At 42.1% G+C, this 144,179-nt stretch overlaps 5 protein-coding genes across 12 annotated transcripts; 4 read left to right on the forward strand and 1 right to left on the reverse strand.

Annotated features, from left to right (window-relative positions):
* The first annotated feature begins 25,017 nt into the window (after positions 1–25,017).
* Positions 25,018–29,667, forward strand: il12ba (interleukin 12Ba). Its single transcript, XM_058649890.1, has 8 exons — positions 25,018–25,520; positions 26,065–26,155; positions 26,245–26,532; positions 26,640–26,745; positions 27,438–27,664; positions 28,766–28,938; positions 29,105–29,220; positions 29,521–29,667. Exons 2-8 carry the CDS (start codon positions 26,065–26,067, stop codon positions 29,609–29,611), a joined length of 1,092 nt encoding a protein of 363 aa, XP_058505873.1. The 5' UTR covers positions 25,018–25,520; the 3' UTR covers positions 29,612–29,667.
* A 7,630-nt stretch (positions 29,668–37,297) lies between these two features.
* On the forward strand, positions 37,298–90,636 carry ebf1a (EBF transcription factor 1a). 5 transcript variants are annotated; one of them, XM_058649885.1, is made up of 17 exons: positions 37,298–37,874; positions 38,682–38,838; positions 39,741–39,804; positions 40,460–40,515; positions 41,728–41,801; positions 43,307–43,375; positions 67,091–67,172; positions 67,379–67,520; positions 69,867–69,997; positions 71,250–71,376; positions 78,486–78,574; positions 81,919–81,984; positions 82,811–82,973; positions 84,155–84,334; positions 85,868–86,065; positions 86,290–86,358; positions 87,579–90,636. In XM_058649885.1, exons 1-16 carry the CDS (start codon positions 37,741–37,743, stop codon positions 86,355–86,357), a joined length of 1,800 nt encoding a protein of 599 aa, XP_058505868.1. In that variant the 5' UTR covers positions 37,298–37,740; the 3' UTR covers position 86,358; positions 87,579–90,636. The 5 variants fall into 5 exon arrangements, with proteins under 5 accessions (XP_058505868.1, XP_058505867.1, XP_058505869.1 ...); XM_058649884.1 differs by having other exon boundaries at positions 87,582–90,636; XM_058649886.1 differs by lacking the exon at positions 86,290–86,358 and having other exon boundaries at positions 87,582–90,636.
* A 27,846-nt stretch (positions 90,637–118,482) lies between these two features.
* On the forward strand, positions 118,483–132,424 carry clint1a (clathrin interactor 1a). Of its 3 annotated transcripts, none has more exons than XM_058650230.1 (12): positions 118,484–118,661; positions 122,900–123,004; positions 123,938–124,034; positions 124,288–124,396; positions 125,786–125,962; positions 126,081–126,264; positions 126,621–126,840; positions 126,926–127,013; positions 128,064–128,123; positions 128,580–128,884; positions 129,648–129,849; positions 130,268–132,424. In XM_058650230.1, exons 1-12 carry the CDS (start codon positions 118,621–118,623, stop codon positions 130,561–130,563), a joined length of 1,884 nt encoding a protein of 627 aa, XP_058506213.1. In that variant the 5' UTR covers positions 118,484–118,620; the 3' UTR covers positions 130,564–132,424. The 3 variants fall into 3 exon arrangements, with proteins under 3 accessions (XP_058506215.1, XP_058506213.1, XP_058506214.1); XM_058650231.1 differs by having other exon boundaries at positions 118,485–118,661; positions 125,786–125,950; XM_058650232.1 differs by lacking the exon at positions 128,064–128,123 and having other exon boundaries at positions 118,483–118,661.
* Positions 132,425–135,255: 2,831 nt separating this feature from the next.
* Positions 135,256–138,421, reverse strand: lsm11 (LSM11, U7 small nuclear RNA associated). Its single transcript, XM_058648956.1, has 4 exons — positions 137,714–138,421; positions 136,923–137,062; positions 136,720–136,803; positions 135,256–135,799 (listed from the first exon to the last, which is right to left on the reverse strand). Exons 1-4 carry the CDS (start codon positions 138,156–138,158, stop codon positions 135,470–135,472), a joined length of 999 nt encoding a protein of 332 aa, XP_058504939.1. The 5' UTR covers positions 138,159–138,421; the 3' UTR covers positions 135,256–135,469.
* On the forward strand, positions 138,204–142,424 carry thg1l (tRNA-histidine guanylyltransferase 1-like). Of its 2 annotated transcripts, none has more exons than XM_058648957.1 (7): positions 138,204–138,286; positions 139,025–139,225; positions 139,347–139,523; positions 139,607–139,776; positions 139,858–139,946; positions 140,869–140,976; positions 141,810–142,424. In XM_058648957.1, the coding sequence occupies exons 1-7, from the start codon at positions 138,219–138,221 to the stop codon at positions 141,969–141,971; spliced, it is 975 nt and encodes a 324-aa protein (XP_058504940.1). In that variant the 5' UTR covers positions 138,204–138,218; the 3' UTR covers positions 141,972–142,424. The 2 variants fall into 2 exon arrangements, with proteins under 2 accessions (XP_058504940.1, XP_058504941.1); XM_058648958.1 differs by lacking the exon at positions 138,204–138,286 and adding an exon at positions 138,673–138,874 and having other exon boundaries at positions 141,810–142,422.
* The last annotated feature ends 1,755 nt before the right edge of the window (positions 142,425–144,179 follow it).

Below are 144,179 nucleotides of genomic sequence, written 5' to 3' on the forward strand. Positions count from 1 at the left end.
ACTAATGAAACAATAAAAATAAATTTGCATAAGACATAAGAAAATGTTAAAATATATAAATAAGGACGCTACAGCATAAAACATGACGTATCACAGCAGAAGGGGATTAGGTACCGCAGGAGACACACCACTATACACAGGGCCTCACACAAAATGGGCAATAGAGAAACAACTGAATACAAAAGTTAGTTAAAGTGATGGACAGCAAAAATAAATGTGGAATTATACTATTACAAAATAGTAACATCTATATCCAAGGGCAAGCAGAAGGAGAAGCAGAACCCTGCCTTTCTGCAACCATCCTGAAACCCCTGCAGACACCATCTTAGCCACTTACTGTCAAAGCCATAATTCTTCTTTCACACATTGATTCAAATGTCTCACCATGTCATTTTACAGAAAACTGTTGTCCGGAAAAAAAAACCCATTAGAAGTTTTGTTAAGAAAACTCCTATGGTGATGTCAACTTTCAAAAAACCACAGCTGATCCAAGGAGGTAAGACACCTTTCTATCATTTGTGTTCCTTTTCACCTCAGACTCGAATCTTGTCTTATGAAAAGTGTTTACCCAATGTACAGTTGCACGTAAAAATGGAAAGGAATATCTGACAACCTACGAGCTAGAAGAAATCAAGCGCTACAAAAATGTGTGGTACCTCGGAGGGATGATCAAGAAGATAAATGGCTGTGACACCAATCCCAACAACTGTGGCTATGACAACACGGAGGGGTTCTACAAAATAGTATGAGCTCAGGTTTTATTATAAACTATTTAATACATTTTAAATGTAACATATCAATTTAATCACTTCTGAAAGGAATTTTGATTAAGCTACACACGTTTACTCCACAGATTATTAACGACCACTTGGCCTTTCGCTATCAAATACTGGCGATCCTTGGGAAAGGATTCTCTGGGCATGTCGTGAAATGCAAGGACCACAAAACCATGGAACTGGTGGCCATCAAGATAATTCGAAACAATTACAGGTAAAATATTCCCAAACAGACCCAGCGCTTTGGGCCCCCACAAAGCCTCTATATCCTCCACCAGGTTGGGGCACATGTGCACTACATGTGTCTTTAAATATGTATTATTTAGTGAGGTAAGAATTAAGTTTATACTGTTAATGAGGTGGGGCCACACGGTTGGTGCAGTGGTTTGCACTCTTGCCTTTGCAGCAAGCCAACTCGGGTTCAAGCCCTGGTTGGAACAAGGGCCTCTCTGCACGGAGTTTGCATGTTCTCCCCTTGTGTGCGTGAGATTTCTCTGGGTTCTCAGGCTTCCTCCCACAGTCCAACAACATATGGGGATTAGTTGATTAAGTTGACTGTGAGAATGAATGGTTGAATGGTTGTTTGTCTCTTTATGGTGTACCCCGCCTATTGCCAGCTGAGATTGGCACAGCACCCCCCACGACCCTCCTGTGGAGGATAAAGCGGTAGAAAATGGATGGATGGATGTTAATGAGGTTTCCTGGTGGTCAGTGAATGCATCTCGACAGTCAGTGACGCTAAAGGCCTGCCAGTCATCTGAGGGCCCTTTGATTGTCAGGAAATTAATTTGGGGTCAGTCATCCAAAGCAATGGACAGTGCACAAGAGAGGTGAAGAAGAGAGTGGGTGGGGATGAGTGTAAGGGGTAATGAAGGACAGAAGGATAGCAGCAAAAGTGAAAGGGAAGGTCTACAAGACAGTACTGAGACCTGCTATAATGTATGGCTTGGAGACAGTGGTACTGTCTAAGAAACAGGAGGCGGAGCTGGAGATGACAGAGCTGAAGATGCTGAGATTTTTGTTGGGAGTGGCCAGGAGGGAGAGGTTTAGAAATGAACTTATTCGAGGGACAGCTCAGGTTAAACGATTTGGAGATAAAGTAAGAGAGTCATGGTTGAGATGGTTTGGTCATGGTTTGGTCATGGAGGGATAGTGATTATATTGGACAAAGGATGTTGAAGATGAAAAGAGGAAGACCACAGAGGCATGAGGACAGTTGGTGTAGCAGAAGACACAAGGGAGAGCACAAGATGGAGGCAGATGATCCGCTGTGGTGACCCCTAAAGGTAGAAGCTGAAAGAAGTTTCCTGAGACTTTTGTGTACAACACCTATGGACTAGACCACTTTTACGTCTCTGGTTTCATCTAGCTTTTGGTGGGTCTAAAATGTGGACGTATAAAGGTTTTTTCATATCATTACCACAGCAGTGCCTACAAAAACATCTGCTTTAGGCTCCAGCCGTGATCCTGCACCAAATGAAACTCCATCTGCCTGTATTTGCCGGAGTCTATGTATTATGTTTCTGTGGGACTATAAGCAGGCCTGGTGAATTATTGTGTGTCTGTGGCACTGATGAACCCAAGCAGGAGATTTTGGATAAATACCCTGTGCAACTGTATGGACTAAAAAAGCGCTCTTTTAGCAGAAGTTGGTACAAGGATTGAGATTGTTATGAAGCTGTGCATGGAGAGCTGCCAGCTGTGTTGTGTAGCTGGCCTGGAGGCTGATGGGGAGAACTTTATTGATGTTATGCAGCTAACAAGGACTAAACTGTTTTTTTCTGTGAATACATCGTGCCACCAGTTCCATCTGAACAAGTTCAGTGAAAGTGAAAATTCCCCCAGATGATGGAAAATGGTCAGCAGTGCCTGCAAGTGATACCATGTGCTTTCTGGAATGAAAAATGCCATAACATGAGGAGCAGACCTTTTACAGCTTTATTAACGTGACTACACATGTTTTATTTCCTAATTATGTTGCACCTGTGGTGTAAATGATGCACACATATAAACAGGTGTCTGATAGTTGACTGTGTGCTTGATCTCATACCAAACTCTGCTTTGTGAGTGTTGTTTTAGGAAGGAAAGGAAAGGAAAGGAAAGCAACTTTATTGTCATTATACTGGTATTGTACAACGAGATGTCGAGGTCAGATGGAGGGTTGATCAGATGCAAGGGTGTTGAGTCAAAGCGGTTAAAACATTTAAGCCATAACTAGGCCCCTCCGCCAGGACTATGTCTGTCCACTGACTTTACTGTAGTGCCAGTCTGTGCCTCCTCCTTCTCTCTTCTGTCTCTTGTCTGTGTTCAGAGTGGTGCTGAGGATTAAGTCCCCAGAGCAATTCTGAATTTGTGTTATTATTTCATTACAAATGGTTGGTTTTGCTCAAAAGGGCATCCTGATGAGTTGAAGCAGGACATTTAGTTTTAAGAAAAGATAGTTTATTGTGGAAGAAAGAAATCACATATCATGTGTATGAATGCTGATGAGCGTGAAATACTGCAGTGAGTCAGAGGACTTCAGCAGAAGAGACAGAGGATAGATTGTGTTCAATTGCCATTTGGTAACAAATAGGCTTTAAGTCTGTTAGTGAAATAGAATGAAATGTAAAGTACACATTTGCATTGCACCAGTCAAGTGATTGCACAAAAATAGAAATGATTTTTAGTATCACTCTTGGTCTGAAACTCTAGATGATGTCTTTAATACTTGAGTTGTCCATCTTACATGCACTAACATTCTGCACTCCTGTGTTTTTACAGGATTCCTCAGATGGCAAAGAATGAACTCGACATTTTAGAAGCTCTGCAAAAGTATGACAGGTCGAACACAGTCAACATTGTCCACATGAAAGACAAATTCTACTTTCGCAACCACCTCTGCATCGCCTTTGAGCTCTATGAGTAAGTTGGCAACACACATTCCATTCATGGCAGTGCCAGTTATTTCACAGTGAAGTTAAAGCGGGCCTCTCATGCTTATTTTCAGAATGGACCTCAAAAAACTCTTAAAAACCGACATGCGAAAAATCAACGAGACACAGCTGAGAAATTATGCCATCGACGTGCTGAAGTGTCTGCAGCTGCTCAAACTTAGGAAAATCATCCACGGTGACATAAAACCGGTAAGAACTGCTGTTCACAGTCGTGCAAGCAAAACAAAATGGAAACACTTTACTTTCAATACCCATTTGGTACTTAAATTCACCGCAGGGAATTGATGTTTTTTGCACCTAGTTCTTACGTGATCGTCACTTCTTTGGTATTAATCTGATGGCATGTGGTTAATGGAAACCGAGTCAAATAAAAAGCTTCACAGGAGAGATGCATACATGTGTGCTGTATGTACTCCAATCAGACACTGCTGTTTTTATAACATAGTGGCATTTTCATTATAGCATCACAATGACATAATTTATACCAGGGTTTGTCATTCCTGGTCCTGTGGACCCATTACTCTGCATGTTTTATAACTTTCACATTCAAATAAATGGGTCATTATCAGGCTTCTGCAGCACTTCCTGATGAGCTGATCATCTGAATCAGGTGTGTTGGAGCAGCGAAACTTGTAACGCATGCAGGGTAGTGGGATTGAGAAGCCCTGATTTATAACATGTAATGACGGATGATTGTTTAGTCTAATCTTAAATGTTGATCTGGTGTCAAAAAAGATATACCTTCCCAAGTAATATCCCCACTAAATTTGATGACAATCTGTCCATGTATTGTGAGGTAATCTCGTAGTCACTAAACCCACTCGTTCACATCATGTTACAGGAAAACATACTAATCCAGAGAAAGGCCCTTGGAAGACATGCAGCCGTCACTGACTTTGGAGGGAGCTACTTTAAGAAAGACGGCTACGAGAGTACATTTATTTGTTTGCCATTTGCAAATATTTTGTCAAAAACCAGAAAGAGCACATTAACAGTTTTCTTTTTTTTTCAATCTCTTTCCTGCATCGTCCCTTGCAGATAAACCCCTCATTCATACTCTGAACTACGCATCGCCTGAAATTCTCTTAGGTGAAAAATGTGGCCCGCCCACCGACATGTGGAGCCTGGGCTGCACGTTAGCCGAGCTCCATCTCGGTAACACTCTCTTTAAAGGGCATGATAATGAAAGCCAGTTTGTCAGTATAATACAGGTATGTGTCACATAACGCTGACTTCAAAGCACTCAAATTATTATCATATTTTTGCTAACAAAGTTTCATCTTTTACAAAAGTTTGATTGTGATTAATCACAGGTCCTGGGTGTACCACCTAAGGAGCGGCTGATGATTTCCCCCTACAGATACAAGTATTTTGGTAGGTGAAAAACGTTTTTTTTCCACACTGCTTCTACACTTAACAATGCTCTTGAGGAAAATGACTTGTTAATTTGCATGGGTTTTGCAGATGCTTCAGGCGTCCCACTCAGGATGAGTGACACTTGGTTCACTGTGGACCAAGTGCTGAAATCCAGAAATCCCAGTTTTATTGATTTCATTAAATCCTGCCTTGAGTAAGTACAAGTACACAATGATAAAGTATAGACAAATTAGGTAAAGTATTGGAAGAAAGCGGGACACCAGTGGTGCAGTGACACCTCCCTGCAGTTTGAATGCATGTAGTTGTTGCCTGTCTTTGTGTCTGAGTGTGGTTTAGCAAGCAGAGCGCCAACACACAGTGATGATATTGAAGGGCAAAAAGAACTGTGGGGATTTATCCTTTTTTTTCTATATTGTCGGGCCAATGACAAAACTATTATTTGACATAATGTTACCAAAAGGGACAGTTTGGTTCAGCTCAGTACATCATGCAATTGTTTGTGGTTATATACAGTCGTGCTCTGTCAAAGCGCCTTACAGATGCACAAGGTATCGTTCCACGCGTGAAGGACACTTTCCGGTGCCTTTCCCTTGGGGTACTATGGAGTAATGTATGGTATGATACAAGAGGAGCTAGACCCTCAACAATCAGACAGAAAAGCAGTGTTTATTCAACGCCCACAGTCTATTATCATACATAGCTTAACGTCTTGTTGAGACAAACAGCCACAAACTGAGCAGAAAAAAACAAGCTGCTGGATGTCCTCCATTGCTGTGTGTTGTTGTCTGTTGTGTTGCGTTCAATGTCGCTGTCTGTTGTCAGCGCACTGATACAACGTCATGCTACGTATCTCACTGACATGGGCCATAGTCATTGGGCACAGCCCACACCCCGCCTACCAATGTCGTGAACTATGGCTGAGCAGATCAAGGGACTCAAATGCAGGACTCAGAACACGAATCAGTCAGTAACAGAGTTTAATTCCAGGCAGAGGTTCGGTACACGGGAGGTCAACAAGAGATCAGGCAGAGGTACAAAAACGTCAGGCAAAAAGGCAGGCAAGGTTCAAAAACACGAGAAGACAAGACTATGGCTGTGAAAGAGAGTGCTGGGACGTGAGCTATGAACTACAACGAACTGGCGACGAGACAAGACACAGAGGGGAATATAAGCAGTGCTGATTAGGGAGTGATAGGATGCAGGTGGGGTAGACACAATCAGGGATCAGGTGCACGCCAACAAGGAAGGGGGCGGGGTAGACAGGAACCTGAAACAGAGACAAGGGTGAGTGATTTCAAAATAAAACAGGAAGACAAGACATGGAACATGAAGGGAGAAACAAAACAAGATACTTAACGTAAGTGACAGATCATGACAACCAAATAGGTACCATTCTCAGGACTTTACCATTCCAAACCTTACTGTACTAGGGCATTAACAGAAAAGACTTTATATCGAGTTGTATGAGGAGGAGGAATTTAGAGTTAGGGCCAAGAAAAGGACTGAGGTTAGGGTTAGTGTATATCCACTGTTGGGTCACATAGTTTCTAGTACCATTCAATTATCATAACAAGCACAATGGTATGTCTCATTAAGGGTTTTTCCATGCAGCCTGCAGCCTTCTCTCAAAGGCTCAGCTTGTCTTTTAGTGATAAATGTGCCAAGACGAAAAATCTCAAAATTTTGGACTTCTTCCATTTTTTTTCTCCGTGCTCGTTACTGTGTCATTATCTTCTCCTTTGTGGAGTTTTGTGGCGAGCTACATTGCATCACACTTGTACGCAGCTGCAGACAAGCAGCATAAGCTGCTAGATGCTGCACATATTGGTCGCTGGACTTATAAATAAGAATTAATATATATATATGTATATATACATATATATGTACAGATAGATAGATATATGTATATATATATACATATATATATGTAACATCAGTAAACATTCAATCATTCAGGTATAAATCTTTGGAAAGTTATTTTAAACCAGTTTTTATATCTTCATTGTGTTCTTCATTATTTAGCTATTATCCAGATAATCGGATAACACCGAGCCAGGCTTTAAATCATCCATGGATTTGTAACACAGAAGTGAAAACAGGTAAGTGCTCTCTTAAACATGTTGTCATCAGTGAAGTAAACTGTATAAAGCCTAGTGGCAAAGCATTATAGGATGCACTGACTGTAAACATAGACCCAAAGTTAATGAATTCTCAACTTAATGGTTCAGAATCAAGTTGAGTAAACACATATTGGGGTTAGCACTGGTGTGCTTAAATGCAACATAACAAGACTGGGTTGTACGGGGTCTTTGTATGAAAGAAATATTATGTTTATTTGCCTTTCTTTATTCACCTCTCCTCAGCTGTTGCAGTGTCCTCGAGAGGGACGTCCAAGGGAGAGACGATATTATCCAAACGGCTGCAGCCGAGCAACATGCACATGACCAGGAAGGGTGGAAAGTTAAGGCTGACCAGATAGAGGGTTTTCAAATCCTTTTTTTACTTTTTTGAAAACAAATTATTATTTATTAAATGGAGTTATTTTCTCCATTTAAAATAATATTCTTGTTCAATTCTAATGAAATAGGCCAAGCAGATATTGCCAATACCAAAACAACCCATCAAATGTAGTGTGAAACAATAAATGACTTGAAGAAACAGACATTTTAAAAATATATATTTATGTACTCATATTTTATTTGCATAGCTCAAATTCACACATCGAAACTACAAAAACAAAATCATTTTTAACAGGGTTGTAGTAACTACCATTTATAACTACATAATAACGGTCAAGGGTCTGTATTTATATGTAGCGTTTGTTAGTCTTGAAGACCACTCAAATTCGCTTTACACTACAGTTTTTGCCATTCACCCATTCACTCACACATTCATATAGTACATGCACTGTCGTGGGGTTTGCCCAAGGACAAAAAAGCAAAAATGACTTGCTTCTTTTTTAAAATTATTATTAACCACTGAGTTACAGTTGCTCAGACAGTCTAATAGTTTTTCTGTTTGTCATGTAATTGCACACATGCACATTGTACATGCACCGGCACAGTGACCAGGACCAATTTGAGGTTAAGAACAGAACACTTACATTTCTGATGACCCTGCAGAGCTTTCTGAAAAGACAACTCCAGGGCTATGTTTACAAGGACACAAGTAAGCAGAATAAATGCCTGACTGGAATAAAAACATGCCAATCCAAAAACGCAGCCCAGTCAGAAACAAATTTCATTCCAAATGAGAGGGCTGGTATATGCCGATTGGTATTCAGATCGGTGTTCATGTAAACCAGAGATCTCAAACTTGCCACATGTGGCAGATATTTTTTTATAAATACATTCATTTTGCATCACAAATACTGTTATCGTGAACTAAATATCAGTCCATGACAACTTTATTTTGAAATTATGTGAAATATCTATGTTGTGATATAGTTTTAATCTCATATCGCTTAAACCTACTGAATAGCTGCTTTTTCCCCAAATAGCTGCTTTTTCACTTGACTGGCCCCCTGCTGGCCAGAGTAGATGCTCGGTGGCACCAAGGTCATTTGAGTTTGAGACCCCTGATGTAAACAGTCAATCCGATCGTGATTTCCTGGTTTGGTGTTATCACGTGTCTGTTCCATGAAAATGTGATATATTTCCATTTAGTTACTGCTGTATTTTCATTCAGAAGAAAAGAAAAAAGAACCAACAAGAAAGTCACAGACATGGAGGAGGATACCCTAGAGTCCACTGTAGTCTGGCTCTACTGTTGTGTTTCCGCCTCCTCTTCGATATTCATGGTGTAAAACGCATCGCTCTGTGTCTCCACAGACACAAACACAAACCGCTGACAAACACGGAGAGTGTACAATATTGACAGATATTGTGTTAAGTGAAGTTATTACATTATTGGTTACCACACACAAACAAAAATTGCAATAACTAATCAAAGCTTATAAAGTAACTCAGGCTACACTGGAGCTATACACTGCTCACTCTCCCAATGTGGTGGCCTGTTTATGGTGCAAGTTTTCCCAATGGCTCCTTTGCTGTTTCTGCCTCTGCTGTCCTGCGTCACTGTTGCTGCATATTGATTCAGCCCCACCACCGCTCCAGCAGGAGGTTAAGATATTTGTTCCTCACTCCCCATCATCTCGATGTAATCTCGTGTTGAAGTGATGAGGTCAGAGCCCAGAGCTCCAAACTCGCCAAACTCAAACTATGCTCCTCTGCAGGAATAAACAGTTCAGCCCTGATTAGTCTGCCTGAAATGTGATTGTGACGGTTTTATAAACCTATTTCACCAAAAAGTTTCACCTAAACTTTTCACTGAACAGAATAAGATTTGAAGCTGCTTTGAGCAATAAAGAGTGAACCAATTCATTGGTTCTCTAATTTCTTTATCAAAATACAATATACAGCCATATGTAATTTCACCTCTAGTGGTATTTCTTTATTTAATTTCTTTAAAACTGACACTTCACAGTTAAAACACTGTAGATTATAGCTTTAACATATGCAGGTCAGAACAATAACAAACAGGAGAATGGGACATCAGACATGTTTAAAGACTCCTCAATAGAATCACTTTGCACTGTTTTATAAACAGCATATAATGTCTATCCTGACTCTTAATATCCATAAGCAGCCCAGTGAAAGTATTTAGTAATTCTTTTTTTTTCTAATAAAGAAAAAAAAAGAATTACCTCATTATAGTCTGAATTATAATTATTTGGAACTTCATTTCATGCTATTTTAACACAATTTATCAGTGGGTTACACAATGGACATCAGTTACAATAGCTTTTGCCATTTTGTGTACCGACATGCTTCTTTGTTTTTCTCCATTACAGCTAAAGTGCTGTTGATAACTTCTATATGAGCTGGTGTTGTGCCTTAATGAGCATCCCTGCATGAGTAACACACCCAATCAAGCAAATGCACAAAAAGAAAAAAGTTGTTGTCACAAATACGTACATTAAAGTGATAGTTTAGGTTTTTGGAGTGGGGTTTTCACAAAGCTGAAATTAGCTGACTGCAAGTCTACAAAGTCTTTTCCAACAGCAAACTAAAGATTGTGTCTCTTTCTAAACCAGTCGTCTCTCCTTCACCAAATTCCATAGAGAAAACAAATTGTATGTCCCAGCACACAAGATTTATTAGATTTGTTGATCCATTGCTGCTTCCATCAGCAATTTCAACTCAGCTCTTCAAGATCCTCCTTTTGGATTTAATGATTCAGACTTACTAAAAGAGAGTAACAGTAACTATCTCTTTTAAGAAGTTACATAATTAACTCTGGGTATACAAAATGAAAACACTAACTGGAACTGACAGGACAAGCTGGCACTGACCAGGTGGAGCCACTAAAGGGAGGTGAGAAGACACGGGTGAAAACAATTAGTGACAGGAGTCGGGGAAACACAAGGGCAGGAATTAAAACAAGAAATGATACAGAGGAAAGAAAAGTAAAACAGGAAGCAAAGAAAGATGCATAAGGAATTACACACAAACTAAAACAGGAAGTATATTCAAATAACAGAAAACCAAAAGACAAAGGTTGGGGAAACCAGAGTCCAACAAAGGCTAAAAATAACACTTATCACGCACCAATGTCTTTTCACTTGTGTGTCCTGTCTTTCTAAAGGGCCTCCATCACCATAGCAACCACTATCATCAACTTGTATTGAGCATCTGACAGTGGATTTAATATAAAATCCATGGTTTTCATGATTTATTATTTTCCATCATTTCAACTTTCTCACCACCTCAGAACAGCTCTGTGAACTGTATAACATCCAGCCATGGCCTTATAAAAACCGGACTCATGTCATTTACAATAACCAGGTGGCAGAAGTGTAGTGTCTCTGTGACTCTGTGGACCAATCATGTTATAGGTGGGTGGCTTGTTTCCAAGATAAAAAAAAAAAGCCTGTGTTGATGAAAATGAAGGTCTGAAGGCAAGAAAACTGGATGATTCAGGATGCTGAGGGAAAATAATAAAAATCATATTTAAAAGAAAACACACCTGAATAAGCAGGTTCCCACGGAAGAAGTATAATAAGGCAGAGCTTGATAACATAAATAAAAAAGCTCCAAAAGCATATCTTTGCATCTATTTGTGTAGTCATTTTTGCTTGTTGCATTAAGTCGAGGAATGTTGTTTCCATCAGTCCACACATTACAGATACACAGATACAGATACACAGTACAGATGATTTATAGGGCTGCCAACAAAAACCTCCCTCACAATCTACAGACATTATTCCTGAACAGAGGGGAGGGACACAATCTAAGAGGGAACATGAGGTTTAGGCAGAGAAGGGTAAGAACTACATTAAAATCCTTTACTGTATCGGTCACGGGGGTCAGACAGTGGAACAATCTGGATGAGGAGATGAAAAAATCAGCAAAACTGAGTGTATTTAAAAAGACTATTAATCGATAGAGAATGACACAGAAGGAAAGTATGACAAAGGTCAGGGACAGAAATCTGTGGACACTGTGGGAAACGGCAGGGGAAGCAAATGTAACCTGAGTTGACTGTCCAGAGCTAGACTATATCTCTGAGTGCTACCGGATGCTGAAACATGTTTTCTTTGTCAAAATGTCATAAAAAAATAAATAAAAAAAAAAAAAAAAGAGGAAATGAAATGTATGATGATAATGGGGGCGGGACTAGTTAAGCTTTGCTTCTCCCGCTTTCCCTTTCGGTTATGTATATTGTGTGAACTGCACTGTTGTGTGATGAGTGATCTAAATGTCATGACCGAAATAAATAAATAAATAAACATTACTTCCTGTCATCTGCAATTTCTGACATTTTTCCAATGCAATGAAATGAAGAATCTGGATATTTCACTCGCATGTTTTTTTAACATCACGCATCATCTGCTGTGGTGACCCCTAGAGAGGGAGCAGGCGAAAGACAAAAATTAAAAATCCTTGTTCGCTTAATCCTTTGCCATTGCACTAACTTCTTCAGCATAAAAACGTTTTAAATATATTTAAAATATGAACAGGCTGATGGAAACCCACCTACAGACAGACAGATGACAAATCCAAGCTCACCAAAAGCACATTCAATCCCAAAGCTGGAAATGAAAGTAATGCCAGAGGAAGTACAAGTGGAGTCAAAACTTAAAACACACTTTTATCATTGTGTGTTTCCAGGTATGACCTAATTTCAGTATTTGTTGAGGTTGGTCCTGCTTATGTTGTGTAAACATCCATCCATTTTCTACCACTTTAACCTCCACGTGAGGGTCATGTGAAACCTAAGAGTGACATATAAATCCAATTTGACTCTTAATTGCTCCTTTAGGCCTCCTGCAGAGGGGGGTTTGAGGGTGGAGGGGTTTCTATACGGTCAGATATTACATTAGATGTCATCTAGCAGACGCTTTTATCCAAAGCACCTTACAATGGAATTGAGTACAATCAGCCAGGGGTGGAGGCGCACTTGCGACCATGAAGTCTTTCGCACACAGGGTACCAGTGTTAACCACTGAGCCACTCCAACCCATATTTAAGCACCTGTTGCAAGATGCAATATTAAGGCTAAGTGTGACACTTTCTCTCCAGAAATTGAAAATAAAATAAAGTGATACCTCAGTTATTACATTATCAAAGGATTTTTTTAATGCAAGGCAAATAACGTATAATAACCAGCCAATAATGCAATAAGTTATTATGTTAATGGCTCAACAACTTTATTACATTATTGGCAATTTATTACGTTATTGGTTTTATTACATTTAAATGATTACGTTATTGGCTGTTATCATTTGCTACAGCCCTTGTTCCAACCGGGTCGCAAACCCAGGTCTTTTTGCTGCAAATGCAAGAGTGCTAACCACTACACCAACCGTGTGGCCCTTAAATAATACATATTGTTTTTCTTTCAGTACATACCTATTATTGCACAATAGTAACATCAAACAAGATTTCTGGGAGCCAGTGTTGCCTAGCTACTGATGTTTGGTCTAGGTGCACAGAAAACATGTACTCCTCTGATCTAATGACGTGATCTCTTAATGAAGCCGTTTGTTTTGATGTCTTCTTTTGTGTTTAAGCATTTTGTGTTGCAAGCTGATCTAAGAGTTTTACACAAAATATGTCTCGTATTCACTGATCAAAGTACACATGTGGAGTCAGGGGTCACTGATGTAACTGCAGGGAAAATACTCCTGGAAACGCTTTCGTTTTCAAATTTCAAATTGGGACATAATCCCCAAGCACCTCATATTCCCATTAGTGAGTAATTGCTCAAACTGGTCATGATTCAAGGAAACAAAAGCAATACCATGGCATGACTTTGAAGAGGCTGCCTCGCTGGACGTTTGACATTCCACTGGCAAAGCATCACAGGTCCACTTGTCCACATATCAGTTTCTGTAGCTCAGATAATACAATGGGACCAGATCAAAATAGTGCATTACATTAAATGTGCTGGCCTCCACTACCACCAATTACGCATTTCCCTCTTTGATCCAAAATTACACTTGAATGCATCTGAGGTATGAAGTACTACCCTTAATCAAATGTACAGACTAACAGATCCCATAGACCGCTTTCACTCTGCTTCTCTCTGTCATGCACCATTGACCATCACTCATCACTGTCTCACTGACAGAACTGCATTATTTCACAGTTGGTGTCATTTCTGGCTGATATGAAAACGACCTCTTTCACTGCAAAGTTGGAAGCAAATATGTCATATTCCTGGATTAACTTTTCTGAAAACAACTTATTGCATTGTGCTGTGTGCACATACTGTACATGAACCCTTAAAATCCAGAGGGGAAAGTTACCTTTGGTCATCGGTAATTGATTTTTAATTTAGTTTGAATGCACAATTATTTGGCGGCCCCGACACACATTCTTTGATGTCTTTTTCTCCAAAAGGTTTGACTTCACTGGCTCCTTACTGGCCAAACTAGACACTCAGTGGCCCCCAGGTAATTTGAGTTTGAGAGCCCTGGTCTACGCTGTCCATATTCTCTGTAATGTTACACTCACACATGTCATAACACATGCAAACTGTATTTCCCTCACATATGAAGGGATTAAAGTTGAAAGAGACAACTTTCTGGTATAAACTGGTCATTAGGATGTTAAAACACTGATTATTTTTTTTGCCACCAGGTTGGTGCCATAGATGACTTTATGTCTCAAAGGAACTGAGTTACTACCAAACGTGAATATTAAGCATCTGTGTTTACTGTGAAACAGCACAACACCTGCTCTGTGTCCTCTTGCTACTGCTGCATCTGCGTGCAATAACAGGAAACACTATGGACACATAAGTTGTCTAATGTCTCTTGAAATAGCTTTCAAGGTAAGAAAAGAGAACAAAACAACATCAGCTGTCTCAAAACCTCACATCACAAGTGACACTAACTGGGACTCGAATAAGTTTTATCACTTTTACAGGTTACATGCAAACTCAATGAAGTAAACACACGTTTCATGTTGTTTGCGTCACAAATGCCACAAAGACGCAGAAATCATGTTTGCTTGAGTGGCTGGAGGTGAAATATTTGAAGTGAAAGATGTGGATGACTTAATGTTGCACATATTTTTTAATTTATTCTCAAAAGCATATCAATAGCTTTTTATAGACTTGTATGTGCTTCTATAGCTCTTACTATGTGTTTTACATGTTTTATCTGTTTATACGTTTTATTGTTCCTACCATGTAGCACTTTATTATTTTCTTATTTTTTCAAATGTAAGGTGCAATATAAATAAAATGCATCATTATTATTACTCCTGTTATTATTATGGGTATTATAAGGTTGGTACTGCACACACTTAGTAAGTCACTTGCCAAGTTTGAAGCCTGTCAAGCAAACTATTGGACAGTCACATGTTCCTTGCATGTATGTAGATTTACGTGCATTATTCAGATTAATGGAGCAAGAAAAGACAACAGACAACAGACAACAGGAACGCTTCTGTAGCCATGATTGACAACTTGAACGATGACTGTGGCAAGAATCCATGCCACTGTTATTGATAATCTGACATGGTGTCTATTGTGAAAGACAAAAATATTGTGTAATCTGATCCTGGAATTAGTCTTCACACAGAGAAGAACAATGAAAGTAATACAACCGCAAGCCACACATAAGATCATAGTGGGATGACTTTCCCCACTTTGTCCCTAAATTCTCTTGCTGTAGTTGTCGCTGAAAGGGCTCCCAGGCAGAGTGCCAGCATCCCCGGGGAGAGTCCAGACATTTGCCACTATACTGTAGGTCCTCAAACAGGAAGAAACACATTAATCACAGGAAAGAAATGGACATTTGAAAAAAAAAGAAAAAGAAAAAGCAACAGTTATGTAGTGTTTGGCGATGTTCCGAACTCATGAGATAACAACTGGACCAGAGGTCGAATCCTTCAAATCCTAATCCTTCTGCTCAGCTGAAGTCACTGTTATGGGCAGATGCTGAAAATAACACTTAAGGGGAAGTGATCAGTGAGTCACTAAGCTTATTTGTCCTCTTTGATTTAAGTGTGCATACTTTATGCATACACACAAACACGGACAACCGTCACTGACCCCATGGGACAGTCTGATAAAGTTATTAGACAGAGACAACAACAACATCTAGAGCTTGAATCATCTCTTTTAATGCTACAGTACCACCCACACATCAGGCCAGAAAAGCCACATACTGTGGGCTTTTACAAAGGAACATCTATCAATCCTGAACAGTGCATGAAGTGAAGGGAAAAAAATAAGTGCCAGTACTCCCCTTTCATCCTGATGAGGCAAATCATTAGAAACTAAATAATGAAAAGCTTTGGTAAATAAAAGATATTTTAAATGAATATAACTGTTCTCCTTTCTCCCTTTAGGGGTCGCCACAACGGATCATCTGCCTGATAGATATTGTTCTTTTTTTAACAATACAAATAAAAACTCTAGACAATAGGAACAACAAATGGTACACAAATAAAAGTGCCGGTACTCACAATAGTAAAATAGTGAAGTGCCAGTACTGTGTACCGGACAGTACCGGCCCACTTCAAGCACTGATCGTGAGAATGAAAGAGGACATTCACAGCATCAATAGATTGATAGCAATGGGTCTATATGTGTGATACACTCTTCAATATCGCCAGTCTTGGATGAACACATACAGGTATCATCCAAGTGTTTTGTGTAAAGTTAGAAAGAACATCAATCGAAATAATTCTTTGTGCCATGTTATGTCCTGTATATTCTTGTCGCAGTTATAGGAAAAGGGAGGAGGGTTACTCAAAAATATCAATTCAATAATCTCCCTCCTATCTTTACAAGAGACTTTTCGTGTTCACTTTTCCATAATAAGCTCACTTCTCGATACACAATAGAAAAATCAATTACCTAAACATTTTCTAATGCTCCTGTATTTTTCATCTCCTTCTCTGGTCTGTTGAGAAAATGACCACTTTTTGAGAATGGACAACAAAAGGGCCCTTTGTAGTCAAACCATCAGGTCATGTGACAGACTCTTTGATCACATCGATGTTTCTCAAGCATGAGCCCGCCCGGTGAACTCTATATTGTAACAACAACTACATAGTTAAGGAAGTTACTTTTCTCCCTTGCATGAGGAGAAACTTTGCACACAGTCTGGGAGAAGGTGATACGACGCAAGCGAAAACCCTTCTTTCCAGCAGGCTACCCCTCATTGATCCTGTTCTTCTGAGAGGGGATGATAAACAGCGGGGGACCTTTTACCTGAAAGAGGACAACAGAGACAGTCGCACTGCCAATAGTGATAATGACAGTGTAATAGTCTGCAGCAAAAGTCCCTTTAAAAACTTCTTGAACTTGGTGAACTCACTTACGCTGAGTGCAATGAACAAGTTCTGCAAAACGCTATATGTTCCATTTGTAGGCCGAGGTCCCTTACGTGAGATTCCAAGACGGCTGTGACCATAAAACACGGCTACTTTTACCGTTAATGACATATTTGTTTCACATTAAATCAGCAACACAGACTTTTTAACTGCAAACATGTCACTAAGCTGATTGTGTGCACAAGATAGTGGGTTGAGCATTGATATTAACTGGTATTGCCAACAATGGCTAGTTTGTGTCCATCGGAGCATAAGTTCTTACGTAAACAAAGGTATTTTTTGTGAAGTCAAATAATGATTCTGATTATTCAATGTAGGGGTGGGACTCGCAGGGTACCTCAAGATATGACACGTGATGCATGGTCCGTGACACATGAAGCAGTGACGCCTGCGACTGTTTATTGTAGAGTAGGGCTGAAACATCTAATGGATTAATCGATTATACATTGCTAAACTAATTGTTAATTAAGTAGATAATTGATTAGTGGGTTAGAGTTTTTTTTCAATACTACAACAAGCTTTCTGATTTTTCAACTTCTTAAATGTGAATCATTTCTGGTTTCTTTGCTTCATGTAACAAAGAAATCATTAAAAGTGAATAATGTTGGTCTGTGGACAAAACAAGACATTTCGGAACCTCTTAATTTACAGGTTTGAAAAACACTGATCAACATTTTATGACATTTTATGAACCAAACAATTAATCGATTAATCGAGAAAATCATTGACATATTAATCAATTAAAAAAATAATCATTATTTGCAGCCCTACTTTAGAGTGCCTTGATTTGTTAATTAAAATATCGATATTTACCCTGGAGGATCGATTATCATACTGCACAGGTAAGGACAACAATATATCACTAAATCGATATCTTGACCCACGTCAATGTAAGAGCATATTTTAGCTGCTAAACTAAGATGGTGCAAATTATGAGCATGTTATTGTGAACATGTCAGCATTAGAGCTTCAAAGCTTCAGTGTGGAACTTCTATTGCCCCCCGAGGACCTCTGGGTAAATATCAAAACGCTGCCAGTGTCTCTTCACTCATTGCATTCTTTTTAAAATCGGACCCTTACATTCGTGGTTGTGATAAAAAACACAATTTTGCAGCCAACTGAATGTCTAGGTTTATTTTTTATCTAAGACTTTTCTCATCATCCAACTGTATTGGGCTGCCTTTCTAAAAGCATCGCTCTGTGAGAGTCAAAAAGAGTTTGACAGCTCAGAGTTGGTCAACCTAGAGTTAAGGTTTTAACTCAGAGTTTGTTGAACCTGTTTTCTGAAACGAGCCCAGGATTGAGAAACACTGCTGTATGCTGAGTCTGTGGAGTAAACATGGTTTGGATGGCTACCTCTAGTGGCCTAAGAAATGTCATGCATGTGCTTTTGTGACTCACCTGACACCTACTGTATATGCTGCTATAATTACTTCCTGGCTCTTTTGTTACTCGCACCTTAGTGAAGGCCAGAGGGCGGATACATGTTGGTGTATTTTAATAAAGTCTTTTTAACATTTTTGATTTCACAGAGTGAGTGAGTGCTTGGAATGATTTGGTCTTTTTTATGTTATGCACGACAGCTTAAAAATCCCTTTGCTGTGTCAAATCCCTTTGATCAGTATGCACTTTCATTCACTTTCATTATTTGTTGAAATGAGGTCTCACGCGTAATGCATACTTAGAATTGTTCTCAAGAAATTCCCCCATGTGCTAAAGTTCCTCCCTATGGAGCTGCTACTGTGCTGCAGATGCTGTAACAATAAGCAGGATTTAAAATAATGATGGAACATCTGGGTTTTATAATGAAAAAGAAACTCACCAATAAAGATTACTAAAAGATGAAGATGTCTGCATAGCATCATTGTCAGCATAGAACATTAACTAAACTGTGTGTGTCTGTGTGAGTGAGATTGTGTGTGTGCGTGTGTGTGTGTGTGTGTGTGGGGGGGGGGGGGGGGGGGGTAGACAGCAAGAATGAGTGGGAATAAAACATTATCACATTATCATTATCACAACTTAGTAGGAAAAAGAGTGTTCTTGTAATTAACTGTTGTGATTCTGCCTCAGCTCTCCTTGCCCAGTGTCAGTAGAAATTCTTGACATAACAATTCAAATTCACTGTTATTAACACTGTATTGATGCATGTGTCTCTGCCAAGTGAATACATGTCTCCAGTCATGTGTTTATTTTATTTCAGTCAGTCAGTCAGTCATCATCTACCGCTTAATCCTCTGCCAGAGGGTCGCGGGGGGTGCTGTGCCAATCTCAGCTACATCGGGCGATAGGCGGGGTACACCCTGGACAGTTCGCCAGTCCATCGCAGGGCCACACACAGATAGAGACAAACAACCATTCACTCTCACACTCACTCCTATGGTCAATTTGGAGTGTCCAATTTACCTATCCCCACATTGCATGTTTTTGGACTGTGGGAGGAAGCCGGAGAACCCGGAGAGAACCCACGCACACACGGGGAGAACATGCAAACTCCATGCAGAAAGGCCCTTGTTCCAGCCGGGGCTCGAACCCGTGTCTTCTCGCTGCAAGGCGAGAGTGCTAACCACTACGCCACCGTGTGGCCCTTATTTTATTTCAGGCATCTTTATTTATTTTGTTTTCTCATTCGCTTTCTGTTGCTCTGCCACTAACTTATTAAGATAAGATATGATAGACTGTATTGTCCTGAAGGAAACTTGTCTTGGACACATGCAGAATCCGCTGTTTAACAATAATAAAAATGTACATATATATATATATATATATATATATATATATTATTTATATATATATGTTCACCTTTTTGCAATAATGAATTTTCTGCAGTAACAGGAGAGTTTAACTTCTCTCCTTTCCCGAGTTGTTTTGTAGGTCTCATGTGAGTTTGGTAAAATATGAATCTGCATACCCACCCCCCCACCCGCTTTTCATTTGCATAAGTGCACACTCACACATGCATACGCACCAACTAAGCTTCGAGAAGCCCAACCAAAACAAATTAAATGCCACAGTGGTGTGTTCATATTGAATCTGTTTTTGCTAACAGGCTCGCTCATTAAGAGAGAAGGGGACTGTGGTCCAGGGCGCACAATCCACCACTTAACAGGTCGCCCACACACTCCACCACCATCCTTGCTTGTGTTTCCATACTTTCCATCGCTCACACAGATGAGATCATCACACTGGTTTCTTTGCAGCTGCTTCGGTTTGAGGGCATCTGGGAGACATTCCAGTGCTTAAGTACAGTTCACAGGCCCAAGCAGAGCTTCTCGCCCAGCCGTGTAATTCTGTAACGCTCAACAGCTGCAGAACATGGAGTTATGACACTTAACCATGGACATCATCTGGGCTAAACTTAACCTGGAAGCCTCTCATTTCAAATGGAATACTATGGTGACATCTAGTGGTCAAACATTAATATGATACAGAACATAAATATTGAAGATAATGGACATTTACAGTGCATGTGTTGGGTTGTGATATTTGTCTTGGTTTCTTGTTTCCTTTTGCTGTGATCATTTTATAATCCACAGTACTGATATGTTAAGATTGTTATTATCAATTCAGGCTTTGTGTTTTATGAGGTCTTCTCAAAAAAAAAGTCATACAGTCTTTAAACCATGAGTAAAATTAGCTTAAAATCAATTACCATAACACAGTTCAAATAACCATAGTTATTATTATTGTTGTTGTAAAAAACATATTGCTCACTGCTAACGATCATATTTAGGATTATATTCGGTCTATAATCTAGCTACAGGTGAAGGTTCGACAAAGGGAGTGACACAAACCTACACTTGATTTTGAAAACAGTCACACACACGTACAGGTAGCTCAGTGGTACAACAAGTCGTCTTTCAATTGGAAAGTTGTGGGTTTGATTCCCAGCTCTTTGGGCTTTGGGCTTTGGGCCAGACACTTAACCCCACGTTGCCCCTGACGGCTGTGCCAGCAGTGGGTGAGTGGGTATGAAAGATGTGTAAGAGAAAATTGGGCTGCACCTAGATGTGCTGTATGAAAAACTGTAGAGTAACGAGTAATCAAGACCAGAAAAGCACTAAACCATAATAGAGAGCATTTAGGTGTGTGTGTGTGTGTGTGTGTGTGTGTGTGTGTGTAGTTCAAAATGCATTTATGACAGTGTAGTTCCACAGATTTTAACACTGCGTCAGTGTTCACCTGCTTGAGTGGAAGTTATGTGCTTATTTTCAGTCAAGGCTCCTTTGTCTGTTATAAAAAAACAAAAAACATTTTGAGAAGTCAGAGTGAGAGAATGAAAAATCTAGTGCTTTGTCTGGTCACTTACTTGTCTTGAGTACCATCTTCTGGCATACTCATGTTTCTTTTCATTTTCCTTATCTCTGTACATTTGCCCTATTTTCCCGTCCGTGTTATTATTCTTTCATACGTGTTATCAAGACATCACATCCTCCTCAGACCTGGCCATTCCATTGTGACAGAATCATCCGGTTTGGTTACAACTTCCGTAAATGTAATATCTGTTAGCCCGTCTCCTGATGTTGTTTTCTTGTTTTTTTTTTAAACAGTACACAAAGTCATTTACGGCACACATTATTTAGTTTAATGGTTAAATAATACTGATATATCAAAGTCATTTATTTGTATTTGGAGCAAACATGACATGATTAGAAGATTTAAATGAATGGAGACAGGCCTGACAACACCTATAATTACCACCAACACCGGTAATTACTCTCTGAGAACTTTTGTGTGGCTATAAATAAACACAGAATGTATTACTGTCACACCTCTCAATGGCATGTGGACTTAAGACCTTTGACATCAGACTGTCAGCTCATTTGAATCAGGCCTGAAGACATTATCGTTTACTGCAGCTTTTTCTTAAATTCTCAAATAATCATCTTAGTTGTCAATTAATTCTTGTCTTTTAAATGCACTTTTTTTTTTTATTGGAAAATCACACCTTTATCTCTCGTGATTTTAACCCTTACAACATAGAGCATTTCAGCGGCTTTTGTCCGTTACAATGTTCAAACATTCATTTGGCTCGTTTTTATGAACAAAAAGAAAAGAAAAACTATTTTGTGACTTCTGCACAATTATTGCTGGTTTATATCACTACTAAAATGAGATAAAAATGAATCATAACTTTGACGCAACAACACATAAGAAGATGAAAAAAGCCAGAGTATGTGACCTATGAACACACCCCCAAGATGTATAAGGAGTTAGTATATAGGAGTGTAGTATTCCCACAGCAATTTACCAAGGGTGCACCTGTAAGCACTTAAGGTTAATGATTATTTATTTATTTTTAATGTTGATTTAATGTATTTGTGTATGAATAATGCTCTAAAAATAAACTTGCCTTGTGTACCTAATGAAATATTGAGAAACATTTACAAATGCAGTAGCTTTCCGTATTGTGTCTGAGATCTTAAGGTGGGAATTAAATAAAAAGAAAATCAAAATAAAAGTTCAAAAAGAAAATCTAATGATAAAATAACTTCAATAAACAAATTGAATCATTTTGCTTTCATTATGGGTTTTACTTGTCCTCAAAAGTTAATGGCAGTAGTTTTGTAATTCACACAATAATCACCCATATTTCCACATAACAATGGGAATGCACTAACATCATCTATCTGTATTCTAAAATCACACAAACACACACACACACACAAACACACACAAACACTCACACACACACCTCTGTTACAAAATCTCCAGCACAATTCCACAACCAGTCTGTCACGTAAAAACCCTCCCCGCCTTTGTCTTTTTGTCTATGACACACGGTGTTGTTGCCTAATGTTCAGCAATAGTGACGACAAAAACATGAACAAACTGTTAGTGAAGTGAAAATCTGGCAATATTACGAGGAAACAGAGAATATTTGTGTTGTTTGTTTGGTCACAGTAATGTGATACAGATAAAACATGAAAGGACATTGTTGGGAAGGAAATGTAAATCTACTTTTTCTACTGTGGCGAGTTTATGTTTTTTGTAAGGGTTTTGTAACAGTTCACAAAAGCCACGGTTCGGCCCATTTTGCAGGTTTTGGGTCATGGTTTTCGGTTCAGTTTGGTTGGTTTTTTTCTATTTGTTTTTATACTCATACCATACCATGTATCAGATCTATAGCCTAATAATTTGATTTTTTTTTTTTTATCAGATATTCTTAAGGCCATATCATGCAATCTTGCAAAAACTGAAATAATGACTCAGCTTGACTAGGGACTAAGCACATCATTGTAACAATCCAGAGATTTTGAAACAGTAAAAGGGGAGACATTGCTGCATTTACACGTTTATATATTTATTCTAGTTTCCATTCTGTCACTTACAGAAGAGGATTAGGGCCACAGAGGAAAAAAGATTAAAGTCTGAGATTAAAGTCAGAATTCTGAGATTAAAGTCAGAATTCTGAGTTTAAAGTCAAAACTCAAATATTGTTTTCCTCTGTGGCCCTAATCCTCTTCCGTACTCACTGCTTGTGTCAGTCACAGTTAGAAAACTTTCACTGGCCTTGGCGGTCCATCTATCTGTAGTAGTAGCCACGTAATCTGTGTCGGACAATTCTTTGACAATTTGTCGTCGTGTCTCTTCATAAAGTTCAAGAATCACTGTTGCTGAAGTGACAGCGGGATGGAATATTATATGCTGAAATCCTGCGTCCTCCACCACGGCATAAGGCTGCATAACTTTCACTATAAACATCCCGATCGCTTTACGTATGGCTTTTGCCCTGTCTGACTTCTCACCGAGTGCCTGTTTAAATGCTGCAGGGCACATCCTCCAACTCTGGGGCTCCTCCTGCATCTTCTCGTGACATTTTTGCAACTGACCTGTAGGACTCAACAGTTCACGCCTCCTCATACCAAATGTAAAAATAAAACTTCACTGGGTTACTGGCGCAATGCTTACGCTACGTTGCGCATCATAAACCGAACGGTACACACGTTTTTCTATTTTCAGCAAGAATAATAATCACTTCCAAATGTCTTTGGGGGTTTAGTGTTTTAAAAATCTTCCCAGTGCTTCAGTAGTTTCTACATAGATTCTCAGATCTAGGGTCTATAACTTAAGCTTTTAAAATAAAAAAAAACATTGCGAACACAACCACTCGTGAAACTAAGCCTAACATGTCATTTGTCATTTACTGAAGTTATTTCATGCCTTTTTCTTGACTTTTTGAAGCTTATTTGTTTCAGTTATCAATAATGCTTCACCATCTCTATCTCTCTTGATCTAGATCAGGGGTGTCAAACTCATGGTTCTGGCTCGCCAGCCGTATGTTTGACACCCCTGATCTAGATGCTTGAGACTGAGAGTGAGTCAGAGTCAGTGTGTAGGGACAGTGGAGAGAGTTCCATTGCTGATGTGAGTGATGAAGGTTGCAGGGCCGTTAAAATGTGACGTGGATGCTCTCAGAATTTTTTGGAGCCTCATTTATTTGAAAATTGCCAATCGGTCTAGAATGATTCTACTTGATGGTGAATCATTCTAGGCTCGACTCACTTTCAAACTGCAAATCCCAAATGCATACTCAAATCAATATTTATTATTTTGAGTGCATTGTAGTCACTTACTTAAAGTCATTACTATTTTAAAGGCATAAGTAAAATGCACTGTTGGTGATAAATGGGTTTAAAAAACAGTCCGATGCATATGGACTAGTTGAATGAGGACCCATCCACATGGAAACTGCCTTTTAGGGGACCGTAAACAGTATTTTTTGAATATGTGTCTCTGTATAGACGGCCAATACTACTTTATGAAAACGATGACATCATATTCCTCAGCTCTCTCATTCATTGTCTTGTGTTTGGAGACTGTTTAACAGCGTTATCTGTCAAAGAAATGTAACTAAAGTCAACCTACCCCAGATACCCCAGAATGGTATCTACTAAATAAAAATACTAAATATTATGGGGGAGCCCCACACCCCCTGCCAGTAGCCCCCACAAATGCTTGTGACGCCCATGGCGCTCACGCATGAAACGCACGTTCTTATGCGCACGCTTACAAAGGCTCCGCGCATTCAGCAGACTGCTGTTTCCGCTTTGCTACAGGTGTAAAAATGTTACGTATTTTTTTTCTTACGGACGTCAAAGAATAAAATACATGTGGAGGATTTTGAAATGTAAACACTAAAATCATCCGTCATGCGAAGAAGGAAAAAAGCGTGTAGTGAGGACAGCTCATGTCTGAATAAGAAGGCTGACTGGAGTTAAAACAGGTACATGGACATGGTTGCAATAACATCTTAACAATGTGTGGCGTCCTGAAAGTGAAAGGGGAAACTTCCCGCTCCCATGAAAGTAAACAAACAGCACGCGGCAACTTGAAGAATGTAAAGGTCGAATAACGTCGGGGGGAAACTGAAGAGGCAGTGATGATGATGAAGTGAGAGGAAGCAGGAGGTGAATACCTGCCTATGTTCATGTCAACGTCGATCGAAAGCGAATTTCCTCTGGAATTTTCTCTTCAAGCCCATATGTGGATGTGAGGAAATGTCTCAGTGCTGTCACTAGTATAAAGTGTCCCGCACTGAAGAGCTGCCATCATCACTTCAGGACGCCGATGCCAAGGTAAAGTCACATTTTACTCATCTCCTAAATGGATCATTAATACTATTTAAATATAAAGGGCCATTTATCCTCTTTTTGCCTTCTTTCTTTTCTCCAAAGCACTGTGTAAACATGTGATTTTAAAGTACAACCACCACTACTACTGCTATTATTATTATTATTGTTATTGTTGTTGTTGTAGATGCAGGTTTTAAACAAGTTATGTGATTAATAAACTATGAATGATTGTGGCTCTTCCCAAACATTATGAACTAAATGGCTTATTGCTAATGAGCAGGTTCATACTTACCTGATTATGTTTCCAGGATAACATCCTGGAGGTATGTCTTACATTTTAAAGATGATGTCTTAAAGCTACACATCATGCTGTAAGCTGTAGATTGTATTTTGTTAATTGTCTTCAGCAGCAGTTTTGTGTTGCATTTGAGGGTCAGATCTGAACTGAGTTTGCTAATTAATGGCTTCTCCTTTTTTGTTTGTTCTTTCTTAAATTGGATTGTTCACACATCTGTCCTCAACTCTCCGCCTCTGATCTCTCTCTCAGATGAAGGCACTCACTCGGAGCATCGTCCTGTCCGCGTTTCTACAAATCTGCAGCCAAAATCCCATAAGCTACTGGACTCTGCTCCCGAACGGTATGTTTGACCTCTCTGAGAATAAAGTACTCCAAGAACAAACATTATTACACGAGTGCTTTGCAAATGTACTTGTGGGTGTGTCCTAGTTCTGGTTGTGGAGGTGAATGGCTCTGAGGGGACGCAACCCTTGAGCTGCTTGGGGTCACCAGAGGATGGACTAAGGAAAGACAACAAAAGTCAGGATATTTTTTGGAAGAACAGTGGGGTTGAGGAAGAACAGAGAGGAAACACCTACTTGGTGCAGCTGACGGAAAGCTTAGGAGGGGGCAACTACAGCTGCCACAGAAAGGACGGATCACTCATCAACTACACTGTGGTCCTGATCCAAGAGGAGGAAACTATGAGGAAGAAGATTCTTGTAAAAACTGATGAAGGTAATCGTATTAAAAACAAATGAAATGAATTGGTACAAGTTTTCAGTTGTCTAATTGTTTCTCTTTGTGTGTGTCTCTGTGTGTTTGTGTGACTATATTTTCGTTAGACGATTATTTAAAGTGTTCAGCAAAGAATTACAGTGGAGAGTTCCACTGCTCTTGGACCTGGGACAGAAATCGTAACAGCAAAGTAGCAGTTGTTGAAGCTTGGCGGTAAGTTACATTACATGTCATTTTTTCACAGTTCACAAATCTCTCCAAATGTTTTTAGTTTCCTCCAACCAGTGCTTGAAGTGGGCCGGCACTGTTATCCACACTTAATGTTTCTATTTGGAGTACCAGCATTTGTTTACCAGCGTTTAGCTTATCCCTAAACAAAGTATCGTTTCCAGTGGTGCACGACATGACATTCACCTGTTCTCACAAGAGTCTAGTGTTTGTTTCTAGTGTCTAGAGTTTTTATTTTTATTGTTAAATAAGACTTGTTGCCACACATAATAGCAGGACACCAAATAAAATGAACTGTGTGCTTGAAGTTTAAATCATTGTTGGATATGTTGAGGATCATCTTAATGTACAAGTGTAATAGAAGTCAAGTTTTTAGTCATTTTAATATGGATTGGTGTTGTGAACATTACTAACATCTTCTTTTATTTAGTGTTTAATGATTTAGTAATACAGACATACCCACCTCTCTGCCCACACCTGACCCAGCTGAGACTGTAGTGTGACACCCACAATCCCCTTCTTGAAATGAAACATTTCAAATAATGTAATTATTGCATTATGCAGCTGTAAATGTGATCATTTATGTAATCAGTAATTGCTTAAGAAAATAAATAATAAAATCTAAAACTGTAAATCTTCTGGATTTTCTCTTTTGTGCAACCCATTTGTGACAACAGCGACGGTCATTGTTCTCTGGACGCCACTGTCGGGCACTGGACATGCTCCTCAGGTCAGAGATCCTTTAGATGTGTGGTGGATGATAGTGGAAACAGTATCTCCTGCAGGGATAAACAGCACTGCCCTTATGCTGAGGAGGGCCAGAAGATCAATGTCAACGTTTACGTGAGGACTGACCACTTCCTGCTGGAGAAACACTCGAAGCAGTTCTATCTGTCGGATATCGGTGAGACTTTTTAGTTCCTACTGTACAAGCCTGTGGGGGCAGAGTTCTGGTCTTGGGTTGCTTAACTTGGTCAGGTCTAGGTTCAGCAACATTATGTGCTTGTAATATGAGGTCATCTGACTACCTGATATCAGGCACAAGCAATGGTGAACTCACAAAGCAGAATCCAGACAGAGCAACAGTTCAGGATCTTTATTATTTACACAGAGACCAGTCCAAAACAGTATCCAAATCAGCAGGCAAAAGAGAAGTCAAAAACAATAACAGTCAAAGCAGTCACTGGGGAATATAGAATATAACGCTGGAAACTCTCACACAAGGGTAACAACAATCTGGCACCGAAGGAAGGGAAGACAGAGACTAAATACTCTGGAGACAATGAGACACAGGTGAAACACAGAGGAGGGAAACCTGACAGGAAGTGGATCTGAAATCAGACAAGACATGAGTACCAAAATAAAACAGGAACCAATGAATGAACAGAAAAGCACAACTTAACAAATAACATAACTTAAAGGACAGAACAGGACATGACACCTGAAGGTTTTTCAGGGGGAATTCCAAGTTCAAATTGTAAAAGAAAGGTTCAGGCAGCATGAGTCATTATACACTCAGATTAGCAGGGGTTAGGGTCTGGACACATCTTGGGTTTGAGGTCAAAACACATCCCACATCTTTGCGATGTGTTTGAGAAAAGTTTACACAACAGACCAACTCTCACATCGTAAATAACTATCCATCATCTACCAAATGTATCGTCTAGCCAACATATAGAGATGAACAACTATTCACTCATATATAGAGTGTCCAATTAACCTCTGGATGTTTTTGGACATGTGGGCGAAAACTCACACAGTCCACACAGAAATGCACGAACCAGCAACCTTCTTTGGTGTGAGGCAAAAGTGCTAGCCACATGAACCGCCATACATTTTTATCAGAAAATGAATGCAACTGTGGACTGAAATAAATGTGACACTGATTGTGTTGTGTAATGAAGTCAAAGGCAGTTCAATAACATATTGGAGTGGCCGGGCAGTGCATTTGAATTCACACCATTGTTTTTATTTCATTCTGTTCTCTGCTTTAACACTTTGATAGTGAAACCTGACAAGGTGAAGATCAATAAAGTCAACAAAACAGTGGTAGAGTGGAGTTACCCGAGCTCCTGGAGCAGTCCCTACTCGTACTTCCCGCTCACGTTCCAGATTGCACAGCTCAAGAGGGGATGCAAAAAATGTGTCAACCCATGCACTCACTCAAAAGCTGCAAAGGTAAGAGGAAGTTACTCACTGTGATGTACATGTTATAATAAAAGAACTGAAGTGGATTATTATGTTTCCATCAAATGACAGGAAGTCCCTCAGTTTATAGCTGAACTTCTCAAAGAATGTCACTTGAAAGATGAATGACTGGCATGTGATTTGTTTTGTTTCTCAGAACGTCTACTCCACAGACATTTGTCACTTTAAGGTGAAGCACAAGGCCAAGATGGTTTGTGTCCGAGCTCAGGATGCTCTGTGTAACTCACAGTGGAGCGAATGGAGCCACTTCAGGTTGGTGCCTCCCAGTGGTACAACACGGAACATTCACCTTTTTACCTCCTACCTTTTTCCCACACGTTGTGCTTTGCATGTTCTGCTCTGTTGCCAGTCATGTGACAGCTGCTCTTCTCTGCATTATTGTGCATCTGTTTCAGCTTCCTGTTTTTAACTAATTCTTTCTGCTACTGTTGACTGTGGTGTGTTTTGATCTTTGGTCTTTGTACAGAGAATAGTTCTTATAGCATCAGGCCTATTTTTTTAAGTGTGCTCGTCAAAGAATCTAACTTCCTTTTCCCTTGTTTTCCGTTACAGATTAACAACAAAAAAACAAAGGGTCAGACATCAGCAAACAAAACTATCAGAGGAACAGTGGAGTGATAATCCAAACTTTGGACATCTATAATTTTCTATTTATTTATACATATGCTTTTTTTTTTATCATCCAACATTGTTTTCTTGTGGTCTGTGTATTATGTAACTTATTGATCATAAGAAAGATAAACAAATAAAGTCACATTTTCAACAGCTTCATTGTTTTTGTGGAAGAAATTAAATCTCCGCCTCGTACAGCTGCCTTTAGTTGACTGCCATGTGAGGAGAGAACATAGGCTTCAATCACTGTTTCACTTTCACCATCAAACCATACGTTTAAATGTCATTGGCTCTGTCTCTGAATTTTGTGGCTTTTCCCTTAGTAGTCAAGTGAGAGTGCGGCTTTTGCTGGAAGTGTCCCTTCTTCACTTTATTGTGTAACAACCATTCTTAGTACTCACATTCAGCCTCAGAGTCATGTGTTTGTTTCCCTCAATCTCTGCATCAGTTGTACATCCTCTTAATAACTTTAAAGGGGTGAAGAACAGTTCAGGATCAGTCACAGACCTTTCTGTAAAGCCTTAGCTTAAGTTAATGGGGGAAATTGTATTAACTGTTAAAGCTCCTTAAATGTTCTGTAACATGAAAACTGAGCTACCAGACAGAGTTCCTCAATACACTTTCAAACATCCCTCTGAGGAGGAATCATAAAGTCTTACAGTATATTAATAGTTGTCAGAATACTGTGTTTTCTATTGTTCACACTAATCATTGTTTTCACCTTCAGTACCAGTGACCTTTTCTGCTTACAGTAAGTTCCCATTTCCTAACAAAATGAATTGTTAGTTTTAGAGTTTTTGACTAATGACCTAATGGGATGTTGATGTTTGGTCAATCGTCACAGCTGTGGTGTTATCAGGAGTTGGGAGACAAAGTATAGTACTTACTTGATCAGAACTTAAAAGATAAGAACTGCCATCGATTTTTGTTTTTGTTTGGAGGATGTAGGTTGTGGCCCAAAGAAGAAATGAATAGACTATGGTGGTGTGCAATGTGTAAAAATGTGAGATTGTTTGCAGTGTATTTACTGTATGTAATTTGACATCATTAATGCAGCTGCTATTTATGACTTGTTATATAAAAGTAGTATTATTCGTATTAGTATTATCTGTTTACTATTATATTATACACCCAAAATCTCGAAAAATCAGTGTTCATGGTTATTTTTGGTGGGGTGAGATTGCTTGTATCTTAGGACACCCAATGGAACATAGTCTGGTTAGAGTCCTATATGCTTGTAAAAAAAAATCACATTATGATTTCACCTAAAGAGGGAATGTCTTGGTTGATCTGTAGTATAAATATCCAGCAGGACTTTGAGAATGATCTTTTTTTTTCAAATTGTCAGATTAGATGTATACATGACGTGTTCAACAAGACAAAGAAGTAGAAACTCTTAAATACATCTATATTATTTTGTCATGTCTTCTGTTACCATATTGGTGATCATATTCTTCAGGAAATCATTTGGGGATTTGTGGTTTTCCATGGACACAAGATGAGAAATGTCCTTTTGTGATCAATATTTTATTTCTAATAAGAGACTCTCACAAAAAGCATTTTTTGTCACAAGTTTAATCCTGTGGAAACGGTGGAAACAGTTACCAGTTGTGGTGGATAGTGTCCTTTTTGCTCTTCACGGTGTGAAAATGCAGATCCACACAGCTTGAAATTCCAGTGTGGTTGTCCACAAGGTGTTGACGCAGATCAAGTCACTCAGATCAAGACTAACATTATATGTCACTTCTAAGAAGAGCCCAAATAAACATTTCTGCAGCCACAGCAGAGTAGAAACACTACTCTTCCCAGTATTGGATCATATGCTTTGTCAGCTGGTCAGGAGATTGTGGTTAACCTTCTCTTCCCTTCACTGTCCCATAAAGAGGAAGAGGGGAAGTGATGTGAGCACTTTCAACGACCAAATATCACATTTTAAACCTAAAACATCTGACCTTTAATTGTTTGGTCATATGCTGTATTTTATACAGGGCATTTGACACTTTTTTGAAAAATGTTCCTACTTCTGTCTTTGCATGTTCCCTCATGCAAGGTCAAACTGAAGAACAATGTCTTCTACAGTAATTAGAATAATGTGTGTTGCATTACATCTCATTCATGATAATCTGATATTAAATATTTCTTTAGTAAAACATGTCAGGTTAATTGGGATGCTATTAAAGTTTGAACTAATGTTGTCTATACAGTAAATTGTCATATAAATAAAAGAAAATCCCTCCCCACCCCAAAATGCTCCACAGATAAAGGAGTGATTAGATTTATTGTCATATCCTGAATCTTGGTTTAATATTGTGTATTAAATGTGTTTGTCTAACTTTATATATTACAAGTCAATTATCCCAGAGCACGCAATTCAGAACATCAAACAGCTTTTTGCCTAAAACCAATTTATGATTATATGGCAAAGAAAACTATAAAATACTAACACTCTGTGTTTGGTCTCTTCGTTTGAAATGTTTATATTGGAAAATATAATTGTTCTATTATTTTTCTTTGCTCTGCACATGTGTGTGTATGTGTTAACCTGGATGATCTAAAACAATCACTAATACACAGACATGATCTCTTGGCACCGCATGTAAAAGGAGAACATGCTTCTGTTGGGGACACTGATGTATGTAAATGATGTGTGTAAAACAGTCATGTATGTAAATGATTCACTGAACATTGCGAGTCATATAAATGAGCTAATATTGTAGATGAATCAGTCATGACCTTGGCTCATTGTTTTATGCAAACATTAGGTTTGAGTGGAGTTAATGGCCACTTCCAATGATGACATGTTCAAACACACTGAGCTCTTTTTATTGAGAAGCTGAATGGAAAAAAAATAACTGAGATTGTATGGGTTTTTTGTTTATTTTTTTAATATTTCAAGTCAACTAAATAAAATGTGGTCAGAAGAGATCTACAAACCTTGACGAGGCATAGCCAAATGTGACTAATGTAGTTTAAAAATAAGGTTAATCTGATTTTTTTACAGATAGTCACAGACATATTTGTACATTTAAAAGAAAAATATAATGTGAATGCAAAAGTAGCAACTGAGTAACAACTTGATCCAGTAAAAAAAAGATAAAACATTTTTAGTATTAATTGATCATACGGCAAATGGAAATGTTCCAAAGAGCTGCAAGTATGTTGACACTGAGTCATTTAAACTGGGGCCACTTCAATAATCAGCCGACAATGCCAATACATATTTTATAGATTTCAGAAACAGTACAATGGATAATCACATTTAATTTGGTCAGAAAAGGCCATAGAGGGCACTTTACTTGGACCTCGGCCTTCACTGGCTATAAACTGTGAAAAACAAACAATTAACACCAATCACTAACTTCACAGAACTCTTCATCCACAAGAACTAAGAACAACAACAGTGGGGTTTTTGCTCAGGCTCTGGTGAAAGCCCCTAATGGAATTACCAGAATTGAATTACTATATTTCAAATAATCCAAGGTCCATGGAGTGCATCTGATGCTTGTTGTTTGCTGGAGGATTAAGAGTGAAGTGAATCCCTGTGATTTGTTCTAACAGTTTACCTTCTGATAAGACCAATGACATTTCCAACTTGTTGTCATGAATTTACGGCCTCGTTGACCTTGTCCACGTTTGTTGACCGTGTGAATTAATGGGCGCAGACACACAGTGATTTGGACAGATGGCATTTATCAGTGTGCTACTTACTATGCATGTGCTACATTTGAGAATAAAACCAACTTGAGTGGAAAACTGTATTCAATGGGTGCATTCTCTCTTTGCAGCCACTAGAGGGTGTCATCGCACCAACATTGTGAGTGTGGAGTTTCGTGGTCGGGTCCATCTGAAGTGAGGGAGGTCATCACTAGACAGTGAAACAGATTTGCTGAACAGAAAGTTAAAAAAAACAACATTTGTATTGTGCTCATATGTTTATAATCAGGAGGAGAAATATACACTTGCCATTGTTCGCCTTTGATTTCATCTTTAAATCAAGTCCTTTATTCCTGTATTTTTGCCTCACTATAAACACTCATTAATTTTTTTTAATATAGGTATCAAGGAAACCATGCTGACAACTTGTCTACACATTTAAATAGTTAACATCTATATTTATCTCCTTTTATGTTGACTGGGGAGCATATTGTTAGACATAAGGCCCATTCTCATAAGCATATGCCTGATTTTTTTTTTTTTCTTTACAACTAGTCATTTTTACGAGTCTTCAATTCAATCGGGCCATTATTATCATCAGCTCAACCTCTTGATTTACAGGAACATCTGCTGGTTGTGTGGCAGACGGTGTGCGGCGCCCCCACCGCCTTTTCTGATCAGTTACTTCAAAATGTCTATTAGAGTTATAACACAGCGGATTTTTAATAGCCTCCCCATATGTGGACACTTGAGCATAAGTCGTATATAACACACACACACACACACACACACAGGTTTTCATGGCTTGTCTTGTTAGGACATTTATTTAACTTGCATTCATCTTATCCCTACCTTAACTATAACTAACATTAACCTTAACTTCTCTTTGTGCTGTGATTGTTTTTGTGGAATTAATGGTGCTGTGGGGTCAGCTGTATTGAGTAATACATTGTAATTATGTCTTTGTTTTCTCTCATGCTGTGTGACATTCATCTGTATCTCTTTTATCTCTAACTGCTTAATGCTAACTTGAACGTGACCTTTGTCCCCATGAGGGCCAAAGAAATCAGTGTCCTAAGGAGGCAACAAAAACGAGTACTTACCCAGGCACACACTTATTTTTACACAGCGCTCTGTGTGAAGACACTCATAGAATTCATGCGTGTCCATGCCCCTTACCCTAACCTTAACCACATTTTAAATCTTAGTCCTAAACTTAACCACTTCCTCAGAAATGTGGTTGTGCCTCACTTGGACCAGGTTTTGGTCTCCACAAGGACTACTGGTCCTGACAAGGTCAGTGTTTATGCCAGAAAAAGTCCTAAAGAAGTTGTATTTTTTTAAGTACACAGAGAGACTGTCTAGTCTCCGTGACTCCATTACCTTAACATAACTACTGGTCTACCCCTAACCCTAACTTTAACCTCAACCTCATCCAATAACACGCCTTCACCTTAAAATGCAAATAATGTCCCCATAAGGAAACAAGTCCCCATAATGTGACTGCGTTAACACATTCAGGTCCCCACAATATCAGGAACACCTGAGACACGCGCACCTTTACATCGTTTACATGTCCCACGCATCCACAGCCTGCGTGTAATGGCCACGAGATACTTTGCAAACCTTTATGTCTGGCTGCCATGGTGTTAGTGAGTCACAGTATTAACATGGCTGGATCACCGGGTCCCAGCTGACATCTCCTGTTTTTGGATACCGGAGCGGTGATATTTGGGCTAACACTGAGACTCGGCGCTCGCGCGCAGCGATATTAATACACGTGGACGTCCCCACGGGCCCGGAGTGTCCGCGCTGGCCCGCATGCCGACCAAGGCAGCCAGATCTTGGCGAGAGAGACCCGGGCCACAATCAAACAAATGTGCTGAAGGATAGCTCTGACCGTGTGTCTGTGTGTGTGATTTTTTTTTAATTGTACTATTTATTGTGTCGTGCACTTAAACGTGGGTGCTGCTTACTTTTTTCCTTCCACAGCAGAAGACATAAATAAACAAACAATAATGAGAAGATTGGGGGTTAACCTTGACCGTTTATGGCATTTATCAACTGTCTATATATATGTGTGTAAAGGTGCGTTTTGATGTGTCTTATTGTTTATTCAACAATAATACTATATATCATTGGCATCAATATGTAAGCGATATACTACTATATATAAAGTGTGCAAACAGACTTTGAAATAATGTTTTTGACTGTTTTGTCATTTTCTGTCTATAAAAAAGTTTAAAACTACAATTCACTCAGGAGCTCAATCAAATATTTAATTATTTGATTATCCACCGTAATAATTATAAACACTGATGTGAGACTTTCTTTTTATCGTGATATCGTCTTTTTATGGCCACGCGCCATTGTTCGAATAAAAAACAAACACCGTTTTAGACGAAACAATATAATAATATTAGCGCAAATCAAAGCGTGCAGTTTTAACTAACGTGTGATGTGAGCAATTAGCGACGCGCAGAACTCCCCCAATCCAACAATTCTTGATAGAAATCTTAATTTTCAGAGATGCCCCTCCTGATATCAAAACGACCCTCGCGCTCTCTCCATTTCATTAGAATCAGACAAACAGATGGCCCCAGACAATTCAATTTGACAATTCAGAAATGACTCTGTAGGTAATGATGAGGGGAAACCATGAGCGCGTGCAGAGCTGCAACATCCTCACTCACTTTAAAACAGGATGGACTTCTATGTGCAGTGTTTCTGAAACATTTCTATGTTTGTTTGTTTGTGTTTTCGTGTCACTGTGCAGTTATTCTGGAGTGAGTGCATATTGTTGGACAGCCGGATAGAGAGAGAGCGCACAGTTTAGATTTAATCCTCATGTTTATGTTGGATTCAGCACCAGATTTATGTAATGCATCTAATCAGAGCAAATTTCAAACCATCGGGCTGTAACAGAATTAAAAAAAAAATGTAGTGCGCGGCTGCTGCCAGTATTTTTGTGAGCGGAAACTTTACTTAAGCCCATAATCTGCCAGAGATGGTTCTCACTTGGACTGCAGCTCCGCAGCTGATTCACTTCTCTCTCGCTCTCTCTCTCTCTCTCTCTGGTTCTCTCGCTCTCTCTCAGGAGAAAAATATAACATTTCAATTCCCCTTTATGTTAAAATGAAGTCACTGTTGTGCTGCGTCAAGATTAAGGTGATGAAGAAACACTGTTGAAAACTCAACTGTGGATAATTGTGTGATGATTTCTGAAGTAAACACACACAAGTGCTGCAGATCCTCGTTTCTGTCTCTTTATAAAGAAACTAAATACGTTCTATCTGATTTTTTTTGTTGAAAGCATTGATCAGATGCTGTTTGTTTGGTCTTGTTTTGCAGACACTTTCATCTGCAGCTCAAGTGACGCCGGGAATATGTTTCAACACTCTGCTCTTCAGTCTCTGCGGTTAAACTGCGTGGATTTTTTTTTAAATTTTATTTTACTAATCTTCTCCCCTGAGTTGATGTTTGATTGTCGTGACAACATTAATTGCCATCTCTAAGCGCACACACACACACACACACACACGCACGCACATACATGCACACACACACACATACATACACGCAGCGCACAGCTTCTGGCTAAGTGGCTGGGGCGGGACACAGCGTGGGACGAGGCGGGGACAGCAGGCAGGCAGGCAGGCAGCGTGCTGGTCGGGTTGGTGGACAGCTGATTGTCCGTGTTATTAACTGTGTTTGGTGAAGAGTGGGGGGCGTTCCTGCTCTGACTTATAGACCCCGCCTCCATCACCTAGTAGTTCTCTCGTGTTTGGCATCACAGCGATGGTCCAAAGTGATTCCTCAGGGAAGGAGAGAGCGCAAATCATCGGAGCTGGAGCTGATGAGCAGCAGCGGAGACGCACTTCAAGCCGGGGACTGCCTTTTTTTCTTCCCTTAATTGCGCGTAATCTTCCCTTTCATTCGTCTGATGAACAGAGGAGAGGACTTTGTGAAGAAAGAGGGCGAAGCGTGTTCTTCATCTCCTTCTCGCTGTGGACTGTTTGTTGCACAAAGTGACATTTTTCTGTCAGCTGCTGCTGCTGCTGCTGCTGCTGCTGCTGCGGCACCTTGATCCGGGGACCGTCGCCAACTCAGTGCAGCCTCTCATCCTGCGCTTCCCCTTTCATCGCGCTCACGTTGATCATCTTCATAGCTGCTGCCGCCGCCGCTGCTGCTGCTGCTGCTGCCTCTCACCTCCTCCTTCTCCTCGGTGTTTTTCCTCTGGAGTCGCAGAGGTGCAGCGAACCCTGGATGCTGACAGATCCCACTTTTCCTTCCACATGTCGCATCTTTTGTTTACTTTCAGAAACACACGCGCAACTCGACGCCAAGTGTAATAACAGACCACACCACTTTGCTCCTCTGACAGCGCGATCAAACACACGCAAGCGGAGGGGAGGCAGAAAAAAGGAGGATAGAGAGAGAGAGGGAGGGAGTGAGTGAGAGAGAGTGAGAGAGAGAGAGAGGGCGACAGTGTAAAGGTGCGTTTTGATGTTTGGCATCCACGAGAGCATCCAGAGGAGTGGGAGTAGTATGAAAGAAGAGCCCATGGTGGCCGGGATGAACGCGGTTCGGACATGGATGCAGGGCGCCGGGGTGCTGGACGCCAACACAGCCGCCCAGAGGTGAGCCTGAAGCGGCCGCGGCGCTCTTGCGCACCGGCGCTGGTGGAGACCGAGATAAAGATGTGCGGCGTTAAAGACGGAGCGGCCGCAGCATCACTTGGGGCAACACGCGCTCCCAAAGGACGCAGTTGTTGGATAACCTCTGTTCCTGCTGGCTTTTTTTTAAACTTTTAACTTTTTTAGCTCTAAAGTTCAGAGTGATTTAAAACATACAGCATGTGCATGTTTGACTCTAAGTGGGTTTACAGCACATAACACACTCCTTTTATTTATTTGAAGTTAAGTGTGAGCTTAACTTTTGTTGAGAGTTTATTTCCCTGCTCTCTTCGCTGCTCCCTTTTCCCCATTTCTAGCTGCAAAAATATGCAGTATTTAATGTTAAATTCACTTGTTTTTTTTATCAAAATAAAAACGAAACAATTATTTAAAAAAACTTAAATTAAGCTGTTCAGGTTTAAAACTGAAAACAGCCACTTTTAATCTGCGTGAGGCCTATACACACTGATATAATTGTGCTAATTTAAAATGGCATATTTAACAGGTCGAGGTCTTTATTGCTATGTATTTTAACTAATTAGTTTTATTATGCGTAATGAGCATTTTCTGCTTTTAAATATTTTAATTCAATGACACGTAGCTGCGGGTTTTTCACAGGACCGACTCATTTGTAAAGCTGATTTATCTCATGTTTACATTTATATTGAATTGATTCATTTTTATTCTAATTGTTTTTATTATTATTATTATTATTATTATTGGTGACTGACTGTCATTTTGGGCGCCGCCGGCTTGTGCTTGTGTCCGCAGCGGAGTGGGTCTTGCTCGGGCACACTTCGAGAAGCAGCCGCCCTCCAACCTCCGCAAGTCCAACTTCTTCCACTTCGTACTGGCTTTGTACGACAGACAGGGTCAGCCGGTGGAGATAGAGCGAACCACATTTGTGGACTTTGTAGAGAAGGAAAAGGTGAGTTTGTGCAAATGATAATATTGTGATGGTTTACAATATTAAAATCAGGAGGAAATAAATCTCATTTGGTATAAATTGTGAGTGTGTGTGTGTGTGTGTGTGGTGTGAGTGACACGGTATTATGGCCTGTTACAGTCACAGTGATAAATGAGCAGACGTGTGTTAACAGTGGCCAGACGCACTCAGCAGGGATCTCACTGGTCCTGATGTGATTTTTTACATGTGGTTTCCTGAAAGACTTACAGACCTCTTATTATTTCTGCTTCTCTCTGCAATTACAAAACCTCTAAAATCACATTTGGACTAATTTACAACATCAAGTTCATAAAGAAAACAACAACTTTTCTATACTCTATACTAAAATTGTTTTATATTTTCTAACCCTGCATGTGTTTCATTTAAATTATTTGAACGTCCATCAATATTAGTGTTTTCATTTCAAATGTAATATTGATCAGCTTGTTTTATTCATCAGCATTTAGCCCAGTATCGGTTTGTTTACTATCACTTATAATGTCACGCAGTAATTTATTATATATAGCAATCGATAATTATAAACAGTAATAAAAATGTAAATGTATCTTATTTTATGTCTTGATAATGTCCCACATTATAAATATTTTCAATTTCGAATATTCTTTTGCATTTAGTTAATTATATATATATATATATATATATGTATATATATATATATATATATATATATATATATATATATATATATGTACGTGTTTTTAAGTTGGCATGTAAATGTTTTTTGCCCGTACTTCTGGCTGCGAATGGAGGTAATTCTCGTCTTCCTACAACACATTAGACATGTGAAAATATCAGTGAACGTCCCAGGAGGAGATGGCTCGCTGGCTCTCACCGCCTCTGCATGTTTGCTTTGATTTTCATAGGAAATGACGGGGGAAAAGACCAACAATGGGATCCATTATAGACTCCAGCTCCTCTACAGTAACGGTGAGTTTGGATGTCCATTTTTTTTTATGGAACAGCAACTTCTGCATCTTGCAACAAAAGCAGCGCTTGAATGATGATGTACGCCAAAGCAAAGCGAGGAAACTCAGGAAACTAATGTTTTTTCCGAGGTCAGATCGCTGTTGGGTTTGATTTATTTATTTAATTGTTTTCATGAAAGCTCATCTGCGTAATACACTGATCTTATTTACGATTATTATTATTTGTTTTTATAAGCAAGTTTACATACGACCCTAGGGAGGGTCGTATATAAACGTATATACGTATACATAAAAATGCTTCGAATTCTGATATTTAACGTTTTGCGTCTTTTATTGAATAATTATATTATAAATGTTTCTATTTTATTTGTGTGTTGTGGAACATTTTCACAATTACTTTACTTTCAGAGATTTAAAAAAAACAACTGCAGGTTAAAGACATTTACATTTGATTTTCCAGTTCTAAGACAACTGTCAGCCTGCAGCAGATACAGCAGTCATTAGTAACAGTTTGCACTCATTGGGTTTTCCTCAAGTGTCTCACAGGGGAAGTCACAGCAAATCAACCGGCTGATGTGGAATACCCCCTCCACAGATGTGATGCCTGAAATCTGCAAGTTGCATTTTAACCATTGCTCTTCCCTTTGTGTCTGCAGGGATCAGGACAGAGCAGGACCTATACGTCCGCCTCATTGACTCTATGACTAAACAGGTGAGAGGCGTTTGCGTTGAAGGGAAGCGTCACAGAATGTAACTCTGGCTCAGTCCATTCCTTGTGTTAGTCTGAATTTGCCCCCCCTCCTCCTTCTCCTCCTCCTCTTCCTCCTCCTCCCCCCTCACCCTGCTGCATGCCTGTGTCTGAGACCCTCAACTTCAGCACAGCACAGCCGCCTTGATAAACGACCTGTCTTACCTGTGGAATACATTTACAGAGGCCCAGAAAAGTAGAGGACATGTGTCCTCATAGTCTGCCTCTGCACAGCAGCCAGTTTGTGGGGACGGTGTGTGTGCATGTGTGTGTGAATATCTTGGTAAGGTGCAGAGGCAGTTGTGTTCGTGTTTGGGCAGAGACAGTGATGCATGCCAGCTCACTCTTTGAGGACCTTGACCCTCATTTCCTCAATGTGAAACAGAACAAACTATCCCACAGTGTGTTATGGCCAATTCAATCACACAAAAGCAATACAGAGCAGCACACGTGGGGTAGCGCACACTGAGGGAATACTCCGCTAGGATGAGTTAGATAACGAAAGAGAACAAGCCCCCTCAACGCTGTTTTGATATCAAGTCTTTTGTTTTGCCAATTCTGCCTCTAGTGCCATTAGGCCCGAGAGAGAGTTTGCCTTAGACTGAAAGGAGTAGGAGGGGATGTTTGTGTGTGCACATGGATGTGTGAGTGTGTGGTTGCATGTTTATCTCTGTGCATGTATGTGTGTGTGTGTGTGTGTGTGTGTGTGCAGGGTGATCACAGCCCTGGAGAGCATGTTGAGTGGGGTTGGAGGGGTAACCAGACTAGATTTTTGGACGCTGTGCTGTATGGACCAGATGGTGCACTATACTCCAGTCTGGCAGTCCAACTGCTCAGTGTATACCACATATAAACACTTGTGCACACACACACACACACATGCACAAACACACAAATAATTTCTCTGTTACTGTCTCTGTCGGAACAGAGCGTTCCTGTTCAGGAGGACTGGATTCCCACGATACACACTTTTGCCAGATTGACAACACTGCTCCCAGATGAAAGACAAACATACACACATGCACGCATGTACACACACACATGCTCTTCTTCTTCTGTTTCCCATTTGCGCCTGCATCATGTGTGCCTTCTTTTTGTTTTCTTTTTTGTAGTGTGCCATATAAAAAGTGTAAATCATTTTCATTTCAATCTTCTGTTGTTTTCTTCCTCCTTCAGCCGATTATCTACGAGGGCCAGGATAAAAACCCAGAGATGTGTCGGGTTCTGTTGACCCACGAGATCATGTGCAGGTAAGAAACAACACGCTCAGATACAACTCATTGCTTCAGTCCAGATGAAGATGAATGTTTTTCTCACATGCAAGGTGTCTTTGTTGGCATAAAGAGGGGGCAAAGACGAGAGGAACACGGCTAAATTACAATAGAAATCTTATAATTTTCCTCAAAGTGGGTTGGGGAGATGGGCCCTGGCCTATTTTTGTGTGTGTATATATATGTGTGAGTGTGTGTGTGTGTGTGTGTGTGTGTGTATCCTTCTCATGTTCAGCTAATTAGGACAAGGAAAAGCTCATTACTCAAACCCATCCTCCTTAGTCTGTGTAATACATGCAGTTTGCTGTGGCCTGACAGTGAGTTATGTGCAGAGTGGGACTCGAATTACACATAAAATACAGACACACACATTCTCTCTCACACACACACACACGCGCTGAAAAGTAGTAAGCATTTAGAATCAATAAAAAGCATCAGTAAATGCATCACAGAGCTTGTGATTTTCCCTGACAAACCGGCTATCTCGGAAATACACAGAGGGGTCCGTGTAGAAAAATGGCCAGTGGCGAAAGTGTAGCCACTTCCTGGTTATCACACAAGGCAATTTAGACCACTTGTTTTCATATGCTGCAGGAAACGGTCGAGATCAGAAATCTGATCTGGCTCTCCAAGCCTCCTGTCCTGAGGGACTCAAGAAAGTAGTGGTGGTGGTGAGGGGGGGTCAATCTCTCCCCTTCTCTCTCTCTTTTATGTCCATCTCCTCCCCTCACACACATACAGTAGGTGCACACATATTGTCACACAGAGGTACTCTCTCTCACACACACACACACACACACACGCACACAGACAGACACAGAAGAAAAGGTAAACACAGCGATACTTTGTGGTGGGTGAGTGAGACGGGCGATATCTCACAACACATTGTTAAATTGTGCTGCAGTCAAATGATTCAGAAAGGACTCGTCACATCAGTATGCATCCCCCTTCTACCCAGCATGCACTGCTCCCCAGGTCCAGTGGGACCACTCTGTGACCCACTTCTGAGAGAGAGAGAGAGAAAGAGAGAGAGAGAGAGAGGCAGGATAGAGGGAGGGGACAGGCACAGAGGAAAAATAGAGAACATAAGATGTCTGGATGTGTGATGTCTGACAGAAATGGAGCTAACCTGAGCCCCGGAGGCTAATGCAAGTTTGTATCCAGCCCCGTTGCAGCTCATTGTTTTTGCTCTTCCCTTCCAAACTTTGCTTTAACACCTCCTCACTGATCTCACCTGCTGTAGCACCAGAGCCTCGGTCTTAACTTGACAAGCCCAACAGAAATCCAATCTACGCTTGTGCTTAAGCTTCTCAAGAGTCTCACGCCCTTTAACTCTACTTTCTCTTTCCTGTATGTGCGCATCTGACTTCCTCAGCCATTCTGAATGGTACCTTATCTTGCCCTGTCTGTCGTTGACATCATGGCAACAACTAAGTGCTTTGTCTCTGACCCCCTCCTCCTCCTCTGTTCTCGCCTCTCTGCAGTCGATGCTGCGATAAGAAGAGTTGTGGCAACAGGAACGAGACCCCGTCAGACCCCGTCATCATCGACAGGTAAGCAAACTCTACCCCTTGTTTGACGGGATGCTGCGCTGTCGTGGGAACGTGCGGGCGGGAGATGATGAAGAAGCACATTATAGATTTCAAATCAGAGAAGAAAATGAAACCTGCAGGCCTCATAATACAGCAGGCCAAAAGGTTGTTTAAATATTTAGTGGCCATAATCAAATGTGCAAGTAAAATGTGTGGAACTGCGGTAAATCATATTCCAGTGGTATCTGTGTTATTTGGAGGATCAATCATGGAGCTTTTGAACTGGGCTTCAAGTGTGGTTATACAGTGTTTGTGTGGTTGCACTGATGACTTAGCTGGTGAGCGTTCAGGGCTACAGCCCAGTATATGTGTGTGTGTGTCTTTGTTTAAATCCTTGTGTAGGTTGGGTGTGGTACTGTACACACTTCATCTTTGAGCATACACCTTTCCCCCTCCATCATAAACTACCACTGACTGATGCTGCGGCTCGCGTGATTTATTGCCGGTCGGGGAGAAAGAAAAACAGAAGTGCTCCGTAGATTTACAGTGCGGCCTGCACTCTGTGCATGTGTGTGGCACACATGTGGACAGACAGTGTGAGGGAGATTATTTGTTTATACTTGTGCGTGAGCTGAAGCGTGCAGATTTAAAGCTTCTCCGAAGACAGGAAGGAGCACAGAAGCATGCACGCTGAAGTGTGTCACCTTAGAAATAACTTGCCCTGTCGGCGATTGAGGTTTCATGCCTGGTTCTGAATTTGTCACATCCATGTGTAGTTGTGTGAGTGTTAATGAGGCAGTGACCTGTGCTATCTGATGAACACAGCTGTCCTCTTCTCACTGCTGCTCTGTCACATACTCTTTACCTGTGTATGTATGTGTGCGTGTGTGTCTAGTTTGTGTGTGTGGGCGCCACCCTTGTTCCGCTCCAGTGAAGCGGAAGGCCTCACCTCAGCGCTCCCTGAGACAGCTGCACCCCGCCACATGGCCTCAGACAACACGCCTGCCCATCACTCTGTGCTGTATTTCTGATTTTTGTTTCCCTGTGTGTATACTTGTTGCATTTCTCATCTGCGCCCTGTGTCGCTCCTCGTCTTCTACCACCCTGCCTGCAAATTGGGGGAAACTTTCCCCCCGCAGTTTGCCACACTTTGGCCAGAGCCACCTTGTTGATGCGGGCCGATCTGTGTCGTGAACAGCTTTCCCACACTGAGCATGTGTTGTGGCCGCTCGCTGGCGGTATTCCCCCGACACCCAGTGGCTCAGGTGTGAGGGCAGCATTAACGAACAACAAATTAGAACAGAGGGAGGAAAAACAACAGCAATATCTCCACTTTCCTCTCCAGCGAGCACTCTTTCTGGACAGGAAAATAGGTCAGGTGAGAGGAGAGTGATGGGGGGGTGTGGGGGGTGGGGGGGTTGGTAGCTTGATTTAAAGAGGAATGAGGAGAGGAGGGTTTATGCCTTTGCTCATTTAGTTCCAATATATTCTTGGCAGTTGTAATAATCAGAGATTCATAAACAAACAACTGTGAGGGTGAAACTGACTCAATTACTATGAGTTTCCCCTCCTTCAAATTCATAAAGAAATACCATCAGCAGCCCCTTTCCACCCTTGAAGTTATTTAGTTCGTTAAATAAGGGCTCGTTAGCCCTCTGCTGTTTCACAGAGATGATTAGATTTTACAGCCCTAATTAGCTGGGCTAGCTCTAACTCTTCTGGAAGAGTAATGGGTCTGATTGCCTAATTAGCTCTCTCTCGTTAAGACAGGAGAAACAGGCCACTGCAGCAAAACCGCAGGAATGAGGAAAAATAAAGTCAGCTAATGAGAAACTTATTTGATTGTTAGGAGAACAAATCTGGTACAGTGTGGATCGGCGGCGCTCTGGGTACTGTACTCGCTCACTGAGAGAATCTCCCTCTCTCTAGCTCTCGTCTCCTGTTTAACAAAGAATGCAAATCAGATTTTAATCACGCCACATTTGCTGAGACCGTGGTGACGAGAGCTCACTTTGTGATGTGATGCTTCAGATTTTGACTCAAGTTGACAGAAGCGTCCTCCACGTTACGTCCCTGTGGCTGTTTTAGCTTGGGACTATTAAGGCCGAGGCTGCGTCCAGTTACACAAGAGCTGTTGTCATCGCAGACAAGTCTTCCATGACTTTCAAAGCCCATCTGATCCGAATCAGCTCGAGCTGGAGATGAAGACAGCTCATGCCATATTTTCTGCATTTAATCTCCAAGGTTGTGAGTTCATGGAACTTCAGAGAGATCTTGTCATGACATGTTGTGTCTGTGCTTGACACTGGGCAGGGGAAGCAGCTGAAAGGTGAGGCTCCTGTGCGCCTCTCTATGTCCTCCCCGGGGAAACATGTGTGGTCCACTTTAGCCTCTTACAGAGGCAGGATAATATGAGGGGAGCCCTTAACCCCCCACCTCCGCTTCCACCTCTCTCCATCACTCCTGGTTAGCGTGGGGTTAATCATATGCAGCCACTGCCAGTCAGTCTATCATGTGCCTGGATGGGCCTCAAATCACAAACACATTTCCCTCTCACCCATGTGCACCTTTTGCGATCTCTCTGCATTGCCCCCTCTTAAATCTGTCTCCCCACAGAACTGTTGTTGTTCATTTACATCCATGTAATTGTGGACAAATCTCTCAGTCCTGCTCGCTTTGGGGGTATAACAGTCCCTCCGGCCCCATGTGTCCTAATACCACCTGTGTCCTTTGTCCCTTTCCTGCCCGTCCAGCTCCCTCAGGCTTGCCGCAGGGTGTCCCCGAGGCAGGGAGAGAAACTCTCTGTGACCAGAGATAAGGATCCACTGGGTAGACCTGCATATCCCATGATCCCCATTTCCATTCACAGTGAAGGGGGGGGGGGGCAGTGGGGTATTGAGGTGGTAGTGGGGTCAAACTTACATGCACAGAGTGTTATTTCAGGTTTATTGCAGTTTTTAAGTGTGTTTGTGTTTGCACACACTCCGTGCAGCCCGCTGTTGATGTGGCCCATTTCCTTGCATGCGTGTCTGTGCTTGTGTATCCACATCGATGTTGGCTATTTCCACAGAAGTGTGTGTGTGTGTTGATAGAGACCATTTCCTGGCGAGTGTGTGTGTGTGTCTTGAGTGAAGAATGTCGGGCAGGAAGTGCTCCTCCCGGGGAGGATGATGTCATGGCGGACAGCTTCCTGTTCTGTAAACCGGTGGAATGTCTCCGCTTCATGTGGGGTAGTAAGCACTTGTTTACCACAAAGCTCTCAGCTGCCTCTGTCTCCTGGATCTTAACAGATCACCAGAAGATAAAAAAATATATATATATACAATTTGGCACTTGTTGTGTTTTAAAGTTTATTGCATTTTCCAAACCAATATATCACTTGTTTGTGTTGTCTCCTGTGCTTGTGGGGAACCCTATCATTGTTTTGCTAGTTATGTTTAGATGCACTTCCTGGGGTGAGAGGTCATGTGTTGTCTTGGCTGGGCTAACGTGTGCTAGTGAATAATGTATGTCATTGACTTTATGTCAGTCCTGCCAGCCCCCCAAGCCGAGCCCACCCATGTTTAATTCATCCATCTAATTTGTGTGTGTATGTGTGTGTGTGTGTGTGTGTGTCATTTAGAGGCCCAGTCTGCACCTGTCCAGCCATTAGCCCCCCTTCTTATTTGCATTTGATGCTAATGTGGTTTACTGGCAGCGCCTTCCGTCCCCTCAGTGTAGTTTCACTTTCATATCCATGACTGTGTTGGTGACAAGGTGAAAGCACTCATGCCGTACAGTTATCCCTCACTCTTCTGACTGTAATCCACTCTGATCTACAGTATATAAACACTGAGGTCTTCATTATTTGCTTATCTTTTCCACGTCTTGGTGACGTGTGTGTGTGTGTGTGTGTGTGTGTGTGTTCCACTTATCTCTCACGGTAGAATTTTATGTTCTGAGCACCCATCTCTATTTTGACATTTCCGTCTCAGACAGTGGTTCTCAAACTTTTTATCCCAAGTGCCACCTGAGAAAATATTGAGCTCTTGAAGTGACACCATTATCACCAACGTTAAAATACAGCGTATTGTATAGGGAAATTAGATTAATTAAGATGGAGCCAGAGATAAGATGACTAATTATTAATTTCGATTTGATTCGTTTATTTTGTTTTGTTTGTATATTTGTTTCATTTTACACACTCCACATTCCTCAGCTCCACTCCGATCACATACGCTGGTATATACAGTAGAACAGTATTCCTGATTTACCACCAGAGGAAGCTTGCGTACCACTGGTGGTACACGCACCACAGTTTGAGAATCATGGTTCTAAGGCACAGATAGTTTGATAGACCTAATTTCAAATAAAATGTGTTATAATTTGTATGAATTGACAAAAGTTGTGATGGGTACCAATCTGTACTTCCCCTTATTTTAATTTTTTTTGCAGCACTCTGCTCGGGGGCGCCATCACAAGGGTGCAAAAAAAATAGGTTTGCAAAAGATGCACTGAAAAGAGAATTATAGCTACAATGTAAGGGGAAAAATGTACCATTTTAAAATAAATCGTTATTATGACAGAGAGAGGATTTAAGGTCATCTGTGTGTCTTTTTTTTTAAATGAATAATCTCAGCGTGCATCAGTGTCTACTTTACTGCGTTTGTCTTCTTTATTGAATTTATTGGCAGGCTACAGTGTGTCACTCTGGTATGATGTCACACTATTCATGTGGCTGACGCAGCTATCAACGTTTGACCTGTACACACCTCACATCAGGGTTTACCTTTCTGAACTGTGCCGCGCTGAGCTCAACTGCTCTGTACTATTTAATTCTGTCGTATTAACTAGTGTGTTCTTCATTAGTCTTGTTTTGTTGTTTCTCAAAAATGAGAGGGGAGATCTTCTCAGACTGTGTTGAGATGTCGAGCTGGTCCTTCTGTTAAGAGGGTGAGTTTTCTTGTCGATGTGTTTCTTTTGCTGCAGTCATAGGTGTGTGTGTGTGTGTGGGGGGGGGGGGATCAGCTGCATTAGATGTTATGGGAGGTTTTTGAAAAGGACTGGCCCTGAGCTGGTTGTGGTGTTTGTGCAGGGCTTGGGGGCAAAGAGGCAGAGTTGCTGGCTCATCGATATGCAGGCATAACTCCCCTCCCTCAGGTGCTGGCTGCCTCACAAATCTGTGCCACACACATGAGAACGCACACACACACTCACACGCACGCGCATGCATGCATGCATGCACACACAGGCACAGATGCAGCCCCTCAGATAAACTCGTACACTGTACACAAATACATATGGAGACGCACACATGAGCAGTCCTAGGACTTTGCAGGCATGCAAAAAAAGCAAAACACAAACGCATATACACCATCTCACGTTGACCTGCAACTCTCTGCATCTGTTTGGTTGTATTATTTTTTTCCCCCTGCGGTGGTCCCCCCCCCCCCTCGGGTTGGAGCAAAGCGTGGCCCCAGGGGACAGACAGCAGGCGCTGATTGACAGCAGGGACTTTGGAGGTCGAGAAGCCTTTAAAACAGCACTGCCTCTTTCTCTCTCATCCAGACCTTCAGCACTCTCACCTCTTGAACAACCATTTCATTGGTGAACACAAACAAAATCCAGAGTGTATGCCCATATAAATTAGTTTATGTCAGTATGAAATATAAAAATTAAGCTGTTTTTGGTTTTGCGACACGGAAACAGTGAGAAACACACTGGAAATAAGTATTTTCTCAGGTTTTCCTCTCCATAACGATGTTTAATTCTTTCCCCAATAAACTGAAACAGAGCTGCCATCACACTTTATTAGCACTAGAGCTCATACTCAGCAGTTGAATGCAGGTAGTCAGTTTATTAGCGCATATAAAGTGCAATTTACAAATGTCGTTACACTGAAAAGTTCTGGGTTTCATGACGTGGTGAGGTTTTTGGCTTGAGCTGCTGCAAATAGCACAGTTGTAGCTCTATTTTCTCTGTAAACTGCTTTGTCATTACTGCTCGACATTCCCTGCTTGACCTGGCCGCTCTCCTTGGCCGTTCCCCGTGCCTTTGTGTCGGTGTTTGTTCTGTCCCAAAATGATGGGTTTTGGCCGGCCAGAGCTGACCCAAATGAGTAGCGTCCTACTTCTCTGAGAGCTATTTAAGACATTTTTCTGGTGTTGGAAATTGCAGGACCGAGCGATAGAGATAGAAGGGGAGTTAAATAGAATGGAGATATATTTACCATATGAAAGCTCTCATGTATGACGTGTGAACATGTGCGGTACTGCAAGTGAGAAAGGAGCAACGTTTTCCAGGATTTAGTCCGTGACGTGCCCTAGAAGATGCGCTCAATTTGCTTTTCAAATGAGGCGTGAAGAGTGCGAGTGTGTGCCTCTCGGTGTGATGATATACATGTGGACGTGCATGGTTATGTGTGTGTGTGTGTGTGTGTGTTGCAGGAGCAAAGGCTTTGTTTTGTCAATGCTCTGATGTGTGTGGACAGTCTAGCGCAAGGTCCACTAAGTGCTCTCTCACAGCCAATGTGCTACATAGCTGCTTGTGTTGCTGCTCCTAATTGAATAGACACACCAGCACCACACTCTCAGTGAAGGATACCCAGGCTTCCTCTCCCTGCAGGACAAGCCACTGTGTTGTGGAGCAGCATACCTTCCAGCCGCCCTGATCTCAGCCCTCGCTGATGATTCATTGTTTACTGATTATTGCTGCTAAGTGAAAACACAGACGGCATGCTTCATGCCAGCTCTATACCCCCCGACTTGGCGTCTCACTTCCTATCAGCTAGTTTCCCTCCAGGCCGCTCCTCTGGCACTTTACCTCAGCGCTGTAGCCCAGGATGTAAGTCCAGGTGTCCAGGATGAGCTCTGGTGACCCGCTGCGCCCGAGCAAAATGTAAAGTCTGCTGATTGTTTTCCATCACTCTGTTCAGGAAGAATGGATCGCTGGCCAGCCGCTGTGAGCGGCACACTCAGTTTCACAATGGAAGGAAAACCTGTTTCAACAGCGTGGGAGACAGGGAGGGAGATATAGCGGCGATCATAGGAATGATATTTAATTTAATATGTCTTGTCTATGATTGGATAAAAAGTAAAGTCAGATATGATCTGTAAACCCTGAATATTAATTAAATGCTCCACTAAACACAGGCAACATGCTGTAAATAGAGATGTCTGCCACCAGTATCACAAGATGCAGTGCTATAAATGTCTGCCATGCAGTTGGAGCATTATATTTTTGAATTGGCTGAAAATCCATCAGCACAAATGTCTTATGCTGCAGCCAAGTTCTTTAAAAGAAGGGCAAAGACTGTATCAGACGGATATTGTTGCAATTGACACTTACATTTGTGATCGTGATATTGTATGAGACACAAAAAAGTGACATTGAGCCGTCCCTATAACATCATCATCATCATTATCATCATCGCTGTGTTCAGCTTTTTCATTTCTGCTCGTGCATATGAATATTGTGACACTGACTTTGACTAAGTTTAGCTGTAACAGTAAGAGTTGAAAGGAACGCTTCAAGGGAGCCGTAATTAAAAGTAATGCAGGGACGTCAACGTGCAGACAATTATGGTCAACAGCAGTGTTCGATCAAAGGCGCCATAGTATATTCTTACATTCCTAATGTATTCTTCTTTACTTTGCATTAATCGTCAACAAATGAGACCCAAGCGCATGTCACTGCTCCACTTCAAAAAGCTGAGCTGAATTTAAAGGCCTTTGTTTGTGTTTATGTAAGTGATGAGGGGAGACAAAGTAAGGCGTAGGCAATCGACTGAGACACTTTGTTGTTTTACACTGCCTCACCCCCTTTGTGTGTGTGCTGCTTACGTTGTTTGTTTGTTTGCTGAGTGGCTTGACCTCGCTGAGAGGAATGCTCACTCCTTTCCTTTCCTCCCGTGTTTGTCTCTGTGTTGTTGTTTTTTTTCCTCCAACTCTGCATCTCTCTCTGTCCTTCTTCTTTTTTTCTGCCATCGCTCTGCCCCTCTGTCTATGTGTCTTTTTCTTTGGTCCTCCCACTCAAAACTCCAGATTTAACTCTGGAGGGTTTTTTTTTTTCGGTTAATCACACTTGGAATCTTCCCCCACGTTTGAACACTCGTCCTCGGCAGCATGTTCTTCCCTCGATCTCTGCGTGCGGCACAGAGGAGTCACACTAATTATCCTAGTTATTGGCTTCTCCAACACAGGAGCTGTGATTTACATGAGGTGACATTCAGTTCAAACACACAGACCTTTGCAACCTTTTTCTGGAAAACAATTAACAGTGCAGCTTTCTCCTCCACCTCCCTCCTGTACCCTCCTTTTTCTCGTGCTACACCACTCCCTCTCTCTCTTCCTCTGGCTATTGTCTTCACAAAAACAGAGACGATTTAGTGCCAAAAGAGTGAGGGTGTTCAAGGAGGAGAAATAGTTAGTGCACGTTCAGTTACAAGTGATTACCTGCTTGTTCACTGACAGTTTTTCTTTGTGGTAGATATTCACAGAGGCGTTTGCAGGAGCCGCTGAGTGGAAACAGTGTGCTCGGAGATAACTTGTGCAGGATTGTATCTGATATTGTTTCCTAAATTGTGTCGCCCACGTTATCCATCTCCCTCATGTATCTGCCACTGACCTGAGACGATTCATGATACACACTGTCACACACACACACACTTATGGAGACGTATATCCCACACACACACAAAGCGCAACGTTAATGAAGCACATCTCTGTTCTGTCATGACGCCTGTGTTAGCATGACAAGATGTTTACACACACAATCACGCCCGTGCGTCTGATGAAGGCAGGGATGAAAGAGACATGAGAGGAGAGGAAAAAAGAGGAAGGCAGAGACGTGACGGTGAGTGTCGGGTATGGACTGCTTTTCTCTCTTTGACGGGAGGAGAGCTGTAACAGAACCCCACTGAGAGAGTTGAATGAGAAGACTTTTAGAGCTAGACAGACAGACGACAGACACGGAGAAGGAGAGACAGGTAAACCTGTAAGAAAGTGCTCTGTAGAGCAAAGCATTTCTCTGAACTCAACTACCTTCTCAAATCCAGAGGAAAACAATTAGATCCACCCTCTTCCCCTTGTCCTGCAGTGTAGATTACAAATGAGCAAACCTGGCATTTATCACATTAGTACAAACATTTATTAAAGCCGGTTCCCCTCTAAAGCCGCACAGATAACAGTGGGTAATTGCAGAGACTGGCTCTATTAGTTAAGTATGCCTAATGTCACTGCCTCAGAGCATTAATGGACGCCGTAGTATTATGTTCCTGCGCTCATTACCACCCCACTCCCCTTCAAACACACGCACATATTCACACAGCCTCTCCCCCCTCCATTGACCCTGCAGCAGGAGTCTGTGCCACTCTAATGAGAAATGGAAAACACTACCCAGCAAGCTCCAAGACACACACACACACACACACACACACACACACACACACGCGCGCTCAAACACACAGTGGGAGCCATTACAAGGGGACAGAGGGGTACAACAGTATAATCACACACGCCCAGGGAAACAATTGTGCCGTTATCAGAGTGATCACATTATAAAAGTTTAATAAACACCAAACGGCCTAATGGTGAATTAGCCTGCATCTGCCCCATGTTGTGCCAGGCTATAATTAGTGATTTAACAGAGACAAACAAATGTTTTTAGCCCGTGCTTTTCACAATCAACAGATTTTTAGTTGGGACAAAAAAAAAAGAAAAAAGATTGTGAATTAAAAGCTGATTTGGTGGGGGTTTCTTTTTAATTTGATTTGTTGTGTTTTTATTCTTTGATCTTGACTCTACGACTGACGATCGCACAGACACTAAACCACTGACAGTGGTTCACAGTTTGGCTGAAGCGCGAGTCTGGTTTTCTAAGTGGCACTTGAGATGTGTATGGAGAGAAGCGGATGGGTGCTTGAGATTGTTGAGGAGTGAGGGGGGGAGGAGGGAGGAAAGGAGGGAGGGGAGAATGAAAAGAAGGGGAGAAACAGGAAGAGATGGTGATGAATGACGTGGAGTTAGTTAGTCAAGAGGGGGGAATAAAATGACTCTTCTCCTTCTCGCCTGTGTCTACTTTGTATTTGTGCGTGTGCGTGTGTTTGTGTGGACATTGACATTAAATCAATAACAATATATAATTTACAATCACAAGGACCTATCACTTTTTATAGGGCCTCCATCCTCGCTCATCAATATTACATCAGGTCCCAGACTCTCAATGTGAGGCAGCAGGAGGGTGAGAAACCAGCTGAGGAGAGAGAGAGAATATGGCTTTGGTCCAGTGTGTGTGTGTGTGTGTGTGTGTGTGTGTGTGTGTGTGTGTGTGTGTGTGTGTTTCATTGGGGTGGGGGCATCTGCTGAGGTTGTAGAAAGCATCACTTCAAGCACACACAAATGTGCAGATGCCTACCCTGCATCACATGTGTGTGTCTGCATCTGTCCGACTGCTTTTGTGTGTGTGTGTGTGTGAGTGCGTGTGTGTGTGTGCGTGTGTGTGTGTGTGTTTGCCAGCTGAGTGACAGCTTAGTATTGATCTGTGGGAGGCCCTGGTGTCATTAGACCCAGTATGGACCAGCAGGCACACGTGGAGGTCAGGGCATGGAGTTTGAGTGTGTGTGTGTGTGTGTGTGTGTGTGTGTGTGTACGAGTGGGGGACCAAGTGTTCAGTAGTGACAGGCTCAAGCCTCTGAAAGAAAATCAATCGTGTCATAAGAGGAAGGTTTCCTCCAGCCTCCTTCTGCTTCTTTCTCCACTTTCTTCCTCCGTTCCTTTTCTTCCCCCACTTTATTTTCCCTCTTCTTCTCAGCTGGGAGACACCCCCACCCCACTAAACCCCCCATTTACTCTTTAACCGCTACCTTCTCCCCTGCTTTTCTTTCATTTTTGATCATCTCATGTGTCTCAGCCACACACACACACACACACACACACACACACACACACAGATAGCGCTCATGGGTCAGGACAGGGGTTGCATGTGTGATGTGTGGATCAATCTGACGGGTTATCCTGGCAAAAAAAAGAGAGCCATTAGTGACATAACTGATCCTGGATCAGTCCTCATTAACTAAAAGGGCACAGGGGCTGTTTGTCCAGGTAAGAGAAATAACCCCAAACCAGGACAAATTAACTCAGAGGTTGAATTGATGGCACGTGTCGTTCTGTTGAATGGAAGTTTTATTTGAAAAGAAACTGATTAGACTTTGTTTAATTGTGAATTCAAGCTGTCCCTCAGTTATTTATTATTAAGCATGAGAGCACACACACACACACACACACACACACACACTGGGCAAGCATCCACCTGTTCTCCTCTCTCGCCTGAGGGGACTAGTATGGTAGATAACAGTTTGAGTGGGCCTGCTGCAAAACACTAATCAGACCTAACACAGCCTAATTAGCACAGAGTCTGCTGATTGGCTTACAGCAATAATTAACACAGGTGAGAATAATTAGCTCCCCATAGACCTGTTTGTGCCTGCCTGCCTGCCTGTGTGTGTGTGTGTGTGTGTGTGGAGGATGTTATTATGCAGTCTTGGTCCCCTGTGAGACTGAAGAGGCAGAGAGAAGAATCAAACTCATTACTGAAACCAGGCCAACCTGTGTTAGGTGCTCTGCTTTCCCACACCCTGAGAATTAGCCATAGAGATCCACTGTCCATTTCCCTCTCGTTCTTTCTTTCATCCTCTCTCGCTCTCTTTTTCTCCATATGCACATATACCTTCACCATCCTTCTCCATCTCTTTCCCTTCAGACCACCCTTCTCGCTGATGACTGAGCGTGTGTTTTAGGATCTTTACCGCTAGGTGAACCTGTTAAGATGAAATGAAACGCAGACGTGGGCCATCTTTTTTCACATTCTGTCTCTGTGGTCGGCTCTCCTCTCTAATATCCCCTCACAGCTCTTTTCACTTTCTTTATAGTATAAGTATAGACAAAATAGAGTTTTAAAAAAAGAAGAAATAGCAGGTTGGCATGTACCGCCTTCCTCTTTCTATATAACATGCTTCAGCATAAAGTCTCCCCCTCACTGTAATAGGTGTGTTTGATACACCTCGTGAACTCGTACTTAGTGTCTGGCTGTAAACAGAAGATATTGAATCATACTCGCGATGCCTCCTCATAAGAGAGAGGGAGTGAGCTAATGAAAGGGACTGAGAGAAAGAGAGACAAAGAGAGGGAAAGAAAAGGGGGGACCGTGTTCTGCTGAGAGACTGGCCGTCGTTCATCAGTCCGTGTAACCAGCATGGTGTCCTCCATCTCACTCTGCCTGGTTATTTTTACCAAAGTGCTGCTTCTTTGATCACGCTCACATCACAGGGAAGAAGACGGGCAGGCAGACATTGAGAGGGGGTTAATATTGGAACACAATTGACGGCTTGTCACTTTTAGCTCGGAGGCACCGACATCACCACGAGTAGTTAGTTAGGTGGTGGTGGAGGGGGGAACACGTACAGTACATACGCACCTCAGAGAGCTTTTAGTGTGCTAAATAAATAACAAGTGATGATGGGAATTGGTGTTTCCCTGGCTGCTCCCGGGATGTACTTTCCATGTCAAGATGTTTGAGAATGCACGGATAATGAATGCAACCATGCACCTCCGCCCCCAAAACACAGTTCTACCCTCATGCATGCGCACAACAAGGAGCAGAGTCAAACATCCACCTGACCACAGGTGCACTGCAGCATTAGCGTGAGGCACACCAGTGTTCCTTCACACACCAGGGCTCAAGGAGGTGCCTGGGGCAACATCAGCCTATAACCAAACACCAGCAGAGACACAGTGGGAGAGGAAAGCTTATTGTTGGCTGACTGATCTCCAGTCTCGCATTGACAAGCCTCCCGTGTTTCGCTAGATTTGTTTTTTTTGTTTTGTTTTTTTGTTATTGTTGTTGTTGTTATTGTTGTTGTTCACTCCTGGTAAACACTTGCTTCTCAAAACAAGCGGCTACAGCTCTCTCTGTCACACAGAGGCTGTCAAAAACAACACTCACCTGCACTCGGCCCCACATCATAGCGCGCTGTTCGACACGCAGACGCACACACACACACACACACACAGAGATGTATGTGAGTCAAATGGATGTACTCAGAAAGGCAAGCTAAATGCATACAAGAGCTGTTAAAGCGGTGTTTATGGGACTCATTTGCATAGTGTTCATAACACTTTATGTCTGTCTCCTTCACACACACACACACACACACATTCTTGTACAGCGTTTTTAGTGAGGACACTGAGGGACATAATGCATTCCCTGACTCCTTACCCCAACCTTTACCATCATGACTAAAACCCTCACCCTTAATCTAGCTCTAACTAAACCCAAATCCTACCCCTAACCCTGAAACCAAGTGTTAACCCTCAATAAGCCAATTCAATTTATAATGCCATGCTAAAATGTCCTTACAGAGGTTTGTCCTCACAACCTTATACAGATATATATATATATATATATATATATACAGATATATATATATATATATATATATATATATATATATATATATATATATATATACACACACACACACACACACTTGAAAGCACCCCCCAACAACATGCCTTCCTGACTGAAGAAACAAAATGAAAGAAGGTTGATTGAGGCAAAACAAGGATGGTTGTTTTTCTTTTTCTTTTTTTTTTCATATTTCCTGTTTCAATAATTAATATGCATGAGTTTTATGGCCGCTTAAGATGCGATCAATTATTCATTAACAGCATGTTAATTGCATCCACAGTCGTGAATATTTAACCAAACACTAAATCAATGGGGTTGAATGAGCAGCAATATGGACATTTTATAAGCTTTGCCAAAAATTAGGTTAGGCTTTAATGAAAACGGCAGAGAACAGATTGGAAATGGACAAATGTGGAGAAAGGACTGAGTCGGTGATGGGGAACTTGTGTTTGGAAAGCAGATAATGTGAATAAATGCAAGGTTGTTGACTTTGTAATAGTGTGGTGAGTAACTCTTGGTCTTTCCCTTTGCTCTCTCTCTTTATTCTCGCCTTCCTTTTTTTAAATGGAGAGCATGTAATCTCTTCATCTCTGCACACTGTAGCCAGCCTTTTTCACTCTCAAAGACTCCAGACTCCTTTGTCCTGGATCTGTGTGTGTGGGTGTGTGGGTGTGTGTGTGTGTGCGTGTGTGTGTTTGTGTGTGTGTCTCACAGCGGTGTCTGGACGCTGACATTTCTCTGCTTGGATAACCATCGCGCCCTCTGTCCCTCTGTCCCTCCAGCCATGACGCAGGGTAATGTCACCTGTCAGTCTCAAACTCCTACTTACAACCGCTGCACCGACACCCCCCCCCCCCCCCATCCCAACCTGACTCCCCCACTCTGCGTCCACATGGCACACCACCACAACCAGTCCGCCACCTTCTCACCCCGACCCTAAACTGCTTTTTTTCCCTTCGCTGGACCTCACCTGGCAGACAAAGCCCTCAGACGTCTCCCTCTTCTCACTCCTTTTGTCTTCTTCACCACTTCTTCATATGACTGCATATCCTGCTGCTCTTTCTCTGCCTTATATCCAAATGGCAAATCCACCCCTTCCTCCCCCTTACATTTACCCTTAGGACAGCAGAATATTGAGCAGAAAGACAGTGAGTATTGTGAATGGGAAAGTCAGGGGTGGGAAGTTGACTTTTTGCCTGGACCCTGGCGTGCTGTGCGCCTGTTTTCAATTACTCTCCCGGCACAGGCAGGGTGGAGGTTTATGCGTTATATGGGAATGTAATTGACTATAACTGCCCTCTTAACATTAACCAGGTGTACTAGCTGAGTGTGTGAGATTAGGCCCCGGGTCTAGGCTGTTATGATGTGTGTGTGTGTGTGTGGACCGTCTCAATGGTTGTGTTGTTGTTGATGTATTTACACCCTGCTCCTGTGAGGTGCTGCCCATTAGCACCACATTTAAATCAGCCTCTTTTTTTTCCTCCAGTGTGTGCCTGTGCCTGTGCCTGTGTGTCCGTGTGTGTGCATATACGACAACTACTCGTCCCTTTGTATAAGTTCCATCATGCATCTGCCACTGTGTTCATATAAAGGGAAAGTCAATAAAAAATAAAATAAAATGGGGGTAGGGGCAGGATACAAACCAAACCTGCTTCAAGGGGGGCCTGACTTTACAAGGACAAAGTCAAAATGGGCCCATTCATGAGGCTGACACACTGTGATTTGTATGTATAGTGCTGTGCAGCCTGCGGGGCACTAGCCCAGCGGCTATCACAGACACCCAGACCAGTGCATGAGCAGGGGAAGGAGGTGGAGTCAACTGTGGAGTGTATGTAGATAGAGAGGATTGTGTGTGTGTGTGTGTGTGTGTGTGTGTGGTGGAAAGAGAAGCATCAACAGGCTGTCAATCAAGCTCAAGCCAGAAGCTGTCACTCCTCGATAGAGCTTGTCCGGGTGAGAATGAGAGTCCCTGGGACCCTGAGAGGAGGTGGAGGTGGTGGAGGAGGAAGCAGTGAGAGAGGTGACTGTCTGTCTGTCTCAGTGACTCCAGCTTGATTTGATATTTGATACCGAGCATGTGGCATTTGAATGCAAATCTATTTTGATTGTCCCACCATCTGATATGGTTAAGAGGAACCTATAGGGGATATGCATGTATGCATTGTGTCGCGCAGTACACACACACACACACACACACACATAGAAAATAAGGAGATTTATTCAGATGGATTGTATTACTCACCAATTCACTTGCATCAGGCTATTTTCGTCTTGCAGCAATATAAAGCTATTCAATTAGAATAAATATGAGAGATAATGGGTCAGAGGTTATGCAAATGTTTTGTCTCGTGATGCTTGTGGTTAAAGTACCTTTGTTTATGAGCAAAACATGACACTGTTTGCACACATTTTGTACATTTCTGTGTGTATATTTAAAAAAAAGAAAAAAAGAAAAAAGAAAAAGAGCTTCTGTAAGATGATCATTTTGCCTGTGGTGGATTTTGTATAAAAACAAGCATGTCAAGCAGGCAGACAGACGGACAGATAGACGGACGGATAAAGCCAGCATTACTGCAGTATGGAAATGGGAGGCTCAGTTCCCTCCCAATTAGAGCAGTGACTTCTGAAATGCCATAATACCCATTAATTAGCAAGCTGCTATTTTCTCAGTGATTTGGCTAATTAGTCTGCGCGGCTCTACACTATGTGGACCATTATTATTGGGTTGGAGCCATGCAAACACACACTCACACTCACACACACACACGTTTGTGTTCAGGCCCGATGCACAAACACCAGCGTACTCACGTTCACATGAGGGGAAGCGACACACACACACACACACACACACAATTTCCCACAGTTGAGTGACCCTAATTTAAGTGACACCATTATGCGCTTCAGTCGCAGCATAGCACAGCATGAGGGAGTTAATGGTGAAAGAAGGGGATGTTGATGAACACACCGGTGTTCCTCCTTTTCAAATATATGCTCCACATAACGTGTTATTATGTGCAAACAGCAGCGTCTTCCAGTCAGAAACAACAGAGAAGTGATTCAGCCCAATGAAATGACTTAGCGCATGTGTGTGTGTGTGTGTGTGTGTGCGCTCACTCTGCCTCGACAGTCCATCAGTGTCTCCCACCGCACAGACAGGCCACTGACACAGCACCATGAGGCCGGGGAACCTTTTCAATCACTTCCTCAGTTTCCCCTTCTCTGTCAGGTGGCAGAAAGGTGTGATTGATCTGTTGTTTCTCCACGGCGGTAAAGGAGTGGAAAGAAGTTGTGCTGGGTAAAAATTTAAAGAAGGTCTGGCAGGCATGACAAACACTTTCATAAGTTTATTAATCATCTCCATCAATAATGCAGCCTCGGGCCCTGCTGTTGGTCGTCATGTGTGTGTGTGTGTGTGTGTGTGTTTGCATGCATACATTCATGTAAGTGTGTGTTCACACTCCTCGCAGCCCGATGAACTTCATAAGTGTCCCATCACCACTTTAATCAAATTACTTATGAACCAAAATTGACAGTTTTCATTAATTATAAAGGATTATTCTAATTGCGATTCAAATTTATTCATTTAGAACAGACGGCATTCAGTAATGTTTCAGGGAATTTGCATATTAAATGGAGAGGGTAGGCCATTAGCTATGCTAATATATGCATGATTCCTTATTTTGTGATTGGTGGGCCATATGTAGCAGGCTGGGGGTGTGCAGGTGAGGAATCTAGAAGGAGCTGTAATATGTTTGATAAACACTGAGGGATGCAAGGCCAAAACACACACACACACACACACACACACACGCAAGAGAAAACACGCACTAGGAAACTATACATCTCTGTTCAGTATCAGTCTCCCTCTGTCGTTCCGCTGTCACACACACTCTCTCTGTCTCATAATTCCTCAGTCTCTCCCACCCGTTCCTCCCATATTCCTCCCTCAAGACCCATTGGAGGGAACAACTTTTTACCCGAGAACAAACACGGCACACTAATTAAGTTTCTGATTTCTGATCCTGCTGCATTTAGAAACATAACCTTGAGCCTGTGTACACTCACAGTCACAGTTATGATTTAATACAGTGCTTAAATGGAACAAAAAGAAAGAACTTTTGCGAGCGGCACATTCATCCCCACAATGTATGGGGCTGGTCCCGGGTTGACACGATGCTCTTTATCAAGCTATATATAGTAGATGCATTATGCATTAAGTGTAACATGTGCTTAAATCAACACTATTCAATATGAATACATCAGTCTTCAGCTAAGGTAGAGGAGAGGAGAACAGTTAGGGTAAATGACTGCGTGGGGAGGCATTCAGGCGGGCATAAGCACGCGGTCGCACACAGACGCACGCGGTCACACACACCCTTGGGCTGTGCAGCGGCGTCTACCCAGCCTGATGACAGGGCCATTATTCACCGGTCAGTCCCGCGAGGGCACGGTTTGGACTGGACAGAGTAGCGGAGCGTCCCAGCGTGGCAGGACAGCGCTGAGGTGAGAGGGACCAGGACCCTTCATTACTCCTATGGTTTGAAGGCCTGGAGCAACCTCCCCTCCTCCCTCCCTCTCTCTCTCTCTCCTTCTCCCTTGTTCTCTCTCTTTGTCTCTGTCTCCATCAGATTAATGGGCCAGGCCCGACAGAGGAAGTGTTTCAATCAGCACCGCCTGCCAAGCTTGTCCATCACCCAGACAGCCTCTTATTCATCATGGCTTTGAGACACACACACACACACACACACACACACACACAGATTCAAAGATGCACCAGAGCAAATCCGGGCCACAGGTACCAATGTTATCAGGCTACAGGTTGTTGAAGCCACTGCTCCGTTCTCCATCACTGTTCCTCAGAAGCAGAGATCTCTTTGCCTGTCTGTCAATGCTCCCTGCATGATTTTCTCAGTTGAATTTTGAATGATCCTTTTCGGATGAAATGGATGAAACACAATCGGTTAAGTGTCTCTGGGACTTCTGTCCCCAAGCTGAGACTGGAGCTCCGGCTCTGAGGGAAACGAGGAGCCATCTCTCCCAAGTGAGGCCTCTCCCCGAGCGGCAAAGGCACAGTGAGGATTCCCCCTGACCCGCAGTCTCCCTCCTCCAGGGTCCATTTGTTCTAAGAAATATTTAACGACAGGAAGAGTATGGCTGATATGACATGCACCCGCGTTGAGCGGATACGGACGAGGAGGAGGAGGATGGGACGATGCACGGAGCGAGTTGGAAATGAATTTTTCAGCACGCTGAGATGTTCTTTTTGAATAAATCATGACACTTAAGATAGACATGAGGGCAATATAGAGGTGCTCACCACTACTTTGAGGAGTTACATTCCAAATGAATGGGGCAAAGTGTATGTTGGTCTCCTTCTCGTTGGCGTCTTCCTCCATGTTCTTGTTTTCTTCCATTTAAAAGAAAAACAAACTCTTTTTTAGTCTCAGTGTCTTGCTATGTATCCAGCGATCTATCTTGTATTATGGCATGAAAAACTGGATGTTTCTTCACCAGTATATATAAACTGGGCCACTGCAGCCTGCTACAGCCTGGTGTCCGAGGCCCAGGGCCAGGCCCAGAGACAGACCTGGTTGTGGATTATTAATGTTCCCCCCTATGGAGCCAGGCCCCTCCCTTATCCAGTGCCCCCTTACACCCCTGGGGTCAGCCTGCATGGCTCCTGGTGCAAGGCCCCTCTCATAAATCTCCCTAAATTAGTGTGTGAGCGTGTGTATGTGTGTGTGTGCGTGCACATGCGTGTGCACTTAAACATATACTACAGACAGGGAGACAGGTTACCATGAAAACAAGCCAGTCAGGCTCTTGGTTGAAGTGTCAGTGATGCATGGCGGAAAAAGCCAAAGAAAGACTTGCAGAGAAAAGGCAGAAAATGAGAAATGAAACACAAGTGCAGGAAAAGAAAATACACAAAAACAGAGGTTGGGGGAGATATTTGATTCTGGGAGAACCACATTTCACTTTTACTTTAGTCTCCTATTTATCACTCCTTTTTGTACTGGTTGTAACGTTATATTTGCTTACAAATATTTACACTTCATTTGAACTTGCCTCTGACTTCATTAGGATCCATTTACTGAACAAATGTTAATGCTTAATTACGAAAGTGCAGGATCTTCCATCCCTCTACCTGTCTAGATTAGTTCAACATGTCCCACGGTGGTAACAGGCAAGGGGAAGTGCTGTGTGTCACTTAGTTAACCCCCGAGACAAATGGCTCCCCTCTGGAGCACAGTGAATTACACACCTCATGAAGCATATTAGGAGCCAGACACAGTGCTTTTCTTGCCGAGATGATCTGCACGGCAGAAATGCATGGAGGAAGAGGAAGACGAAGAGGAGAGGGCTGACTTATGGCATCATCACCCACAGCCAGCGCAGTGCAAATAGAGGAAGTGCAGAGAAGCAAAGAGACGAGGCGCTAAGATGTAAAGCAAGACGTGTTACAAAAGGATGAAATGATGAATAAACCATAATGAGAAAGACATAATGTGGAATTTGACATGGAAAAATAGTCTTTACCTCATTTGTGGCTAATGTAGGAAAATTATTACAAAATATAAGAGAATTGTCCCTCGGAGGCTTCTTTGCTGGTAGCTAATCACATAGACAATCTTTATCACCGCAGTAATAATATTTAGATGCTACAGGGATTACTTAAAAGTTGTGTTATAATTGCTTTCCTTGTTTTGTTTTTTTATGGGCAGAGGGTGATTTTGTGTTTAATTGCTCCAAAGTGACAAATAATGCCCGTTACGATATGATGAAAGTGTGAGATCATTAAATTACTACGGCGACCGGCTGCATGTGTTTATTTGTTCGCTTCCGCAGTTACAAATATATGCCATGAGGCTTCGAGAGGCCAAGCAGTTATTTACACAAATTCACTTCCACAGCCATTCCCGGATTTTTTTTTTAGGGGGGGGTAATTACGTGAAAGCAAAATGGTTTTATTTCATTTAATCCAGTCGGTGCAGCAATTTGCACTGGTAATATTTGTAGCCGTGGGGTTTGCACAGTAAAACAGCTTGAAACCAGGGATATTCCAAAATAAAAAAAAAGGTAGAGGAGTCAATAATCCAAACAAGAATCAACGCAAGAGACAACGTTGCCCACTGAATATCTCTGTTTTAAAATGAGCTGTGTCTTTGATTCCAGTACCATCACCTCTTACTATGAGTCCTTATACTGGACATACTGACATGCAACACAATCCTGTTTGAATAAACATATTAATGAAAGAAAGAAAACATTTTCATTTAAAAGCAAGTTTTAAAAACTGCCCCAATCCCCCATCAAAAGATTGTGCTTCATATTTATGTAGTTGAATGGAAACAGTTCTGAGCTTCTTTTATTGTGACATGATTCCTTGTGAGTGGTATCTGTACTGCAACTGCAGCTGCCAGGCTATTCAGGCTAGTCAATTAAAAGGTTTTGCAGAAACTAAACAAGAGATTTGTGTTCAGGAGGAAAAATAAACGCCAAATAATGAGAGGGACTCATGACAAACGTCCACAAATTGGTATATTGCAAGTCTTAAATATTGTTTTAATCATAAAATCCAGCAAGTGAAAGGCTACAGTGGCCGACCACTTATTACACACCGCCCACATGTTACCATTACCAAAGTGAAAAAGGATAAATGATTTATAATGTGTGTCTAGTGGATACACAGCTGAAATAGCTCATCAGACTTGTATGTGAGAGACAATTTGACGAAAATATGAAACAAGTAATACATTATATGAGCTACTTTGCTGATTAAACAGTGAAGTTAACGTGATAACAGGGAGCTGAACACAGCAAATGAGAGAATTAAAGGCGATTGTCATCTCTCTGTCCATATTTACTAGTCAGCTGTCAATCAGATTATCCATAAATCCCTATGGTAATCTCTTTGCAATTGCATATCTACACGCACACCTCTTTATCCATCCCTCCCACCACACACGCACACGCACACACACGCACACACACACACACACACACACACGCACACACACGCACACTGTTGAGCCATGTAAATATGTGAAATGATTCCAGTCCCTGCTTCTGGGGTGATGAGATGAAGCGCTGAGGAATCAACATGCTGCAGTTTTGTAATGTTTCCGTGCGGCTGACTCCAGACACCTTGTGTCGTGTAAATAATGAATCAGATGATCCACGCATGCAGGAGACGGAGGGGACACACTGACATATGGCACAGCGAATGAGGCGTGCTGACTTTCTCTCCTCTGACTTTTTCTTTTTTTTTTTTCACAGTCAGTCTCTCAGTATCCTCCGTCAGACTTTTCCTTTTTCCACTGACACCTCCGCCTTCCTCCCTTTGCCAAACTCTAATATTTAACCTCCTGATTTGGTCACCTCTGACTCTGGTGACCCTAACTTTCCTCCTTCCACTTATCCATCATCCATCCATCATGAGTACCTCAGAGGAGAAGGAGAAGGACAGAAAGAGCAGACACAATGAATTAAACAGGAGGTGCAGCGAGGAAGGTGGAGTATGTTGGACAAGTGGATGTAGTCCACAGCTGCCGGCGAGGCTGCTCTCTGACCTCGAGGAGATAAGAAAGTTGGGAGACCCTCAGTCTGTGGGGTCCAACAGCCACTGTAGAAAAAAGAAAAAAACTCCATCTCTCTTCTTCATGAATTATTGAGATATTGGCCTACAGCCTCTAAAATATACAGGAGGGTGGTCTGTCTCTCCTTTCAGATTTCACATACTCTCTACCTCGTCTTCTGTCTCTCTTTCCATCACTTTCCCTCCCTCCCTCCCTCTCTCAGATTTGGTCTCTTGCACCAGCAAGATCGTAAATCAGAACACAAACAGAGCTGGAGAGAAAAAGAAAGCACCAGTGAGAGAGAGAAACAGTTTGTTATTGAGATCATAAGAGGCTTTTTCTTCTTTAGTTGAAGAAGTGCGTCTACCACTAACCAGCTGCCATGCATTTAGAAGCTGTCAAAGATAAATTCACGAGTTCTTGTGTTACATCAGACGCTTGTAATGTGCACAGCAGTGCGCTGGCCCTTGAAATGAGACAGAACTCTGCTCTGTCCATTTATCTTCTCCACTCTCCTCTCCTTCTTTTTTTTCTTCTCCTAGATTGAGCAATTGTCCAATTGTCCTGCTTACTGTGTTTCACTTGACATGTCTTCTCTGTATGTGTGTGTGCTTCTATGTTTCTGTACGTGTGTGTGTGTGTGTGTGTGTGTGTGTGTGTGTGCACTCGTGCGCGGTTATATCTGAGGCATTTGGCTCCAAACACGCTGCCCAGTGCAGAATCGCAGCCATAACAAATGAACAGAGGGGAGAAAATAAGACATATGAAAGAAAAGCTGAGCAAAGGAGTGATTCTCTGTGTGGCTGGTGGAGATCTGTATTGTAAGCAGTTTCAGCTGTCAGCATTTCTTTGAGCTACCTCAAAGGGAGGAGGAGGAGGAGGAAGAGGAAGAGAGGAGCGGAGGGGCGGGAAATGTTGTAGTTTTATTTTCCCCTCTTTTGAGGGTTCCTGTTTATTTGTACACGCCGCTGTTTATTTTTGCGGTTCATTTGATACGGTGGAGTTTTTTTTGTTTCATAGAGAGACAGTGAGAGAGAGCAGGAGGGAGTTTGAAGACATGTACACGTCTGTGGTTGCAGTTAAAGAGGAAGTTGTCAGGCTTCAGGCCTCGGGGTGAGGCGAGGGAATAGATTGTCATTCGTCCCCTTTCTGGTTTTTAAGGCCTCCGGTTCCCACCTCCACCCCAATACCACCCCACTCCACACACGCACGCACACACTCGCTCTCACTCTCCCCCCCCACATCACTCTGCTGACCCTCCCTCCCTCCCTCATTAAGTATTGATGTGGGTAGCCATACTTGCCATCTCAGCCTTTTAATAATGCATGGCAGGTGCTGTTGATGTGGTCTCTCACACTGAGATTGAGAGAGGCAGAAATGGCAACACTGTGCTGCATAGTAGCTACAGCACAACCTCCGTCACACGCCGACTACCCCTGTGAGTTTATGGCGCGCTGTGACAGCAGTTTGTAGACGAATATACAAGGTAGCATCTTACTCAATATCCTGGAGCTGTTTTTACATAGAACACGGCCTTTGTCATAAACAACTGATGGATGAGGATGGAATGGTGTATGATCCTCGTCTGCCATGGCTGGTTTATTTGTTTTATTTGTGTTTTTTGCTTTATTGTAGTGGCGCACTGTCTACTGTCACTCAAAGACAGATGCATTCTCACTGGCTCATCTGTTTCTCTCTATCTCTTTATGTGCAGGTTCTTCCTCAAGTTCTTCCTGAAGTGTAACCAGAACTGCCTGAAGAATGCAGGGAACCCTCGAGACATGAGGCGTTTTCAGGTGTGACACAACTGTCTGTGTTTATGCAAATCAAATCAAATAACAATCAGAAATGTGTAAGGCTGGACCTGTGGTGAGGAAATTCTGTTCAAAGTTTAGCACCAGATAGTGGTCATCTAAAATCACTTTGAGACTTATTGCTCTTCATGGTTTAGAATTGTCTGGCTCTGAGTTCACTGCTTCCTCTCTGTGTTTCCCGTCCTCAGGTGGTCGTGTCGACTACAGTGAGTGTGGAGGGTCATGTCCTGGCCGTCTCCGACAACATGTTTGTGCACAATAACTCCAAACACGGGCGCCGCGCTCGAAGACTGGATCCCTCGGAAGGGACGCCATCCTACCTGGAACATGGTATTTAACCAGAACAAAATGCCCAGACACTGTCTCCCAGTTCTCTTTGTCTCCCTCACTTTCTCCCTCTCTTCCTCTATGTTCAGCACTCCTCCCCTCTGTCTGGCTCCCCCACTCAACCCCTCTCTGTCTCCAGTCTATCCCTCTCAAACCTGCTCTCTTGCTTTCTTTCTTATCTCTGTGCTGCTTCCTCTCGGATTCTCACTTTCCTCTCTTGTAGGGTTTGTAGCTCGTGCTTAGAGAGGAGAGAGTGGTAGCTAGTGAGTCTCTTGTCTCTCCCTTGTGGCTTGCTCCCCTCAGGTCTCTGCCTCTGGGCCTTCTACTCTGCCTCGCATAAGCACTATGTGTCTTATGAGGTCTGTTCTGCTTAAAGCCAACACTGGCTTTATTTCCTCGGAGACCTGCTTTTATCCTCCAGCCCTCCATCACTCCCTATCCCTCAGGTTTTCAAACACACCCATACAGACACACACACACAAAAAAGTCCAGGCGCACGCACACACACCCCCATATGCACAGTCAGACCCAAACCTTTAATACTTCATAATGACATGTGCACATGATTTAGGAGCCCGCACTGATTCCCAAGTCCCTAATCCAGTTATTTTCTCATTTCGATTTCCCAGACATTGAATAAGAGAAACATATTTTTTTTTTTTTTTTTAGGAAAGTCAACCTCAGGGATTATAATGATAAAAAACTAAGAGGGGATTTACATGACGACCTACAGTAGATTACATTAAGATTGAAGTTTATGTTTAAATGACTATTCTCCAGAGGTAAGTGGACCAATTGTCCCTGTGACTGGTCTCACAGACGATTACAAGACAGACAGTTCCAAAAGTTCACAAAGATGAGACATATTGGAGATGTCAGCAAGACTTGGATCTTACACAGAAAGAAGAGTACTCGCAGCACAATAACAGATGTTCCCTGTGTCAGAGAGATTTGTTGGGGGAATTTCCTCCTCTCTGATTTTCTATTCTCGTGATGAGGGGGTGAGAAAGGGGAATGGCAGGGGTGAAAGACAGTGTTGAGCAGAAGGGGTGAAAGTGCTGAAAAATTCAAAGAAACGCCTGGAAAGAATTGAGAAGTTTATTTTGCTTTGTTCTTTTCTCCCCTTCACTTCTCTTTTTAGTGCGTGTGTGTGTGTGTGTGTCGAGTTTGTGTGCGGGATATACACAACTTTGGGGGCCCATTTCAGGCGGGCTGAGCAGTGCATAGATTTGAACAGATGGCAGTGAGGAACACCCCAAAGTATAATCCTATCACATGGATTCACGTTCCACCATCTGGTTAATCCACACACACATGCACATGGAGCGCACATTATATCAGCGGCTGTGAAAAGGAGGCATCTTAGGCCATGATTACGGCCACAGATTGCTGCTCGATGAACGTTGATCTCTGCAGGCGTATCGGGGGGCTAAATATCATTCCAGCTTGTTGGGGAGGATCAGCGGAACAGGGAGTCAGGCAAAGAGCAAAGGCTAGGCTGCAGGGAAAAAAAGTCAGCCTAGTCTAAAGTGGATTATGCCGCTTTACAGAATTACAGCATGTCTGACAAGCTGCATATCTGTTAAGGAGAGGAGATTTAGCTTGTATAAACATGTATTTTCCCAATGCTGCTCCTTTCTTCAATCACATGCAGTAATCTTCAAGTCTATAATGCCAAGAGATAAGGCCAAAAAGCACATCCAATGCTCGTTATTGAAAATGTAGTTTACCGCTGTTATTCCATGTACTTTGTCCGATAAGATATAAAGAATATGCTTTACGGGAAAACAAAACTGGGAGCTTACAAAACGCATTACAAATACACCCAGTGGAGGCTGAACCAAGCCAGTGTGGTCATGTCCTCACTCAGTGGCCACGCGCTGATGCAGCTACACAGATATATGAAACAGACAGCTGAGCAAGAGCTGAGTGTTTGCTTAATGAAGGCGGCATATTCAGAGGGCAAAGCTACTGTTGGCTCTGCGCGGCTCCCCGGTTGCGTGGCCTTTGATCAGACACTCAGCACACCTGACATTTACACGCTCGCACGCTTTGCCACGTGTCATAAAACAAGCGCACGGCCGCTGCCCTCGTACAGAGGGCAGGGGTGATGTTTAATAACGGGGTGCATATAATCACTCTGATTAGTATTCCTTGCTTGCCCTCCCGACCCCTGGGAGAGAGAAGATAGGTGATGTGTGTAATACGTGTGTGTGTGTCTGAATGAGAGGGAAGAGATGGGAAGAAGAAGAAGAAGCGGGGACATGCACGTGGTGCCAGTATGGAGACCTTTATGGGCTGTCATTATTCTCGTTAACATCTAATCTATTTTGTCTGTGAATATTTCAGCAACCCCTAGCATCAAAGCCATCAGCCCCAGTGAAGGCTGGACCACAGGGGGCGCTACAGTCATCATCATTGGGGACAACTTCTTTGACGGCCTGCAGGTCATCTTCGGAACCATGCTGGTCTGGAGTGAGGTTAGTATATATATGTGTATAGCGAGGATGTCTGTTTTACTGTACTTGTCTTTGGACTCTTTCAAAGCAAAACAAAGTCTTCAAAAACAAATGTATGAAAAACCAGAAAAACTCCAAGAACTCTCATCCAACTATTGCTGTAAGAAAGTTCTTTTGACAGTTTTTCAAAATGTAGGAATTAAAATCAAGTAATGGTGACTGTAAGCTGCCACACGATCATTTTTGTCATGACATCACTGAAGTAATCATGAACAGTAACATTAATAATGAAATCAATAGAAACAATCGCCACTGTACTGTATAGCAAGATATTACAATATGAAGAGCACCCTGCGCTCTCATTCCTCCCTTCCTGTCTTCTGTTATGTTGGTATCTGCCTCCCTCAATTATGTGCACACCTACGCTCTTTGTAAGGAGCATCTGCCACACGACTAAAATGTAAATGTAGTGTATACGTGAAATTGAAGGTCAGCGAGTGGCGCAGCTAAACAGCTTTCCTTTAGTAAGGAAATAATTCTATAAAAAGCTCCTATATTATCTGACTGAGAGGTGAGTGGGGCCAGACGATAGTAGAATGAAAGCCTGGCTAAGTGAGCAATGAAAGGGACATTTAGAAGTCCACACAGAGACGTGGACATACACACATACTGGCAGCGGCATTGATAGCTTTTGAGCGCTGCTAGCTTTGAGTGCTAGTTGACTGTAGCGTGCTGAAAACAAGCACTCATTGAGGTCTCATCTGTGTTTTGTCTTGTTACCGTTTCCCTTCAAAGACCCTTCAGCACGCACACACACACACACACACACAGACACACACAGTACGTGGCGAGTGGGCTCATCAGGCTCACGTGCTTTAATGTTGCTAACGGCAGCGAGACAGCCACAGCTGACAGACACAGAGTCAGGGGCAGCAAAGACGAGCGCATTATACGTTTATTTATACTGTGCAACAGACGTATGCAGAGAGAGTGTTTTATTCATAAACACATAACTGCTTTTGAACCCCTCTTACAGACTCCATGTCAGCACTGATAACCATTCTAAGCCTCACAGTGACATTGCCTCAGGCTACGGGGCCACCTGAGGGCTTTAATGCTAACACACCCTTTTCAGGCTGATTATACAAAGAAAGAAAAGTCAAAAGCTGCAGAGGAGAGAGGTCTGAGGCGAGCCGAGAGTAGTCCCCAGAGCACACGTTTAGATGTGAAGTTTCATTGCATTAATCTCTCTGCCCTCTCTGCCTCTCCATAGCTGATTACCCCCCATGCCATTCGTGTGCAAACTCCACCCAGACACATCCCCGGGGTGGTGGAGGTCACGCTGTCCTACAAATCCAAACAGTTCTGCAAAGGCACACCTGGACGCTTCATCTACACAGGTACTTCCTACTGTTTACTCTAACACTCCCTAATGACTTTAATTTGCAGTGTAATATAAAGCCGTGATGCAGCCGGAATCTACTTATCTGCCAGCGGACACTAACCCAGCTCTAAACCTATGAAATCTACAAACAACAACACACATTTTAAATGGTGTGAAGAAACACTACAGTCATATAAAATGGTTTGAGTTTTATTTGGGATATCTGCTAATGGCTGGTACTGTCTTTATCTCCACACTGTTTCTAGAGAAGCATGTACGTGCTTAACAACAGGCTGACTCAATAACTCAGTGAAACAAGCCCGCCGATCATAGGAGGAAAGATGTTTGCTCTCTTTTATGAAGCAGGTGAAGGTCAGGGGGAGGTTTAACCTTTTGATTAGTGAGATTATTGAGATTTAACCCTGTCAAAGACAGGATTTAGTGATTCAGAAAGGAAGAGGTCCACATGGAGAGTGGGATTTTTCTCTTTTTTTTTGAGTACAGTGGCATGAATAGCTCAAGTGTTACATCAGACCATATCGACGTAGAGTTATAGCCACGCTACAGAACGAGCGTCAGAGAGAGTGAATGTGAAGCGGTGATTAACCAACGTGAGGCCACAGGTCTCCGGGGAGATTGTGAATCACATAAATCTGTCTGTAATCTCAACCACTGATAGACTTAGGCTATAAGCCCCAGCTGGAATTGCCAACATTTGACAAAATCACAATTGAGGGAACGCGTGTGTGCATTGAATCGCCAACATTGCATTTTCTGCATCTTGTGTGTGTGTGTGTGTGTGTCCTAATTGTTGTGCATGGACAAATTCCACGTCCATGCGTCATAATCATGACTCTGTGTGTTTGTGTACTTACAGGAAAAGCTGTGTGTTTGTTTTTTTTTAACGTACGTGTAAATTTTCTGCAAGCACACACGTGCTCATTGACAAGTAACTGCATTACTAAGACAGAGGGCAGATGGGTGGGCAGCCTTTGCCTTGCCAGAGCTGTCCAACAGCCAGCAGTCTGCCAAATGCATAGAGCTGTGTGTGTAGGTGTGTGTGTGTGTGTGTGTGTGCAGCTCTAAATGTTGCCAGACATGTGGGAACCATATGCATAATCGCCCTATCTTTTCTCAGCTTCCCTTCCACTCTTTCACCTTGTCACATTCACTTATTCAAAACTTGTTTCTTTGAATGAATTCATCCCCTCCCCTCTCCCCTCCCCTCTCTGGCTGCCTCTCGGCTTCCATGGCGGCACAAAGAGAAATCTCAACAGGTGAGAGGTAGCAAGAGGTCATCCACTGGGAGCTGAACACACTGTGATGCTGCTTGCCAAGTGCTGGCACCTTCACAGTAACACAGTCAACCGTGTCGAGGCATAGATCCCAGTTTTTCTCCTTACACTCCTCACTTCAGCCACTGCTCTGCCCTCAGTGGGTATTTGTTCCTCTCCCATTGCTCCTTTACCTGCTGCTCTTTTCCTAACACAGTGCCTTATCCTCCAGAGGAGGAACCTGCTCGCATTTGCTATCATAAAGCGAGAGGCAGAAAGCAACGGGATGCCGAGCAGATCATTTGGATGGAAATGAGAGTGGAGAGACAGAGAGGTAGATGAGGAAGAGGAGAAGGGTGGGATAGAGGGATGGAAGATTACCATGGGCCATGTTGCCCTCCTGGGTCTGTTTGGCACCAGTTTGAGCCCAGTTGCCAGTGGGTACTAATCATGGAGGATTGGCAGCACTGCATGGCAGCTGGCAACCAGCACACACACACATATCAACACAACATCGCACACATACACTCATACATTACATGTGCACGGCAGATCGCACACACATGCGCACGCTGAATCGCGTCGGGGACAGCTGGCATTGCTAATCAACTTCTGCTGAGGAGAGGAAAGCGAGCAGCTCACAGACCTAATTAAGTCAACACACACCACATACTCAATACTGCTGCTACTGCTACTTTGCAAACAGACCCAACCCATACACACACACACACACACACACGTATATATGTATATATTTATTTTTTTACAGTATAACCCATCTTTAGGTTTGCCCCACCCACCTCCTCTTCCATCCCTCGCCTGATTATTGATACTCCAATACCTGCCATTGTTGAATGGAGGGAGGGGGGGGGAATAATTTTTGCTGCAGTTCAGGACAGAAGAGACAAGCAGGGGACTTTTGGTGGCGAGGAGATTTTCGGAGAGGAGCTATTACAGTAATGTGTCCTCTGTCGTCTCTAAGGACTCCTCTGCTATTAGACTTCAGAAAGCTCCAATTAGACTCATCAAAGGCAATTAAGCTCTCCACTGATAAGAATAAAAGAATGTTTTTTTATCATTCTATGCTCTTCCTCTGTCTTCTTTTATCCCCTTATCCTCCTTCTGTTCCTCACTCTGCCCTCTGCCTTACCCACCTCTGGGGGCTCAGAACTCTCCCTAATCTCTTTCTCTGTGTCTCATTATCAACACCCCCTCCCCCCCCCATCTCCCCACCCCCTACAAATGCATCTCCATGTTTGGTTGTGTATCACCTCTTACTGGATTGCTGTCTTTGTAACATTCATCAGAGAAAGCTCTCCCTTTTCTTTTCTCCATGCAATATAGAGTGATAATACTCTGTGTCACTAGGACCCATTTGTGTGTGTGTGTGTGTATGTGTGTGTGTGTGACACAAGGATACTGGCCATAGATTGAGGGAGTTGATGAATCACCCTTGTCGTTCAAAAGGCAATCCCTCCCTCCTCAGTATGCAGCCTTGTCTGCTTAGTGCTTCCACTACAGCCTCTGCTGATATTAAAAGGCTCTGCTGGCTCACATTAAGGCCGGCACCATGCGCACCGACACGCATCTGCACACACGCGCGCACAAACATTAGGGGTAGTTTTTCAGCGCCAAGTGCAGATTAGGTGTGTAGGAAGCATCACTCAGTTGTGGCGAGGAGGAGCAGGAACAGCAAGGGAAAAGACAAAAGTCAAGAACAGAATTTAAACCAGGCGGGAAGCTGCTGATATCTCTGTTTCTCTCTGTCTGCCTCTGAGCTTCAAATTAGTTTTAGGAGTGGAGGAAAGACTGTCAGTTGTCTGTCATTTTGTACACTACAGACACTGCAGTGAAACAGATAATGCCTCAGTGAGTGTTGTAAGCGTGAAGATGCTGTATAAAGTTTAGGTTTATTTGATTTAGCTCTAATGAAGTTGCTCCACAGAGTGATGAAGTCAGCTTGTCACACACACACTGAGAGAGACTGCGTCGCTCATCTGGCGCCTCAGCACTTTCAAATGTATTTGAGGACGGGTTTTGTTTTGTTGATTTTGTGCAGGATCTTCCCGCTATTTGTCTGAGTCGTGAGAAAATCTGTCGCCGGTTTTGGCACAAATCCAAAATTAGTGTAGGTTTGCAGGTTTACGCTCTTCAGTCGTCCATGTGCACATGTCATACGCATGCGCTCACGCATGAGCACATACACACACATCGCAAATGCAGCATGTAGTCATGTGGCAATAAAAGTGGGGTGCAACCGAGAGCTGGTCAATTACTTGTCTTGCTCCTATTTGTGAATGCCGTCTTTTATTGAGCTTGGGTGGAGGCCTGCTGTTGATTAAAACGGCCAGTCTCCAGCTGGAGACGAGGCAGGCTGAGATAGCTGCACATTTACTGCACACAGTCCTAAATGCGAGGAAATTCACACCTCTATTTGAGATTGAGATTAATTTTCTGCACCATGTGGCTTGTCTTCCCTCTTTAGCAGGCTCCCTTCTTATTACAGGAGCATCTGCTCCATGATGATGATGTAAATGGATTTCGAATGTAGATTATTTTACGCCCTGCTGAAATGAGCATCGTGCACCAGGGTGGGAACGGATTCTTGTGTTTTCTCATATCTTAATCCAACCAAACGCCGCTCATCCAGATTTTCCCGAATTTGCATTTTCCCAGTGCAGATCCGTGCTGTCAGGTATTGTTAACTGTCGACGTGCACTTTTTGCAACAGATAATTAGAGCTTAGATTGTAGTAGCATCCACACCTCCATTGATTTGTAGAATCTCTTAGCGGCCTCCTCCTCCTCCTCCTCCCCCATCCTCTCCTTCTCCTCCTCCCTCAGCCTTTCCCTTCCTTTAGGAGTGAAAAGCTCTACTCATCTGTTTTCTGTGTATGAATTTCCAGCCGTGCATTAGTCTCCCTGACATGTTCAAGCGATGCTTTATTTAGCTTGTCGGATTCTGCAAATAAACGCAATCTCGGGGTTTATGGAAAAATGGATAAAAATTAGATTGTATGGTATTGATCTGGATTGTGAGTAGTCGGTGTGTGTGTGTGTGTGTGTGTGTGTGTACGCTGGTGGTTATGGGGCTAGGGGGGGCTCTCATCTGTGTGAAGGGGGCGGGGGGTTGAAGCCGTAATTCAGGGCTATTGAACCCCCTGCCACTGGCGGCATCGATCGCCAGGCAGCGCTTATGAGATCACACCTGAGCACTGGAGACTGCAGAGGGGAGGGGGAAAAGGAGGGAGGGAGGGAGGCAGAGGGGAAAATGAAGAAGAGGGAGAAACAGAGGGTTGTGATATGATCAGCTCCTTACCCACTGTCTGAGGGCCTGTTAAGGTGTTAACATCAAGCCTCAGAGCCAATTACCTAACCCTGCAAGTACACTATAGCACCATCAACCCAGCACACACACACACACTGTTGTGACACAAGAGGAGGACGAGACGGCTTTACTGGACTCTTGCTGTACTCTCCCCTCCTCTTTCTCTTCACCATTCTGACCTCTCAATTATCACCCCCCCCCAACCACTTCCACCCTCTTCCACTCTTTGCACCCCCTCCAAACATCCACCCCCTTTCACCCCTCCCCTGAAGCTCATACCTCTGACACCCCCCAACACTAGCCTCCTCTCCTCCTTCTCCTGCCCCCTCACCCCTTCATACACACTCCCCCTGCGGCTCTGTGGGTTATTATAGTGAAATATGAAGCGGTGTGGATTCTAGGCTTCATGAAATTTCCATGAGCATTGATCTGATCTGATGTGGGTGATTGCTAGGTGAATCCCTCCAGTCCAGGGCTGTTGCTCATCTATTCATTTATTTATGGCAGTTATGTTTTACTGGCTTTGATTTGCTCTTCTGCAGAGCGACAGCTAAGGATTATAAATGTACCTGTATGGGGGGGGGGGGGGGGGCGGGGAGGTGCTTTGAATCCTGGAGTGTACCTCCACACCACTCCTCTTTCGAGGCAGGAGACTTCTTTTTTTTCTTCCAACACTTTCCTGTTGTGAAATTTGAGATATTGAGCATAGATATAAAAACATTAAAAAAAAAAGAGAATCCCAAAAGAGAAACAGCCAGGTAGTTAGTGGTGTGCGTTGTCCCCCCACATTCTCCTCGCCTGGTTTATGGTCCTTGAAAACGAGCAGATACAATATCACTTCCTCTCTCAATTACCAAAATTGTCTCTTTATTTGTAATAGAGGGTATCTATGTTTGTCTCAGGGTTTTGATGCTATTGTTCACTCGAGGCTCATTTGGTATATTGTGGAAAACTGATAAAAAATTCATCATAAAAACAAAAGCCTTTGAGACGACAGAGAGGATGTTGTCAGAACAATCCCCTCCTCAGACTGAGGCCTAATCCAGGGCAAATCCTCCTTAAGGCTTTGGGGAGATCAGAGACTCGGGAAGTAATGTCAAATATTTGTCCTCAGAAATAATTCATACTTTATTTGTTGCATGTGATCATCATTGTTTTGGCTTACTGTATCAGTGGACCAGCTGTCCTGTAATGTGTGTCATACTTCAGAAGTTGAGTCCGACTTTGGCGTTTCCAACTCTGCTTTTCCCCTCTGTTCTGACTTTTCCTCCAGCTTTTCACCTTTCCATTCTTTCACTCTTATGGATTACCGGGACGGCCCGCTGGGAGAGATGTGCAAATACCTTTGTGTTGCCAAAACAGAGCATCACTGATGCCTGCTCTTTTGCTCTCTTTGTCGTTTTTTGTGTGTCTGAGCGAGTGGCTCAGGAGGCGCCATGGTGAAGTCACTAAAGGTCCAGCAGGACAGCTTGTACTCATAGCCTCCAGGGGCTTTTTCTGAGGGCCGCCTAGTCAGCCTGGCTGCTCAGATGTGAGGCGAGCAGGGCATCAGCCCTCGGGAAACGTCCAAGCTGTGACCCACAGGGGAAACAGAAGGAGAGCACAGACACATACAGGCAACCCTCATGCAACATGGCTCCTTTTCTTTGACTTCTTACACACAAATAAATCTACTACATGTCAAAGCCACAGATAAACTCTGAATAGAAGCAGTATCTTATAGGCTGGAGCCCAGAAAATAGTCATTCATTGAGGGTGCACTGGCTCCCGAGGCAAACCACACAGAGACCGAGGGGGAGGAGGGTAAAAAAAGACAGAGAAACAGAGAAAGAGAGTACATTAGAAATGAATTATGGGGAGAGAGCACTTATCCAACAATCCTCCTCTGAAGTGTTTGTACTGTAAGCCTCAGATCTTCATTGTATTTATTCTAATGTTTAAATATTCATGGTAAATCTTCTCATATTCAATTACCGTAGCACGACCAGCATGCAGAGAGAGTGCTTTCTCCCTGCTGCCTGGATGATCTGACTCTGTGTGTGTGTGTGTGCGTGTGTGTGCGTGTGTGTGTGCGTGTGTGTGTGCGTGTGCGAGCGTGTGTGTGTTTAGCTTGTTCCCCGGAGCGATCAAGCCTTTGTTATATTGGAACCAGGCTCTGTAATTGCTTATATTAGTTGCTGATCAACGCAGGACCACAGGACACACACACACACATGCATGCACACAAACACACGTGCACCCCTGATTCCTGACAGTCTTTTTATTAAGCACCAAAGCAGCCGACAGAGAGAGATTCATTACATCACAGGCAAACAAAGACACACACCAGACTTAATAGAGAACACCCACATTTTCAGCATGTAAAACCACGCTTAATTCAGTCGTTTCTGCTGTCAGTCGATTCTCTTGCTTTATCTTGCCGTTACACTTGAACAGTTGGTGTTTTCATTATTAAGAATCAAGCATTAAACATGTTTTTTCTCTCTCTCTCTCTCTGTGTGTGTCTCTCTCTGTTTGTTCTTAGCGCTGAACGAGCCAACTATAGACTACGGCTTCCAGAGGTTACAGAAGGTCATCCCCAGACACCCCGGAGACCAAGAGAGATTACCTAAGGTACCGTGCCTGCACTCCCCTCATGTGTCAGTGTTCATGCTGGCTGCCACATGCAGTTGTTTTATAGGAATTTGTCTTGGTAACACTGGTACAGATGCGTATTGACAACTTCTCGAGTTTCATAGCATATATGGATATACATGGCACACAAGGGCAGCGTGACCTCACACACACACACACACACAGAGGGATGACTGTGTGAAACAGACAGTAGGCCATACATGACACTATACAGTGTGCACATAAACATTTTTATCATACGTTCATGGTCATTTCTGCTCAAACAAATGGTGTATTTGCACAGCGAACACACAAACTACTCTATTCATCCTTCCACTGAGTGTAAGGTCATTTAGACTGGCAAAGTGGGAGAGAGGAGGGAGAAAAAGAGAGGGGGAGAGGGGGAGAGAGAGAGAGAGAGAGAGGAAAGGAGGTTGAGGGGAGAAAGGAAGAGAGAGGCAGAAGCAGGTTAGGTGATCCATCATAGCTGTCCAGTCTTACCTCCTGCTGGGTCAGTGGATCGAAGTCAACCCCGGGTGGACTTTATTACTTCCAACACACACACACATGCACACACACATACGCACTTCTCTGTGCCTGTGCATGCACACACACACACACACACAAACACACACACACACACAGTGTATAGGAAAGTCACCATGAGGCAGAGATGGAGAGTCCAGGTAGATGCAGAAGGAAGATAGAGAAATCACTTGTCCTCTGTGTGTGTCATGCCTGGTGGATACAAGACTTGTCCTAGTGAGTTCTGGTCTTTAGCCTATCAACCCCCTGTATCTCTCTAAATATCTCTGTATCCATCCATCTCCTCTCTTCTCCTCCTCTTCCTCTCCTCCTCAGTGGTGTCTCTGTCTCCTCTAAATGAACAGTGGTAGCTGGCAGGCCCGGTTGTTCATTTCAGCTCTATTGATTTGTGCCTTTATTGAGGTAATAACAGTTTGTTGACCACACTTCTCTCAACTGTTGGCCTCAATCATTACAGAGAGGGGCAGGAGAGGGGCACACGCTGGCAACTTCTTGAGCAACAAATGTCCATTCACGGCTGCCTTGGCAGAGCCTCTTTGTAGCTGTGCTGTAGTCAATTTTTAATCGAGATGAAATTGATTGGGTATATAATTTATTCTGCTGGAGTGGTACCTTTTGCAAGGAGATTCTTAATGAACCCCCAGCAGGAAACAAGCAGGATATCTGCAACTGCCTGTTCTATCTCTGCGTGTTATGGTAATGATCCAGTGTCCAGCTGAAAACAGCCCTCATACTGTGCTGCAGCTGATCGCCAGAGTGAGGAGGGAGTGCTGTGCAGCTCAGACTGCAGGGTGTTTAGCTAAGGCTGTGGTGGAGCTGGGGGTCTGGGGCCGGTTAATGAGTGGCGTCCCTGCCAGACGAGGCCAGGCTCTGCTCTGGATCAGGTTCCCCTTCCTGTTGACGTCTCTGTGGGCCTGACTTTACGGGAAGAGACCCTGCGCCCAGGAAATGGTCTCCCCTTACAGCAGCAGAGCTAGGGAGGCAGCACGGCACTAACCACATTTATCTGTTTATCAGAACGACTCTGGAGCGCTGCCTAATCGTGTTTAGCTACTGGACAGATCCCTTTGCTAACGAGAGACTGATAGGTACAGACAGGGCACAGGACCATGAGAGAGTGATTAATGCAAAGAACGAGGAAAGAGAAGAAGAGAAAAGGAGGCGAAGAGAAAGTAGTGTCGAGGCACAGGTGAGGAGCGGGGAGATTAGAAGCAGAGTCAGGAATAGAGTCTCAAGAGCTATGAGACTCATTGATGTGCAGAGAGAGGCAAAAAAAAAGAAACTAAATTTAAGATGAAGTGACTGAGGTTTCACATGTCCTCCCTGAACACCATTACACTCCAGCTGCAGATCTGTTTATGTCCCAATGCCTCATACTTCCCTCATTTCCCACTCCTCCTCCCTCTCTTCCACTTTCTCCTCCCTTCCCTCCCCTCCTTCATTCGTCCATCTATCTAGCAATCCCTGGGAGGTACGGGGCATCTAGGAAAAGCAGAGAGAAGGAAGTGAGGAGCAGAGCATACATACTAAAGAACCACTTACCTACCCAGGGCCTCTACATCTCTCAATCACCTCGAGCAGGCCTCCTCTCTGGTCTCCCCTCCCATGTCCCCCCCTCACCCCTTCCCCCCTTACCTCCCTTTCTGCTTCCCCTAGATAGTGCTAGTAATGGGAGGTTAACACAGAGGCAGCGCTCCCATTATTGAGTGAATTTAGCACCTCGGACAGCGCTCTACAATCTTTATTGCTTTGCTGACCCTCTCGTCATGTCCTAGCTGTGCTCGACAGGCTCCACATGTGCATGGTGCGTGTGTGTGTGAGCGTGTGCCTGCGTGTGTGTGTGTGTGATATGAGGTCTGATTGAAAGGCGGTGTGTCACGGAACAGAGAGCACACATGCTCCAGGGCTTGTTCGCAGCGAGGGATACACTCAGAAGGGTATAGCGCACAGCGTGTGTTTGAAAGAGAAGGAGGGAGAGAGAGAGAAACGAGAGGAAGGTTGGAGGGAAGGGGGCTGCAATTTTCTGGTTGTCGCGCCTCCAGCATATATCCTGGCCCCGGCACATTAACTTTTAAAAAGGGTTTCGTAGGGCTGTAGGTGTCTACATCACACACACACACACACACACACACGTAGAGCGACTGCCTGCAGTCACACACTCATACACTCAGGGAGGGAAAAGAAAAGAGACAGACAGAGGAGAGAAAGGAGGGTAAGCGGTAGAAAATGAGCGCGGAGAAACGCTACACTATGTTAGGATAAATGTTTGATGTGGGAAATTCCACTTGGCGGTTTTCATCTGAGCAATGATGTTCTACATTTATCACACAAAGTGGATGCAGGACTATTCACTTGGATCATTACCAGGGTTAATACAGGCCAGAAGACGGGTGTGTCCCAGCTGACGAGGGGAGTTGTATCGCCGTCAACCTGATGATATGTTGTGTTAAATGAGATTGATGCGTGATCATGCGCCGTAGATTCATGATCCGGTGGTGACAGGAGGGTGGAGAAGACGTAGAAGATGGTTGACTGATAGAGAGATATAGGCTCATGTTTTATTCACAGATAACGGTATCTTCCCTTTGCTCTCCCAAACTGCCCTGCGAGTAACAAAGTGCCGGGACAGGCCCATTTCTCTTCCCCTCCCTTCCTCATGGCTGTCTCTTTCCTCTCTCACACCCTCTGTTCTGCATTCACAGCATAATGTAGGAAAGGAAATGTAATAAAAGTGACTGAACTCTTTGAGCTGTCACACTCGTGATCAATCTCCTTTGTCTTTCTTTGCTTGATTGTAGGAGGTGATCTTAAAGAGAGCAGCAGACCTGGTAGAGGCCTTGTACGGGATGCCTCACAATAACCAGGTACACACTCAAACACACACACACACACACACAAAGCTGCACAATAAGGTCAAAAATATCATATTGCGATATAATTCAAAAATGGGTGGGACTGATCATTTTTGGACCATAACTGTTATTTTCAATAAAATAAAATAAACAATAATAACAAATGCTGGCGTTAACAAGCAAAACAGGAGTTTTGGGCCAGTAGATTTCTGCAGCGCTGCAGACTTTGACTACAATGCTGTTTTGTCACAAATTCTATCTTCATCAAATAATTGCAGTGTCTGGTGGTTTGAATATCGCACTTGGTCATTTTGCAATCTAGATTATCTTGCGATTAATTGTTCAGCCCTGCACAAAAATTAAAGAATAAGCTTGTACACAAGCACCACATAAAAAAATCATGTTTGTGGTTAGGACCACATGACGACATAAAAGGTGGCACACACACACACACACATGCACGGGAATAAGTTGGCTCTTTTATCAGCTGATATTCCTGAAGAGAAAGGGAGGAGTGGGATTAATGGCATGTACAAATCTGGTAGCAAGAGAGGAAGAGGCTGAAGGTTTGATGAGTCTGTTAATCTGCCTTTCCTCCCATTTACTGGCACCAGTCCCACCACTCCCTGTGACCACTGATAAAAGCCACTCAGCCTGTTAGTTTTACATGTGCAGTATCTGAAGTGGAGATCTAGCATTCTTGTTGAGATCATTACGCCTTCTCTTCTCTTCTCTTCTCTTCTCTTCTCTCCTCTCCTCTCCTCTCCTCTCCTCTCCTCTCCTCTCTTCCTCTCCTCCTGTTGCTGACCACAGCTCTTTTTTTATGCCTCATTGTCAGGAGATGATTCTGAAACGAGCGGCTGACATCGCAGAGGCTCTTTACACAACAGTGCCACGAGGGCACAACCAGCTCGCCAGTCTTGGCAGCAGCTCCGTCCATGCTGGCATGATGGCTGTAAACTCCTTCACCGGGTCAGAGGTGGCACAAACAGCCAATCAGGGTGAGCAAACTCGACAGGAAACAGTCAGTCTGTTATCATTTGAAGTGTGGCAGTGATTTGTGTGTGTGTTTTTTTCCTTTTTGTGGAGATGAATAGTGCGAGAGAGAATTTTTATTTTTCACATGGGAAATTCAGACGGTGTGATTTAAGAACGTGGGGCAAATAGGGAAGACTCTGAAAAAGGAGGACAAGAAGAGGAGGAGGAGGGGAGAGTTGGCAGCAAGAATCGGGGGAAAAAAACTTGAGAGGAGGAGAGAGTGAAGAATGGAGAAAAAGAGAGTCATGGATGGAGTACGATGGAGAAATATGAGTGGGTCCTGGGGGTGTGTATATTAGACTGGGGTCAGCCCCTGTCTGACAAAGAGAGATGTGGGTGCAGTCAGTGGTGATTCATCACATGTATCAGGGGAAGGAGAGGAGAGTGGATGGACCGACCTCTGAATGTGTCTCAGTACTCACAATGAGCTTCCTCACCTCTTCCTCCCCCCTTCATCTTCATCCGGAAACATCTTCCGATATTAAGAAAACACCAGATATCAGCTGCTTGACTTCTGGCCCACTGTTCTCCAACTCAGAGCCAAAGAGAGCAGGGAATTGGAGGCAGCTAATTACAGAAGAGGAGGCGACTACAGTAGTGAAGTGCAGCCCATGTTCCACTGGAGAGTAGAAATTTCTTATGTTAGATTCCAGCTGTGTTTTTTTTCTCCACTGTCAGCAGGTTTGACCCGACATATACATTTATAGCTGTCGTTTCATTGTTACCTCCTCTATGTTCACTGCCCATGTATGTAAAGCATGAAATGTTCTGTCAGTGATACTGGCTTCATTCTTTATAAATTACAAGAGAGCTGCAGAGGCCTTTTAGTGTTAATTGCCTTATCAATGGATGTCATTTTAGAGAGGAGCCATTAGGGTTAAAGGAGCTGGACTACAGCTCTTTCCCTCTCATATCATTCCTCCTTCTCTCTTTTCATTGCTCTCTCACTCTGCCATATGCTGTCTAAGATTTTTTTGGAAAACTTCTCTTGGCTTAGATTGCTATGTCCATTAGCTGTGTAGGGAACAAGAGTATTTGGCAGCGCTGCATGTAGACTTCCTTGTTTTGTTTTGTCTGCCATCTGCTGTGCCCCTAACACCTATTATCTCTCTCTCTCCGTCTCCGTCTCTTTCCCCGTCCATAGGTTTCAGTAGGAGTACGAGCAGTGTGTCCCCTCACGGTTATGTCCCCAGCTCCACTCCCCAGCAGAGTAGCTACAGCTCTGTCTCCACTAGCATGAATGGCTACGCTAACTCTGGCATGGCAACCTTGGGCACCTCGCCCAACTTCCTCAATGGATCTGCGGGCAACTCGCCCTATGCTAGTGAGTAACTCCACCACATCCTAGATCCAAACACATCACGCCACAGACACGGGTGCAGCGCAGCCTTTTGAACATAAAAGCCTCCGACAGGTATTGAGAAAGGGAGGTGGAAACAAGAGGCTACACATCACATACACGAGCAGAGAGTCACTTCAGCTGCCTCATCTGTTTCTTTAAGAACAGAGTCAAACGCAAATCCCCACTTTATTGGCCAGGGGAGCGGACCACCACCTAGCACCCCCCTGACACACACCCCATCACCTCTGCTCACACACACACACACGTTCACCCTCTACATTAAAGACCCTTGATTAAATCAATAAACTAATTGCTAGAGAAGCAATTCCATTTCAGCTCTTTGATTCCTGGGTGTTAACAAGTATTTTAACAGGCTCATCGGCCCCACACAGACACTTTCAATCAATGGCCCCTCGGCCTGCCTTTGTAGGTCCAATTTTCATTAATTGATTAGTTAGGCCCCTTCATAAATGGATTATGACTTTATTGCGAGGATTTGTCAGGAAGAGCCATAAAAGCTAAGTGTTGGATAATAACAACAATAAAGGCAGAAGCAGATATCAGAGGGCAGGTGAAATACGACTCGGCTGATTGTAAAATCACTGAGGGGGAAAATGCTCTTAGTGTATTAGCAGACAAAAGACAAACCCAGGAAGAGTGGAGGGATGGTGTCAGATGGAGCCAGGGCTTTGCTTGTAAAGATAATGCTCCGGTCATTTTTTCTTGACATGAGTCTATATGTTTGCAAATTACAGACGGTGCTAATGTTTATCAGCATGACTCCAGCTCACAGCTGTCGTAATTTCAACATCTATTTAACAAGTTAAGCCATTTTAAATGATATAGATTTAACTCCTGGTCACACCAACATTTTAAAAACCATAAAATTTAAAAGCGATTTTAAAGTTCCATTGTTGAGACTGCAGATTGCAAAGGGGGACTCCTCAACTCAGCCCTCCCTTTCCAAACTGTGTCAGGGATCTACGGCGGCCTTAGAGATAAAACATTAATAGCATTTAGGACAACTGCTAGCAATGGAGCAAATGAGCTGTTTTAAATGACAGTAAGCATGATTAATCCATCTGTGGCATGTCATCATCCCATTTGTTTTGTGTTTTTTTATTGGACCCATTGGCATCTCATAGCATGATGATCTGTGTGGAGTTTGCGAGGAGGTGTTTCTTAAGTTTTGGAAACCCTTTAGCATACGAGGAATCATCAAAACACACTTTGATTCTACAGTTACAAAGTATTTCACTGCCAGGTGAACACTAATAAACTGAAAAAAGTCTCAGCCTGATGACCCAAATCCAAAATATTGTCCCTCCTGCCACTGTCCATTGACCAGTCCCTTTCTGTTCGTCCCGTCTGCCTGTCCTCTGCCCACGGTCGTCTCTCTAACCCCGTCTTCCCCTCTCCCATCTCCCTCCTTCCTCCCCGCCCTTCCCTGACATGCTCCCCATGACCTCCTTAATCCCCATTCCCCCCACTCCCACTCCATCTCTGTCTCCTCAGTCGTCCCATCAAGCCCCACCATGGCGTCATCGACCAGCCTGCCATCCAACTGCAGCAGCTCCTCTGGCATCTTCTCCTTCTCTCCAGCCAACATGGTTTCTGCGGCTGTCAAGCAGAAGAGCGCCTTCGCCCCCGTCGTTCGACCCCAGAACTCCCCTCCGCCCACGTGCACCGGCACTAATGCTAACAGCCTGCAAGGTGAGGCACAAAAACAAGTAGCCCTCCCCCACCCACATTTATTTTGACAATATTCAATGAACCTGGAGCTGATATGCAGTGAAAACATCAGTTATCTTAAAGTCACCTCCATATGATAATAATATCTCACTTTTACTCCCACTTGCCTTTTCTCCCTCCTTCTCACTCCCTGTTTTTCCTTTTCCTGCCCTCCTCGATGCCTCCATTCTCCTTCCTCACTGTAGATCAGTCTTTTGTGGACTCTAGCAAGTACTCATCAGCCAGCTCTCTGCAGGGTCTGGCCTTCTCCTGAAGTATGTTATCCCTCTCTCCAATGCTTCTTATTCCGGTTCCTTCCATCGCACACTGTCCCTCCACTCACTCGTTTGCAAACACCAGCTCATCTTGCCCTGCCCTTCCTTCTCTTCTCTGTTTTTATTTGTCACCCTCGACTTGTCAGAGAGACAGCATGCCACGCCATATGTGTTCCATTTCCTGTTTTCGCTTCCTGTTTCCTGCCTGCGCTCCACCGGGTGTCTCTGTGAGTAGCGGTGGTGGGGAGTGTGGGGTTTGTTATGCCACCATGGGTCACTCTGTTCTCCCATTTCCAGCAAATGCAGCACAGGGTCTGTTCGTCTAGGCAGGATGTTGTATGGTGTTGAGATCCTGAGAGAGAGAAATGATGGATGGGAATCTTTATCAGAGCCCCAAGCTAAGCACTTCCCCACTTCCTCTGGCGGCGTTGATGAGCGCTGACCACGGTGACCCAAGGGCTAGTGGCCACTGTGTGCTGATCACACACACAAGCATATGTGTTCCTGTGCACACACACACACACACACACACACACCTACGCACACGCGCGCACACACACACACACACACACCGTTCTGTTAATCCCAACAAACCGGAGACACTTAGGAAATAACCAGGGAATTAGTGGATTGAAGAGAGAGGGGGAATCAATAGGCAGCCAATATGTTATATGAAAAATTCCTGCCTGTGATGGCGTCTGTGAGAAATGGGGGGAAGGAAAGGGGGTGAGGTGGGGAGGTGAGAATAGGAGCTAGTGGAAAGGCAGAGCATGATATAAGAAGGTAAGAATGTGAATAAAGCCGGCCACAGAAAAAACCCAGTGGATTCCATTTGTATCATCACCTTTCATCGCCTCCGTCATCTCACCATCACCAGTCTGAATTATGCTCCATGATGCACGACGTAAATGTGGACAGTTAACAGTGTGAGCTGTCGCATGAGGCTGTTCAGAGAGCCTGTGAAAAGCTGAATGATGTTGTCAACGTTCGCGGCGCAGCGTAGCAAAATGTTTTGATTTCGGGGGCCTCCGAATGAAGAGATAATGAGCGAGAGTCGTTTTTTGTTCACCACATGCTGGAGCACATTTCTGTTATGCGACTGTTGTGATGACAGATGAAACCCAGCAATCACATGACTGACCTCTCCTTCTCTTTTTTCCCCCCATTTTTTTTCTCTCTTCCATTTGTCTCCCTCTTCCTCCCCCTCTTTTCCCACAAAGCAGCGATTCCCGGGATGATCGTTCCGCCCATGTAGAGGATCTGGGATAGCTGGAGAGTTGGTAATTTTGAGAGGAAAAGACACAGTAGCGGAGTCTGGCGAGTCTCTGTCATGCTCCGCAGCTGAACTGAAGGACGTCAAGATAAGACGCAGAACTCTGTAAAACTCAGGCCTTTCCATTGGGATATCATCTGAAGGGGTAGGGGAGGAGGAAAAAAGGGACAATACGAACCTTTGTGATGTTATTTCCCTCTTGGTTGAATTAGTGTAGCTTCTCTGACACCACCTTTGATGGTGTGTATAGAGACTGATAGTTTGCCCACAGTGTGACACTGACCTCATGAACAGAGCATTTATTTATCTTTGTGTTTATGCCTGTAAGCTTTGGCTTTGATTACTGGAGGCCCCACACGCCGTCTTGCAATCCGTAGCTGGCACAAATAACAGTGAAGTGTTGGTTTGGCCATGAAGTTTACCCAGTTTACCTAACCTCTGTCACAATAGAAGATGCTTTCCTTAGCTCAGCCCGGCTCACTGAAACCACAGAGCAACACACTGGCCAAACAGAGCTAAGGTCAACAACACAAAAAATAAACGCAAAGAAATACATACACGAACAAAATCCACCCCTTAATTTTGCTGCTAATTATCCCATAAAAGTAAAAAAAAACAAACAAAAAAAAAAAGTCAAATCAAAAATGTCTCCCTGTGCTATTTTTCCCATCAGAACCATGCCTTTCTCTCTGTTTATGTTTTTCATTTGGTTTGATTGTTTGTTTGAATTTGAATAAAACTGTGAGGATTGAGCTGTTTGCAATATGCTTTTCTGCTTGTCGTGTGAAGAAAAGGTGATGATTTAGCCAAAACTGACACGCGTCGGAGATTTTAGGTGAAGACTTGAAAAGCCAGAGGATGTGTGCGTCCAGCCAGCACTGTACTGAAGGAGTCTAGCAAATATCAAATTAGAATAAATGCGTGATATATGTGATATATTTTTGTATATAACAAAAAATGTTGAATTTTTCATTTGACAATTTTTTGTTTTTGCTATAGGTATAGTTTGAAATGTAAACATTAAATGTCTTAAGGCAGCTTCTCAGTACAGAAGATAGATTTACTGTGTGTTGTCAATATCTCATCTGCAAAACATGAGAAACATGGATTTGGATACAAAAAGGGGATTCCTGTAAAATATCCTATAAATAATGTATTTATCCCTTGTATTTGTACATTGTCTCTCACCCTCTGTTGACTTGTGTTGTGTAAGTTTAATACAGTAAGTGAACATATTTCATAGTGTTTTGTTTCATTATTTACTGTTGTCCCTCCCTATTTAAAAGTGACTCTTTTTTTTATTTTTTATTTTTATTAGAAAAGTCATTTTTGGTTGATTTGCATTGGCTCACCATGCATTCATTTGTTGATTCAAAACATGCCGTTGTCTATTTTTGTATTATTTGTAAGTTAATAAAAACATTTTTTTCTTTTTTTTTGCTCATGAAAATGTTTATTGTATGGCAAAAAAAAGTAGCATCTTATTCAGAGTATTTGGTTGAAGTAGATTTTTTTAAGAATATATACACACATTAATATATACTGTAAATCTATATCTTTTTTTGTTTGAACACTTTGAGGCTTTCAGATTGATACTGTTCTTGAACTGATAATATGCATGGGTTCTTCTCTTGAGTGACACTTTCTTTTTCTGTGTGTGGAAAACCAAGAGAAGTAAGAAATTGCTCTGTGTTTTTCTTTCCTTGTGTTTCCTCTTTTCCCCCCTCTGTTCTTTCTTTTCCTATGTTATTTATGCCTGCTTACATACTGTATCTATATAGTCTTTTTTTTCTGTCACTGTAATCTTTACCAGCAGTCTAGATGCCTTAACAATGCAAACCCATTCTTCATTCAATCACGTGTACAGTTTTTTTACCCTCACCACAATTGTCTGTTGCCACAGAGGAATTCATGGGAACTTGGGGACAAAGCACAAACCCACTCTGTTTGGTGGTGAAGCCAGACTAGAATACAAAGAGCCATAATTTAACAATCACACACATATACACACACACACACACACACCCCGATGTACTATAATACTACAGCGATGGCATGCTTTGAAGGACAGACAACGCTGAGAGGCCCGTCTCAGCTGTGCTCAGTGCACTTTAGTGTTCACAGAAACACTTTTGTCTTTTTTTAAAAAAAGATTATTTATCATTATTTGTCTGATGAAGTAATTTCTACAGCATGTTGGTAATAATTCTCATCAACCACAGGATCACAACAGTGTGACAACAAAGAGCTGTTTTAATTGTAGTACAAAGGGGGCGCACAGTGAAGAACGAGCACTGTCACAGCACAAGTTTAATCTCACACATGGAGTCGTAGGTCTGACTCCAGGATCTGACAGTCGATCCCCACAGTCTTCTCCCCGCATTAGCCTTCGGACAACACAGCTTCATTACAAGCCAAACACAACGAGAACAAGCGAGGAGGCATGAAAGGGAGCTCCTTGGCCCCTCGGCCATTTCTGTAGTCTTTCCTTTGTGTGTCTTCAAGCTGTTGCTGGACAGAGAATAGGGCTTTTCTCTCCGCTTTTCTTTTCTAGAGTCTGGTTTTGTTAAGTGGGTAGAAAGGGCCATTTTAACAGAGGCCACTGCTGACAGACGAGTGTTTTTCAGGCACTTGTGTGCCTGTGCCGGTCTGAGCCGGGGCAGGAGGGGCCACACCATATCTGTTTCAGATGAACTGCAGAGGTCTGTTGTCATACAATGGCTGCTTTGTAAGCAAAGTCCCATCCTGGTTATGAATATTGGTAATGGGTGACAAAGTTTTGTATTTAAGTAACAAACAACAACAAAAAAAAAATGCAAACCAAATAGCTGGTGTCTATTTTTCCTCTGTTTTGTCTTTGACTGCAAATACACTGAACAGCTCTATGATATAAGGGAAGAAAAAAAATCTACTGTATAGATTGTTATTGTTTTTGATGAAAAATGAGCTGTAAGATAACTTTTGGACTCTCACAATGTTGAATTAAAGTTACCTCTTGTCTGTGATTAGTGTTGTCTTTCTGTTGTTTGAATATATGGATTTCATACAATCACCAAGGCGAGTTAAACTAACTTCACACCAAAGTGCTTTGAGACAGTGACATTTCTGACCTTCAAAAAAACTTTCAATGTTTTTTTTACAAATAACTGAAAGCCAAAAATGAATTCAAAACCAAGTCATGAAGTCAGAGAACGTCCAAGTTCCTTAAATCGAGTTCTTTTTTTAAATTTGAGTTTCTAGGAGCACATTGTCTTTAATGACTGAAAGAAAAGCAACAGGACTTGTCCTCAAGTTGACCATGCAGCTAAAGGGAATATGTAGTGACCCCCAATCTCTAACCAAGCTTCAGATGTCTTGTGCTGAGATTCTGCCAGAAGAACAACCGTCTCAGCACATCAATCAGATTTTTATGATTTAATGGCCACACAGAGATTTTGAAAATAAGAGGTGTGATAGTACAGAGGAACTTTGCATGATGCAAGATGAAGAGGATTTTTTTTCTTTCTTAGCAGGTGAGGAGGATTCTCAAGAGCAGGGACAGATGGACTACATAAATAAGTGCACGCCTGCTGCTACAGGGGCAATGATTCACCTTTCAGCAAGACAAGCATAAAGTCAAGAAGTGACTGGAGTGATTTCGGGGCAAGAGTGGTTGAGCCAAAGCTCACACTTGAACTCCTAGAAAATGGAGAGAGACCTGAAGATGGAAGTTCACAAACAAAGCCAGGAATCACTTAGAGATTTACTAAAGTCCTAGAGCTGTGATCTCTCACAGTTGTCTGTGATGAACTGAATATTTTTTTTGTGAAAACGTAGTTGTTAGCATTACCACCTCACAGCAGGAAGGTCACAGTTTCAAATTCCACTCCAACAGAGGGCCTCTCTGTGTGCATTTTTTCCAGGGTATTCTGGCTTTCTCTCAAAGTCCAAAAACATGCAGATTGGGGTTAGATTATTTGGAGACTCCCCAGTCCCCATTCCCACTGCTCAGAAAACCTGTTTAATCCTGAGTTCACAGGTCTTTGATCATTGTCTCTGTAAAGCACACAGGTTTTCAGTGATTCCAGCTCCACTCAGCATCAGTAGGAACATGAGACCCAGGTGAACATGTTCATTTCTTCTTTGCTTACTTTTGCAAACGATGCAAATTCCTGACTCGTTCCTGAACGCAATACAGAGACACACGTTCATCTTCCAGCTATTAGCATAGCCATCATCCATTAGTGTTTTTAGCAAACTTTACTTTCTCCAACTTGTTGCAGTGCTTACTTTTTTTTAACTTCAGTCTATTAGCAATTTAAACATTTTTCAACAACAAACATCAGTAAAATATACTAAACATTAATGACTACTATTGTCACTGAGCTCCAAAGTATTGCTTTTTTCTTTTCTCAAACTCATTTCACACATTTTACACACAGGGACCATATATATATATATATATATATATAAAGAAAAATTAGTCTTCAGGCTCCCTCTGTGAAGTAAATCATGACATACGAATATATTGAATAGCCACTAGGGGGTGACTCTGCCGATTGCAGAAAGAAATCGTGTTTAATGAAAGACTATGGGAAAGTGAGTCTCCTTCATACTTGATTTACAACATCAGTAAACATCTTCCTGAGGAGTTAATGGTCTCAATCAGCTCTTCTTCAGTAGCACATTTTGTAGATTATGTTGAAAAATAGACAATAAAGCACAGCGTATATGAGTGAACACCCGTATGATTGACAGCTGGTATGGGAGCCTGGTGACAGGTGATGCCTCTGAACGTCTGGTTGCAAAATGTCAACATGGCACCAGTCAAATCACCAATTCTGACTGTTATGGGTGACGTGATGACCAGTTGCCGCTCAGGATTCACTCAAAATCCCAGATATACTGTACCTGCTAATTTTAGTGTGAAAGAGGCTTAAATTGCCTGCAGGTTGACGTTTGTCGCTGTATGTTGCTCGTGTGATGTCCTCTTGTTCATTGTCAAATTGGTTTGGCACAAGTTTCCACTGCAGCTCTCAAAGGATATGTTGAATGAACGAATATTTTTGTGAATGAGAAAGTTTTGTTTTTGACTCAAATTTGCAAGAACGTTTTTGAATTTCAATCTCTAAAGAGATCAGAATATTTCCTCTTACATTCAGCCCATGAGCACCAGCGAGGCTGGGTTTGTGTTGTGTTTATTGTCTGGTTTGGCTGAAAATGTCATCATCACATATCTGACAGGCAGCTGACTAAGAATAGAGGAGGACTGGCTCAGAGTAATTCCACAGGTCAGAAACAGGCCTGGATCCCCTCCCCCCCTGCTGGCTCCGTTCTCCTAATGAATCTAATTCATTAATGCATTACTGATGGCATGGTGAACATGGTTAGCCTGACAAGTTTCCTCCTAAACATATTAGTTAATGATGATTCCAAGGTTATTAATTGCAAACGCACCAGCCCACCATAATTGAGTCATCATTTGCATACCCGGTCATCAGCAGAAAATTAATTTCTTTTTTATTTTTTGCATATCTAATTTAGGGGCCCGCGATTTGATTAGCTTGAGAAAATAGCGGATCCCGGGTTTCTGCTGACCTCAAAGTGTTCCAGGGTCTCCACGGTAACTGGAGGCTTCTGTAATGCCATGGGGAGAGCAGGACGACCTGGAAGTACTGATGAAATAAGGACTCGTAAACACCGTGCATGCGTGCGTGTGTGTGTGTGTGTCTGCCTCCGTGATTGCCCACAGGATCATAACTGCACTGGGCTATTTTCTTTTAACATCCGATAACTGAGTTGATAGTTTGCTGACAAACAGTAAAGTAGGTTGTGGTGTACATGGTTTAGCAGTAAGAGGTGGGATATTGAATTATGGAGGTTATGCAGTCAGTGCCGGGGAAAACGAGTCCTGGAGCCTAATGTTTTTGATTAGCGAGCCAAGCGCCGCTGCCGTGTTGCGCTGCACAGCTGCAGGGATTCAGCTCCCACAAATGCAGCTCGCAGTGCAGCACACATTCAACACACACATACTCATAAATCATAAATACACATAGACAAAAGGTGAGCCCATTTTGCTCTTTATTTCCTGCAGCTTTTCAGGCCCAGATAGACTGGTCAGTGTGGGAGGAGGACAATAGGAGTGGAAGGCCGAGGGCAACGCGGAGCCAGCAAACCTCAGCCCTCTGGAGACATAACATTAAAGACGCTATTCCTGGAGAACTAGTCCTCCAGATCGAGGCAGCAGAGCCTTCACACATCAAGAGAGGTGCTGTTCAGGAGCTTCTGTGCTACTAGTATCCTAATGAAATATATTAATGCACATACTGTATTCCTTGCTCCTTCTCCTCTTTTTTTTATTCTCCTTCCTCCCTGCATGGACACATGAAGGGAGGAAGAGCGGAGAGAGGCGTATTTGAAAGCAAAACAGGGGTCCCCATGGGGATGCCAGGATAAAGAAAGGAAAGGAAAGAAATAGAAAGACAGAGGGAAATGTGAGTAGAGTGTAGGGTGGGAGGAATACTCAGAATGGAGACAGACCTAGACAGTGAGCAAAAGACAAGGAGAGGAGGAATGAATATTAATAATATCCTATGCAGAAAAAGAGTCACAATGGACATCATAGAGAGACGGAGCGAGGCGATGGGAAGTAAGTTCCTGGTCCTACTTCATGTATGTGTGTTTGCAGATGCACACCGGCTGCCTCTCTGCATGAACACGCCTGCCACTAAGACAGAGCATATTTGAGTACAGTCGTACACTCACACTCAGGTCTGTGTGCGGCTGTGTGGTCGTTTCCCACAGTAATTATGCCGGTGACTGTGGGTGTCTGTGGGTGTCTGTGTATGATCTGTGTGGTACCTGTCACAGCGAGCCCGGCAGAGCTCGCGCTTTATTCTCCCTGTAATTGCTGCCGCTAATTTACTGAGCGTTGGCCTAATGAGTAAGTGAGGTGAGGGGCTGGGGTATGTAATGGATGTTAGAGAGATGGAGATAGAGAGATGGATTTCACCACTGCTGGCAGAGAGAGAGAGAAGGGGGAGAAAGCGAGGGAGAAAGGGGTGGAGGCCGACGAACTGTGTATGTTAAGCAAGCATGTAGAACACTTATCTTTATTGTTCTACTCAAATGAAAAAAAGAAAGAAAAAAACTAAAGATAAGCTATTTGCCCCTCCCCCTCTCTGTCCCCCCCCCTCCACTGATGTTACAGTGGCGACTGCAGCGAGCACATTAGACAACCTTTTTGTTATGTTGATTAATGATAAAAGCAAATCCATAAATAATATAGATTATTTATTCCATTTATTCACATGCTAATTAGAGGTAGAAGCCGATACCTCAGAGAGATGGTATTATTTTTTTCCTCCCCTCTCTCCCCCGTCCTCATCTGTTCCAGTGCAGCCCGAGAAGACAGACAGACCGACTGACGCTGAGACAGAAGCACAGACAGTTACATATTAATGTCATTCACACTTTGAAGCACCAACGGTATCTTGTGATGGGGACACGTCCACCCTTCATTTCTCCCTAATGAGGTCATGCTAGAGGCCAGCGATTTCAGGGCTCACACACACACACACACACACACACCTACACACACACTGTTTGTATACATAGACACGCACACACACACACACACACACACACCACCTCTCTGCACAGCTTTGGTGAGCGCTGGATTGGCAGGGTCTCCTTTGATTGATGCACCGTGGTTCCTCCACATGTTCTACAGCTCAGTCATTTAATTATGTTTCCTAAGCATCATTAAGTACCATTATATTCTATCATATTCTAATGAGAGAGGTGGCCAGTCGCAGGACAAGCTAATTGGTGATTAATGTTGTGTATCAGTGAGAGACAACGCAAGATTGGCCATTTAATGGCACCACACTGTATTTAAGTGCTGAATATGTAAAAACACAAACAGAGAAAGGTGGGGGGGGGGGGGGCGGGGATTAGAGAAGCGGAGAGTGAAATCAAAACAGATATTGGCTCTTAAAGGTCTAATCTCTCTCTCTCTATTGTGCTTCTTGGCCTCGAGCCCACCTCCCCTATACTCTCTCTTTTAAACACACACACACTCTTCCTGCATTATTCTGAATTGTTCACCTCTTGGCTGCATTACACACACTTACTCTGATAATGCAGGAAGCTGTCTCTGCAGACATAACTCACCTGCTCCTCCAGATTAACCACTAACTCAGTATTGATGCAGTGCTTCGCAGGTACGCACATGAGAGCACGCACACACACACACACACACACACACAGAGACACAAACATCCTCATCTGGTATTGACATGCTGCGCGGCTGTAGGTGTTTCCATTTAAGGTCAGTCGATTGCCTTAAGTATGTAATGTTAGGAGGGGGGTCCGTAAACATGTCAAATTAGCATTAATGAATGACCAGGCACCGGCAGGGGGAACTGTCAGGGTGCACACACAGGACAATACATTACCCTGAGTTATCCTTGTCTGCCCTCCTCTAAGACACACACACACACACACACACACACACACACACTGACCGAGCAGACGCAGAGTGTAAACTAATGGGACCCATTCAATGGTCACACACTCTGCTTTAATGGCCTGTGGGGCTGATTGGTGTCCACGAGATGAAGAAAGGACTTATATCAAACAGCAGACACACTCTTGGAATATGGAGTAAGTTTAAGAGGGAAAGGGGGAGTGGGGGGGGAGTTGAAAGATTGACCGACACACCCAGGATGATCATGAGAGAGAGAGAAAAATATCAAGGGAAAAAAAACGTATGAAAATAGATGGAGAGATAGATAGAGGACTAAGCTAGAGGGAGAGAAAACAAACTGTGGTATTTCTTTTTTTCTCCTCAGTGTTGAAACAGGAAAAGGACCTCTGGTTTAATAAACCTTGAATCCTTTCACAGAGAGTTTGTATGTTATTCTTTGGAGAAACAGATATGTGGGCAGGGACGGGGGAGACAGACAGAAAGAGAGGCGGGGAGCAGCAGGGGGATGCTCTGCTGAAACCATATGAGTTTCTCTCTCTCTCACCAATACATTTACACACACACACACACACACACACATAAAACACACATCTCAGCCCACTTCCAGGCTGTAATGTTAGTTTTGGGTTAGAAGTGTGTGTGATGGAGGAGGTGAGAGGGGGAGAGAGAGGGGAGGAGGTGGCACGTCCTCCTCAGCCCTGCGAGAGAGAAAGAGCATAAATGAGAAGTAAAAGATATTCTCTCCATCTGTAACTGATTAAATCTCTCTCCTCTCCTTCTCAGTGTGTGACACTCTGTGAAAACCACTCTCTAAACATATTCAGCGCACACACACACACACACACACAGCGACGACAATATGTGGCGCGTTACTTCTGTGAACTACACCGTCCACTTGGATCCCTTGCTTGTTTTTTACGGCCTTGATTGTGGATATAGTGATAAATAAACACACACACACACACACACAGACGTGAGCCCACTGTCTTTGCCTTATCCCACCCCTCCACTACCCCCCACTCTCTCTCTCTCTCCTGCTCTCCTTCCTGTAACAAAGGTTACATTGATCATGTTTCTAAAAGAGAGTCTGTATTTCCACACGGCTCTGCCTCTGATATGTTTTTCTTGGCAGGTCGGACTTATACTTTTGTCATTCACTCAGCATATTTTAACAAATTAGAAACATTAGAAACCAGGATCGCGGCAATGTTTTGGTTTGGTTTCGAAACTCTTACAGTCCCCACAATTATATTTCAAAACATGAGCGAATTGTTTGACAGCCGAGCGGAATAAAACCCTAAAACAACTTCTTCATTAGAAACACATGCTCTCGCAATTAGAACCCGGCATTATGTTAATGTGTGTTTGCGCTGGTTCATTTGTTGTCCTGTGAACGGTGACGCTGTGAGAGTGTGTGTGTGTGTGTGTGTGTGTTCTTGCACACATGTGTGTGCTTTTATATCTGTGAGGGTTGTGTGGTTGCCTCTGTGTGTGTGTGTGTGTGTGTGTAAGGGACAAAGGGACACAGTGCTCCACATAACAGTGTTACAGATGGCTGTTGTGAGTGGTTGTGACAGTGAAAGCGAGTGAGTTCCCACTCCATACAGATGTACTCTGAGTGACCTTACAAACACAGTGGAACTAAAACAGGGCCCCTACCTCTCGCTCTCACTCTGGCACACACTGTCAATTCTCACTCAGCCCTTGCGGGGCACTAAAAGTTGCTTCCTGAGCCAGGAATACATCAAGGGCCAAGAATATATAAGCAGGAGAGCAGGAGAGATGCATAGCTATGGTCCAGGAAAGCATAACTTGGACTAAGTAAATATTGGACTGAAGGATTAGTAGCGTTTGCCACCTATAAAAGCAAGACAGGTATGCCAGCCCGAATTAACGACCACATGCTTTGACTTTACACAGGATTGTTTTGCCGAAGGAGCTGCTGGGAACAAAGAGAACATTTCAACAAGTTCACTTTATGGAGGAAAAGTGGGAAAATCGAGAAATGACTTTACTTAATGCAACAATCACACTGTACAGGACTGTACAACAGTATTAACCTCTTAAAGAAAAGGGAAAAACGTGTCTCAAGTAAGAGAAACTGCCTGAAATGTGATTCATTCGCCTCAGTTGGTGTCAGCTGCAGCTACGAGACCACAAGATTGATGCTTGAGGCTGCGTTAGCCTCCTCCCGCATCACACACCTGAATCTTTGAGTGAACCCGTTGCATCATGGGTAATACAGGTGCCAGACTTTGACAAGAAAGCCGTATTTCGGGGTGCCGTATAGCTCACCTGGTAGAGCTGGTGCCCCCACGGGACAAGGCCCTCTGCAGCAACTGTAGACTTTACATAAAAATGTACATATAGTCTTCCAGTTTAAAAAGTGAAGCCGAAAGAAGTAGGTAGTTATTCACCAGGAGGCAACTCTGCTGGTTGCAAATAGAACTCTGAATAGAAGTTTTTGGGAAAAATACCGTTTCTCACTTGATTTATAACATCAGTAAACATTTTCCTGAGGAGTTAATGGTATAAGTCGCTGGTTTCGTGTCTCCTTCTAATAGGACACGGTGTCAATTTTGTAAATTAGGTTTCCATTTAGTGGAAAACAGATGATAAAAACAGGACTCAGATGTGCACACACCAGTGTAACTGACAGTTATTGAAGCATTCAGTGGGTGCCTGCTTGAAGATGACGTCTGTGAATTCCCAGGATTCTCAGGGTGTCCAAACAGGAGTTTGCTTTGCACCTGGAATGTTATGTCCACTTTTCATGTACAGTCTATATGGCAGCGACCTGGATTTGAGTGCAGCCTGGTTCCTTTGCTTGTGTCTCGCCCCCTCTCTCCCGTGTTACACTTCTCTGTCCTATTAAATAAATAACAGCTACAAAATCTACAAAGCTTCGTGATGATTCCAGGCAGAGTGCAGACTGCTGAATGAGTGTGTGATGTTTTTACACTCTAACCATGTTTATATTGACAGGTGCATCACACCCACCAATGACCAAATGCATTAGTTGTGGAACTCGTAGTTATGCTACATTTGGTCAAACACACATTCAGGAGCAGTGACACACACACAAATGCTAAATTCTTTTCGTCAGGAGTTCCAAACCCACGAGCCGTGGACTGGAACCAGTCCTTAGGAAGCAAACCTACTGCATTGTGTTCTGTAATTGATTTTCCTGGAAATGTCAGATGTTTTTTTTTTTTTAAATATTACAAGGGAATTTATATTCATTTAAGAGAACCAAAATGAAACCAGGCTCTGCAGCAGACTGGGCGTTCAAACATCTCCAGCATCTGTCACTCACACACAAACCACTGCCTGAATCTGAGTTTTTTAAAGTGTTTAACATTGATTTATTATTCTTTTATACACTGTATGTTAAAGTGACACTATATGACAACTAATGTCAAGGGTCAGGCTGGGAACCCCCTCATTTAAGTACATTTAAAAGATATGAACATGAGTCCCGTCCTTTCAGCAAAAAGAAAAAAGACTGGACTCTCCATTTTTTCTGGACCATCTAGTATTTTTTCCACAGTCCCTTATTATCTTTGCCTTGTTCTTAAAACACAAATTTATGTTAAAGGCTCTGCCTTCAAGCATTCCTCAGCTTTCTGTGATGTTAAGGCTGATTTTGATTTTTCTCTTTGCTTGCTCATTCTTTTATTCCTCCTCTGAGCCAGCTCTTTTCTGGTGGTGGATTGAGAAACAACAAGAATGTTTTTTATTCTCGTGCGGTCTCACCCACAACATTTGTTTCCAATTTGACAGATTTCGGAACAAAAAATTCTTGGGAGAGAAAATGATGGTTGCATGATGGTTCAAAAATAAGCTCTTTACAAAAATCCTCCACCTATCCCTCAAATCTCTCCCCTCTGCCCCCGTCGCTCTGAGACTCACCCCCCTTTACTTCCTTCACCTCCTCTCCTCTTTCCTCTGTTGGGTTAAGTCCAAACAAAGTCACCTCATCATGTATTGTGGGAGAGATTGTAAAGTTTTCATTGAGCCCATGTGGAAGTGATTTGGCTGTAATCTCCAGTAATTGTGACTGTAACACAGAAAAAGACTGGAACAGATTGGCTTCATATTTTTCTTCAGGGTCACTATGGGCTTATCTCAATATTTAGCGTCTTGCCTGATTGAGTTAACATATCACATTTGCCGTTAAGAGCTGAGTGATGTCAACAAATGTAACCAGAGAGCATGAAATGTTGCTTTAAATCACAAAGAGGAAGGGTCTTGTTTGTGGAAAGCGCACACATCAGTGTCAGTGTGACCCACAGAGACCTGACTTCTTAAAATGCATGACATTTAAGAGCACTGCAGAGACATGGAGCAAAATCTCCATTAAAAAAACAACATTACACAGTGACCTATCCTTGGTCTGCGTCCAGTTTCCCCCTGACCCATGTCACATGTCACACTCTCCGTCTCACACATAGAAATCAAGAGCACTCTGCTCAGTCGCTGCCGAGGTGCAAAAGGTTTGTCTCCATGTGTCACTGACCCAATTCTGCTCCTTCACCTCCTCTCTCCTACATGTGCTCCTAGCTTCTTGACTCTGTCCATCAACGCTCCACCCCACTCACCCCTCTCTTCTTTGCGTCTCTCCCTGCAATTTGTCTCTTTGTCCTCATATTTGTTCACCATAAGGTGCATTTCCACCAGGAACTAGAGATTTTAGCTTCATTACCACCAAACGATACAGTTCCAAAGTACCACAATAAGAAATATCTATATCTCAGTTTTTGGTACCCTTCCATTGAGGCACCAAGCACAGTGGTCTGCCTCCTACAGAGTGGAACTAGACAAACTGCAGCCCGTTGATTGGTTGACAGCATATCCTCACTTATGTGTAACAGTAGGGAAAATCAGTCGCATTGTTCTATGCAGCCTTCTCTCAAACTCTGATAAAACAACCACATACCAGGAAGAAAGAACACAAAATGCTGGATCCTGGTGTAATTTATTGGAGGACTACACTGTGTTGTGCTGGAATGACGTCATGCCATATACCTAGCTGATGCAGCTATTGTCATCCAGCCCATACACTCCACAGTGGAAATACGAGCCACAGGCTTTAGTGCATTTTTAGCGTTTTTAGAGACACTGATTCATTTATTCGTTGGATTATTGTAATCACGTGTACGTGGGTTGAGACCAGTCATCTATCCATCGACTCCAGCTAGTCCAGAACGTCACTACTCCGTTTTTGGATGGAAAAAAAGAAGAGAGACCACATCACACCTGCGTTGCACTCCCTCCACTGGCTTTTCTATTCATTTAAGGATTGATTTGAAAATTGTATTGTTGGTTTTTAAAGCTCTTAATTGTTTAGCACAATCTTACCTCTCTGAACTCCTTCATCTTCACATCCCATCCTGAGTTCCGAGGTCTAATAACCCCCCACACTATGGAATGATTTTAAATCACTTTTAAAGAGCCACCTTTTGTCCTTGGCCTTCACTTCAGGATGAGAATATAGTCAACCTGGACTCTTTTTATTATTATCATTTTATATTTTATGTTTTATACTATTTTGTAAAGCACTTTGGTTAACCCTGGTCGTTAATGTGCTCTCAAAATAAAGTCGACTTGACTTGACATTTCCATTGTAGGAACCAGGAACTAAATGGACGTACCGGGTATATTTTTTGGCCCTAAAACGGTCCCTGCAACCTGATGGGTGGAGCTTACAGCCTTGAACAAACCTGGTTTCGCATCAGCATTTGATGTCAGCAGCCAATCACTTTTACCAACAGTTTTTGAAATCTCATCACATTAAAAATGTACCAGTCCACGTGTTTTTAATTCACTTTCTTACAGCACCACAAAGTGAATCTCCTTCCTGTTTACTGTTCTTTTGTTATTATAAACAGTGTTTATTTTTAATGATGTCAACCTGATGTTAATTTGTCCTGAAACAGTGACATCATGATCAAATCAGTTTTGATGATTTATAATAGTTTCAATACTGAACAAGATCTCGGTTTGCTCCCCTGTTAGCTCTGACCTAGGCTCCATCGCTTCACTCACCAGTTTGCAGCAGCGTCTCTCTCCCTCTCTGTCTGTCTGTCTGCCTGTCTCACTGCATCAGTGCCTCTTCAAAACATCCATTAACTTTTATAACAACACAAAGAGACAGAGCTCAACATAAACTCTTTGTTTATCGCTTTCATTGTAAAGTAGCTGCAGCACCTCAGCAGGCAGTCACACCTGGACTCACTGTGCATGTGTGTGTGTGTGTGTGTGTGTGTGTGTGTGAGGACCAAAAAACTTAAACAATAAAGTATAGGAAGTGAGGACATTTCAGGAAAGTGGGGACATTTTTCCTGTAACCCCTTAAAGGGCCTTTTTGAGGGTTAAAACTATGTTTTGGAGTTAAGATTAGATTTGGGTTTAAACTAGGGTTAGGATTAGGCATTGAGCTGTGATGGTTAAGGTTAGGGTAAGGGGTTATAAAATGTATTATGTCTATGAGTGCCCTAACTGTGATGCTGTGCAAATGTGTGTGTATTTCCAGAATTATCACTGCACCAACTCACACCCTGACAACGACGGAAAGAATTGTTTAAAAAAGAGTCCATGAACAATCTGTTATGTAGAATATTTATTTATTAATGTATTATTTAGTAGTTAACAATAGCGACATTGTTGTTTTACACATCTTTTACATAACTGCCAGGAGTGGAGCAGCTTTTTGTGGCTGTGGGACGTCATCACACGTCATCACATGTCATCACAATAAATTGCCCGTCTTCCCTGTTGTGTCACCACAATGGAAACGCACACAACACTGAACTGTGGGAATTATTTAGTTCATTGAAAAAAACATACTGAAAGTTGCCAGAACTATGCAGTGGAAATGCAACTTGTTTTTCTGACTCGTGATTTGTTTGCTCTCCACTTCCTCACTCACACACCCAGATGGATGAGTTATCTTGGCGCATTGTACCACGCCATCCATGTCCATGTTCAATAATGGCGGGATTGATTCTTTCCTATCGGTGTTCCGTTAAACGGCGGAGATTGAGAGCTGGAAGCTGTGCAGTTATCATAAGGAGCATGTCAACTGTGAAGCCACGGAGCATACAAGTGATTAAGACCCTTCAACTCGGGGTTACTTCATCACCATCATTAGTCTTTTCTTGTCCTACCTTGGAGCTGTAAAACCCACAGAGCCGCACCATCCCCGTCCGTTAATAATATTCACTCTGCCTCTGATACATTAGCCAGTGAATGATAGGGCAAAGCCCTGGCCTAATTGCTTTCTTCTTGTAAAGTCTCAATTCGTTTTTGCTGAGGAGACACCGATGTGTGCCAATAGCTTTGCACATACATGAGCCGACACATACACACTCACACACACACTGAGCCTGACGCACACACTTTCGCACACTCGCACTTACACTTACACACAACCCCACCTTCCCACTGCCATTTTATGATGGATGGGGCTGAGAATGCATGTTGGGGGGGGGGGGACTATAGGACTGTGTGTGTGTGTGTGTGTGTGTGAGCGAAAGAGAGAGAGAGTGTGTGTGTGTGTGTGTGTGTGTTAGTTGGAAAGAAAAGAAAAAGGAGAGAGAGAGAGAAGCCGAGCTGAGGAGCTCTGATTAACGACACAGAGAAGGGGTCCCAGAGGAGCTGGGGGAAGAGCAAAACTATCTAGGGCCAGCTGAGAGCGAGCGAGAGCGAGGGTGTTTGTGTGCGTGTGTGTGTAAGAGAGAGAGAGAGAGAGAGAGAGAGAGAGAGAGAGAGAGAAAGGGCACTAGAAAGTGGGGGCGGGGTGTTAAAGATGTTTTCATTTCAAATGTTTCATTAGAAAAAAAAATACACAAACACATGAAACCTCACATATCCATCATCATCATCATCATGCACACAGGAGTGTGAGCTCCATCTCCGTTAGCCGAGCTGCTCCACACACTGCTTTGCCTCCACCGTCCATATGTGATATAAACCCTTCCGATTAAATCTTCTCACCTCACCTATCTCACGATCCTGCAGCGTGCTGTGCTGGGCTTCTGTCCACAGTGCTGTCAGAGGGAGAAACAGGGTGTGTGTTGCCAGAGTGCAGGCCATCACCTCTCCCTGATTGCACATGAGAGTAGAGGTAATGGGAGTGTAATAGCACCTTAAGTACCCTGCTCTCACTGACACTGGCTGTATAGCATTACACCGTGGTCTGACTGTGTGGCAAAGTGTGTGTAGATGAGTGGAGGTGAAAGTATTGGCATTATGTGTGCAAGTTTTTCCCAAGTTAATCACTTTTTCCTGCAGTGTGCGTGCGTTTTGTGTGTGTTTTGTGTGTGTGTGTGTGTTTGAAAAGAGCTCTGACCGAGGTTTGACTATGTTGTGTTTTCCCTGAGGGTCGTCTGAGCCGCAGCGATCAAAGAGAGAGATGGAGGTTAACTGACCAGACCTGAGAACCTCCACAGAAGGACCTGAGGGACTCCTCTCTGTTAGCCCCGGTACCAATCATCTGACACGCACACACAAACACGCACAATCAGTGGAGCGGTGAGAGGGCATTTCCAGTGATCCAGGGGGGATTTAAAGATCTGTAAGGCCCAAACTAACTTTGTCACTTCACTCATGCAGCCGTAGCCTTTCACACAACATCCATTACCTCAGATGCGTTTGCCACAAAACATGAAATAACTTAATCCGCTTTTTCCGTGCTTTCACAGAGAGAGGCCTTCCACTGATATAGAAGTCCTGTAAAGTGAGTGTAAGTTATATAGCGGGCGTCCCAGGAGAGACACTCAATGACGAATCTTGTACTAGAAAGTTAGACTTGTATTCCTGAGTCGCTCAAAGTAACGACTCCCGCTGAAGGACTGAGAGTGGCGCACTTCTGCTGGAAGTTGAGCAGGAAGTTGTGTTGTTAAAAAAGAGGGGGGGGGAGAAAAAGAACAAGCATGTTCAAGTGTGGAAACGTGTGCAAATGTGCAAATGTGGAAGTACGTGAGTTGCAGGAGTGGGTGGGAAAATGAGCGTGGGTCTGGGTGTGTGTGTGTGTGTGTGTGTGTGTGTGTGTTTGAAAATGAATGCGAGATAACCATCACAGGCAGCTGCCATGGTGAAGAGAGACGACTAGCACCAGCTAGATGAGATGGTGGAGGGAAGTTTTCTTGAAAACAACATTGACTACTTGTTGAATATGTGGGTGCTTACATACATATTAATGTAGAAATCAAAATCTTATTCCAAACAGCATTTCATATAGACATTCAATGGAAGAGGAGTACTTACATCTCTATAAATATATAAAAAAAACAGTGTAAAAATAATTTCTCACAACTTATCATTATGCTTTAATATATCATTAATTACATAGTTGTTGTTTTTTGATAATTACAAGGATATTTATATTATTATCCAAAAGATATATCATGAATGATTATAAGCATTAAAGCAATTGCAAGCAAGAATGATATACTTTATTCCTGCTGCTGGATGATGTTAAATATGGACACTGTATTTTATTTTCACACACACACACACACACACACACAGTCTGGTTTCCATGACTGGAAAGGTCATTACATTGGTTTACTAACCATAACTACAACTGGCCTAACCCTAACCTTAACCTAACCCTAAAATCAACCTAACCATAAAACATGTCTTTAACTTAAAATGTAATAATTTATACTGACATGATTTTTGTCCCCATAAGGAAGACAAGTCCCCATAATGTGAGTGAGTAAACACATATAGGTCCCCACAACATGGAACACACGTACACGCACACACACACACACACACACACACAGAGACCTCCTGTAATCAGTACTACAACATGAAGTATGAATAACTACGCTGCAGAAACTAGTACCAAACAAATTAACAATTTATTGTTGTTACAAAAGGTAAAAACTAGATTGCCCTACAGTGTTTGGGGTAAATTAATTCCCCTGAGTACGTCTTTTAATTTGGAAACGTTGTTCTTGCGTTATTTGTTGAAATCCTTTCCACAAAACTTCAGCACAAATGCCATTTTGTGGTTTGGGGAACACCAGTCGACATTTTGCAGCATTTAGGAGATTGAATGAGAAAATAACCCAAATTTATTATCTTTTGAACAATATATCGCCTCAGTAAAAATGAACACTCTTGGATCAGCTGTTTTCTTTTCCCCATGACAACAATAATAAAACATAAAAGTCACTGTGTGAGAACTGGAAAGCTAACTACTGGGACAAAAAGTCTCCTCTTGGCTGCATCTAATTGGGGTCCTTATTTCTCTATTACTACAGTATAAATGTCACTGTTGTGTCTTTATTGCCGTGATGCAGTAAATCACACAAATGTGGATAAAGATGCACATTTGCTACATTATGTTCACTACGGGAAAAGTGGAGGAAGTCATTCAGTGAACAGTTTAAAATAAAAGGGGCTTAGGCGATGGTTTACACCTTTGCTTTCATACACACTGTATCTGGCCATGTTTCTGTGTGATAATGTGCCTGTGACTGTTGATTTGTCTGTTTTTAAAAAGATACAAACAACAACAACAGAAATATGTGGCAGGAGAGGGTTTCATGTGACCCAACAAGCACTTCATTTAATAGCCTTACACTGAGGCTATAAAGCATTCAGTAGCTAATCATATGTTTTATACATAATATACAGTATATAAATAGTTCACCGCAATGTAATTATAATGAGGGCTGTCGAGGAATTGTAGATTAATTAAATCTATATTCTACTCCAGGTACAAGAATGGAAACATAAAATATGACAAGTTAAGTAGGCTTCAAATTCGTACTGATCAAAGATAGTTAATTGGTTTGCACCAGTGCTGCACCGATGTGTGACTGTTGCTGTCATATGTGATGTATTTCCTGTATGTGAAGAATGGTCAACTGTCCTTTCCCTGGAATAAACAAAGTATATCCTCCTCTCTCAAGTTAAACATGACCCCAGCTATGACATTGAGAACCTGGTCCTTTGGTTAGGTATCTATGTGTGTGTGTGTGTGTGAGAGAGAGAGAGAGAGAGAGACGGGGGTTGGGGAACAGGATCCAGCTTCTGGGTAACATCTCTGTCAGGACGGCAGTGCTCCATCACCACCCCACTTCCACGCACACACACACACATACACACACAAGCACCTACTCCATCAGCACCCGCTCAGCGCCCATCAGTCGCAGTGGAGCACATGTGGCTGGAGTATTCCAAACAAAGCTTTATAAAGAGCTCAACTAAGACAGGCCGATGTGACAGTCCGGGTACTAATGACGCCTGGAGACCGTTAAATACGCCAATGACAGACCAACGGCCAGCATGCCATGCATACACACATCATGCACAAGTTTTCCTTTTGGTATGCACTGACAAACTCCTGCAATCACTATGGTAGGATGGAACACATGCTCGCTGTGGCCGACACACTGATATACACACACACACGTACACAAACTGATACACAAACACACACACCTTGTGCCCAAGGGCATCTGTCCACAGCCTAAGCGCTCCCAACTGTTGAAGAAAAACAGCTCAATTAGCCCATGGAGGAACTGACGAAATACATCTATACATACACACACACACACACACCACCCACCCACCCACACACACACACACACACTCACACACCCTGGATCGCATTGATCCTTTCCCAGTCTGCACCTCTAATTGGTGTGTTGATGATACTGAGAGAGAGTGGGATCCTTCAGGCAGCCATAGAATGTCTTCCAGCTCTTTATTTCTCATTTAAAGTTGAAATACACCCACAAATCTTTTCAGTCTCTACTGCAAAAACCCTACACTACCTGATATTCCCTTTGAGATTCTTTCCTCAAATGTCTGGGTTTAATCTAATTATTTTGACGACGTGGTAATACGCCATACCTGAGATCACTGCAGTACCTTTAAAAAAAAATAATGAAATAATCACATACCGCTGCTTTAAAAATCAGAGCATTCCATTGCTATAAATATCTAATAGCTTGATGGCTTTGTTGCTCCCTGTAGATTGAACAGTTGTAAAAACCATCTATCCATTATGTGCATGTCCATTAAGACTCCGAACGCAAATGCTCGATGAGCACCTTCATTTCAAATATACACCGACCCCTCGTGCACACACACGCGCGCAATTGCGTAGACACAAAATGTTACAGCAAGTTATGGAGAGCAAATGGGGTAGAGTTATTTCCATAAAGGGTCTCTGCGGGTCTCAAGGATTTCTACTCTCGCCGACTGGGAGCGATTTAGTGAAGCACACACTGGTATATTAGTAACTGAAGATGTCTGGGGACAGAGCTGCTCTCACTAGAACACTATCCCTCAACTGTGACCTCCAGAGCATTCACAACTGGAACTAGGAGGCACTCTCCATCTTTTGCCATCTCTCTTTCCTTCCTTCTCTCTTTTGCTGACTCTGTCGGTTTGTTCTCCTTTTCTCTTTGACTTTTGATTTTTTTTTTACCATCTTCTCCTTTTCTTGAGAAGAGGGTTATCTTTTTTACCCACATATATTATATTTTTTCCCTTCTCTCATTATATTCCATATTGTACCTATTTTTTCTCCACATTTCTCTCACTCCCTCTTACATCCATCCTCTGTCTCTCTCTCTCTCTCCCTCTCTCTCTCTCTCTCTCTCCACCCCTCCTCCCTCCTTGGCCCCAGGGACGGACTGCTGATAGACTGTGTACACCAGCTGCCCAGGGGCTATTTTTAAGGAGCATTTGTCCTTCTCCTTTCCTCTGGAGACTGACTCAACCCAACAACATCTCGTCCACGCACACTCACATGTGCACACAAACACACACTGGCATTAACACATGCACTCATTAGCCCATGAGCATGCATGCCCAACACTTTCCCCTCACACACATCCCACATCCAAGGGCATTCTGTAAATGTAGGGGCAGCTTGTAGCGCCATAGCCTCCTGCTTAACTGCACAGGAGCCCAGGCACTCCCCAGCCGGCCTCAGAGGGCTCATAAAGCTACCCTCCTCCCAGGGCCGGGCTAATACTCTCCCTTGTTCTAACAGTGCATTACAATAGTTTGTAAAACAATACTGTAAAACACTGTTGCTGAGTATTGCGTCAGAACGCTTTCATCAGTAAACCCACAGCAGCCAATAGAAGAGCTTGAATAATGCATACAGGAAGTCGGAAAATTCGCATTCCATGGAAGCCTCTGACTGCAGCTTAAAGCCGCTGTATTCTCTCTCATTTGACCCTGCGCTCACGTTATGTTGTGCAAATATAATGGACATAAAAAGCAACCTAATACCTAAAAATACTGCATAGAAAAGAGTGATTGCATTTACGGAGAGAAGAGAACAAATATGTCATTAATAATGCAGGTAGTCAGCTCAGTGCTCACACAGTCCTGAAGAATCCAGAGATGATTTCAACTTTTATTCTTAACCTTGGTAGTAATTGTAAAGGAATTTGTTAACAAGCTACTAAATCACCTTCAAAGCATAAAATCTAGGCTGCGAACCTCACTTGTGTGTTGTTTTCAACCATTTCTGCTCAAAGCAAACGTAGAAAAAAAAAAGATAAAAATGAATCCTCAAACAACTGCTCCAGCAACCTTGTTAAGACATTATTTACTTTCATCGTTAGCCAAGGAAGAGGACACTAAAAATCTGTCAGCAGACTGAAACGCCTGCTCGAGAGTCTGAGCGCTGTTTAATTGTGCCATTTATCAGCCAAAAAAGCCTACACACTCATAAATAAACACAATGCCCATGCAGAGGAATTATAAAAATGTCACGGCAAACCCACAAGTGAGGCCAGCGTTGATGCATATTAAGCGATTTAGTCAGTGAAGGAGTAGAGCAAAAATATGATGGTTAATTTAAGAGTCATTAAAATTGCATGAATGTGCATTGCGCCTGCTTAGAGTGGGATTTTCTCTGATCGGTAACGAAGAGGGAGAAAGAGCAATACAAGCTGCCACACATTGTGGTCTATAAACTTACTGATTGATCATGTTGGAGGCAAGCGAACCTGAGAGGGAGGCCCGATCAATGTGTGTCTGTGTGTATGTGGACACATGCATTTATATATATATATATGAGTACTAACATGAACATGTGAATACAATATTTTGCTGTATATGTTTACAACCTTTGTGTGTTTCATGCATATTGAAGTGTGAGCTCATGTGCTGGTGTGTGTGTGTGTGTGTGTGAGTGTGTGATTGTGTGCTTCCCTCATTTGAGAAAAGACAATGTTCTACATTCCACAGGGGAACAGAGTCATTACCGAAGCAGGAACTCAAGCCTGGGGGCCACGGCTCTGCATGTAGTGTGAATAGATCGAGCTAGTTTCTCACAGAGACGTGCTGTAGAACACTCACTCTGCCATTACCAGTGCCCTGCAGTTCAAACCTCATCCAAACCACCTCGTTTCAGCGCAGAAACCTGGGTGAAGTTGACAAAAACAAACAAAGTGTCTCACTGTGGCAGATCTGGAGGTGAGACCACCATTAGTTTATCCACAAAAACCTAAACTCCCTGAAGATATTTTAATCTCATGTGTGCTTTGCGTGGGTGTTGAGTGGACATGTGTGGGGGGGACACGCAGATCGAGACAGCGTGATTTCTCAGAGCTCTTGTGAGAAGCCTCTGAGGGACATGCAGCTCTGAAGCCCTCTGCTGCCCTCTGTTGGTGACTGAATCTCAGCCCCAGTTCCCACATGGCTGCAGGTATGGCCATATGGCAGCTGTCTATCACTGAATAACAGGTGTGTGAGTGATTCTTCCCTCTCCCACGCTGTTCCCTCTTCTTTTGTCAAGTTCCCTCCTGGAATAAAGCTGACAAAGTATTGCTTGGTTTAATTTCCCTTGTTGCTCACACACAGGTCGTTAGCATGGCCCACAGGAAACTATTGTTCCATGGTAATAGATGGCAATCAGAGGTGAGGTCTGATAACGCCTGCTGTCACCTGATGCTCCGTCTGTTCACCCCTCTTTTTCTTCCTCTATCGCTACATCTCTTTTCTTTCTCACGTTTCTTATTTGTTCATGCAGCAGGGGTGAGTTACTTAGACATATTGTACTTTTCACTATAATTTGTCGTCGTCGCCCCCCCTCCCCCCCCCCCCTTTTTTTCTCTTGTACTCTTAGCCACTAAATTAAGCCTGACATATCTGGGTTGCGATAGCCCTATAACGCAATAGTTAATGCTTCTATATGGTGTTGAATCCTCTTTGATGGCACAAATGCACACACACACACACACACACACACACAACCCTAAGCCCCACACAAAACTACTTCCTTTTATAACCTCCATCTGTGCTTCTTTATTTAAAAAAAATCTCTATCCTTCTCCAGACATCTATGAACTTGTTTCATTGCCACACATGAGACCTTTTTTTTCCTCCTTGGTCCAAATATATTTTCTGCATTTTCAACCTTCTAGTACCAAGTGTTTTCAGGACCTGCAGTCACTTAACATTGTTATACACTTGCAGTGCACTCACAGTAGAGCAACAATAGTGTTGATTTTGATTGACACAGCTTGTGTTGTGTAAAACAAAAATAAAAAAAGAAAATGAATATTTACAGTATTAGTATTAGTCATGGTAAGAATTCCAGTCACATCACATACATAAGCTTAAACTACCCTTGATCTATAAACAGACTGAGAATGAAGGACCTTGATTGGCTGAGAGAATGACTGACAGCTGAACGAGTGGAACCTTTGAATGTGAAACTCAAAGGAAAGATGGGAAGCGTGTTTGTGCGGGTCCCAAGGGGGGAAAAGCCTGGGTTTCACACGCGCATAAGCATACACGCACACACACGCGCATACGCACACGCACACACACACACACACACACACACACACACACACAGTGATCTTGCTCTACTTTGGGCTGTGCTCCACATGAAAGCGGGCGATGCTTCCTGCTGTTTGAGACGAGCTGTGTGTTGCACTGCAAAAGAACATGCGTGTCTGTATATACATGGACAGGTCTGTGTGCGACCACAGCAGGTGAGATTGTATCCATCTACTGTACCTTGGCCTTTGTGGAATATCTACTTTTCTCCATCTCTCTGCTTCATTTCCTCTTTCTCTCATGCCCTGTGCTTGTGTGCGCGCATGTCTTTCTTTTCTGCCTTTTTATATTTCTTTTTCACTCTCTTTCTTTCCTTTTCTTTTCTCTTTTTATTTCCTTTTCTTCTTTTCCTTGTCCCCAGGGGGGGGGGGGAGAATTCACTTTATTCACTTGAGTTTCATTCACATCTTTAGATCCACTGAGGTAATACAAAACAGCAAAACAAAATGTTTCCATTCAGTCTTAAGTGTATGTGTGTGTGTGTGTGTGTGTGTGTGTTAATTTCTATCTTTATCTGTTGTGCAAACATAAAGAAAAGTGTTTCATCTGCTATTGCAAAACACAAAAAAATTACAAGTTTAATTGCAATCATATTTTTTCCATCAGATGCTAGTGACTCATCATTCCACTCAAAATATTATTGAATAGAGAAAGTGAACATATCACCACGTTCTAGAAATGGCACTCCACAAGATGTGGAGGCACTGTGCCCTTGACTATCCCCCTGCTGAAAATAAGTCTTAGCCAATTAACAATGTCTTCCACTAGGTCTGCATGCACACACACAAACACACTCTCACACACCCAAAGCTCACAGCTCATGGGACTAAACCTCATTAACTGCTCTGAGACAGACACTCTCCCTTTAATCAATCCTTTTCTAAGACTGCGCGCACATGGAGAAACGGTGACAATACAACGCAAGCACACAAACACACACACACACACACACACATATATACATATATATAGAGAGAGAGAGAGAGAGAGGCTTAGATACATTCACAGACTGGTCTCCCAGAGAGAAAAACATGGTCATTTGCCAGGGTGATTCAACTCTAAAACACCCTAATTACATCGACAAAGCCACTTTGTTTTGGTGCTGGATAAAATGTGAATGATTTAGCATATTATTATTATGCCTCTGAAATATTAACCAACCTCGGGGGACTTTATCTGCTCTTTTAAATATATGCAAATTATTTTATTTTGGTTTGGTTTGTTTCCAGTGACTTTTGTGAATTGTGTTTGGATAATTAAATGAGTGCGTGCAGATGTAGAATCGCAGGCGGTGCCTACATGATATGCTGATCTTCCAGATTAGCATACAAATTAGGAATGTTGCACCTCGACTGCTAATCGACTAACTTTTGTTTTCACTTCAACCTTGACCTATTTGAAACATCTACCCAGTGTCGAGCCTTGGAGAGGGAATGTAAACACTGTGCCCTGGCTTTTAATTGATAAGACTCATTTGATATTGTCCTTCATTGTGAACGCTGCTCATTTCACTTGTGTCAGGCTCTTTCAGTTGCATCTGTGCTTATTCATGCAGCTCTACAGGACTGCTGCTGCACCACGGATCTACGGGTGAAACAGTGAAACATAACTTCTGTGTGAACCAGGTATTGTTTTCTCCCAGCCAGATTTGAGGAGTTATTTTAAATGACGTAGTGGACCTGGAACAGTTGACGTGCAGAACGCCAACATTTCAGCTCTGTCTTACTTCACTGATTGCCTTGTGAATCCCTGATGGCTTCTGCTCTGAACATAATCATTTCCCTAACATGGGATAATTTGATTCTATTACTCTAACAACAGTGCAAACAAATTGCCTACGTAATTTATTGTGCCAATAATAGCAAAAACAGATGTGGTAATGGTACTGCAGTTTTCCACCCTCATATTTATATGGACTTGAACCAACCTGGATGAAATTGTTAAGATACTTTTGTAAACAGCTTCTCGTTTACTCAAGGCTCTTTTTTCAGTTACGATTTGGAAAAGTGGTCTCTCTCACAGCTCCAGGTATTTTCCCAGAACCCTCCAGGTCTTTTTTTCAAAACTTCCCCTCAGCATTTTCCACAGCGCTCTCTCTCCTTATCAGGGTGATTTCCTGTGAGGAGGTTCAAGACACAAACCTCATGCATGTACAGTATCTCCTCGGCTTATTATCTTTCCCCTCACTGCACTGCACCCTTACTACACTATCTCGCTGGCCCTACCATGTAAGCTTTACCTCTCCAGTGTCCCAGATGCCCTCTGAAACCCTCTGCTCTGTCCCATTTCTCCCATTGCCTCGGGTTCTTTTTGACACCCCTGGAATGTTAATGGACCAATCAGAGACACTGTCCTTGAGAATCTCACTTTGGCTCATTTTCATACCCTCCCTCCCACCCACCGCTCAGATTTATAACCTCAGCTGCTTACAGCTCCAGATGTTTTGTTCTGGTTTTTACTCACTGTAATTGCTAATTCAATCTGGTTGTAAAGGAGCAGATGCTCTCAGGACTTGAGCATACCTGTGTGGGTTTCTCGGCGTGTATGTGTACGCTCTCTTGCCCATGTACAAAGCAACGGGATTTACTGTAACACCCTGACTCATAAACATAAGCCTTCACAATTACACCGAGCTCATTTCCTCATGTGGGGGAATAAGGCTGTGGTGGGTTTTAACTTGCAAATATGTGCAGACCGACATCAGCTTCCATTACACACTGAGTTATTGTCACCTATAAATCACCGCTGCTGAGATTTGCTGGTTTAGCTGTAGTGTCAGTTGGTTCAGGACGTATAAACTGTGGCAGGAGCCTCTCTCATCAACCCCCTCATATTGTTTTTATCATCTTCTATCCCTTTTCTCACCAGGAAAAGTGGCAGTCCAGTTCAGTTTAAAGAGAAAAATAAACAGACCGGTTATCCACAGGAATGTGAATGCTACTTTAGTCCCATTAGGAACATCTGTGTGTGTGGTTTGAGATCACAGCGGGTTGTCTGAGCGTCTTTGAACATGTGACAAGTGGCCTCATTGTTTTAGCATATTCAGTACCTACACACTGTGCCAGATATGCTTTGTGCACTTGCACACAGAGTGTATCTGCAGGCAGCACTCACATATTTACTCCACATTTACATGAATGTGCACAGATACACACACGGAAACACATCAGTCTGTGCTCACATGCCCACACGTGCACCACAGTGGACCTGTCATGTGTCATGGAGACAGGGGTCAGATAGTGTGTGATGTGTGTGGGGGTTATATCGCTTGGGAAAAGGACTAAAGATCTTACCGGGGCAGCGAGAGGGCCAACAATAACAGCCTGAAATATAACAGCAGTGAAAGAAAGCCTCACACTGACAGGAGGAAAGCTGGGCCCCAGCAAGTGACTCCGCAGATCAGAACCTCTTCTGCGGGCACAAAGATGGGCGGGATATTTAATTCATAGCTAATGTGCAAAACAAAGAACATTGTTTTCTAATGACAATGTAAAACTGCAAGGCAAAAAAGGCACAGTGTGTTTCCAGTGATTGGAAGCACATGTTTGGAGAGCGAGAATAATGGCAGAGTTATAGAGGCGGCATCTTCTTTGTACACATTCCCAAGTCAAAAAGACGTTCCAACCACATTTGTCATGGGAACTTCAGCCATGTAAACAGACTGCCTTGACCCCCAGTCATGCACTGACTAACACACACACACACACATGCACGTGGATAGACAGTGAACACACTCACCCATGTATAACAATCAGCAGCCTCCACTACCAGAAAAGTCAGAGTGCCCCCTAGTGATGCTTTTGTTACAATTAGATCATGTTGATCTGGCTCAGGTTTTCATCTCCTGCAACACAAAAGTTGTTAGTGACAAAGTGATGATGAATGGAACTTGGTTACAATATATGAACTATCGAGCAAAGACAATGTTTTGGCTCTAAAATTGTCAATAAAACAAACTTAAAAGACTGCTTTGACAGCACCATTTCACTGAATAAATAAAGTTTGAATTCATATTTTTCCAGTTAAGCCCTAAATTCTATTTGTGTAATATCAGTAAAATGCTGTGATCGCTTAGGACCATTTAAAAGGAGAACTGAGCCAGTGCCATCTGCACAGGGGTATCACTGGGGGATCTTACACAAGTTTGTTCCCCCTTGACTGCTGCACCATAGCTTATTTAAAACGAAACACACACACATCGCTCTTATTCATCAGTGTACTGACTTCTGATCTTTAAGGACACAAGGGTTTTTCAATCAAAGCTCTGATTGAATACTTTGCCATCCTCAGCACTCTCACACTCACAAATACACATACAATGTTGACAGAGAGTGTCTTGAGGAACATCATTTACCACTTAGGCCCCTCCCCGAGGACCATGCCATTCTTAATGTGTGGCAGATAGGTTGATAGCTCTGGTTTCTGTTGAGAAGTGCATGTCAATCAACAGCTCACGTCAACGTCACAGAGGCAAAGTGTTTCTGAAAGATCTTTTTACTGAGTGCCTTTCTATCCATCCTCTCACAACCCACCCATACACACACACACGCCCGCGCGCAGCCATTTCCATCTCAGCAATCACTTCTCCTAGAGTTCTCCTCTTTGGACGTGTAACAGTAATTGAGGTTGCTCCCTTGGGTGCAGTGCATTCTGGGCTGTTAAGTGCTGTTTCTTGTTGTTTTTTTCTCAAATGGGTTGTATTTTGGCTATTGTGTTGTTTCTTCCTGCTCCTCTATAGAAGTGTAAGCAGTGGGCCATATTTACACGTATCATTAGAGAATAGAAGACACTGTGGGGCAGCTGAGGGCTCATCTTGCCCACTGGAATACCAATCAATACAACAAAGAGGCTTAATACTTTTTGTACAAGCCCAGTAACAGGAGAACCAAAAGCATATTTTGACGCAGATCAAGTGATTTATTGATTTACTTATTTATTTATTTAAGTAATTCATTTCTTCCTTTATTAAACTAGACCACTTTATCTTACTCATAAGATGGCTGTGTCTCTATGATGACACTGTCAAGGATGTTCACTTGCTATGTTGACCTCCCTGCTCACCACCATCAGGCCTGGCTTGAGTACACGCCATGACCTTTCCACACATTGATGACGTTGTCTGTCCAGAAGAGGGAGTGATTGATCTGGATTGACACAAACAGCCAGTGCCCTGCCTGGCCTGTCACACAACATCACTGGGTCACTGTAGCATGCCTGAATGCCAGATGAGGAGGGATGGAGAACACACAAGGTGGTGACCTGCTGACTATGTTGAAGGCCACAGTGTTGGGCGCCACAGAACTGGGTAATATGGCTCAATTGATGTCAGATTTCAAGGCAGATACTTTGACAATTGAAAAATACACAAGAACATGCTATAATCAGTGTTTGATAGAAATGTGTTTTTTAAAGGAAGTGGGACACTTTGACCTACAGATTTTTATCAATGCTCTATGTTGGCAAAAATGATGGAATGTCATAACATGTCTTAAACAAGACAAACAACGGCTGTTGGATTTTTTTTTTCAGTGATGGGGTCTTTAAGGCATTTCATCCTTTTTTTTTATTACAGTGTACATTTAGTCTAATTCAGGCTAATTCACTCAACTCCCATGGCCCAAAACCACTTGAATGGCTCTTTTGAAAATGAACAGATTAACCTCTCTCACTTTAGCTCTTTCTCTCTCCCCTGATAACTGTCTTTCTCCATCGTTTGAATCGGTGCACTTTTATTTTTAATATTGCAATAAGAGGAATCATGACAAATGTAAATATATATGCAAATAATTGAAAAAAGAGATATTGGAGGAAAAACATTCGACGGAAAAAAGAGATATGTGTAGGAGGACCCCCCCCCCCTCCCCCAAAAAAAAAAAAAGATAATGGCTTGTCATGAGGCACCTCTAATGGGAAAATGCAAAAGTCAATTAAAACAAAAATTGCATAAACAGACTCTATAAAAGCCAATGACCCAATATTAAAAAACGACTAACTTCCAAATATTACAAATATGTAATGACATTGAGTGCAGGTATAATGCTAAATTGCTTAATTGACCCAAAAGAAAGGTATGGTTCACTGGTGGTGTTTCTAATATGAGGTTCTTAGAAGCAAAACGATGATTTGACTTTGTTATGATTATGGATTTAGGAATTAAACTTACATAGATGTATATGTTGTTTATTGTCTTGTCTTAATCAATATATCTTCATTTGTCTGCCCCTGAACTCTCTCTTAACCTCTCTTTTGTTGTCACAGACGCATATTTTCTATTTGTATGCTTGCAGTTTCAAATAAACAATTTAATTTAGTTATCAATCACCTGTGCTGATGAAATATATTGACAATCAATAAAATCTTTTAAAAAAAAACACCGATATGCATTGCAGACTGGGAGTGAAATGTGAAAACAACAGATTTTCGCAACAGATGCATTTACTTACACAAACAATGGTGAGGCCTTCAAACAACCTAGAAACTACAACTCCAGTGCTGCTTTACACAACGTGCGTGACGTCACCAGGGCATTTCCCGTAGTACCTCTCATGTCTGCTGCGTTTGCGCCTCCTGTCTTGAACGGGAGGTGGAGAAGAGTTTACTTTACGGAGTTGAAGGTTTGGTTTCGGCGAACGTCTGGTGAAGGGTTTCGGCGAGGCAGAAAGACACTTCTCACAAAGCCAAGATGCTGAACATGTGGAAGGTCAGGGAGTTCGTTGACAAAGCGTGAGTATCTCCCTGCCAAGTTGTGTTTATGTCGTGTCATTTGTGTCTGTAGTTCACCTGTTTGAAAGAGACACGTACCCAAAACTTTGACGTCACGTCACTTAAACGACTTCGCTAGCCCAAATGCTACTAGCAAATTAGTGAGCTGACTTTGACAAATACTTTATATCTTAAGTGTGCGTACCTGTTGTCTTGTCACGGATATGTTACATGGTCGTTCGGCTAATATATGGTGACATTTGCAGTTTTATACCACCACTTATCGCGCCACTTTGTGCGCTTTCTCCGACACTGTAAGCTAACTAAGTTGGCTAACAAGCTAATTATCAAGAGCCTGGCTAGCTAGCTTTAGCTAACTAGGCTAGCCAGCTAAGCTAGTTTGACAGCTCCTGGACTTAGCAGTCCGGGGGAGTGTTTGTACATAATTATTCGTCATAGAACACACATCGCCCAACCGCAATTATTTTCCACAATGTTGAAATGTATATTTTCCCTGTACCACGGCTGTTATGTCACCTGTAGCTAACTTTTATTCAGCGTTACAGCAGCTGTACGCGAAGTTATGTTGATCAACTTTGCACCACATGGATCAGTTACTGTCTTCCGAGTTAACAGCCAAATGATTATGTTTGTTTACATTGTTTGACACTGACTGTTTGTCAAGTGAAAAGAGTCAGCTCTTTGTCCGGCAACGTAAAATAAGTCCTTGGAAAGTTGACCCCAGCTAATACACAAGGCCATTATATATTTAAACGACAGTTGACGCTTCAAACATATCAAGTCAGTTTACAACACACAGCCAGCAGTTTTATCCGTTACGATATATAATTATATGTGACTCAGTATGGGCTGTAATTATTAATGGATTTAAGTTACGTAAATATATATGTTCTTCTTTTAAAGTAAATATGAAGTTAATTGGGGGTGGAGTGGCTCAGTGGTTGCAAAAGATATCATGGTCGCTAGTTCAACTCCACCCCTGGCTGATTGTACTCAATTCCCCTGAAGTCGCTTTGGACAGAAGCGCTTGCTAAATGACATGTAATGTAATATAATGTAATTGTTTTCTTTCCACTGTCTTGAATATGAACATTGTCTAGTACCTTTGTTCCTTGATCCCAATAAAATAAATGTGCATGGTTTCTTGACAGATAAAAAAAATATTCAGGGACAGAATTATATCGCTGTTTTGGAAAGAAATATTTTCCTTTTTATATTTGGATTTTTTTTGGACCTAAAACAGAATAAACTGAAAATAAATAGTTGCTACCTAAATTTATGTTTGATTTAATTAATAAGTAAGAGATAACCAAGTAACTCAGAAGAAGAAAGTGGTAAAAATAGTTCATTCACTGTGACTCATGGGTACGTGAATCATGAGTGTTTGCGTAGTAAGATGGCTGTTACAGTTCAAGCCCGTTTGGCCGACAGCATTTATTTAGTACCTGACGTTATTTACCAGCTAGTACTGGACTTCTGCACCTTTGGGGCTGTGCATCTTATGTTGTGCTGTGTACTCTGGTTAATTTTTAGCTGCTGACTAAACGTGAGCATGCTGTGCTCTACTGTAAAGCTATTTTGAGGAGGCTATTGTACAGTTTTTTTCCTTCAAAGGTTTAAAGGTTAATAATGCTGACCAAGACAATAGTGTTTTCTTTTTAAGTTTCTTCTTAAGCCTCTCCAAGACTGCATTCCTGCTGAATGCAATTGTCTCCCTGGAGTGTGACCTCAAGAAACAGAGTGGAGACAGAGAGGAGAAAGACAGGGCAGATAAAGGAAAAGCATGAATTTCAAAGGCTAAATGGAAGGCAAGGGAGTTCCCATGTTCATTTTCATCCTGGTGTGTTTTGAGATACTCGGAAACATTCTCTTTTTTGTATTGACTCAAATTATACAAATTGTGACCAAATAGTGAGTCATGACTGTCTTCATGTAACATTTCCTGTTGTATGATAAAATTGAGGTAGGGTGATGGAAGCAAACTTTGTATCTTGTTTGATTAGACCTTAAACAATGTTTGAAAGCAACATGTTTTACAATAGCAATAATGTATTATATTTATAGGCACACTTGGTCAAGGACAGATATACATTGAAGAAGAACATACATTAGCTGAATTACATGGGACATGTTTTGACAGTCTGTCAGTGTTGTCTCTTCGACTATCATGAAATCTGCATGATAGTATGTCATTGTGAGAGAGAATCGCAGCTTCCGTTTTATCTGGCTGAGAAATACAACTGTAGCCACCAGTGAAATTAGTTAAATGTTGCATCACTGCATTATATTATGTGTAGCTATCATTTATGCCAACATTATACTGCATGCTGAACAATGTTTGAGGATAAATGCAAAGTAATCAGACTGATATATGAAGCTAAATCAAAAAAAAAATAAAAAATAATGTAATCATTCTTAACCAAACTTTTCTCAAGACATATTCATACCTGAAATGTGTTGTATAAACACATCAGAAATCTGTTTGGTAGAGGACAGGGTTCATTATCTAAATCCGTTCTTGAAAAATTGGCATTCTAAGAAGTTGTCTTGGCAATAACCAACTTTTACAAAAGAAGAGAGTATGCTGTCAAAGTGCTAAACATACTCTGGACCTAAGTATTGTAATGGAGTCCTCATTAAATACCACAGAGAGGGTGTACTGCTCTTAATCATTCTATGTAATCAGTGCTACTCTTTCATGTCCTGCACATGTTATTGCTGATGTGGCTGTAATAAGGAAGTCAGTCAGTCAGTCATCATCTACCGCTTTATCCTCTGCCAGAGGGTCGCGGGGGGTGCTGTGGCAATCTCAGCTACATCGGGCGATAGGCGGGGTACACCCTGGACAGTTGTAATAAGGAAGTATGACAAAGATTTTTCCATATTGTTGCAAAAGGAATGATGGTGATAATATCATTTGCCCAATAAAATGCCTTGATGGTTGGTTATAGATTGTATTTCAGAAATAACAGAAATAAACTATTCTTATCTATGCTAATCAGAGAAAAATACAACCACTTGCCATGGAAAAACATGGCTTATGCATCAGAATTAGACCTACATTCTTTATCCTTAGGATCCTCAGAATATTCTGTATTTGGAAAATCCTTGGTAGCATATCCTACACAGACTAGATATTAGAAGTACATTAATTTTGTCTTGGCTATGACTGTGTGACAGCATATATATACATACATACATACATACATACATACATACAGAGACCCACTGGAAGAAACTGCAGCAACATCTAATGTAATCTCATTTAGTACAATAGAACAGAATAAAGGACATGACTTTGTTTGTCTTAGAATAAGATTTTTCTGATTATGTCAGGCTTCAAAACTTGCCTTGTTGAGTACCCAATACATTTTCTTCCATGGTTGTTGACCATGTTGTGTGAGCTACCATTTGTGTAGTGATATTTTTTTTACTCCTAGAATGTCAACAGTTAACTCACAGTGAGTACATTCCTTTTTCACTGAGAGACAGCATTACTTTACGTTACGTTTGTATTGTAGCCTGTCTTTGACCCATGTTTGTTTTGTACTCTGTATTTTTAAACAAATCAACACCCACATGTTTATATATTTGTAGCGAAAGCTACAATATTAACAGTGATTAATACATAATTTTTTTCTGTAGGTTTAAATTATTGCTGAACAATTAATCGTAATTTTTTCGAAATTGCAATACAGCCTACTGCCATTTTCAAATTGCAAGAGTTGACTATTATTTAAAGCCAAAATGTGTCAAGATATAATTTTAGATCAGTTATTGTCTTTACCTATACACATTTTATTCTGCAGACTGAAGAGAACATCTTTGTTACATCTAACAGATCTGCACAAATATCACCCAGCAATCATTGTAAATGTTTTTCAAATGAGAATAATGATAAAAATGACCATTCCCTCTGATCCTATCACAATTCAAAATATTTGCAATTAGATATTTATTCAAAATCAGTCAGTCCTAGTTTAAATGTAATTTCATGATAACCTTAATGTTATAATGTCCATGTTGGTCTAGAAAGAGGCCATACTGTAATAGCCCCATGTTGAATGCACATGGGTGTGGTTTGTAAAGTCATTCATTGTCTGCTGCTTTATCCTCCACGTGAGGGTCGTGGGGGGGACTGGTGCCAATCCCAGCTGACATAGGGTGAAAAGTGGGGTACACCCCTGGACAGGTCGTACTTTGTAAAATGATGTTTATATTTTTATTTTAATGGACAGAACCAACGTGGTGATGAACTACTCAGAAGTGGAATCCAAAGTCAGAGAGGCCACCAATGATGACCCCTGGGGACCATCAGGACAGCTGATGACTGAGATTTCTAGGTAAGAACAATGCAGTGTTGTTCATATCCTGCTACAAAGAACCAAGGTCATCTGTTCATAAAATATAGCCACATAAAGACTATCCTTAAGCCTTTTTTTGACTGCAGGAGCAATTCCAGGAACACTTTCTAGAGCTCAGGAAAATCCACCTTTTTCTCAGTTGTATATGTTTTAATTTTGGATCCTAGCATCTTGAACATGTGTGCATCATTCAGTCAAAAGGCTGCAGGTACTGGTTTTAGTATCAGTAATAATGATGATAATTTTTACTACCTCTGTTTTATTGTTGTTGTTGACATTTAAACTAGAAAAGTAAGCAGGCAAAGCAATGAAAACATCCTATTTTGAAAATGATCCTGACATTCAGTCTCTTTACGTGCCTTCATATCTTTTTTTCACATATAGTTGCACAGCAATATTATAACAAACCTTAACCTCCAAATTCAGTGTTGCTCTTTTGCTGCATACAAAGTAACATATGGATGATGATTGCATTTAATTGCAATATCACTTGCCTGTGTAGTAGCACAGACCAGTCAACTGTCCCAAACAAACAATAATTTAGTCACTATTCTTCTCATTAGCCAGCAGGTAACCCCCATCACTCTTCCCAGCAAAGTCTGCAAAAGGTCCCCAAGTCTTTTTAAAGTGTTCATTGTATGTTTCCCATCGTTAGACACACAGACATTTCCCGAAATTCATCACTTAACTTGTAAGTTAAGTTTGGATGGTTAAAATGCAAAATACACATCTTGTGATGGAAGGATAGGTTAGCTGACACTATTTGCAATAAAATAATATACAGTAGGTCTTAACAAAATTCTCTAGTTTTTAAATTGTCATTATTGCTAATATTATCATCTTAGCACCAAGTAATTTAAAAAAAATAATAGTAAAATGATTTCTCCCTCTTTGTCTTTCTTGTGTGTTTAGAGCGACCTTCATGTATGAGCAGTTTCCAGAGGTGATGAACATGTTGTGGGCCCGCATGTTGAGAGACAACAAGAAGAACTGGCGGAGAGTCTATAAGGTCTGCTACTGAGCCGTTACAGCATAAATGCTTATTAATAACAAAGGACAGCAAAGCTTTAGTTTTGATTATCATTATCAATTTGGGACCAGAAACAAATTTAACAACTTAACAGTTCTGGCAAACAAAATCATGCTCATAAGCCTACATGAGAGAAATCACAACTGGAGTAGGTCAGATTCTAATTAGGCCCATTTTTAAGAATTAAAGCTTCAGTAAATGTTTTTGCTAAAGCTGATGTGTCTTTTCTCAGTCTTTGCTACTATTGGCCCATCTAATCAAGAATGGATCAGAGAGGGTTGTTACCAGTGCCAGAGAACATCTCTATGACCTGAGATCATTAGAAAGTTACCACTTTGTAGGTAAGTATTTTTTCTTTCCTTTCCCCTCCTTTATACCATCTCTTTCTTCACGTGTTGAGGGTGTGTTACAAATACAGGCTTTAGGGATGTCCTGATACAACTTTTTCACTTCCGATACAATACCGATATTGTAGCCTTGAGTATTGGCTGATACCGATATCGATCCGATACGATATCAGCACGAATCATGCATACTTTAATTACTTATTTTGTATTGTGGAATGTTAGAATAGGCTTGATCCAGTGATATTACTTAAACAGAGAACAATAGTCAGCAACAGTAGGTAGAAAAAAAAACTGACCCATTTATTATTAACCAAGGGATTACATAAATTTTAACTTTCAACATAAGAATATTCGATTTTTGCCATGTTTCATACAGTCTATGGTTAATTTCACCAGGAGGAAAGTACCAAGTGCTAATGGGGGTGTTTTCAGAACACCCGTGTTTCACAGGTAACAGTGTGTCTTCAGAGAACACCCCCCTTTGTTTTCACTATTTTGGATTAGCCCAACCCACACAGGGTGAGTGACCGATATAATCCGATACTTGTTTTTTTAGCTGATATCGGACTGATATCAATATCGGATCGGGACATCCCTAACAGACTTGTCAAACTAACGTCAAGAACAAATATCAAATTTTGTATCTGTACAGCTTTGGCAGGAGGAATTATGTCATCAGGATGTTTGCCTTTCTGTCAATTTTTTCTCAGATACTCTTTCAGGGAATTTATTAGACTTTGGAGTTCTATGGTCACTTAAAACCTCACAGATCATATGCGCATGTGCCAGTTCGAGTGGCAGCAAGTCCCACTAGCTCTGAGTTTTTGTGAATTTTCCCCCATGGGGGATCAATAAAGTATGTGTCTATCTACAGAACACAGTTTTGTGTATAAGCTTCAGAATGGACATTAATCAAAAAATATGATACTTTTGACACTGTAATACAAACGTCTTATCAGGTTGAAAGTATAAAGTGATGATGGTCAAAAGTCAGTGCTAATGTGGCATCATGGAAAAAAAAAACATGGTAATCCAGGAACAGGAGGAGTGAATGTAATGTCATTCAATGCTGCTTGACTGGCTGCTGGAGGCTTATAACCACAAGGTGGTTATTCCAGTTTGAAATTGATTGTGTGCGGCTTTCTACACCTCAGCAATGGAGAAGATTGACAACAATAGATTCAGTTTGGTCTTTAATGAATGACCGAAGGCCCTAAGAATCTTCTCACACATACACAAAGCTGCTTTCACTTATACTCTCAATACTATTAGATGTTTTTTCAAGCCAGGATGGTCAACTTTGTGTTGTTTCAGTTCATTGTAAAGCTTAGTTAAAATTGAATAGTAGTCTTTAACAATGTCTTTGTCTACATCTGTTCATAGATGAGAATGGAAAGGACCAGGGTGTGAATGTGCGTCACAAAGTGAAGGAGATGGTGGACTTTGTCCAGGATGATGACAGACTCCGGGAGGAACGGAAAAAGGCAAAGAAGAATAAAGACAAATACGTTGGGGTATCCTCGGACAGTATGGATTCCCGTGGTTACGGTAAGTCCTCAGGTGAGCAAGTAATAGAAACCAAAGCATAATTGATGCAAATTTAAGTTTTGAAAATAAGTTAATGTCCCCTTTACTCTTGCTTCTGTCACTTTTCCCCTCCCACTTAAATTCCTTCCAGCTGGAGAAAGGTACGATTGGAGCGATAGTCGTGGAAAGTGGGACGACGACTGGGAGAAGAATAAAGGGCAGTTTCCCTTCAGTGAGAAGTTGGGAGAGATCAGTGACAAAATTGGTAGCACCATTGATGATACCATAAGCAAATTTAGAAAGAAGGATAGAGATGACTCACCAGAACGATTTAGGTAAGAAATGGATGCGTCTGAATATTAATAAGCATAATGAGCAACCACAACTTCTTCCGTGCTTGTTGTCATATATACTACCATAGATCTTTCATTTGGTTGAAATCACTAGCATATGCTTTATCATTTTTCCTTTTGTCAGTTATATTGCCTAACTATTTTCTAATCAATGGGCTCTTGTGGTTCTGTGTCTCCAATAATTTTTCATCATTCATTAATTTGTACATGTAAATGAAATGGTAAAAATTTGAGGACAGAAATGGCTTTTTGTCCCCTGATAGATAAAGAATATCTTTTCTCTGTCCTCACATCATATGTCTGTCTTCATCTGATCTGACCTGAGAGTTTCTCCACAGTGACAATGAGGAGGACAAGGGTCGCTCATCTCACAATGGCCAGTCTGGGAAAGAGTTTAAAGATGAAGAAGAGACTGTTACCACGAAAAGTGTACACATTGTCCAATCAACAGAGACAACAGCAACACGCAAAAGAGGGGTCCCATCCAAGAAAGTAGACTTGGGGGCCGCAGCCAATTACACAGGCGATGGGAGCAAAGCAACCAAAACCACCACACAGGTAGCAAGGGTACACACAAGAATATAACATATGACCTAATGTGTCTTATGTTTACACTATGTCACATCAATGTTCTACATTTCAGCCTCAGCCAGCAGCACCTCAGCCCTCGTCTACTGGTCTTGCTGACCTACTAATGGTGGACCCAGCACCAAGCCGGCCCACTGCTACAGGTACAATGTCATACCCTGACATGTTGTGTCATATGACCAGACAGTAACTAATGGCATGTTTCCATCACGGTACAGTTCGGCTTGGTACAGTATGGTACGGTTTGGAATGGTGAAGCCCTGGGTGAGGCTTGCGTTTTTACTGGGAACAGTACCTTTACTTGACAGGCAGGGTGTGTGCTGTGTCTGATAGCCGCTTTGAGGAGATAGGTAGCGGTACATTGGACCAGTGCACCAACAATGAACAACGACATTGAAAGTGACACAACAGACAACAATGGAGCAGCTCTTTTTTTTGTGGCTGTTTGTCTCAACAAGACGTCAAGCTTCGTATGAGAATAGACTGCAGATGTTGAACACCGATCGCATGGGAGTGAAGCTATTCTGCCACTCAGTCAGCTGACTGTCGCGGGTCTACCTCCACCCGTACCATACATTACCATTACTCTGGTACCCCAAGGGAAGGGTAATGAAAAATGGAACAGTTGGCTGGTTATTTTGGTACAATTTCTAATGGAAACCCAAAACAATACGTACTGTACCGAACCGAACCGTGCCACAAGGCAAGTGATATTGGTTGCATTTCTGTGGTTTAAGCAGAGGTTTTGGTTGAAGAATGAAACCTTAGGGAATTGACTTCACTATGTCCAAAATGAAATATATGCCTTGAAACATGTATCATTCACATTTGGTATATTCTTAGCAAACATGCTAGACACCAGTAAATCTAGAAAATTCCTCAGTGACTACGGGACAAGACTCCTTTTGTAGTGACAGTGCCCAGCTGCTGACACAAGCTTCAGATTTTGGGGACAGCAGGGGGAGGGAGTTGATGTATAGGAACTAAGTGCACCAGATGTTTTTAGAGCAGTCCCTGGTGAATCGAGAGGGTGGTAGCACTGAACAGATGTTTGGCCTCCTCCACCTATATACAGCCACCACCTCTCCCTCCCTCCTACACTTGTGACACTGAAGGAATGCTAAGTATGGTAGAATGACACCTGGAGTGTGCTTGTGTAAAATTAATTTGTTCATGTCTGGTTCTCGATGCAGACCTGATGGGTGGATTTGCAGACTTTGCCTCACCTGCTGCCTCAGTAGGCATCACTTCAGGTAGGTTTTTTTTTTTGCAGGGTTAGTGTGTGCATGTGTGTGCTGTGTTGTCACAGACATTCTGCTAGAATATTTACAGGGAGGCTAGGAGCAAGCCCTGGCCATATGGAGCTTGCTACCTGCTCTGCATAACAAGAACAGACACACATCAACTCCTGTTATGGATGACAAGGAGACGGGGACAGAGGAAGTTGGTGGGGGTGAAGGAAGCTGAGAGAGACTAAACAAGCTTGGCCAGTTTAATAAAAATTTAAAATATGGTCACGGAGGATGTGCTGTAAAAAAGTTAAACTGGTGTCACTAAAGACTGTTTATTCTTAATTGCTTAAAGACCGGTTCAGATTTGCATGACTTTGATTTGCTCAATGCAGTTATTTACACAGCTAACAATGCAAACATTACCGTTTGAAAATTGCACAAACCTTTACTCAACTTTCTTTTTTTGTGTCATTGCAGCAACACCAGCCTCTAACAGTAATGGAGACTTTGGAGAGTGGAATGCCTTCCCTGGTGGACAGATGCCAGTATCTGCTCAGACTGCTGACACCAGCACTAATGACCTTTTTGGCACCATGACGACAAGTCCTGCCGCTGTCCCTGCACCCGTCCCAGTCTTAGCTCCAGCCTCTGCTCCAGCCTCTGCAGATCTCTTTGACCTGATGGGTCCAACTCAGTCTCTCACTTCCTCCCAGAGCCTGAACTTCAGCATGAGCAGCACACAGAGCATGAGCACCACAGGCCTGCCCCAATCTATGTCACAGGTTTGCATGATTGCACTCAAACACACATTCTTTTTTTTTTCTTTTCTTTTTCTTTAATCTCTATGCATATTATTACAAGACACAAATGATCCAGGTGAAAAATACCCATGAGCACTGTGTCAGCACTAGAAAAATTAGATGTAAGATTATACACAATATTAGCAACAGATTAGATATATCTGTACAGCAAAATGAATTAGTTTTTAAATGCATAACCCACAGGGTTATAAATTCCCATCAGGGATATTAATTTCCCATTAAGCACCTATGCTATTAGTAATATTCTGGCATGTAAAGACAAACAGATGTGAGATATTGTCCAACTAACTGAAGACTCCAGCACGAAAGCTTTCATTCTCCCACATCGTGGACCACAACAGTCAGTGTGCGTGTGTCTGGTGGCGACATACGTAACTCACATGATTGAAAGATGGAGGACAGGCATGATGGTAGAGGGATAACATGCAGTATCACCAGATGCTCGTCTCCCCTAGAGACCACCCACTAACCACCCTCTCCTCCTGCTACTGACACACAGGATGAGAAAAATTAGGTCTGAGTTACAAAAACATTAAAACCTCAGCAAACACCCACATATGTCGATGTTAAGAGGTTGTTGACCTACTTAGAAAAGCAGATTCTTTGTTGCACTGACAAGATGCACACCAATGCCTCTCATTACTTTTAATGTATTTATCATTGTTTATTTCTGTGAATAAGGGATCTCCCTAACTCTGTATCTGTGCTTGTCTGTCATCACCAGCCCTTCCAGAACATGGGTGGTCCACTTCAACCACAGCCTCTTCAGCTGATGCAGCAGGGAGCAGCCTCTCAAGCTGCAGGGTCCAAAGGGTCCCTCCCTTCTACCTGGGCAGACCAGTCCGTAAACATCAGCCTGGATTTCTTGGGTCCAGGCGTGCACCCTCCCAAGCCTAACCAGCCCAGTCTCAATACCCTCCAACAAGGTGAGTAAAAACTTGGAATGAATAGACATTATATACACAGAATCTGCCCTCTTCATCAATGGCTACATTCATACTACTTGGTTTTCATATGAAAGCAGCATTTGCACATTGTACTGGCAAGTGTTTCAGCTTTCTAATTCGAACGTTACTTTTATCTTTCTGAGCCGTCAGAGGAAATCCTCCTCCTGGCTCTACAACACAACACCACAGGTTTAAAAGTAAATCAAATGACTCATACATCCTGTTGCACCCAAAACTAGACTCAAAACAAAGCTACACCCCATGACCAGATGGATAAAGAGATAAAATAATAATGATTTATCTTTTTAATATACTCAAGAATAGTTGTATTAACTAATGTATGGTTTACTTTGAATTTGGCTCTTTAATTCATTGAACTCATTGTGTAATTTTTCAGGTAACCAGGGCAACCTGCTCTCCCAAGGAATTTCCACTATGAGCCTTGGACCTACTGCAGTCAGACCACCTGTAAATCCCATGATGCACCCTGGTGCAGGGATGGGCATGGGGATGGGAATGACCCCCAACCAGGGCATGATGGGGATGGGCATAAACATGGGAATGCCTCAAGGAGGTATGATGATGGGAATGCCTGGTGCCATGGGAATGGGGATGGGGATGGGGATGAATCCTGGGATGGTCCAGCAGCCCAAACAAGATGCCTTTGCTGACTTCGGCAACTTTGGAAAGTGATGGAGCTGGAGAGCAAACATTATCAGGAGGAGCAGTGTAGGGCTCTCTCTTTCTCTGTCTCTCCCTCTCTACGTCCATCGGTGAAGGATTGTTATGAGCTGCAAACAAAGAGTACTTGAATAATGTAAACTATCATAATACCAACACCCTGCAATCTCATTATTTTTTTAAATGTTAAACTCCATAGTGATAAAGATCTCAGTGTGTGTGACTGTGCGTGTGCGTGTGTGTGTGTTAGTGTGTACATGTGCACACTGTTTGAGCCAATGATCTGTCGCTCTGGGTGGCGGTTTAACAGTGTGCCTTGTTAGTTAGTTAGTTATGAGTTGGTAAAAAGGAAAGTGTGTGTCGCCCTGAGTCAGGAAGGATTTGCTTTATAACCTCAAATTAAATAACCAGAATAGAAAAAAAAAAAGTATATAATTTTTTCTTTACTGAATGAGTTTGGATGACGATCTGCCATTTTAACTTTCTAATGTAGAACATTTACAAGAGTTGTCAAGTAACCTCTTTTTCTTTTGTTTGGTCCTCGTTCTTCCTTTGACCTGTAAATAGAAATATTGAAGCCCTTTAAAAATAAGTTATGATGTTCCGATAGAAGAGGCAGTGACATTGTGAAGGGTTGTGTCCTACAGACCAAATGTGATAAGACTTAAGACCTATAACGAAGCACATTGACACCTTTTCTTTGTACATACGTGTCCACACACTCCAGATGTGGCCTGTCAGCAGTGCTTCAGTAATGAATGTGTGTGGAGGGAAAGCTATTGATCAGATTTAGGAGATGCTCCTTAAACAGACCATCATTTGTGGCCTTTATTATAAGTATATATATGTATATCTATATATTTTACCTTTGCATCAAAATGAGATAATCAGTAGGTAGAGAGAGCCTCGAACAGGGGTTGTGGGTTCGTCGTTATAGCACCGAGTGCCTGAAAGACCTTTGCCTTTTCTCTTCAGTCACCTCTTGGATGGAGACAATGTAACTGCAGTGTTGAGGACAGCTACGGACACAACTTCTGTACTATGTACAAATATGAGTTTGTACTCATGCCTCAAGCCAAGTGTACTTCTGTACATAAATCAGATGCAGTTATGTAATTATGTCACTCGTCCAGTTCTCTTGTGTGTCCCATGCACATTTTTATTGTTTCCTCTGTTCAGACAAGCGATAACTTCAGTTCTCTAACAAATCAAAGCATCCGCACCTCCAGTGTTGATGCAGACTGTTATGATAGCGTCATACATTTATCTGTTGTTTATTAAAATGTTCAACAGTGCATCATGTTCAATCCTGCCTTCTCACCTTCCATCTTTGCTAAGGTTACACATTTAACACGGCAATCTTGAAAACATTGCTGCTGTAATGACTGTCATTAGTCCAAGTCTACATGTGCTACAACTCATCGGGTACTGACAGTTGGGAGGAGTGAGTGAGATTCCGTGTGCTGACAGGAAGTACAGTATGTTGGAGTGGTTGGATGAGGATGTGTTGTAGGGTAAGGGATAATGAAGAATCCCATTCAGCTGTACAGCAGTGAAGCGATCTGAGATTCAAGTGCCTGCTGATGGTTGCCTCCTGACCCCTGTAATGAGTGATTGATAATAAGTAACTGTGGGCTGCCTGACATATTTGGTGTGTCAATGTGGAGATAAATAATTCACTGTCCAGTGGAGGAGGCAGTGGATTCTGTTGCCCCTCCCAGGAGGATTGAAGTTGTGCTTCCCCTTCTCCTCTGTGGGCTCCAGACGCCGAGCACACTAACACACAGTAGCCTTGCATTGGAGTCTGAAGCATTAAAATGACCAAATCTGTCTGTTTGCTGTTTTATTAAAATATCTCAGTCGATTGTTTTATGCTTTTTTTGTTTTTTGTTTTTTTTTTACATCAAATCATTTTGACCTTCTCTAAAATAGGATTGTTTCTAAAACACTAGTTTATGCAAATGTAAAAAGAAAAAAAAGAAGAAAATCCTTTGAGACAGATGAAATTTTGCATCATTCCCATTTTGATTTGATTAAAATATCAAGATTCTTTATCTACAACATTAAACACTTGATTGAAATCTGTTAATGGCGTGTGTTATTTGGTGTGCTGTGTCATTAGCCTCATTCAAAAGAGCTTCAAGCAGCAAAAGTGAAGCCACTGCGCTTTAACTTTGAAATTTCATTAAGTTGAGCCAAGTTTGTTCACTTCAGTTTGAGGCCATTAAAATGGCCTGTAGACGCACGTACTATAATATTGTGCTCATGTTCAAATTAATATTATGAAGCTCAACATCTAACTAGTTTGTATTCCAGCTAAGTTTCACAGATTTGAAACAAGATGAACATTTTGATGAGCATCTATTACAATATTGACTACTGTGCTTCAGTGAAAGCATAGAGGGACGAGTGCTTTATATTTATGTATGTACTGCACTTTCATAATTGGCAATTAATATAGAACAATCAAAAATGGTATGAATAAAAGTGCAGCCTCTGTGATTTCAGCAGTTCCTAACTGCAATTATGAATAGATAATGATTAATTATCGTGGCACCAGCTGTAAATGTAAACTCTAGACGGTTATTAAATATGTTTACTGAGCTCCAAACCCATAGGTTTTCAGTCACTGCTGTGCTGGAAACGTACTATGACCAGACACTAGATCAAGTAAAACCACAGGGAGATTCCAGCGTGTAACAGCAAACAAGTGAACAGAAGAAGAAGAAGAAGCAGCTCAGGAATAAGGTCAGCTGCACTGGCTCTGTAAAACATATTTAGAAATCTAATCTGTCATTTTATTTTATTTTTTTCTTACAACAAATATTAGTTTATCTGGAAATACTTTGTTACTCCTTAAATATTTATATACAAGTCGAGTGAAAGTAGGGATGGAGCTAGAGCTGCAGGGTGTGGTGATAAAATCAGATTGTGACAATGGGAACAACTTGTCATTCTTCATTTTCATGAAAAAAATATCAGTATTCTAAAGATTTCACTTGTTTTGAAGTCTGTCAACAAACAGAACATTTTCTCATCAAAGAGCAAGAGGCCTTTGAATTTCTTTAGCACTGCAGAATTTCATAATAGGGGAGTTCAGACACATTTGATCTTTATTAAATTACTGCAGTGTCTTTTGACTTGTACATTACACTTAATCTTATTGCAGTTTGGATTGTTTTGCAATTAAAGATCCAGTGTGTAAGTTTTAGGTGAAATTATTTTAGTTTGACAGAAATTGATGATAAAATAATTTTTGCATGTTCTCCCCGTGTGTGTGTGGGGGTTTTCTCCAGGTTCTCCGGGTTCTCCGGCTTCCTCCCACAGTCCAAAAAATGGGGATTAGGTCAATTGACCATCGGTGTGAATATGAGAGTGCATGGTTGTTTGTCTCTTTGTGTGTGTGGCTCTACGGTGGACTGGCGAACTGTCCAGGGTGTGTCCTGTCTATCGCCCTGTGTTAGCTGAGACCGGCACAGCCCCCCCTGTGACCCTCCGGTGGAAGATGGATGGATAATTGATTGTATGATAACCTGATTGTAGGAATTGTTGTTTTCATTACTCCAAAATTAGCCTTTTCTCCAAAACAGTCACCACAATTTACACACTATACCTTTAAAAGAAAGTTTACTTTACTTTGACTGTGGTAAATGTCCATAATTACAAATGTGTGAAATTATCAATATTTCACATAAAGTGACATCAAAATGCTGTGTCACCAACATACAGTCCTACAGATTTATCTAAGACAGCTTCTTTCCACTCATTCCAAGACATCATGATTTATAATCATATCATTCATGATTCAAAAATGTGCATTTCATTTGTGATGTAAAAAAAACAAATTTATGTCAAAAATTCTTATGTAAAGTGATTTAATTGTGTTTTTAAAGTATATGTTTCTATGATTAATGTGAACACACAATTGTTCTGGTCAGGATAATCATAAAAAGACATTTTAACATGGTCCTGTGTCTAAACGTAAGACAGTATCAAGGTTTGTCAGAACACACTGGTGTGACAAACACAACTATCGCACAACTTGCATTTAACAATTGACCCCATTCTCACTCCCTGGAGAGTGCTGGTAAATGGGCTATACTAATAATATTCTCATACATTATATGAAAGGATATAGATGAGCAGCAGTTCATCTACTGATAGATTTTGTCCTATTTATCGCGTGAAAAATATGAAAGGGTCAATTAAACTCTCTTGATGTCAAATGAAGAAAAACTAAAATAAGACTCAAAAACTCTTGATGCAAGACCGAGAACATTATCTCCACATACACTCATTCTGTGCTGCTCATCATCCAAAAGTAACCCCTGCCATTTAAAAAAAAAACAAAAAACATCTTTACAACTTCCATGAGCTGCAGTAAATTGTGCTTTTATGGGTAATGTGCCCATTAAAGAGTAAAAGCAATCTGAGACGTCAAGACAAATGACAGCTTTTGAGTGCCATCTGCAATCTCCAGCTTCACAAACTCAATTATTCATAATGCATTTATGAAGTCCGCTGAGACTGCGCTGTCATTCCTGTTCAAACTAACACAGAAAAGCAACAGAAAGGGACAGCCTCTGTCAAACAATGGCCCTGCAGATGGCAATCATGTGTTTATGCTGCCACCTGCTGGCTAATAACCATGACACGCATACTGCAGTACACGAACAAACAAGAACAATAAGGCACGAGAAATGATTAGAATTACAACTGAGAAGCTTTTTCTTTATTTCTCTGAATCAAGATGATTTCTCTGAAACCTCCATATCAATGTGATACAATTTTAACCCTTGATTTTTCTGAATCTCATCAAATCAAAGATTTCTCAAACATTTCATCTTCACATATTTATTACTACTGGTGTTCAGTTTTAAATAAAAAAACATTTTATGAAACAATGGAGTGACAAAAATCAGAGAGGCTGTGGGTTAACTAGGAGAACACTCTCTCCTCTGATGAACAGCTGGTTGATATGACGTGTATGAACCTTTCCGTATTTCTGGGAGACTTTCTTCTGACAGGCTCCAGAGCCCTGGGCCTTTAACGGTGCTTTGCCTTTATCATGTTTGGGTCTACCACCGTCCGACGGCACGGACTCAGTCCTGCCGTCTCGTCTGCTGCGAGCTGGCGGAGGAGCGTCGGGGTTTACGCGCTGATGCTCGCCGGCTTGTTCCTGTGATTTATGCGTCTTTGCTGGCTCGTCACCTCCTGAGCTTACCTGAAGGTTCAGCTTCTCAAAGAGCTGTATATAAAATAATTAACAACATTAACATAGAATCAAATATTTACACCCCATTAACGCAGAGATCAGCCATTCCTGTGCTGAATAATATAATTATCTACCTACACATGAGGGATTCATATGTACCTCATCTCACTGTTGTCAGCTTCATTGTTTACAGTTCTCTTTTATGAAGAGCTGTATAAAAATGATGGTTATTTTTAAGTGTGGTATTTATAGTTGTAGCTATTGTCACATGGTCAGCACTGACTTTGCAACGTGTGCCACTGCTGCAGAGAACCAACCTGGGGCACAGATGTCAATGTGGCTTCCAGATTTTAGCCTCTAAATAGCCACTTTGTGTCACAATTACACGGCCTATTTTGACTGAAAAATAAAGTTTGTGTTTCTTTGTAAACAGCTCACAAGCTGCACCAAAGTCCAAAGAAAAATAAATCTGTGATTTTACATTATGGCACAAAAGAATTGATGATTCACGGCTTCCTCCACCAGTTAGTCCAAATATGTTGTTTTGTGACTTTGGTGTTTGAAATCCTTTGTTTGGATTTACCTAGAATACACAAACTTACCAAATGAGGCAGCAGTAGCTGGCAGCTCCTGTGACTCTGTGAGCTTAAAACAATGATTTTCTCTATGGACCAGTGGTTTGCAAAAGTCAGTTTCCAGCCAGAAAAGGCCGTCTTAAGATATTGTAGAATTTTAGAAGTGGCTAAATGTGTGTTTCTTTGTGTCCCTGCTGGCAGCCATGTTTTCAGCCAGAGCAAGCATCTGCATCCCAGGCTGACTCTCTGTATACGTGTCATACAACTACACTTAAGAAAAACCTGAACTAAATACTAATACTAAATACTGCAAGGAGTCGTGGATCAAACGAGATATATAAAAATGATTGTGAGAAACCAGTGAATACGAGCACATACCCGTGAAATAGTGAGAGCTTTCTCGTGGTACAAAGCCTCTCCAAGCAGAGGCTCCCTGTACGTCTCATCTACATCTACCAAAGCCTGACAGAGAGAAATAAAAAGACAATATAAAGATATTACAGGTTTGTTGTGAGTGATTTCAGATTCAATACAAAATAACACTTTAATAATAATAAGTGGGAAGAGGGAAAAGCACTCACCATGTTCCAGAACTTATCGAAGGCCACGACAAAACCAGAACACACTCCCCTCAGGCCTTTAAAGGTTCTGATGTGAACTTTGACCCTTATCCTCTGCTCAACACATCGGTGCAGCTCCCCCAGTGGACTGCCTTTACACACTGAAGACACACAGGTTAGACAGGTGTTTAATAAATCATAGATGCAGCTGCTCTGAAACACAAGAACAAGATTTCTTCCAAACAGAGAAGAAGAAAAGCACAAAAATATCAGATTCTGGATGTAAAAGATCACAAGGCTATGTAATATGTATGCTATGTAATGTAATGTCATGGCGTCTTGGCTTCAGGATTGTTAATTTAGGGCAGTTATTCAGCAAGACAGACATTTGAGAGAGCAGAAGAAGCACTAGTGTGAGCAATCAGAGAATTTAAGTGTTTTATTGTTGATTCCTCATTTTCAGGGTCAATGTCTCTGGAACACTGTCCCTACTACTACAACCAAACAGGGTCATCATTAATGTTATCAGTAAAATATGTGCTTAAACATTTTAGAGTGCAGTTTAAAAGCACAGTAGTAGTAGTAGTAGTAGTAGTTGAGGTCATAGGATTAGGAACAGTACTGTAGTAATAGTAGTAGTAGTTGAGGTAGTCATAGGATTAGAAACAGTGGTACTGCAGCAGCAGTAGTAGTAGTTGTGGAAGTATTTGTTGTTGCAGTAGTAGTATTTGTTGTTGCAGTAGTAGTTGAGGTAGTAGTAATACTAGTAGTATTTGTAGTAGTGCAGTAGTAGAAGTGTGTGTTGAACCTACAGGGCATCCTTGTCAGGACGTTTTTCTGGGGCTTCTGCCTCCTCCTGCTGCCCCGTGGTGCTCTACTGCTTCCCCCCTCCTCTTCATCTGGCAGCGGGTTGTTCACCATGAGCCTCCTCAGCCTCTCGATGCGGTCCGGGTCCGCCACCCCTTTCATCGCCTTCAGCCGCTTCTTCTCCACATTCTCCGGCTTGGCTCTGCCCCGACCGCCCTTAAGGAAGCTCTCGTACGCAGCCACATTATTGAAACATTTGACGTTTGGAAAAGGAACTGATACAGACGGTGAGTACAAGGCCAGCAGAGGGTCAAAGTTATCAGAGCAGACATCGACTTTATCTGCGCCATCGTCTCCGGCTCCAGTGCCAGCCGGTGGTTCGTGCTCGGACGCTGCAGGTGTTGTTTCTTCTTTGCCAGACTTTGCTGTTTCTCTTTCCCTCTCCTCCATGTTTGAACACACTTGCACACAGTCGAGCAAAGAATCCTGGGAAGTTTGGGGTCGAGTGCGATGTCTCACTCGACGCTAAACATAACATACAAGACCAGAACTCGTCTATTGAACGATATATGTTATAAGTAAGTGTGTGGTTATTTATATGTGTGTTTTCCTGTGTCAATGGTGACTCTTAAAGTTGAACGCAATCACCAGGAAATAGTTTAACCTGCTAAGTAAACTCATGGAGATGCGCTTCTTTTTCATACACGATCTTTGTCTGGCTGTAATTTCGGCCTTTCGCTACAAGATGGTGCTAAAACACAGTAGTCTGTTTGGTGGCTTAAATAAATGGTTGCTTTCTGTAATAAAAAAAATAAGTCGTATATTGCAGCGCAACCCTAAAATAAAATATCATACTGTTCGCGGGGGTATCAATATTTTACTTAGCCGTTTTTTCTGGTCGTTAATTTAATGCATGCGCTCCGGAACCTTTGTGGGTTTTTGCAGTGCCACTACGACAGTTTTCGTTGACGCACTGTGGTCGGGTCATGTGTGGCTAATGGACTAAACATCAGCATTATGGAATAATATTTTAAGATAAACGTCCTTATAACTCACTGAATCAAATGGTGGCGTTTGTGTTCATATACGCGCATGAAGTTATTTGTTTTCCAGTAAGTAGCTAAGTTATGGTCGATAAAGGTATAGAGGACTAACAACATCTCAGTGTAAGTAATAATAATAACAGTCATTATTCCGTACTGACACTGTGTGTGTGTGTGTGTGTGTGTGTGTGTGTGTTGAGACTGATTTTAAATAATATTTGCTGTTAATGTGACGATGTTTTGAATCATAATATCGCTATTATTCCTCACCAGGGGCGTTCTGATGCTGTTTGGAAAGACTTGGACGTTAGTTGGACGTGCCAGGTCTTGTGTTGTCACCCCCTTGGCTCGTCTTTTTGTCTCCAGCAACATGGCGAAGAGCAAGTTTGAGTATGTCCGCAACTTTGAGACAGATGACACGTGTCTGAAAAACTGCTACATAGTTGTGAGACTGGATGGCCGAAATTTCCATAGGTGAGTGTCGTTTTTCAAGGTGCACAGACACACACCTGTCATCTCTGTGGACATGACACGAGTGACGCACAATTTAAAACCAACTGTAATCTTTTAAATGTCTCACTTTACTTTGAGACAGGTTCACAGAGCAGCACAAGTTTACAAAGCCCAATGATAACAGAGCGTTGGGCTTGATGAGCAGGAGTGCACACTCTGTTATGGAGGAACTCGAGGATATTGTCATTGCTTATGGTCAAAGTGATGAGTTCAGCTTTGTTTTCAAGAGGACCTCAACATGGTTTAAGAGGAGAGCCAGGTAGGAGAAGTGTAATGTCACACTCTTATGCATGCTCCTCACAAATAGTTGTGTTTTTAACTGACCGCTTTGTTTTCTTGCAGTAAACTCATGACCCATGTGGCCTCCCAGTTCTCCTCCTCATATGTGTTTTACTGGAAGGAGTTCTTTGGGGATCAGCCCCTGCTGTACCCTCCAAGCTTTGACGGACGCGTGGTCCTGTATCCGACCAACCGTAACCTGAAAGATTACCTCAGCTGGAGGCAAGCAGACTGTGAGTATATACAGTGCCCTAAATGAGTGACATTCAATGAGGGCAACATTTCACACTGTACTCGTGTTTTCTCTCTTTTAGGTCACGTAAATAATTTGTACAACACAGTGTTTTGGACATTAGTACAGAAGGGAGGGCTCACCACAGCTCAGGCAGAGGATCGTTTAAAGGTGAGAGTGACACACACGCTAAAATGTTGAGTTTATTGACACAAATGTATGTGTTTCTTCAAATGTCTTCCTGTATGTAAAAAAATAAGTTCAATGTACAATACCAGAGCTGCTGTTTTTATTTTTACCCCTATAATTAAGAGCATCAAACTTAAGATCTTTGACCAATGACTTACACTATGTATATTAACAGGTTAATAACTAAACTAAACTGTAACTGTTTTAATAACACATGCACACTGTCATTTAGATATTTCCCAAAGTGCCATCATGATTTACAGTAAGCAATCAAACGTATTGTTATCATTAGTAGTAGTAGTATTCTAGTTTTTCCTTGGAGTCCTGCTCTATTAAGTTATGAAGCCGAGTCTATCCCTTGAATGTAGGGCTACTATGTGGGTGTGATCGTTCACTTAATGGATAAAGTCTTCTTGTGTCTTGATGCTACCAGGCATTTTTCTTATGACTAGAGTAAGAGCAAATATTACCACTGGAACACATTCTCTCAATTTCTGTTTCTACATCCTAATATACAGAAAGATTTTGTGTAATTTTTCCTTTCTTTCAGTCGACATGTGGATAAGCAAACATGCAACTGTCCCTTAATAGTAGAATAAATGTTAACGGTCTCATTAATTTAATTCACAGTGTAATTTTTCTTCTCTTTTTACTCATGGTATAAGATGACAAAACCAATTCATTAATGCATTTCCTCTTAGTTCTAGACCTATTTAACCAGACACAGCAGCCTCTTTATTTGGGACGTTATCACATCTGTCACAGTTACCGCTGTCTGACGCAGCTGTTAACTGGAAATGTTCTTTGTTCTAGAAATGTGTCAAACCTCTTGTTCTTAGTTCGTTTATCAAGTGATGTAATATTTGCATACTCATGTCTGTGTGTGTTCTTTCTCTTCTTTCAGGGAACATTAGCTGCAGATAAAAACGAGATTCTGTTCTCTGAGTTTGAGATCAACTACAACAAGGAATCTGCCCTGCACAGGAAAGGCACCACGCTTATCTGGGAAAAGGTGAGTCTGCGGCACAACTTTCTTTGCAGAGGTTCCATTTAATAATCCTGCACTGTTGAAAATGTAAGGTTTTCCCAGTGTGAATTGAAATTTCTCAATTTTAACCACAATTAAAGTGTGACGCATGTCAATGTCTTCATTTTGTCTCCTCACACTGCACCTTTAAAAAAAATTGCACCTGCTTTTTGTAACAAGCATAAAGACGTTTTGTTACATTATTAAACTACTTGTATCTTCTTGATGTCGAGCTGGAAGATTAAACAAAAATAATAATAGACATAGCAATACAACAAAAGTTGAATATACACAGAATGATTACTAAATTTTATCATCAACTTTTTTTGATAATTGTTTATAACAAGTTCTCTGATTTTCAGCTTCATAAATGTGAATATTTTCTGGGTTCTTTGTTCCATATAACAAAGAAATGAATAACACTTCATTATTTTAAAGAACATCATCATTTCGAGGTTTGGGAAACACTGATCAACATTTATGACATTTGATGGACCAAACAACTAATCAAGAAAATAATATATTATATGTAATATCAATCAATAATTGAAAATAATAGTTACTTGAATCTCGAAAATGTTGTTCTAATGTTTCTTCTTAGACAGCTTAACAGGTGTTTGTTGTTGGTTTCTTCATCTTTCCTTTGAGAGGAAAAAAAACAATATTTAATAATCTAACATTTGGCAGGATAGTTATGTATGAACTGATCTTAAAGTATATAGTGATTATCTTGTCGTATCTTGTGGTCATCAACAAGCAAACTTTGTATAATGTCAAACCTTTAATTGCACTAATGCTGTTTCTCATTCTGTGTCCAGCGAGATGAAACTGTCACAAAACGCATGAAGCGTCCAAATGAAGAGGAGAAGGAAGTGTCCGTGACTCGCAGCAGGAAGAGGGTGCAGGCTCATCACTGCGACATCATAGGAGAGCAGTTCTGGGAGGAACACACAGACATTCTGGAGGATGACGGCTGCTAACGGCTCGTCTCCTGCTGCAGGTGAACAACTCTGAACTTGAGTCCAGAATGGTGGACCAAAGTGGACCAAAATAGAAGGAGTGACCCTGTTGCATTCTTTAACAAGAGCCTTTTCATAGACTGAATTTGTACAATTGCTGTTATTCAGCTGGAAAATAAACTGAAACCTCTGCCACAATCTTTTCTTAGGAAGAGGACATTTTGTAACATATAGGAGGGTGGAGATGGAGGTTTACATCACTTTACATCAGTACATTAGCAATTTGGTAATAATGTGGTAACAATTTTGTAATGGGGAAGTAATATTGTGGTGATACAATGTTATTTCTAGAATAGAAGAATAGAATAGCAACCATCACTTTTCATTCGCAAACATTTTTATGTTAGGGTATTACACTGTTGCTAGATTATAAATGGTCAGTTTATGTATATGTGTATATATATATATGTATATATATATGTATATATATATATATATATATGTATATATATATATATATATATATATATATATATATATATATCAGGGGTCGCGTTAACCGAATATTTTCCGTCATTGACCGTTTTTTTAAAACGATGACGGAAAAATCTGAGAGCCATCAGTCATTTTGACAGATTGCAATTCACATCCCTAAAAACTGTTGATAAAAGAAGTGAAAAAAGAGGGATAGATGCAGATGAAGGACAAACTCAGCCCTTGGCCTCAGCGGAGCGAGGAAGCGGCAGTAAGGAGGTTAGGCGAGTTCAGTGGGAGCGGGAGTTCTCCTGGCTGAGGAGGGCGGATAGAAAAATGTTGTGCGACAAAATAAAGATTCCCATCGGAGAATCTGAGCATAATTTCTGACCTGGACACCGTACTCAATGCATCTCGCTATCCTTGTAGTGCTGACAGCGTGTTAAAGAGCTATGGACAGGAGGCTTTGGAGCGCGTCTGTGACTGGTGCAGCTGATCCACTGGTGCAGAAGGAGCGCATGTTGCGGGATTTCCTACCACACGCAACTACGCGCAAGCAGGCACGCGATTTAAGTCCATGTGGACCAGGAGGAAGGTGTGAGACTGTGCGTTTAGGCCACAGGTGAACTGTTCATATTCCACTGCAATATGAACAATGCAATTGAATATGTCATTATTATTATTTAAAGTGACCGGTAAAAATTGATTATGACGGGATTTTTATGACCCTGTCAGTCAAAATGACAGACAAGGAAAAAGTCTAGCACAACCTCTGATACATATATATATATGTGTGTATATATATATATATATATATATATATATATACATATATGTATATGTATAGCATTTTTCTAGTCTTGATGACTCAAAGCTGCTTTACACCACAGTGTTTGCCATTCACCCATTCACACCTATTCACACACATTCACACAGTGCACCTGTGTGCAGCTCTTTCTCTTTCACGCATCTTTCATACCCACTCACACGCTGAGAGCACAGCACAGCCGTCAGGAGCAACACGGGGTTAAGTGTCTTGCCCTAGGACACATGAGCATGTAGACCAGCAGAGCCAGGAATAGTTATCTGCGTTACCAAGTTACATTATAAACTAGTTATCATTTTGGAAATAACATGGTAACACTGTTGTTTTATCTCTTTGTTTTACTAAACTATTATCATACATAACCAAGCTGACAAGCTTACAGTAAAAATAAGATGGCATTGTAATATAACCTCCCTATTACAAAACTATTACCATGTTGTTACAGTACTGAAATGTTACCCTAAACATTGAATATGCTACACTGTAGTATATTTGTATGAGTGTTTATTTACTTGAAAATAAATATCATGTGGTTTTTGTAGACTTTATGTTTACGTAAGACCAGGGCCTTGTTTTCGGGGGACGGAGCTCAGTGACCGAGCGATTCATCTTGAAACTGGAAGGTTGTGTCCTTGGGCAAGAGACACTTCACCCCACGTTACGAGCAGCGGATGGGTGTGAATGGATAAATGGTAAAACTGTACTGTAAAGCAGCTTTGTAAAGTGCTATATAAATACAGAGGTTTTAATTAACACAGGCCGAATGGACAAACTAGGCCAAGTGTGCATTTAGTATTTTGAAGCTGAAGCTTACTCTGTGAATGAGGAAGAGCGACATCGTCTCTCAGTAGTTCACTGTAACTGGCACAGACTTCTCGTAAACCAGGTCTAGTTCATCCTCTAAAGTTGCCCTCTAAAAATACATCCTT

Source organism: Solea solea, chromosome 14, assembly GCF_958295425.1.
Source record: "Solea solea chromosome 14, fSolSol10.1, whole genome shotgun sequence".
NCBI classification, from domain to species: Eukaryota; Metazoa; Chordata; class Actinopteri; order Pleuronectiformes; family Soleidae; genus Solea; species Solea solea.

Bases quoted from the DNA above. Each gene is read 5' to 3' on its own strand.
- il12ba (XM_058649890.1), top strand. From the start codon at position 26,065: ATGAAGGCACTCACTCGGAGCATCGTCCTGTCCGCGTTTCTACAAATC. The intron at 27,665-28,765 runs GTGAGACTTTTT...ACACTTTGATAG, and splicing joins GTTCTATCTGTCGGATATCG to TGAAACCTGACAAGGTGAAG. The intron at 29,221-29,520 runs GTTGGTGCCTCC...TTTCCGTTACAG, and splicing joins AGCGAATGGAGCCACTTCAG to ATTAACAACAAAAAAACAAA.
- thg1l (XM_058648957.1), top strand. From the start codon at position 138,219: ATGTCTCACTCGACGCTAAACATAACATACAAGACCAGAACTCGTCTA. The intron at 139,524-139,606 runs GTAGGAGAAGTG...GTTTTCTTGCAG, and splicing joins TGGTTTAAGAGGAGAGCCAG to TAAACTCATGACCCATGTGG. The intron at 140,977-141,809 runs GTGAGTCTGCGG...TTCTGTGTCCAG, and splicing joins CCACGCTTATCTGGGAAAAG to CGAGATGAAACTGTCACAAA.
- clint1a (XM_058650230.1), top strand. From the start codon at position 118,621: ATGCTGAACATGTGGAAGGTCAGGGAGTTCGTTGACAAAGC. The intron at 118,662-122,899 runs GTGAGTATCTCC...TTTAATGGACAG, and splicing joins AGGGAGTTCGTTGACAAAGC to AACCAACGTGGTGATGAACT. The intron at 128,885-129,647 runs GTTTGCATGATT...TGTCATCACCAG, and splicing joins TGCCCCAATCTATGTCACAG to CCCTTCCAGAACATGGGTGG.
- lsm11 (XM_058648956.1), bottom strand. From the start codon at position 138,158: ATGGAGGAGAGGGAAAGAGAAACAGCAAAGTCTGGCAAAGAAGAAACA. The intron at 137,063-137,713 runs GTAGGTTCAACA...GTGTGTCTTCAG, and splicing joins CGTCCTGACAAGGATGCCCT to TGTGTAAAGGCAGTCCACTG. The intron at 136,804-136,922 runs GTGAGTGCTTTT...TCTCTCTGTCAG, and splicing joins TCGATAAGTTCTGGAACATG to GCTTTGGTAGATGTAGATGA.
- ebf1a (XM_058649885.1), top strand. From the start codon at position 37,741: ATGTTTGGCATCCACGAGAGCATCCAGAGGAGTGGGAGTAGTATGAAA. The intron at 39,805-40,459 runs GTGAGTTTGGAT...TTGTGTCTGCAG, and splicing joins CCAGCTCCTCTACAGTAACG to GGATCAGGACAGAGCAGGAC. The intron at 84,335-85,867 runs GTGAGTAACTCC...CTGTCTCCTCAG, and splicing joins GGGCAACTCGCCCTATGCTA to TCGTCCCATCAAGCCCCACC.